The sequence below is a fragment of the Oncorhynchus kisutch genome, linkage group LG30 (assembly GCF_002021735.2).
Source record: "Oncorhynchus kisutch isolate 150728-3 linkage group LG30, Okis_V2, whole genome shotgun sequence".
In the NCBI taxonomy this organism is placed as follows: domain Eukaryota; kingdom Metazoa; phylum Chordata; class Actinopteri; order Salmoniformes; family Salmonidae; genus Oncorhynchus; species Oncorhynchus kisutch.
The window spans coordinates 1,725,741-1,867,500 of record NC_034203.2 but is presented as its reverse complement, the minus strand read 5'-3'; the positions used below and the strand labels follow the sequence as shown (position 1 = coordinate 1,867,500).

Here is a 141,760-nt window from a genome sequence, read left to right as displayed (position 1 = left end):
TGGAACCCAAAAGGGTTATACCTAGAACCCAAAAAGATTTGACCTGGAACCAAAAAGGGTTCTCCTATGGGGACAGCTAAATAACCATTTTGAAACACTTTTTTTGTAAGAGTGTAGGGCTGCCTTACAGGTGTTGTTGAGGGCAGATTTGTCCCTTGTGCTTCAACAAGTCACACACAAATAAGTATGAACGACACAAAGACGGACACACGGTCAAACCAATCAAAAACAGACAAAGACCAAGAGTTTACATTTGATTTAGGCGAGGAAGAGCAATATACAGAACAAAACACAAGCAACAACCATCAAATCTATGTACTACAAATCACAAAACAACATACTGTATCTCCCTGTATCACAATGCATCACCAATCACTTTAGATACTATTGAGGAGTATACATCTGTTCCAAAAACCACCTGCACCAAATGGTCCATATACCATCAAAACATGTTTCAATACCTTTCTGCTTTCACTGAGTCTCAATTCACCCAAATATAGTGTAAGTCAAATATATTGTAAGGTTACTTCACAATTCAGTCGATCAATATCCGAACTTAAACAACTAAGACAGATAATAATTTTGACCGCATTAATTCATTTTTCTTATGCCGCCCACAAGATTAAATTAATGAACAAAAATGGTGTGGGCATAGAGAGGAAGGTCTGCAACAGGATACGTGTGCTAGCTGTTTTCAAAGCAAAAGCTCTATTACTATCCGACGTTACCTGACCAAAGCTCCAGCTAGCTAGCTTTCGTAATATTAGTTAGCTAGATAGCTTTGGTAATATTAGTTAGCTAGCTAGCTTTGGTAATATTAGTTAGCTAGCTAGCTGTCTTACCTCAATGCTTGGAGGCTTTACTGACAGACAACAGGGAGACAGGGAGCCACAAAGCATCAAGGCTAAAGCTAGCTAGCTATTATACCAAACAGGTGTGTGTGTGCTTCCACGTGTCCGTCTGTACACTGTACAAGGATTGTTCAAGACTATCCAGCCCCAGCATACACAGCTTGGCACACAAAGTTTTGACCATTACACTGCAATCAAGTGAGTATTAATTAAGTGTCAACAATTGTCTATATGCTGTAGGTAGCTAGCTATAGGTAGTCCTTTCCTCCACTTAATAATGCCAGAGATGAAAGTAATTCAGATGGATCGTTCAATTGTTCAACCATTCAATTATTCTCAATGGTAATTAGTGAGAATAGGTGAGTATGTCTTTATATAAATAGGTAAGCATACTGAGTATGCCTCCATATAGCCACTACTACACCTGCACCACTGGGTGAGATTGAAGTTGTCCGTGTTAACAGTGACACTACACATATAAGCAGGCACAGCACTTCTGCCATTCCCTGCCTTGCATGGTTTGACTTTGTATATACTAGAGATCTCAAACTACATTCTGGACCTTGAAGCCAGTTCCACTGCCTTTTTTCATGTTTCCCTCTAATGAGTGACTGATTTATACCTGGGAAACCAGGAGGGTACAATGAATTATCAGGTAGAACAGAAGACCAACAAGCTCCGGACCTCGTAGGGTAAGAGTTGAATACCCCTGTACTAGAGTATAATTACATATTTCCCTCTGTTTTTCTAGAGAAGGACCCGGACAGTATGTAATGTATTTGACTTGTGTGTAGAATATTATTTCTCCATAGAGATGCTGGATACAGAATTACAGTACCTTACGAACCCTCACATCCTACACATGTTCAGTAGAGAAGAACATCAACAGACATGGAGCTGTTGAAGCAGCTCGACCACATCCTACAGGTAACACACACACATAGGAATCGATGAGCACACAAACAAACACATGGTCATAAGTTCCAGATAGAAAGGCTTAAAGTCTGCACCGAGGATCTTATGAGATTTATTTGTGTGTGGTGTGAGGTAACGAAGTGTGTGTACGTAAAGGGGCAGAGTGTTTCCCAATGTGCTCAGTTAGAGGGTATGTATCTGAAGGCTCTAACCTGTGTATGTGTGTGTGTGTGTGTGTGTGTGTGTGTGTGTGTGTGTGTGTGTGTGTGTGTGTGTGTGTGTGTGTGTGTGTGTGTGTGTATGTGTGTGTGTGTGTGTGTGTGTGTGTGTGTGTGTGTGTGTGTGTGTGTGTGTGTGTGTGTGTGTGTGTGTGTGTGTGTGTGTGTGTGTGTGTGGTGTGTGTGTGTGTGTGTGTGTGTGTGTGTGTGTGTGTGTGTGTGTGTGTGTGTGTGTGTGTGTGTGTGTGTGTGTGTGTGTGTGTGTGTGTGTGTATGTGTGTATGTGTGTGTGTGTGTGTGTGTGTGTATGTGTGTGTGTGGTAAGTGAAAAGGCAGACTGTGTTGTACCCTGTGTCCTCTCTGAAGGGGTTATTGTGAAGGCTCTAGCCTGCTGCTTCTGATGCTGCTCCCTCTGAGGAAGAGCATCCCGAAAAACATGACCTTGATCTCCTTTTACCAGGACACTCACATCTCAACCTCCACATACCAGTCAAAGTTTGGACACACCTACTCATTCAAGGGTTTTTCTTTATTTAAACTATTTTCTACATTGTAGAATAATAGTGAAGATAACTATGAAATAACACATATGGAACCATGTAGTAACCAAAAAGTGCTAAACAAATCAAAATATGTTATATTTGAGATTCTTACAAATAGACACCCTTTGCCTTGATGACAGCTTCGCACACTCTCAGCATTCTCTCAACCAGCTTCATTTCAATTAGGTGTGCCTTGGTTAAATGTTCATTTGACAAATTTCTTTCCTTCTTAATGCGTTTGAGACAATCAGTTGTGTTGTTACAAGGTAGCGTTCGATAGAGAATATAGCCCTATTTGGTAAAATACCAAGTTCATATTATGGCAAGAACAGTTCAAAAAAGCAAAGAGAAATGACAGTCCATCATTACTTTAAGACATGAAGGTCAGTCAATCTGGAACATTTTAAAAAACGATGAAAGTTTGTTCAAGTGCAGTCACAAAACCCATCAAGCCCTATGATGAAACTGGCTCTCATGAGGACCGCCACAGGAAAGGAAGACCAAGTTACCTCTGCTGCAGAGGATAAGTGTCATAACTTCCGCCAAAGTCGGCTCCTTTCCTTGTTCGGGTGGCGTTCGGCGGTCCATGTCACCGGCTTTCTAGCCATCGCCGCTCCCTTTTTCACGTATCCATTTGTTTTGTCTTGTTCTCTGCACACCCGGTTTTCATTCCCAATCAATCTACATGTATTTATTCCTCTGTTCCCCCTCATGTATTTGTGTAAGATTGTTTGTGTGATACGTGTTTTTGTATGCACTAGGCTTGCGTTCATTTTCTCTCGCGTTATTTCACGAAGCCTGTTTGGATACATTTGACGGTTGTGACTGTTTGTGCTCGTTTTACACTTTGCCTTGTTGGTTGGAGATTTTTGGACGCAGCTGCGTCCGTCTGTATATTCTCTCCTGCCGAAATAAAGTGTGCGCCTGTTCACAATTCTCTGCTCTCCTTCACCTGACTTCAGCACACGCCTGACAATAAGGTCATTAGAGTTTCCAGCCTCTGAAGTTGCAGCCCAAATAAATGCTTGACAGAGTTCAAGTAACAGACACATCTCAACATCAGCTGTTCAGAGGAGACTGTGTGAATCAGGAATTGCTGCAAAGAAACCACTACTAAAGGACACCAATAAGAAGAAGAGACTTGCTTGGGCCAAAAAACACAAGCAATGTGCATTAGAACGGTGGAAATATGTCACACCCTGATCTGTTTCATCTGTCTTTGTGATTGTCTCCACCCCCCAGGTGTCGCCCATCTTCCCCATTATCCCCTGTGCATTATCCCCTGTTTGTCTGTTGCCAGTCTGCCTTGTTTGTTCAAGCCTACCAGCGTTTTGTGTCTCAGCACCTGCCTTTTCCAGTTTCTCTTTTCCCGCCCTCCTGGGTTTGACCCTTGCCTGTCCTGACTCTGAGCCCGCCTGCCTGACCGCCGACCTGTACCTTTGCCCCCCCTCTGAATTACCGACCTCTGCCTGACCCTGCCAGCCACCCGGTACTGTTGCCCCTCTTCTGGTTTACTGACCCCTGCCTGCCTTGACCGGTCTATTGACGGCCCCTGTTGGGATATTAAACTACTATTTATTCGACGTGGTCTGCATCTGGGTCTAACCTTCATACCTGATAGAAATCTATCCTTTGGTCTGATGAGCCCAAATTTGAGAATTTTGGTTCCAACTGCCGTGTCTTTGTGAGATGCAGAGTAGGTGAATGGATGATCTCTGCATGTGTGGTTTCCATCGTGAAGCAGGTGTTATGGTGTGAGGGTTCTTTGCTGGTGACACTGTCTGTGATTTATTTAGAATTCAATGAACACTTAACCAGCATAGCTACCACAGCATTCTGCAGTGATACGCCATCCCATCAGGTATGCGCTTAGTGGGACTATCATTTGTTTCTCAACAGGACAATGACCCAACACACCTCCAGGCTCTGTAAGGTCTATTTGACCAAGAAGGAGAGTGATGGAGTGCTGCATCAGATGACCTGGCCTCCACAATCACCCGACCTCAACCCAATTGAGTTGGTTTGGGATGAGTTGGACTGCAGAGTGAAGAAAAAGCAGCCAACTAGTGCTCAGCATATGTGGAAACTTCAATACTGTTGGAAAAGCATTCCAGTTGAAGCTGGTTGAGAGATTGCCAAGTGTGTGCAAAGCTGTCAAGGCAAAGGGTGGCTAGAGAAGTGGTGGGTGTGAGAAGTGTTTTCACTGTTCTATGAAGTTGATGTGCATTCTCAGTTGTGTTTGATTTGATCTCGTTCTCAGACACTTCTGCCCAAATGCAAAAAGAGTCTGGTAAGCTAACACCTCAAACTGTGGTCAGAGGGAGCTGGGGTGCAGACAGCAGACAACAGATGGTTGGGGGTGGAAGTAGAGGTGTTTGGGGTGGAGAGGACGGTGGACTCAGTGGACGACATCCCAGCCATTTACCTGATGGGTAAGTTGACATCACTTCTACTTATACAATCAACCAAACAAATTTCAATGGCTTTTTTCCCCCACCAGCAGATGTCACAAAGTGCTTTTACAGTAACCCGGCCTACACCAGGGGAACCCGGGACATACAGGGCACCACTGTTCCTGCCTCTCGTTCTCCCTGTGTGATGACATATCCTGTTTAGGCACCTGGCCAGCTGAGTGCAGCTGGCTCTCCCGTCAACATGAGGATCCTGCTGCTCCAGCCCCAAAAACACATTGGCACACAGACACACACACGCACACTATTAGGAATGCTAGCCTATTTAAATGTTTGTGTGTTGTGTGTCAGAGTTAAGGGATAGTAAGACAGTGTTTGAGAAGAGGTGTCTGGTGTGAGAGGAGGACATGGAGATGCACTCCAAGTTTCTGGACAGAAAGGTGACGTATTAGTCTTTCCTTACACCCTACCATTACCAGGCTACTCTCACCTAGCCCCTTACACTTAACCGCTAACCCCCACATTTCCAACATGACCTGATGTGTGTGTTACAGGAAGAGTTGAAGGCGGAGCATGCCTTGTACCTGCAGCAGCACCTGGAGCTCCTTGCCATGATGGCCAACTTCTTGCAGTTCCTTTCACCACGAAAACTGAGCAATGTCTTGTTTGCCCTTGGACTTCTCCCCCTTCTCCTCCCACTTACATCCAGGTGGCACATTCAACACCTCTCCTTGTCAACACACTGGCTGGGTCTCAATAGTCTGTTAGCTTCCTCTCACAGGCCCTATAGTGAGGACAATACTCTTGTCATTATTATGAACATGAGGCCCTCGATCATCAAATATTAATGCTTTAATGGAAGTTTTGTATTTTAATTGTGAGAAATGTTTTACCGTTATTGTTTGACTGAGCTTCACTGAAAACAATTCCAATCAACTCTGTTGATATGGCAATGCAAGAGTTAGTTACAGTGTGTCTTATACATTTTCCATGGTTGATTTCTGTTATGAACTTTGTGGTAATTTTAGTAACTGCTACTTTGCTTTTGCTCTGATGTGATCACCCAATAAATTTGTAAGAATAAAGTTACTAATGCTATTGTTTGGATAACTTTACTGCCCTTATTTCCTAGGAAATGATCATGTATACTCCTAACACATATTAATTCATTACAAAACGGACAGCTGGCAAAGATGTACAATGATTCATAAATGTACAGAACCTGCTGCATTTACTAACAAGTCAATGTTTTTATTGTAACATAAACAAATTTAACAAAACAAACAAGTTCAAGTCAAACAACTTCACGTCAAGAAAAAATATAATCAGTTCCAACATTTGACACCCTTGAAAAAGATCAGCAAAAAAGGTGAAAAGCTTCAAGTTCCTCTGTGTACATATGAAATGGTATGCCCACACAGTGTGGTCAAGGTGCAACAGCGCCTCTTCAACCTATAGAGGCTGAAGAAATTCGGCTTGGCCGCTAAGACCCTCAAAAAACTTCAACAGATGCACCATTGAGAGCATCCTGTCGGGATATGTATCACTGCGTGGAACAGCAACTGCACCATCTGCAACTGCAGGGCTCGCCAGAGGGTGGTGCTGTCTGCCCAATGCATCACTGGGGGCATACTGCCTGCCCTCCAGGACATTTACAGCACCTGCTGTCACAGGAAAGCCAAGAAGTTCATCTAGGACCTCAGCCACCCGAGCCACGGCCTGTTAACCCCGCTGCCATCCAGAAGGGGAGATCAGTGCAGGTGCATCATAGCTGGGACCGAGAGACAGCTTCTATCTCAAGGCCATCAGGCTGTTAAATAGTCACCACTAGCCAGCCTCTGCCCAGAACAGTACCCTGCCCTGAACTTTAGTCGCTGTAACTAGCTGGCTACCACCCAGTTCCTCAACCCTGCACCTTAGAGGTTGCTGCCCCTAAGTACATAGTCATGGAACACTGGTCCCTTTAGTATTGTTTACATACTGTTTGACCCACATATGTATATACTGTATTCTAGTCATGTCCTATCCTATTTAACTCTTGCTGTACATATACCAATCTATCCTATGTATTCTACAGATACACTACATATTGTATCCATAAACTGTCCATAATGTCTATACATCCCATCACATACAGTGCCTTTGGAAAGTATTCGGACCCCTTGACTTTTTCCACATTTTGTTACTTTGAGCCTTATTCTAAAATTGATTAAATAAAACAAATTATTCAGCAATCTACACACAAAACCCCATAACGACAAAGCGAAAACAGTTTTTTTCTACATTTTTGCAAATGTAAAATCAGTATTTGCTATTAGACTTGAAATTGAGCTCAGGTGCATCCTGTTTCCATTGATCATCCTTGAGATGTTTCTACAACTTGATTGGAGTCCACCTGTGGTAAATTCAATTGATTGGACATGATTTGGAAAGGCACACAACTGTCTATATAAGGTCCCATAGTTGACAGTGAATGTCAGAGCAAAATCCAAGCCATGAGATTGAAGGAATTATCCGTAGAGCGCCAAGACAGGATTATGTTGAGGCACGATCTGGGGAGGGGTACCAAAATCTTTCTGCAACATTGAAGGTCCACAAGAACACAGTGGCCTCCATCATTCTTAATTAAATGGAAGAAGTTTGGAATCACCAAGACTCTTCCTAGAGCAATCGAGGGAGACTGAGCAAATGGGGGAAAAGGGAATTGGTCAGGGAGATGACCAAGTACCCGATGGTCACTCTGACAGAGCTCTAGAGTTCCTCCTGTCTCATCCTCCAGTATTTATGCTGCAGTAGTTTATGTGTCGGGGGGGCTAGGGTCAGTCTGTTATATCTGGAGTATTTCTCCTGTCTCATCCGGTGTCCTGTGTGAATTTAAGTATGCTCTCTCTAATTCTCTCTTTCTTTCTCTCTCTCGGAGGACTTGATCTCTAAGACCATACCTCAGGACTACCTGGCATGATGACTCCTTGTTGTCCCCAGTCCACCTGGCCGTGCTGCTGCTCCAGTTTCAACTGTTCTGCCTGCGGCTATGGAACCCTGACCTGTTCACTGTCCCTACTATTATTTGACCATGCTGGTAATTTATGAACAGTTGAACATCTTGGCCATGTTCTGTTATAATCTCCACCTGGCACAGCCAGAAGAGGGCTGGCCACCCCACATAGCCTGGTTCTTTCTAGGTTTCTTCCTAGGTTTTGGCCTTTCTAGGGAGTTTTTCCTAGCCACCGTGCTTCTACACCTGCATTGCTTGCTGTTTGGGGTTTTAGGTTGGGTTTCTGTACAGCACTTTGATATATTAGCTGATGTAAGAAGAATTTGATTTTGATTTGATGGGAGAACCTTCCAGAAGGACAACCATCTCTGCAGCATTCCACAAATTAGGTCTTTATGGTATCATGGCCAGAAGGAAGCCACTCCTCAGTAAAAGGAAGATAACAGCCTGCTTGGATTGTGTCTAAAGGTCTTCAGACAATAAGAAACAAGATTCTCTGGTCTGATGAAACCAAGATTTAACTCTTTGGCCCGAATGCCAAACGTCATGTCTGAAGGAAACCTGGTACCATCCCTACGGTGAAGCATGGTGGTGGCAGCAACTTGCTGTGGAGATGTTTGTCAGCGGCAGGGACTGGGAGACTAGTTAGGATCATGGGACAGATGAACAGAGCAAAGTGCAGAGAGATTCTTGATGAAAACCTGCTCCAGAGCGCAAGGGACCTCAGACTGGGGCGAAGGTTCACCTTCCAACAGCACAACGACCCTAAGCAAACAGCCAAGACAACACAGGAGCGGCTTTGGGACAAGTCTCAATGTTCTTGAGAGACCTGAAAATAGCTGTGCAGCGACGCTCCCCATCCAACCTGACAGAGCTTGAGAGGATCTGCAGAGAAGAATAGGAGAAACTCCCCAAATACAGGAATGCCAAGCTTGTAGTGTCATACCCAAGAAGACTCAAGGCTGTAATCACTGTCAAAGTGCTTCTGCAAAGTACTGAGTAAAGGGCCTCAATACTTATGTAAATGTGTTATTTCATTATTTATTTTTATTTTTTAAATAATTTGTTTTAAATTCTAAAAACCTGTTTTAGCTTTGCCATTATGTGATATTGTGTGCAGATTGATGAGGGAAAAAAACTATTTAATACATTTTTGAATAAGGCATTAATTAATTTAGCAAAATGTGGAAAAAGTCAGGGGGTCTGAAAACTTTCCGAATGCACTGTACAAAGCCATAAGGCAAGAAATAGCATAAGTGTTGTTTCAGCCTATATGTGTCGTGTCACTGTCAACACTGCCAGCTTCAATCTCACCCAGTGGTGCCGGTATATTGGTGGCCATACGCTGGCATACTCAGTATTCCCACCTATTTTTCCTCTACAGATATACTCATCTATACTCACTAATTATTATTGAGAATATTTGAATGATTGAACAATTGAACGATCCATCCAAATTCCTTTCATCTCTGCCATTATTAGGTGGAGGGAATAACCACCTATAGCTAGATACCTACAGCATATAGACAATTATTGATACTTATTTAATTAATACTCACCTCATGACAGAGAGAGGGTGATGCTCAAAACTTGGTATGTCAAGCCTTGTTAGCTGGGGCAGGATTGTCTTGAACGAGCCGTGTACAGTCTACAGACACACACACACAATTGTTTGGTATGATAGCTCGCTAGCTTTAGCCTTTAGCTCAATGCTTTGTGGCTTTAAATATAAGCTCCCTGTCTTGTCTGTCAGAAAAGCGACCAAGTATTGAAGGAAGGCAGCTGGCTAGTTAGCTAGCTAACGAACTGACGTTGCTTGTTGGTGGCCCTTATTTATAACTAACCTGGCGACAGCTAGCTAGCTGGAGCGATGTTCAGGTAACGTCAGATAGTCATACAGCTTTTACTTTGAAAACCGCTAGCACACGTATCCTGTTGCAGCTCCTGCTCTACACCCATACCGTCTCTGTTCATTCATGAAATCTTGTGGACGACATGAAAAATGTATGCAGTCGAAAATATTATTTCGACTTTTATATTTTTATATTTTTATTTTACAATAGCTCTAATGTTGAATCCCAAAAATATAGCTCTTATTATCAGACCGCTAATATCGTAAACATGTGAGTAGCGACATGAAGTTGGATTTTTGGATCAAAAAGAAGATAAGTTCAAACTAGCTAACTGAGATTCTGTTCTCATATATGGAGCTTATGTGTGAACGTGGAGGTCACAAACCTCCAGGAATGAAATGTCCTAAATCTGCACTATGCAAGAATACGTGATTTTGCTAAGCAATACAATCATGAGCACACTCTCACTCATTAAGATAAACAAATCAGTCAAACAAATAGGTCGTTTTGTAGGAAATTTTATTCATTAATGTTATAGGAAACTGCCCAGAGCTAACAGGCCATTGTAGATGGCTTTTGATTTATAGAAGGTGCTCTGTTGGTGTTAACTTCGACAACTTTGTTAATGTATGTGTGTGTGGATTGTGTGTCTTCCAATTATATGTGTATGTAACCTGTGTCTGTGTAACTGACTCTCACGGACTAAGGCGATGGGGTGGTGGATGGCCCCTCTATCTACCCCCAACTATAGTTCCCCTCGTCACCACCTGGAGCGCCTGCTGGAGGAAAGTCTCGGAACAAGGGCAAGTCGCAGGAGTCGGGGTAGAGCAGGAAGCCAGAGAAGGTGCTTCTGCTCTCATTGTCAGCATACATGCCGTTGGTGATGTTGTCCTTCACCTGCAGCCACACCCGGTCGCCCATGACCAGGTGGAGCACCACCTGGTGGCTAGCGGTGCCCAGTAGGGCTGGCTCCGTGGTCTTCACGATAGAGTTGAAATTATGGAACAGACCCACCTTCAGCACCTTGTGAAACACCATCAGGTGGTAGCTGAAGACATAGGTGCCGTTCACTGGTGCCCTGTAGATGCCTATGATGGGGTCGAAATGAAACTGCCGGTTGGTGATGACTTGGGTGAACGGCACGGGCTTGTCCGGTAGCGGGTAAATTGTGTCGAGCGCGGCGGTGAATGAGGACTGGATGGCTGGAGAGCATGGCCCGGGAATGCCCGTCATACCGAGGTCACCCTGGTCTCCCTTTTTACCGTTGAGACCCACGGCACCCTTAGGGCCCAACTCACCTTGCTCTCCCTTGGGCCCACGGATCCCTTGTTGACCGTCTGCCCCGTCTGCTCCATTAGTGCAGTTGCACTCGCCCTTCGCCCCCAGTTCACCTTTCTCACCATTCGTCCCAGGGACCCCAGGGGAACCCATGTGCCCTGTTTCACCCTTGGTCCCCGTAGTCCCTGGAGGGCCTGCTACTCCGGGGAGACCCCTGGCCCCAGCCGGTCCGGGTATCCCTGGTTGTCCTGCACGGCCCTGAACACTTTCGCAGGACGCAGGACAGGTCCCTTCCGCTCCCTGGGGCCCCATCTCACCCTGTGCACCCTCCAGACCCTGGTCCCCTTTGTCCCCTGAAACATACAAAAATGCACACCGCGCACAACCCACACACACACACACACATACATACATACATACATACATACATACATACATACATACATACATACATACATACACATAGATGAGATCTAAAGTTCCAAAGTTGGATGATGGAGAGATGAGTTTATTTTCTGGATCTGTTGTTTGACTGACCTTTGAAGCCGCGGGCCCCCTTGGTGCCGGTGAAACCCACTAGCCCACGTTCTCCCTTCTCATTTTCATCACCCTTCTGACCTGTAACAAATAGGTAGAAAGTAAGAGAAAGAGAGAACGAAGTTGCAAATCATTTACTGCAAGCTTGTATTACTGTCATTGCTCAGACATGGAACAGTCCACAGCTTTTTTTTTGTCTTAACAGAATTGACAAGTATCACTTACCCTTCAGTCCTTGGCGGCCCACGAACCCAGGCCGACCTCTGAACCCTGTGAGTCCTCTTCTCCCAGGACTTCCTGGAATACCTTTGTGGGTTAAGAACAATGACGTAAACAATATGTGGCTAGCTCATACACTGTATTTAATATTTTATATCTATGCTTGACAGTGGCAGAAAGAGAACAGAGAATGAGGCAAAGACTGTGGATGCAGCTAGTTATATCATTTGTTTAGTAAGTTTAGATGGTGTGTAGACCTAAAATACTGTCAGAGCAAAAGAAAAGGTCCACACTACTAATTAGGGTGAAAAAACTACATGTTTTTGATCAATTTCAGATAAACCATTTTAAGAGTGTACATCTCTTTTTCTACTTCTAATGGAACTACCTGGTAAAATAAAGGTGAAATAAAAATGTATACTATTCTATGCCTTTCTACATACCTGGCAGGCCCCTGTCTCCTCTGTCCCCTTTGGGTCCCACGCTGGCCTTGCAGCGGGAGCAGACACAGAACCAGGGCACCTGGTCCATGGGGGGAGGCACTGGCACATCCAGAAGTGTCTGGCAGTACGACATGTCCGGCTCCGACCCGGCCTCAACTACCAGCAGTTCCCCAGTTCGCCAGTTCCCAGTCATGTTCATGTGAGTGCTTGGTGGCATGGGGAAGCCAGGATTGGGGTAGTCGGAGGGGGGCATTGGACCGCTGCGGGCATTCATGTTCTGGTTGTTGGTGGGCATAGGGTAGTCAGATTGCATTGGGTACATGTGGATGTCCGTAGGGGGGATGGGGCTGTCTTGGGAGCCTGTGAACGGGATAGGGGGCATCTCGTTGTATCCCCCTGTGGGTGAAGTATGCATCGCAGAGGAGATGGTGGTGCATAGGAGCAGTCCCAACAGACTGGTAGTCTGAGAGAGAGAGAGAGAGAGAGAGAGAGAGAGACAGAGAGAGAGAGAGAGAGAGAGAGAGAGAGAGAGAGAGAGAGAGTGGGAGAGTGGGGGAGAGAGAGAGAGAGTGGGAGAGTGGGGGAGAGAGAGAGAGAGAGAGAGAGAGAGAGAGAGAGAGAGAGAGAGAGAGAGAGAGAGAGAGAGAGAGAGAGAGAAACAGATGTCCAGTTGTTTTCATGATTTTTGTCTCATATGATAATCATTCAAGAGAACTACTTAATCAATTTCAATTCTTTAAACAACGACCCAAAACTTATTTTTGCTACAAAATGGGAAAAAATACAGTGGTATCTCATCGAGCACAAACTGGTTAAATCAACATTGTTTCAACGTCATTTGTGACATGGCTTCTACGTGGAAAATACATTGGATTTGAAAAAAGTCCTTGTTTTTTTGAGGGTGAAACTTCAACCACAGGATTTTGTCATCATGGTAACCAATTTTCAACATAGACAAACCTTGTATAAAATATGTTGGACTTGTACCTTTGAAACAACGTCAGATCTTCAACGTTATATCCGTTATCAGAAGAAAAAGCAATAGGCTGGGCAGCATCTCCTACTGGAAAGCTGATCTATCTAGAGCTATCCATTTGGCCTCTCATCCAGGATTTTAACCAATCCCAGCTTTGATATTTGTCACTGACTACTACAGATGTTTCATGAGAATGATTACTGAGAGATCTCAAAATAGTTCAAGAATAGGACTAAATCAAACTTTATTTTAAAGTGCATTTCAAGTTTGATTTGATTTTGTCCTATATTCTTGAACTTTTGATTTTGATTGAGCTGGAGACATTGTCGTGACTCTCACATCTGGATGAGGATCAAAGATGGCCTCATCCAGGCAGAGAGAAAGGGGGGGGAGTTGGGCCGGTTTTATGACTTAACGCCGGTCGTTAACTTTCTCTATTTGGCTTTGCCGTATTGAGAATGGAATGTCTGAGTGTTACAGAAGAGAGACCGTAACATCAATTGATTTGACGTTGGAATATTAGTTTTGGAATCCAAATGTTTGGAATGGTCGGTGGGGATACAAACAATAATCACGTCATATCAAGTATTTTGTGATATCATTTAGGGTGAGAATTGTTTTTCGGGCAAAACTTGTGCCAGTCAGTAGCCACTCCAACATATCAATTATGAATTTGTAGACAAACTGGATATTGAATTGTGTTTGGTTGTCAATGCAGCCAAATATCAACATTTGAAGGAGATGTATATTCTACTTAGAAATTTCCATCTGTGCCTCAGACTTAGCCTGGCTTTAGTTCCAGTTTGTCTACAAATTCATAATTTATATGTTGGATTCATGTCTCTATCTCTACCAAAAATCTAATTCAGTACCATTATTTCATTTAGATTTATGGTTGAGATGGAGACATGTATCCAACATATCAATTATTCATCTGTAGACAAACTTGAATTAAGACCAGACTAGGTCAGGGGCACAAAAGGTACATCTCCTTCAAATGTTGATATTAGGTTGCGTTGACAACAATTCAAAATCACTTTAGTTAAAACTATCTTACAAATTAATGTGCCAGTATTTATTCAAACTTAAAATGAGTAACACATCCATGGCCACATTTTAAGATTACTATATATGTCTTCTTATGTAATCATAGAAAGCGTGCATGTTCAAGATAGCATGCAAAGGTCACAGGTCTGTGGAGATCTTCACAATTGCTATAATAATCTATTCAGAATCTTGAACAGCATTGATGTAATCTCAACTGCAATCCAGGTCATTTGGTTGTGCTATTAAATGAAGCATGGTGATAACACATTACGTTGTTGTAAATCTATCTGTCATTGTATTCCCATTTGAACTTTGTTGTGTTTTTAAATGGTTGAAACCGCAATGACAACACATTTCGATGACCAATCAGACATGGTTTTTCCATAGAAATTTGGATGTGCTTTAAGATGGTTGAAAGCATAGTGGTAAAACATTAGAATTCAACAAACTTCTGGCTGTCTTTTGTGTGAATAAAGCTTGAAATCTCATTGATCTCAACCAAATATTACCCAAATGTCCATGCTGAAATTATGTGGTGTGCCCAGTGGGATGTTTTCAGTTAACCTATACCATACTTAATTTTGTTTATCGCAAATTTATAATAGTGATTAGTGACTAATGTACTTGTTTCCTGAGAATTATCCACCAATCCCTTACCAATCACTGCACACTCATGTCTAACCAATTTATTAAAGTTCACCATGAAGACTATCATCTACTACAGATAATGCAACAAAACAAATTTGATTCTTACTATAGGACCATGCAATCCCTACCAACCAATAACACATCAATCACCAAAACACTTATCAACACATCAATTGTACCACTCATCCATCATTCAGGACTCACCAATCCCATTGGTCAATACTCGTACAAGAACAGCCCAAACGATCAACGGTCCTAACCAACAGCCTTGACTCACTGGTAATAGTCTTTTGAAGTTTTCCATTTTTCAAAAGACTGTTACCAGTGAGTGCTCCGTGCGGGTTTTCAACCACCACAGATATCCTTTTCACACTACCTTTCCGTTTCAAACCAAACTGTGCTGACTCTTTCATTTTTACATGGTCCTTTTCAGAAAAGTTCCAGCAACTGTGGTGGATGTATACAACTAGGCCAACTCAGTACAGCTTGGTTTGGCTTAGCTCAGTTCTGCTCAGTAGTGTGAAAAGCCCCAAAGAACCCACTCACAATTTAAAGAGTTGCACTCACCATTCCTTTGGAGTCTTGTGTCATCATGTGCAGGATGAGAGATGCTGGTGGAATGATGAGCAGGACAGAAACATTGATCAATATATAGGCCTTGCACAAAACAACACTTCTTTGAGTCCACCTCGTACCCTCTAGACCTGCAGACAAAGGATAGGAGGGAGGAATGGAGGGTGGGAGGAGGAAGATATACTTCATTGTGCTGTGGACAGAGTAACTAGGGCTTCTACCTGTAAGACGACCTCATTAGCGATCGACAGCATGGTCCACAGAATTATAATAAAAACAATAGATGGGTAAAAAAAAGTGAGAGAAAGGCGTCACCTGTGTTGCTACAGTATATTCCACCCTATTCCTTGTCCCATGACTCCCTCCACCTTGCTATCTCTTTCCTTAACCTCTCACCTCTCACTTCTCTCCCTTAATGTCAGTCTTCCTCTCTCTCTTCTCTCTCTCCTTTTCTATCACCTCTACTTTCTTCCCCTTTTCCACTATCTCCCCATCTCCCTTTCCCTCTCATTCTCTGCCTCTCTCTCTCCACCTCTACCAGGTTTCAGAGAAGGTGTTGATGGAGAGATAAGGAGCTCAGACAGAAAGCAGATCTATTTCAGACAGCTGGGTCTGTTGTAACCAGCACTCCAGAGAAACAAACGGCTCCACTGGCCTACTTCAGCTCGTGTCTGTTTCTGGACTGGACTGCTGTAGGCCCTTAACAGGAAATGTCAGGACCCCCCAATATAGACCTGGGCCCATATTCATAAAGAATCTCAGAGTAGAATAACTCACCTAGGATCTGTTTAGCCTTTTAGATCATAATGAATCAGATTGGATTGACAGAGGGTGACCCTATCCGAGATCAGCACTTATACCTTGAGATTCTTTATGAATACAGGCTCTGATGAAACCACATTGGAGCGATTGCAGTGTGTGGAATCTCTTGTATAATATTTATTTTATATCCAGGACTTGCTCAAAGACATTGGTATGTCTGTAATATTTTCCAATATCCCCCAATATAATAAAATATTGTATTGACACACTTTTATTGAGGAAGCATATGTTGAAGTCTTGTTTAAAGTACGAGAAGGGTGACATGGTCTTGGCATATGTTGAAATCTTGTTTAAAGTCTTGTTTAAAGTAAGAGAAGGGTGACATGGTCTTGTCTTTGGGTTTTTCCGAGAAAAGGAAACTTTTGTAGAAATATGACCCAAAGGCAAATTAATTAAGCGCAATAGTTCAGAGAATTTGTGTGACAATTATTTATAAAACATCTGTATGGATTAATAATGTTATGTTCATCAATAATGTTAATTCCATCATATAAGCATAATAAAAGATGCACTATGCAGAAATTGCTCCACTCTTTTCCTGGTTGCTAAAATCCTGATAGTTTACCTCATTTCAGTTTCAGACAAAACAAGCAAGTACTGTATAGTGTAGAGAATCATTGTACATTCTTAACCGCAGTGAAATATATTTTCAATAACTAAAAATATAGTATTTTCAGCTGTTTGAAGCTTGTGTACAAAACCGAAAGTAAAAGATGCAAAATCGAACACGCATAGAACAGATCTACCGCTTGAACAGATCTACCAACTTGCTTACAATGAGAATGACACATATATATATAACCCACATTTCTATGTGAATTTTGTTGGGTTGCCCAAAAAGTTACATAATTGCAGCTTTAATATATTAAGTCAAAGTAAATCACGTATTTCACGAGTTGAAGATTTACAGAATATCACAAAAGTGAGTACACCCCTCACATTTTTGTAAATATTTGAGTATATCTTTTCATGTGACAACACTGAAGAAATCACACTTTGCTACAATGTAAAGTAGTGTGTACAGCTTGAATAAGCTGTCCCTTCAAAATAACTCAACACACAGCCATTAATGTCTAAACCACTGGCATCAAAAGTGAGTACACCACAAACTGAAAATGTCCAAATTGGGACCAAAGTGTCAATATTTTGTGTGGCCACCATCATTTTCCAGCACTGCCTTAAGCCTCTTGGGCATGGAGTTCACCAGAGCTTCACAGGTTGCCACTGGAGCCTCTTCCACTCCTCCATGACGACATCACGGAGCTGGTGGATGTTAGAGACCTTGCACTCCTCCACCTTCCGTTTGAGGATGCCCCACAGATGCTCAATGGGGTTTAGGTCTGGAGACATGCTTGGCCAGTCCACCACCTCTACCCACAGCTTCTTTAGCAAGGCAGTGGTCATCTTGGAGGTGTGTTTGCGGTCGTTATCATGTTGGAATACTGCCCTGTGTGTCACACCCTGACCATAGTTTGCTTTGTATGTTTCTATGTTTTGTTTGGTCAGGGTGTGATCTGAGTGGGCATTCTATGTTACATGTCTAGTTTGTCTATTTCTATGTTTGGCCTGATATGGTTCTCAATCAGAGGCAGGTGTTAGTCATTGTCTCTGATTGGGAACCATATTTAGGTAGCCTGTTTGGTGTTGGGTTTTGTGGATGATTGTTCCTGTCTCTGTGTTTGCACCAGCTAGGGCTGTTTTGGGTTTTCACGTTTATTGTTTTGCTAGTTTGTTCATGTGTAGTTTCTTTATTAAAGAACCATGAATAGAAACCACGCTGTATTTTGGTCCGCCTCTCCTTCAACTCAAGAAAACCGTTACACTGTGGCCCAGTCTCCGAAAGGGAGGGGATCATGATCTGCTTCAGTATGTCACAGTACATGTTGGCATTCATGGTTCCCTCAATGAACTATAGCTCCCCAGTGCCAGCAGCACTCATGCAGCCCCAGACCATGACACTCCCACCACCATGCTTGACTGTAGGCCAAATAAGTTTATCTTGGTCTCATCAGACCACAGGACATGATTCCAGTAATCCATGTCCTTAGTCTGCTTGTCTTCAGCAAACTGTTTGTGGGCTCTCTTGTGCATCATCTTTAGAAGAGGCTTCCTTCTGGGACGACAACCATGCAGACCAATTTGATGCAGTGTACGGCGTATGGTCTGCGCACTGACAGACTCACCCCCCACCTCTTCAACCTCTGCAGCAATGCTGGCAGCACTCATACGTCTATTTCCCAAAGACAACCTCTGGATATGACACAGCACGTGCACTCAACTTCTTTGGTCGACCATGGTGAGGCCTGTTCTGAGTGGAACCTGTCCAGTTAAACCGCTGTATGGTCTTGGCCACCGTGCTGCAGCTCAGTTTCAGGGTCTTGGCAATCTTCTTATAGCCCAGGCCATCTTTATGTAGAGCAACAATTCTTTTTTTTTCAGATCCTCAGAGAGTTCTTTGCCATGAGGTGCCATGTTGAACTTCCAGTGACCAGTCAGTATGAGGGAGTGTGAGAGCGATGACACCAAATTTAACACACCTGCTCCCCATTCACACCTGAGACCTTGTAACACTAACGAGTCACATGACACCGGGGAGGGAAAATGGCTAATTGGGCCCAATTTGGACATTTTCACTTTTGTTGCCAGCGGTTTAGACAGTAATGGCTGTGTGTTGAGTTATTTTGAGGGCACAGCAAATTTACACTGTTATACAAGCTGTACACTCACTACTTTACATTGTAGCAAAGTGTCATTTCTTCAGTGTTGTCACATGAAAATATATACTCAAATATTGACAAAAATGTGAGGGATGTACTTACTTTTGTGATATACTGTATGTCTTTAAGATCAAATCTGCGCATACACATTTTGTGGGTACAAATGAAGCCCCACCAATGATTACTGTGCTTCTCACATGTTTCAGGGAAAGACGATTAGGGTGGACCGGTAAACTGGTCTGGGACACAAAACAGGCCCCTAGCGACCGAAACAAACCCCTGACCCTGTTACGCGTGGGGGACCGCCAAGCGGGACGGACAGTTCTGTACCCATAGTGTCCTGGGGAATAACCACAACCTTTGCTCCAAACACCTTTGTTCCCCCCGCAGAACTCTATTATCCAGGCCGGTTCTGTAATAAATCAACAGTGTGGATACAACAGAAACCTGAGCCATAGAAACAAGGCTCAAGCACAATGAGGATAATGGAGGATGAATGGCTAACCCCAATAACTGGCCTCATTTCCACGCTCTCAGACACAAATACAGGCCACCCGAAGGTGATGTGTTGTTGTCAATGTGCCTCTGGTTTCTAGTACCCTCTGCTCTTTCTCATCTTTGTGCCATTTCAACAGTATATCGAAGGTGTAGTATGTCTGTGTGTGTGTGTATGTGTGTGGATGCGCGTGTGCGCACACATTTATTCATGCTTTTCTCTGTGCTCTATTGTTCGTCTATATGTAGTCCTATGTGTTTAAGTTTCATGGACTTTGAGCTTTAAATTGAGGCTTCCTAAGCTATTGTGTTGAGAAGGACAGTAGTATTTTAAGGAGGCTATTTGATGCCTTCCCTCTTTCTGAGTTTTGAATTTGCATGGGAGTGTGTGTTACATAATTGAAAAATTAGAGGTATCATTGTAAAGGGTGCGTGCAGGGAAGTCAGGCGCAGGAGAACGAACTTGGTAAAAACGGAGTGTGTTTAATAAATGTTGATAAAACTCCCAAAAAACTAAATGTACAAAATAACAAAAGTGGGTACAAAACCCGTTGCACACCAACATAATACATGCACATCACATACAATCAAACAATCTCCGACAAGGACATGAGGGGAATCAGAGGGTTAAATGCACAACATGTAATTGATGGGATTGGAACCAGGTGTGAAGGAAGACAAGACAAAACCAATGGAAAATGAAAAATGGATCAGTGATGGTTAGAAGGCCGGTGACGTCGACCGCCGAACACCGCCCAAACAAAGAGAGGGACTGACTTGGGCGGAAGTCGTGACAATCATTCATATCTTCATGCCTTTCATGGACAGGGATGATTTGAGTTTGTCCGTATAGCATTGTTATCCACTTTTGACCCAACTTAACAGAATTTTTAGAAAGTATTGGTAACCCTTCATATGAATTCCTTCTCCATTATGCATTATAAGCACATTCACAATGCCTTATGAGCTATGCATAATGCACTATCAACAACAGAGTTGCTAATAGCTGCTCATAAACATCTATAACTACATACATAAAGTATTATGAGCAGGGAGCATGCTTGCTTGTACTATTTTGTCATGTATCTCTTACATGTTTCTTACTTAATAACTATGAATGATTTAACAGAATTTAGTACATTATATAACAAGATGTATGTACATATTAATGAAAACATTTGATTTTATGTGTATGACCATAATTCATGTGTATTCAAGTGTGGCTTGCGTGTGCTTTTGCTCATTTGTGCCTGCTCAGGTTAGAATGGGAGGTGAGTATTGTGTTAGGGAACACTGACTGAGCTAGACATTAGTAACACAGACTGTGGACTCACAGTAAACATCTGTAGTTAGTCATTAACACAGTTTAAACAGCACATCCCGTCAGTCCTGTCCCGGCCTTGTTTCTGAAGATGTGAGTAAAAAATATATATTTTAATGAATGCTTTGTTTTGGCATTTCTCTTTTTCATTGGAAAATTGTCTGGTTTGATCAATGATATGTTTTTATTAGTTGATGGCAAGGTCATGAGTCAATGCTAATTCACTCTATGGGCATGTGTCCCTCCTCCTATCGTTTGGACAGGGCCATGTTTGTGGAGATTCCACAGTCGCTAGTCGTATCTTTATAAACGTTGCATGAGGAAAGATGCAACCGAAGTAACCCAAAGCATAGGGAATTAGCACACCAGTTTGTGTTTCTCTATGTATCACTAATATTTGAATCGCTGTGTCTTAAAGAAGAACATTGAAGTGGAGATAATTTAGTTTGTTGGTCTTTACTATCTGGTATGGGACCTCTATTTTTATTTAGCAATAATGAATGTGGTTTAATGAAGATATAGATCTTATACCAATAGAACTTGTTAATAAATACTGAGTGTACAGCTACTGTGTGAACATCAGATTAAGGTAAACATACATCTCTATGCTACCATTCACAAATGTGTTCCCTGTGGACAGTTTCCATTGGCTGCAGGGTCTGTAGACATCATGGGCGAGCTTTTCCTCTGTGTGACTGCGGCTCTCGCTTTGTGGTCGGCTTCAGCTCTCAGCACATCAGGTAAAAAATGTATAATCTGAAGACCCAGTAGCACGTTTTTCAATGGCATTAAACATATTGTCCACCACCAATATGATGCAATCGCCTGTAAGGTCACAGCTGTACAACAAACACTGCAAAATGTTTATGTATTTTTGTCATGTTTCTATATAGTATATAATAGTACTGCATGTGCAATAGGAGAGACCAGTGATTGGGTTGTGTGTAGATAGCATAAGTGTTGTAATTCCAAATATCACAGGACTACAACAATGCACAGTTCTGGTGCTTAAAGAGTTACATTTCCTGAAAGCTTGTGTGCCATGTTGCACAAGAACATTGAATAACATTCTAACCTTACAAGACAGTTCATTGAGGTCTAATAGAAGTTGCCAATAGCAATGCAAAGCAAAAATGAAAGTTTCATATTGGACAAGTACATGGCAGTGGTGGAAAAAAGTACCCAAATGTCATACTGTAGTAAAAGTAAAGAAACATTCATAGAAAATGACTCAAGTAAAAGTGAAAGTCACTCATTGAAATACTACTTGAGTAAAAGTCAAGTCAAATATATATCAAATATAAAGTATCAAAAGTAAAACTATGAATAATTTCAAATTCCTTATGGTATGCAAACCAGAAGGCACATTTTCTTGTGTTTTCTTGTTTTTACTGATAGCCAGGGGCACACTCCAACACTCAGACATTATTTTACAAATGAAGCATTTGTGTTTAGTGAGTCCACCAGATCAGAGGCAGTAGGGATGACCAGGGATGTTTTCTTTTTAAGTGGATAAATTGGACCCTTTTCCTGTTAAAATGTAACAAGTACTTTTGGGTGTAAGGTTAAATGTATGGAGTAAAAAGTACATTATTTTCTTTAGGAATGTAGTGAAGTAAAAGTAATCTAAATAGTAAAGTATAGTACAGATACCCCAAAAAATCTACTTAAGTAGTGCTTTAAAGTATTTTTTACTTAAGTACTTTACACCACTGGTATATGGTAGTCCCTCCTTGTTATAACCGGTTTTCCTCCTCTTAATGCCAAATGAACATACCTGGTTTTGTTGGTCAGTGTTTTCCAGCGGTCCTGAAGCCCACATGCTTCTGCGCTCCAAAAGGGCCAACACCTTCCTGGAGGAACTGAAGCCTCCATCGATGGAGCGGGAATGCCTGGAGGAGAGATGTGAGTTTGAGGAGGCAAGGGAGATTTTCATAGCCAGGGAAGCCACGGTAAGCTGTTTTTAATTCAATTAAATGTTACGTTTTTGAGTATACCATTTCTGTATGAATTGAGTATATCAACTCTGTACGGCTAAGGAATAATAGACATTGACAGTTTTCTACTACTTTTCAGTTGGAATTCTGGACGGTTTATACAGGTCAGTGAAGTCTTTTGTTTCCGAATAGACTCATATATCCTTCTAACTGCCTTGCATTTTATACTATTTATGTTGTACACTTTGTAAGGACATTGGCAAACATGTATATTCGGGAATCAGTTGAATGAACAAACAGATATCTACACAATGTTTAAACTACAGCTTCACTGTCGGTCTCCCTGTGTCAATGTACTGTACCTCTCAGACGCAACGTACAAAGCTTCTGTCATGTGATGGAGAGAAAATGTTGCCATATTGTTTGGCCTGCTTATTGTTCAGGGTTACATCTGTCTGTGTATCTTAGATGGAAATCAGTGCATTTCAAACCCATGTGTGAATGGGACCTGTGTGGACCTCTACCAGTCCTATGCCTGCCGCTGCAATCTAGGATTTGAGGGAAAAGACTGCGACCAACGTGAGCTCCTGACACCGCTGTGTTTGATACGTTTGCACCTGCGATGTTCTTGACTTTTGAGTGTTTGTTGTGTATCTTTTTCTGTGATCAACTTTCTGTTTTCTAATATATGAGAAACAAACATTAACATGTGTTTGTCATGTCTGTGATGTGAAACGTCTTTTCTGATTCGTGTGTTTTGTCTGGGAGAGTACTTGTTACATCTCTGGTTCTGGTTCTGTTCCTTGTGTGAGTGCTTCTTTGTGTTTTGGCTTTGATACGGTCTGTTGTGTTTAGCTAGCACAGCCACTAATTGTGCAATAGCCAACGGTGGATGTGACCATGAGTGCCAAAACCACAAAGATGGCCTGAGGCGTACCTGCAGCTGTGTCCAGGGATACCGTCTCCACCAAAACTCTAGACACTGTGTCCCCGAAGGTAAGAATTACTCTGGGGCCCTGTTTAGAAACAACCCTGGCTATGCCTGGCTCTTTTCTGTGGTACAGGGAATTCTCCTCAAATGGGATAACATTTATGTAGGGGATTGTCTAACTTGTAAGTATGTGTTGAAAAAATGTGTACAAGAGTACACAGTGTTTTGGAAATGTTCATCCATGTGTGTCTTAAACGAAAAACTCGAGCAGGTGGAGAAAGCAGAATGAGACAGGTGGAAAGGACGGGACGCGATGTTGTGTTTCCATATTTGCTGACAGCTATGTTGTGTTTCCATAAGTGGATAAATTGGTCTAATTTAGCATGTATGGTAACGCCTCAACCCTTAGATACCTCTTCAATTTGAGCTCAAATAAAGTCAATAATGACAACAACAAAAAAAAAATGTGTGTCTGCGGTGCCCAAATAAATGAAAATAGAGATACGTTCTAATTGAGCGAGGCATCAAAGTGAAACAACCCACCCACCGTGCTTCGGTTGAGGAGCCTTATTGCTATTATAACCTGTTTACCAACGTAATTCGAGCAGTAAAAATAACTGTTTTGTCATACCTGTGGTATATGGTCTGATATACCACGGCTGTCAGCCAATCAGCATTCAGGGCTCGACCCACCCAGTTTATAATTCAAAACAATGCATTCTAAAATAAATCACACACACCAGTGGCGGTCAGTGACATTAAAGGGTGGACAAAATGGCCTTATTTCTATTACAGCATATTGGATGACTCTCATTCATACTCTGGTCACCCAGTTCAATGTGACAGCGATAGGTTTAGGCTACTACCTGATACTACAATTTTCCCTATACCCATCATGGTTGCTACACCCTAGCCTATGAATGAAAGTTTACAACATAGGTGCCCACAGGTCGAGAGACAAATTTGAGGTTACAGTGATACATGGCACACAGTGACATTCAATACCGCCTTTGTTCCATTTGCTTGCGTTTAAGAAACGTTTTCAACAGAATCGGCGGAATAAATACACCCCTGATCACGTGTAAACACAGTTCACTTTCATAGCAGGCACGTTGTATTCCTTCTCACATATATGCGCTCTCCTCCTCTCACCTCTTCCCTTTGCTTGTGGACCTCAATGCACAACACATCAGCTGTATGTGACCAGGCCAAAAAAACTTTCCAAGCCAAACCGCTACACACAGCCTACATCGTTGTCACCATATTAGGCCGCTGCATTCATGCAGTAACGTTAAGGTGTACAGTCAGTAAGCAGTTACACCAGTGGGCCCGGTGGCAATAAATTAGTAATACCAAAATCTTACCTTGAGTTGGAAGAGTTCCAGTGTTGTGTTGAAAAGTCATAGCCAGGGTCTTCTGTAGTGGCGCAGTGGTCTACAGTCAGTAACGAGGACAAACTGGGCATCTACATCTACTCTAGCTGTACCACTAGAGATTCTTGGTTCGAGTCCAGGCTGTGTTGCAGCCGGCAGCGACCGGGAGGCCCATGGGGCGGCGCACAATAGGCCCAAGTGTCATCCGGGTTAGGGAGGGCTTGGCCGGCAGGGATATCCTTGTTGTCTCATCGCGCACTAGATCTCCTGTGGCGGGCCGGGCACAGTGCACGCTGACACGGTCGCCAGGTGTATGGTGTTTCCTCCAATACATTGGTGCGGCTGGCTTCTGGGTTGGATGGGCATTGTGTCAAGAAGCAGTATAGGGTTGTGTTTCGGGGGATGCATGGCTCTTGACCTTCGCCTCTCCCGAGTCCGTGCAGGAGTTGCAGCGGTGAGACAAGACTGTAACTACTACCAATTGGGGAGAAAAAAGGGGTGAAAAATACAAGAACAAAAATAATAATGAGTTATAGCCAGCTAGCTAACATAGCACCCCTCTGTTTGAGCAGGGTGTTTCAGTAGGCTAAACTATTTGCTAGCTAAGAAAGTGAAACTGAAAGTTATATATTTTTTTAAATTGTTATATTTAGTATAGTTTTATCTAAAAATGATAACTTTTGAAATGTTTTTTAACTTTTTAAATCTTTATGAAATTCACTCAGGAGGATGTCCCTCCCCTTCCTCCTCTGAGGAGCCTCTGCTGACACATTAATGTGTGACTGCTTGTGTTTTAGTGTACAGTACAGTCTCTCTTCATTCGTTTCTTACCTTTAGGTGCCCACTCCTGTGGGCAGATACTGGTGGCCAAGACCTCCTACAGTAAACCCATTCAAGGACTACTGCCCTGGCTGGTAGGGGGAGAAATGGGCAAGAAGGGGGAGAGCCCCTGGCAGGTACCATTCATACCTTGATCCATACACTACCCATACATTGATTCTGTTTCAGTACCCATGCACTACAAATTACATCAAAAGTAGTCTAGTGTCAAGATGATTCTACTTCCCAGCCAATAAAGGGAAAAGATAGACATTTCCATATTTGCAGGGCAATATTATATTTTTCATTCATTTGGGGTTGATCTATACAACCAATGACGTGGGATGTGGAATCATGTTGACATTAGACTACAGCGGAAATCTGAAAACATCTGACAAACATACATTTGTGTAATACGGCTTTAAAAATTCATAAAGTTGTTTGTGTGTGTGTTTGTGTGTGTCTTAGGCTCTTGTGTTGAATGCAAAGGGGAAATTTCACTGCGGAGGGGTCTTAATTGATGAGAACTGGGTCCTCACCGCAGCCCATTGCCTGACCAGTAGCCTTCGCTTCAGCGTCAGACTGGGTAAGTCACATTATACCTTCATCACTAACCCGATACAAGGTGAGTTGATTATTATGATAATTATTATTATACACTCCAGCAGACCAATCCTTCTCACCTTCTTCTCCCTATACATGGCCAGATTAGGTTAGTGTTCAATAGGGCATGCAAAAGAAAAGTTTAAAACCAATTGCAATGGAAAAGGAGTGTTTCTTATCAGTGACTGTAAAACACTTTATCCTATGTTGCTGCAACCCGCTCTTTATCACTGATTATCCATATTTAACTGCCACTCATCTACTATTTCAACAACAGGTGACTACGAGCGCTATAAGTTGGAGGGCACCGAAGTCACCGTGCCGGTGATCAAGACCTTCTCTCACCCGAACTATGACAAAGTCACGGTGGACAATGACATCGCCCTGCTGCGCCTGGCCTCTCCTGTCTCCTTCTCCGAGTACATCCTCCCGGCATGCCTCCCTAGCCGCGCTCTGGCCCAGGGTGTGCTCCACCTCAACGGCACACGCACAGTGGTGACGGGTTGGGGCAAGGAGGAGCAGAACTCCCAGCGCTTCACCTCAGCCCTCAACTTCATCGATGTGCCGCTGGTGGAGCATGAGCTGTGTGCCCGTCAGATGGTCAACAACGTGACAGGCAATGTTCTGTGCGCCGGTGTGCTAGGACGGCGGGAGGACGCATGCGAGGGCGACAGTGGCGGCCCAATGGTCACCTTGTACCGTGATACCTGGTTCCTCATCGGCCTAGTGTCCTGGGGTGAGGGCTGTGGTGACGAGGAAAAACTGGGCATCTACACCAAGGTGTCCAACTACAATGAGTGGATTGAGAGTGTGCGGAAGGGGTGAGACAAAGCTCCTAAGCCCTAAGACAAGTCCCTCTACGCTTCCAATTCCTTCCCTCCATCCTCCCTACTGAGTCTATCCACCCGGCTACAGTATAGATATGTAACATGCTTTGTGAAATAAATCAACACATTCTCAAGTTTCACAGTTTTTCTTTAATGTTACTTGGCAGATTCATTATTTTGTCATCTTTACAAACAAAGGTACAGTAGAATACTGGCCTTTGGTATAATTCACATTTTTTATTTTATTTAACTAGGCAATTCAGTTAAGAACAAATTCTTATTTAAGAAGACGGCCTACTCCAGCTAAAGTCTAACATTGCTGGGCCAATTGTGCACTATGGGACCCCCTATCACAGCCAGTTGTGATACAGCCTGGAATCAAACCAGGATCTGCAGTGATGCCTCTAGCACTGAGATAGACCGCTGCACCACTCGGGAGCCCAAAGCTATTCATCCCGACCGGGAATTGACCCCGGGCCGCAATGGTGACAGCACCAAATCCTAACCACTAGACCACCAGGATAGAGATTCTAATCACACTTTATTTGGATAGTCCCATAAAGATGATCTACAGATGGTCATACTATTAAAAAAACCATTTGTTGATAAGCAACTGCTTGCTAAGGTTAGGGTTACAAGTTTAGAGTAAAGGGTAAGGGTTAGGGTTAGGTTAAGGGTTAAGTTTAGGGTTAGGATAAGGGTTAAGGTTTTCCTATGAGATTTACAGTGATATACTTTCTTAAAGGGATTGTAGTTGCCTAATATTCAGCCCTAGTTCGTACAGAAGTATTTTTTCTATTGGCTATTTCTACCTTGTTGTAGCACATAGAGTATCACAGTTAAAGGCCAGCACTTGTACAAACAGTTGTACAACAATTTATTTTAGAAATTCACAGATATACAGTCTCAATTATCATATGGTTGATTTATTTTCTCTAGTCTAGATTTTTTTGTCTCTTGTCTTGATTTTTTTTTATGGCTTAAACATGTCAGACACATAGCTTCAGTAAAGTCTCAAATATTTTAGGCTACACAAGCAGCGCATGGCACATAATGCATGTAAACATAAATCATGTAATACCAAAGACATGTCATAGATGAACCTATAGCAATGAACAACATTAAACAACACTGACAAAGGGAACAGAGTGTTGAAAATGTCTGAAAGCACCCAAGATGTCCCCCATGTATACATTCAGCAGACAGTCTTATTCAGAAGCAAAAAGTGCCTTCCTTAAGGGTACGTCGACAGATTTTTCACATAGTTGGCTTGGGGATTTGAACCAGTGACCTTTCAGTTACTGGCTCTATGCTCTAACAGCTTTGCTACCACTTGCCCCATATCCATGGAAGGGGAACATCTGATCATGGTTGCAGACAGGTTTACATAAAATGGGTGCTGGGACGCACTCCCAATAACAAATCAGGGCACCCTGGCGCCAGGATGGGCACCCATATAAGCGCCATATAAGAACCCCAACAGCCAAATCAAATCAAACTTTATTGGTCACGCACACATACTCTGCCGATTTTATCGCAGGTGCAGCAAAATGCTTATGTTTCTAGCTCCAACAGTGCAGTACACCGAACAATACAAAACCATACACACAAATGAAAAAAATGTAATTAAATAAATTAAGAAATATCAGAACAAGCAATGTCAGAGTCCAGAATATATATATATATATATATATATATATATATATATATATATATATATATATACAGTGTCTTCGGAAAGTATTCAGAACCCTTTACTTTTTCACATCTTGTTATGTTACAGCCTTATTCTAAAATTGATTTTTTAAAATTAAATCAGCAGCAATCTACACACAATACCCCATAATGACAAAGCGAAAACAGGTTTCTAGACATTTTTTAGAGCTCCGAGACAGGATTGTGTCGAGGCATAGATCTCTGGAAGGGTACCAAAAAATGTGCAGCATTGAAAGTCCCCAAGAACACAGTGGCCTCCATCATTCTTAAATGGAAGAAGTTTGGAACCACCAAGACTCTTCCTAGAGCTGGCCGTCCGGCCAAACTGATCAATCGGGGAGAAGGGCCTTGGTCAGGGAGGTGACCAATGACTATGTACATAGGGCAGCAGTCTCTAAGGTACAGGGTAGAGTACCTGGTGGTAGCCGGCTAGTAACTGTGACTAAGTTCAATTCAGGTTACTGGGCAGGGGCCGGCAAGTGATAACTATTTAACTGTCTGATGGCCTGGAGATAAAAGCTGTCTTTCAACCACTCGATCCCAGTTTTGATGCACCTGTACTGTCTCCTCCTTCTAGATGGTAGCAGGGTCAGACTGCTGCTCCACTTGGGAGCCCCCAGTAGGTGTGTCCAAACTTTTGACTGGTACTGTATATGTATATATCTTCATTTACATTACTGTAAGTGTTTATATAGTAAAACAACATTTAATGCATCTTCAAAGCTACAAATGATCATAGCCGCGTCCTCAGAACAATCTGTCGTCCCCACTTGCTTCATTATGTCCACCAGGAAAGCAAAGGTAACTAAACTAAATGAATATCGCCATGTAGCACTCACTTCTATCGCATGAAGTGCTTTGAGAGGCTAGTTAAGGATCATATCACCTCCAACTTACCCAACGCCCCACTACAATTTGCATACCGCTTCAGTAGATCCATGGATGGCGCAATCACCATCGCACTGCACCCCATCTGGACAAGAGGAATACATATGTAAGAATGCTGTATATTGACTATGGCTCAGCCTTCAGCACCATAGGGCCCTCCAAGCTCATCACTAAGGTCAGAGCCCTGGGTCTGAATCCCGCCCTGTGTAACTGGGTCCTGAAGTTCCTGACGGGTCAACCCCAGGTAGGGGGTGAAGGTAGTCAACAACACCTTCGCTAAGTTGATCCTCAAGACGGGAGCTCCACAAAGGTACGTGCTCAGCCTCCTTCTGTACTCCCTGTTCACCCATGACTGCGTGGCCATGCACGTCTCCAACTCAAACATCTAGTTTGCAGACGACACAACAGTGGTAGGCCTGATTACCAACAATGACTAAACAGCTTAGAGGGAGGAGATGAGGGCCTTGGCGGAGTGGTGCCAGGAAAATGAACCTCTCCCTCAATGTCAACAAAGAGATGGAGCTGATCGTGGACTTTAGGAGAGAGCAGAGTGAGCAAGCCCCCATCCATATCCATCGACCAGAGAGGGTGAAAAGCTTCAAGTTCCTTGGCGTGCACATCACTGACCACCTGAAATGGTCCACCCACACAGACAGTGTGGTGAAGAAGGTGCAACAGCACCTCTTCAACCTCAAGAGGCTGAAAAAATTTGGCTTGGCCCCTAAGACCCTCACAAATTTCTACAGCTGCACCATTGAGAACATCCTGTCCAGATGTATTACTGCTTGGTACAGTATGGCAACTGCACCGTCCACAACCACAGGGCTCTCCAGAGGGTGGTGCAGTCATCCAAACACATCACTGGGGACACACTGCCTGCCATGCAGGACATCTGCAGCACCCTGTGTCACAGGAAGGCCAAAAAGGTCATCAAGGACCTCAGCCACCCAATCAACGGCATGTTCACCCCACTACCATCTAGAAGGCGGAGACAGTACATGTGCATCATACTGAAAAATTGCTTTTCTCTCCAGGCCATCAGACTGTTAAATCGTCACTACTAGCTGGCTTCCACCCAGTATCCTGGCTTGAATTTTTGTCACTGCTACTAGCCAGCTGCCAACCAGTACTCAACCCCACACCTTAAAGAACACTGCCCTATGTGCAGTTGAACACTGGTCACTTTAATAATGTTTACATACTGTTTTACCCACTTCATATGTATATACTTTATTCTAGGCAAGGCTCATCTTATCTAACTACTGCTGTACACACATGATCTATTCATATACTGTCCATAATGTCTATACACACCATAATATACATATATATATATATATATTTATATTCAGGACTCTGACATTGCTTGTTCTAATATTTCTATATTCCTTTCTTTTTATTTTTGGGATTTGTGTGTATTGTTTTGTATTGTTAGGTATTACTGCACTGTTGGGGATAGCAAAATGCATATGTTCCTACACCTGCGATAACAAAATATGTGTACGCGACCAATAACATGTGATTTGATTTGATGCTTTATCTAGTCAATAGCAGCCCTCTATTGTAACGTGTTGTATTACCTGAGCACAGGTCATTGCACCTGCTCTACATTAGCTGCTATAACGAACGTTTAATGGCTAAGACTCGTTAAATCCCTGCAGAGTTAAGATTCAGTATTGCTCAGATAAATATTTAATGTGCAGAGGAGAAACATTTCTGAGCTGTAGAGATTTCAACGCAAAAAGTCTGTGGTAGTACTTCTCCACTAAGCATCCCATCTGGTTTGTCATGTTTTTGACTCTATTCCATTGTAATACTTCCCTCTAGAGGTTAAAGGTGGCACTGCAACAGCCTCTTGAGTGTTTGTACAAGGGTACATAAGTGCTGTCAATGACTATAGAGCCAGAGTAACACTCTCTATGCAACCCCATGGAAATATACATTATTGTGACATATAATTTAAGAGATTGGGTTGATTTATGAACCAACTGTACATAATGCATTATGATGGCACTTACATTGTCTATTTTCACCCACTTGTGCATTATAATACCTTTTTTCAATTATATGACTTGCTATAAGCATTCATAGCAGTGCATTGCTCCTTTCAGCAGGCTTTTTAAATGCCTAAAATGCCTGATCTAGGATCAGATTACCCAACCCAAAATCATAACCTTAACCATTAGGAGGATGGAAAATATCGGACCCTGGCCCAGCGATTATAGGGGCAACTTCTACCAACTCCAGAGGTGGGGGCTCCTCTAGACCGGAGGCTGGTCCACCTCTTTAGATACAATGCTAGTTTCCCAGACACAGATGTCCTTTAGAAATGCTATGTAAAACTCATGTATCATTAAACCTAGACCTGAATTTAAAATGGAGGTGTTCCATTGACCATGGTTTTTAATCTAGGATTAGGCTTAATCTGTGTCCGGGAAACTGGCCCAAAGAGTTTCAGGACGGTTGGTTTACGGTGGAGAGCTGCATGGTCCTAGAGGGTGAGGAATTTGGCACAACATTAGGTTGGGGCGTTGTCCACCTCCCCCCGCCTCTTTTTCAGCTCTTGCTCATATCTTTCCAGCTGGGCCCAGAATCCGGAGTTGGGGTCCACCACTGAGCGTGAAGTCCTCACTTTCTGGAGAAGAAGGTGAAGAAAAGGAGTGTATAATGGTAATCTGATCAGCCCTGGTACACACATACTGTACCTGAATCACGCAACACATTGGGTGCATCTCAATACTCTAATATGACTTCCTCTCCTCCTGATGCAATGACATTAAAGAACTGGGCAGGTATTTCAAGCAAGCAAAGTCTTGGTAGGCATCCTTGATATAGCTTTTACTCAGCTGTGGTTCATTAAGAGATCATTGAAGATGAAAGACAGGAGACTAGAGGCTTCTGCATGCTTCCCAGCTGAAACAGTTCGGAAGAGTTTGTGCATACAGTACCAGGCAAAAGTTTGGAAACACCTACTCATTCAAGGATTTTTCTTTATCTTTACTATTTTCTACAATGTGAAATAATAGTGAAGACATCAATGAAAAATAGCGAAGACATGAAAAAAGACCAGCCAGCTCTGCTAGATGAGTAGAATGGAGAGTGAAGACGTATTCTCTTGTTTGTGTCTGGAAGTAGCGTTAGCTAGCAAGATAGCCAACTTTCGCCAGTTAGCTTTGGTGTAAGGCGAGAAAAGTATTATATTGTATAAAAGTATTATGAGAGATCAAGATCATCTTTGCTCCTTAGCAGATTTTGGGGTTCAATAATCCTCGTGAGAATCAAAGACAGTGGATAAGAGATAACATATTAAAGTGGCCTCCCTGTGAACAGACTTTATGTTTGTTTTGACTATAATTGAAAGGCTAATTTAATAGCGAGGTGATTTCGATGTAATATGTTGTGTGGCCTAAATGATCTGCGGGAATAACCTTGTGAGAATGGAGTCGTATTTGAATCACTGAATCATGCTTGTAAACAATTGCAAGTGTTTGTTTTCTTACTTGTAGCCTACACAGGAGAGACAGTTGCCTAAATCTAATGAATTCTGATAATAGTGGGTATGCAATTGCAATAGAGCTGTGACCATGATCATGATAAAACAAGGTTACAACAGCAATGGATCGAAGTTTTGGGTGGTAAGAGGCTGTGCCCACCGAAATGTGTTTTTGCCTTATGAATTTGCTGATGTATTTTATACATTTTCTATACATCTTCTAGTAAGTAGAGAATAATTATGGTTTTGTTTCTTTTATTTTCTAAACCTTACGATGTATGACAGTGAACAAAAACATTACAGAGTGTTGATGTACACTTAATGAGTGTTGACAATATGTGAATGGAAATATGTTATTTGTGAGTTTTTTGATAGCACTCTAATGATGCGATATTTTAGTAAAACAAGGTACAGGGTTAAATAATGAGTAGAGTGGTAATGGAGACTACTGCGCCCGCTGCATTTGGGGGGATGCTGCAATACAAGCCGTAGCATCTTTTCAAAAGAGCAGCAACAAATCCTCTTGAAAGCAGCAGGACAGGGAAATGGTACATAGTGGTGTATGGCCTCAGTTAGATCAATAGTGGTTCATAGAGATTACGGTCTTTATGTTAAGGGAGACGTAGGTGTCATGTTCTGACCTTAGTTCCTTTGTTTTGTCTTTGTTTTAGTATGGTCAGGGCGTGAGTTGGGGTGGGCAGTCTGTGTTTGTTTTTCTATGTTGGTTTTTGTGTTCGGCCTAGTATGGTTCTCAATCAGAGGCAGGTGTCGTTAGTTGTCTCTGATTGAGAATCATACTTAGGTAGCCTTTTCCCACCTGGGTTTGGTGGGTGTTTATTTCCTGTTTAGTGTTTGTCATTCACCTTACGGGACTGACTGATTGTTTGTTGTTTATTGGTTTTGTTCAGTGTTCATTTTGCTTCATTAAATTATGGACACTTACCACGCTGCATTTTGGTTCTCCGATCCTTCTCGCTACTCCTCCTCAGAAGAGGAGGACGAGATCCCTGACAATAGGGATCCACGTCTCAAACAACTTTTTAATAGATGCCTGGGATGAAATATCCCTGATTCCTTATGCTAAATAAATTGACACTTTTTTTTTTATGTAGTAAGAAACACTTATTTAAAGGGTTTGAATGACCTCTGTCCTGACTTTCTAGTGCGGTTTGATCATCCCCACTGGAAAGCCAAAAGATGTTGGATGATGAATTTAAGGTAATTTGTACTGATGATAATTACGAAGGAGGTTATAATTAATTGTTGTATATGTAATTCGGACCATGTCTCTAGTCTATTTTTCTATTCCTTGAATCAAGTTATGGGTCCAAGTTTTTCTTTATGTGTCACATCTGATCCTGCTCCTCCCCTCCGGCCTACGACGTCGCCAGAGTACTAACCACCGATCCTGGGATTCATCATTACGCACACCTGGGACTCATCATTACGTGTACTTGTTCATCATTATGATTCACACCTGAACTCCATTACCTTCATCATCTCCTCCTCTTTATATGTCACTCTCCCATGTTCATTCACCAGTTGGTATTGTTCTTGTGTATCAGCGTTCTGCCTTATGTTAGTGTCGTGTTCTTGATTTTGTTGTTTTATTAAAACATTTCATCTGCACATGCTTCCGCCTCACCGCCCCATCATTACAGAATACCAACTCAAAATATGGAAGCAGCAGGACAGACGATTGATGAACAAGGTTACCTTCTTCGTCAACACCATGATCAGCTGGCTCAACTGGGAATGGCCATGGAAGATGTTCCCCGTAGTCTACAACGTCTCAACAGCAAAGAATATTCTAGAGACAGTCTACCCAATGAGTCAGCACACCAGCCCAACCAGCAACCCGCTCAGGTCAGCAATGCCCGTCTATCCCTCCCGGAGAAATATGACAGGACACCATCCAAATGCCCTGGCTTCCTCCTCCAGTGCTCCCTCTATTTTGCACATCAGATGGGAGTCCCCACCACCGAAAGGTCTAAGGTTGCCACGGTTATTTCTCTGCTGACTGGGCGGGCATTGGAATTGTCTATGGCCGTCTGGGGGAGAGCCTGAGTCTTGTGAGGGGTTCATGGCTCTGTTTAAATGTATTTTTGATCACCCGCGGGATGTGAGCGTCTGCTTCAGCTCCAGCAGGGGAATCAGACAGCTGCTGAGTATGCGCTTACCTTCTGGATGGTAGCAGCTTCCAGTGGCTGGAATGAGCTGGCGCTCAGCATGTTATTTAGAAGAGGTCTGCGCGAGGACGTCCAGACAGAACTGGCCTGCCGAGATGACAACCTCACCCTGGACGCACTCATTGCGATGGCCATCCGTCTGGATAACCTCCTCCGGGAACGTCGGCATCTTCATCGCTTCTCTCCCTCTTTCGGAAAGTGTTCGGGATCAGAGCCTGAACCCATGGAGGTAGGGGTCACACGTCTTCCTGCAGTGGAACAATGCAGATGGATACAGCTGGGGCTCTGTCTGTACTGTGGCCAGGGAGGGCACAAGCGCCAGCGGTATCCGTTACTACAGAATCCAGGATCCACTAGGGCAGGGGGAGTGTCACGTGATGTTACATCCCCTGGATCAGGAGTAAGTATTCCATCTACTACTCTTCCTGTTAGACTCTTTTTAGTACCCATCACTCTGGCTGACTGTGTCTACAGCTTTAGTGGATTTTGGCGCTGCGGGGAACTTTATGGATCAGACCCTTGCCTCCTCTCTCAATATTACTACCTACCCGCTCTCCTCTCCTTTTCCGGTTCAAGGTCTCGACTGTCGGCCTCTAGGATCCGGAACCATCACACACATCACCCAACCATTCACCCTCACCATGGAGCCCAATCACCAGGAAAACATCCCCTTCATCACCAGTGCACCAGTTCACAATATCATCTTCGTCCTACCTTGGCTTCAGCGCCATAACCCTACCATCTCATGGTTGAGGATGAGAATTATTGGCCTGAATGCCGGAGGACCTGCTTCCCTGTTCCCTGTGGTTCCACGTTGGTTGAGAGTCCTGTGGTTGCCCTCCAGCCCAACATCCTGGAGGAATATCAGGATCTAAGGGAGGTATTCTCCAAGATCCGCGCTACCTGTCTCCCTCCTCATCGCCCCTGGGACTGTGCCATTGACATGTTTTCCGGTGCTAGACCTTCACGCAGATGCATCTACCCTCTGTCGGTGGCTGAGACGCAGGCCATGGAGGACTACATTCAAGAGATCATCAACAGGGTTTCATCCGCAGGTCCGCGTCGGCTAGATTCTTCTTCATGGCCAAGAAGGAGGGAGGATTACGCCCTTGTATCGATTACCATTGCCTCAATGGCATCACCACAAAGTATCGGTACCCTCTCCTCCTGGTGCCATCCGCCATCGAGCAGCTCTGTGGGGCACGGTTCCTCACCAAACTGAGTGAGTGGAACGAGTACTTGGTTATGCCATTTGTCTTAGCCAATGCACTGTCAGTGTTCCAGGCATGCGTCAACGAGGTGCTCAGGGACATGCTCGAACATCAGGTGATTGTGTACATTGATGACATCCTGATCTTCTTGACCAACCTGGAAGATCATCCTCACGAGTCGTGGGTCTAGTGGTTAGGGATGTGGACATTCACCAGGCTCTAGATAGGGAGCCCGCACTTCAGAATTGTACTACCGCGTGCATCTATGTTCCCACAGGATAAGGGATTGCCTGCTGACCTGGGCACACACAGCTGTCATCGTTGGACATCAAGTATTTCTCACACCATTCATTCTCACTGAGAAATACTGGTGGCCCACCTTGGTGCAGGATGTTACACGGTATGTCAACTCCTGTTCCGTGTGTGATCAAACACAGTCCCGCCCGGAATGCTCCAGCAGGGAACCTCCTGCTGCTTCCTGTGCTTCAGCGACCTTGGTCTCATCTATCCATTGACTTTGTTACTGATCTTCCCCCTTCTGATGGTTTCAACACCATTCTGGTGGTAGTGGATAGATTTTCAAAATCATGTCTTTTCATCTCTCTTCATGGTCTTCCCACTGCTCTCCAGATCGCTGAGGCACTCTTCCAGTAGGTATTCTGGCATTATGGCCTTTGGAGGACATTGTCTCGGACCATGGCCCCCAATCCACATCCCGAGTATGGAGGGCCTTCTTGGAGAAGCTCAGGGTCACAGTTAGCCTCACATCTGGGTATCGACCTCAGTCTAACGGGCAGGTTGCGAGGATGAATCAGGAGCTAGAGAGGTTCCTGAGGAGTCACTGTTAGGACTGGCAGGGTGAGTGTGCACGTTTCCTTCCTTGGGCAGAGTACACCCAGAACTCTCTACATCACTCCACTGGGTTGGCCCCCTTCCAGTGAGTTTTGGGTTTCCAGCCGGCCCTGACGCCGGGCCAGCCCACGGCTCCTGCGGTAGATGAGACTCCAGCGCGCCGTCCATAGTCAGAAGGAACAGGCAGACCGTCACCACATTGAGGCCCCTGTGTTCCATCCTGGGGATCACGTCTGACTCTCTAACAGGAACCTCCCACTCCGCCTGCCCTGCAAGAAACTGAGCCCCCAGGTTGTGGGTCCGTACAAGGGTCAATGAGGTGACATACAGGATAAAATTACCCAGTCACTGCCGTATCTCACTCTCTTTTCATGTCTCCCTTTTCAGGCCGGTGGTTCCTGGTCCCCTAGCTGAAGTTGTCCCCCACGACACATCTCCAGCCCCCCCCCCCCCCCCCCCGGACATCGAAGTGGGGGGGGGGGGGGTGTATGCTGTTAGATTCCTAATGGACTCCCGACGCCGTGGGGGTCAGCTCCAGTATCTGGTGGACTGGTAGGGCAGTATGTCCCAGAGGATCCCAACAACATCTGTGATTTCCACCTTCGCCACCCGGACTGACCCGCTGCTCATCCTTAGGGCCCTTGTTGGCGGTGTCCTGAGGCTAGAGTGTCACACGTCGGGGGGTTACTGTCACGTTTGCTCCTGCTCCTCCAATCCCGGCATACAACGTCACCAAAGTACTAACCACCGGTCCTGGGATTCATCATTACGCACACCTGGCACTCATCATTACGCATACCTGTTAATCATTATGATTCACACCTGGACTCCATAACCTTCATCTCCTCCCCTTTATGTCACTCTCCCATGTTCACTCACCAGTTGGTATTATTATTGTGTATCAGCATTCTGCCTTATGTTAGTGTCGTGTTCTTGGTTTTGTTGTTTTATTAAAACATTGCACCTGCTTACGACTCACCGCCCCAGTACATTATGGAGTTATTATGGGTAGTGATTCTAATTATATTTTGTTATTTTAAATTGTTTTGTTTTATTTCTTAACCAATAGTGTTGTTTTTACAGTCCACTATGGTGAGTCATGTGTCAAAATGGGGAATTACCCATCTTGAGGTTTTTTGGATTGAAGTTTACACACTATGAGTGATATGTATTGAGTGAAAAATGAAGGAGTGTATTGTCTCTCTTGTGATGTGTTTTGTCCTATATTGTTTTTAATCCCAAGATTGTTATATTTATTAGAGTAAGGTTCTTAGGACTCTCTCTGAGTTAACTGAGTGGAGTTTTTAATGGAGCTTGGGCTGGCAACTGATTCAGTGATGGCTTGGTGATAAAAAACCTACAGCTGGCATTCCATAGATCAGATGTGGTAGGTGTCACTGAGAGAGTCTGGAGGAACAGAACAAAGGCCTCAGTATTCCTGATTATCCTGGCATCTGGGAGACAACACCAGAGGCAGATGACCAGAGGATGAACCCAAAGTGGCTTATGGTGCCCCCAATCTATATGGGGGGGTTGAACCAGCTATGACTGAGCAATCTTGGTATCAGGTATTTAAGCAACAGCATGGTCTGTAAAGGGTAGGCTCTCGACCCAACAGTCAAGACTTGAGTCGGCGGTTTCATTATTACATCACCTCCAGGCTGTGTAAGGTCTATCTGATCAAGAAGGGGAGTGATGGAGTGCTGCATCAGATGACCTGGCCTCCACAATCACCCGACCTCAACCCAACTGAGATGGTTTGGGATGAGTTGAACTGCAGAGTGAAGGAAAAGCAGCCAACAAGTGCTCAGCATATGACGGAACTCCTTCAAGACGGTTGGAAAAGCATTCCAGGTGAAGCTGGTTCAGAGAATGCTAAGTGTGTGCAAAGCTGTCATCAAGGAAAAGGGTGTCTACTTTGAAGAATATAAAAATATATATATTTCGATTTGTTTAACACTTTGTTGGTTACTACATGATTCCATATGTGTTATTTCAAAGTGTTGATGTCTTCACTATTATTCTACAATGTAGAAAATAGTAAAAATAAAGAAAAACCTTTGAATGAGTAGGTGTGTCCAAACTTTTTTGATATTTTTACTATTTTCTACATAAATCCACAAATGGATGTAGCAACTACAGATTGCCCCTTTAAGTCTATCAAAAGTGTGTGAGTTTGAGCATGTGTCCATTAGGCCTATGGATTGTTTTTATCAGCAGGAATTAGATTGAGCAATAAAAGCCCCACTTTTATTCCATAGACTGGGATCCGTTGCAAGAGCGCATTTTTCACCGGCTGTCCACTGATTTTAAAAAGCAATGATTGATAGGCAGTTAACACTTCTTGAATTCAACCATTATTGGGTTCAAATACACATTTAGATGTATGAACAGCTATCCACAACAACCACAATCCATAATGCGCAAATAGCTAAATGAGAAGGCAGCAGTGTGATTCACATCAATGCGCTATGTAGATTTGAATAATTTGTGATATCCGTATCGCCGTAGACCTCACTTGTCATCCTTACCTCCAAACGTATATTTAAATTTGATCATCTTTGGATGCCGACAGTAGTCACACCATTGGAAGACATAGCTTGGACTGTAGCCTACAAAAACCTATTCCTACTCTTTTCCCACGATCCATAAAACCCATTTGGTGTGTCATCATAGTGGTCTCTGACTTGTGGTCAGACTCACTCAAGTGGAACAAACTTAAATTTGCGCCTTTTTTAAATGCTGATTTGAATGTCATTGAGAAAACAGAGAACTGTCAAAGATTTTTTTTGCAAACATCCTTTCTGAATTGAAAAGTAATACTTGAAGTAATCATCTAGTTTTTCAAAAGTATCTTTAATCTGATTATAATATTTTAGATGTAATCTGTTACTCCCCAACCCTGTCTGTAATCAAATCAAATTACATTTTATTGGTCACATACACGTGTTTAGCAGATGTTATTGCCGGTGTAGAGAAATGCTTGTGCTTCTAGCTTCGACAGTACAGTAATGTCTAACAAGTAATATCTATAATACATATGAGATGGGTAATGCAAGACATGTAGACATTATTAAAGTGTTCTGCATACCATCCCTACCTTGTCATAACACAACTGATGTGCTCAAACGCATTAAGGAAAGAAATTCCACAAATTAACTTTTAACAAGGCACACCTGTTAAATTGAAATGCATTCCAGGTGACTACCTCATGAAGCTGGTTGAGAGAATGCCAAGAGTGTGCAAAGCTGTCATCAACTACTACATGATTCCATATGTGTTATTTTATAGATTTGATGTCTTCACTGTTATTTTACAATTTAGGAAATAAGTAAAAATAAAGAAAATACCTTGGAATGAGTAGGTGTGTCCAAACTTTTGACCGGTAGTGTATATTGTTCGTTTTGGACTTAGGTCAAGGGTTTTTTCAGCTGTTTGGGCGCACATTTTTTCTCTGGGCAAGCCAAAGTCTGTAGCTGAAGTCTATGCCCCTTCATCTGTGATTGGTCAACAGTAGGGATTCTTCAATAAAGTATTTGTTGTCATTCAATGAGAGACGACTCATTTTCATGCACATTTTTCATTGACAAATATTGCACCAAACATTTAAAATTGCACAACTAAGATCTCCTCAGCAAAAAATAAAAAAATGTATGTCACTTTTCTTGAGTTATCTTATAAATGAATTCTGACTATTTTGAGGAAGCATATACTGGCTACGGCATCTCAAAATGGACAAACAGTACCATTGACCCTTTTTTTCTCGTTGTTCATGTGAAAGTCTTTTAGGGGAGCATGCCAGCACACTTCGGTTCGGTTCGCCTAGCAGAGTTCAGCTAGGTGCCAGGCGAACTGAAGAATGCTGAGGCCTTTGAGTGTGAGTTGCACTCATATTTTTACAACCAGAAAAACAAAGATAGACAGATAATCAGTTGATTATTCTACTTTGCATTAGAGGCTGAGTTTGGGTGAATTCAATTTAAATTCAGTCTATTCGGGAGGTCAATGGAAAAGTCCCAGTTATTGTCAATGAGGATTTTGAGGATTCACTTTGTGAATTGACAGAGCTAGTAACCATCTAGCCCTGGAAAGAAGCACAATTACATTAAAATGACAATTAGACCAAAAGCCATCTTTAACCCATCGCTCCCATTCACTCCTCCCTCCCTCTTTTTGTCACCTACCGTAAACGCCTCAGCCAATGAGAGCTTGCGGTACTTCATGAGGTACGCCACGCAGATGGTGGCCGAGCGGCTGCGGCCGTTCTTGCAATAGACGACGGTGTGGCCTCCCTTGGATGCCTCGTCCCGGATAGCGTCTGCACAGCTATCGAAGTAGCGGTACAGGTCCTCAGTGGGGTCGTCGTAGACGGGCACACGCAGCGCAGCGATGCGTGACGACTCGGGGAAGGGCTGCTGCTTGGACACGTTGATGCACAGCGTCACTGCCTCCTGCTGGATGAGGTCGTCAGTGCAGGCCGAGCGTGCGTTGCTGATGAACAGCGCGTTGGTGACCTTGCACAGCTGGAGCTGCGGCTGGAGCATCTTCGACGGATGACCTTTGACCCTGGTGACACGTCGACCTTTGCTAACTAAGCCTGCGCTCACACACTCACTCGCACCAATGTCAACTTTCCTTTCTCCTATTTCACGTACATACATGCACTTGTGTACAACACTTTTGACTTGTATCTTTCTCACAAACACTTCACAGTGACATTCTCACACTACACACACAAATAAATAACAGTAGCCTACACACTGCACACAAGTAAATTCACACTTTTCTCGTGCACCCCCCCAATGACAATATAAACACATCCAATCACACTTGCAGTGACATTCATCAATTCCACAAACATACATACACTCACTAAAAACGTCTACGCACTTGCTCTCTCACTGCAACACACACTCTTCATAGGGAAACTGTCTCTCCTTCAGGCTATGGCATGTGGGGGTTGTCATGTCGGTCAGCTCTGGCCATCTGACTTTGTCCTAATGGCAAGCTATATTTATTTGTAGGGGGTAGGCAGGTCCACGGTCAGGCACTCCCTGGGTCCTAACACCAGTTTAGTTCACGTTCAAAGGATCCACAGTGATTCATATTCTATGTGATGAGCTGGGGTTGATTTAATAGAGTAGGTGATCACTTTTTTTTGTGTAGTGGTCATGCAGTGTGCACCCACACATATGCACAACACACATCTGAAGAGTAGATCAGAGAGGAGATTGAATTATATATATTAAAAGAGTATAAATTCACAGTGGGGGATATGAACTATACAAAAAAGCACACATTTGAAGCTGGTTATGTGTGATGGAAAACACATGAGTAATACAATTCATTATGACCATAAACACACCAGTATTCCACAATCATAAATTCACTGATATCCTATGAACTAATCAGAATCACATTGATTCAGAGACATGGACACACAGAGACTTGGTGCCAGTCTGTGCAGCTGTCCTGTTTGCTGTGTCACCACCATTCTATCCTCCTGCTTCATCATCACTAGACTTTGGAGGTGAAACTCTGACTGACTCAGCAATTGCCTGATGCCTACTCCAGCCCATCCATAGCTTACAGTATTTATCTGTCTTTCTTTCTTTCTCTCTCTCTCGCTCTCTCCCTCTCTGTCTGTCTGTCTGTCTGTCTGTATGAAGTGAGAAGGCGGACTGTGTTGTATCCTCTGTCCTCTCTGAAGGGGTTAGTGTGTGAGGGCTCTAGCCTGCTGCTCCCTCTGAGGAAGAACGTCCCAAAAAACATAACCTTCCTCTCCTTTCACTAGGACACGCACATCTCAACCTCTATATATCTGTATGTGCGTCAGTTGTTTTAGTCTGCCCTACACATAAAACTGTTTCCTGTGAGAGACAAGTGTTTTCACTGTTCTATGAAGTTAATGTGTGTTCTCAGTTGTGTTTGATTTAATTTAGTTCCCAGACACTTCCACCCAAATGCGCAAAGAGTCTGATGGGCCAACACATGTGGCGAGAGAGAGAGGAAAAGAGAAGCACTGATCTCAGTTGTCTGTAGGTATATTTAGCTGAGAGCGAGGGAGTGAGAGAGAGAGAGAAAGAGATGAATGAAGAGGCTAGTAACCAAGCACTGTAAAATTATATCTTCAAAGAGACAGTGTGGTGACAGTGTGGTGAAGAAGGCGCAACAGCGCCTTTTCAACCTCATGAGGCTGAAGAGATTTGGCTTGCCAACGCTTAAATCGGGAACAAACTACCTGCCCTCCAGGACACCTACAGCACCCGAGGTCACAGGAATGCCAAAAAGACCATCAAGGACAACAACCACCCGAGCCACTGCCTGTTCACCCCGCCACCATCCAGAAGGCGAAGTCAGTACAGGTGTATCAAAGCTGGGACTGACAGACTGGAAAACAGCTTCTATCTCAAGGCCATCAGACTGTTAAACAGCCATCACTAGCACAGAGAGGCTGCTGCCTACATACAGACTTGAAATCACTGGCCACTTTAATAAATGGAACACCAGTCACTTTAGTAATGCATACATAAAACTCAGCAAAAAAAATAAACGTCCCTTTTTCAGGACCCTGCCTTTCAAAGATAATTAGTTAAAATCCAAATAACTTCACAGATCTTCATTGTAAAGGGTTTAAACACTGATTCCCATGCTTGTTCATTGAACCATAAACAATTAATGAACATGCACCTGTGGAACGGTCGTTAAGACACAAACAGATTACAGACGGTAGGCAATTAAGGTCACAGTTATGAAAACCTAGGACACTAAAGACTGAAAAACACCAAAAGAAAGATGCTCAGGGTCCCTGCTCATCTGCGTGAACGTGCCATAGGCATGCTGCAAGGAGGCATGAGGACCGCAGATGTGGCCAGGGCAATAAATTGCAATGTCAGTACTGTGAGACCCCTAAGACAGCGCTACAGGGAGACAGGACGGACAGCTAATAGTCCTCGCAGTGGCAGACCACGTGTAACAACACTTGCACAGGATCGGTACATCCGAACATCACACCTGTGGGACAGGTACAGGATGGCAACAACAACTGCCCGAGTTACACCAGGAACGCACAATCCCTCCATCAGTGCTCAGACTATCCCCAATAGGCTGAGAGAGGCTGGATTGAGGGCTTGTAGGCCTGTTGTAAGGCAGGTCCTCACCAAACATTACCGGCAACTACGTCGCCTATGGGCACAAACCTACCAGGGGTGGACCAGACAGGACTGGTAAAAAGTGCTCTTCACTGACGAGTCGTGGTTTTGTCTCACCAGGGGTGATGGTCGCGTTTATCGTCTAAGGAATGAGCGTTACACCGATGCCTGTACTTTGGAGCGGGATCGATTTGGAGGTTGAATGTTGTTATGTTCATACAAATATTTACACATGTTAATTTTGCTGAAAATAAACGCACTTGACAGTGAGAGGACGTTTCTTTTTTTGCTGAGTTTATCTTGCATTACTCATCTCATATGTATGTACTGTATTCCATACTATCTATTGCATCTTAGCCTATGCCACTCTGTCATTGTTCATCCATATATTTATATTCATATATTCTTATTCCATTCCTTTACTTAGATTTGTGTGTATTACGTATTTGTTGTGGAATTGTTAGATATTGCTGAACTGTCGGAACTAGAAGCACAAGCATTTTGCTACACTCGCAATAAAACCTGCTAACCTTGTGTATGTGACAAATAATATTTGATTTGACCGCAGTTTCAAAACTACAATATTTTTTTTGTAAGGGTGCAGGTGCAACAGACGCTTTCTTGGGCGCCCGGTCCAGATTAATTGAATGCAGTTATTATTTGTAGTAGGTGTAACGCTCCGGGTGTCGTGGGTGTGGAGTCAGACGCAGGAAACAGAGTTCACTAATGCACTCACGAAACACTAGGTGCTCAAAAACAAATGCCCCAAACACGGGGTACGAGAACAGTACAGCAGAATACATGACCAGGAACAACACGTTCGTCTACTACATACACGAAGGTTACAATAAGTAATCCCGCACAAAGACACAGGCGGGCCGGCTGTCTAATAAAGCCCAACTAATCATTAACTAACAGGTGCTAACAATAAACATAGAAGGAGGGAAAAGAAAATCAGTGGCAGCTAATAGGCCGGTGACGACGACCGCCGAGCGCCACCTGAACGGGAAGGGGAGCCACCCTCGGTCGGACTCGTGACAGTAATAGCTAGTAGTAATAACAGTACTCTAATTATGTGATGACATTAGGACTCTTTAACTGCAGGCTTAATGTAGTCAGTCATATTGAAAAAAAATGTAATCAACTTTCCACCCTTGAGGAAAACGATTGCAATAAGAGTGCAGTATAACTGCAGTTAGAGTGCATTATAACTGCAGTTAGAGTGCATTACAACTGCAGTTAGAGTGCATTATAACTGCAGTTAGAGTGCAGTATAACTGCAGTTAGAGAACATTATAACTGTAGTATGCTGCGTCCAAAATAACATGTTCTTTATTTCAGTAATTTTGCAGTATAACTGCGGTTCAACTGCAGTTATTCTGCGATTAATGCGTCCAAAATATCACAGTTGACTGCAGATTTTAAAACTGCAATCTTTTTTGTAAGGGTGCAATAGACGCCTACCCGGGCGCCTGGTCCAGATGATCGAATCCTCTTATTGTTATTATTATTATTATTATTATTAGTTGTAGTAGTAGTAGTAGTAGTAGTACCAGTACCCTAATTACGTGATGACGTTTGAAACTTCCACCGCAGGCGTAATGTAGTCAGTCGTGTTGAAAAAAAATAGAAGCTGAACGAGGAGAAAGCGCCGAAATGGAGGCCGGCGTAGGTGGCTAAACACGAGAAGTGACAAACCGATACATTTTCAATAAACTTTGAGGCGCTTATGATTCTCAAAAAGAGTATATCTGAGAAGAATCTAGTTATCCATAGCTAGATAACTCTGCATTGGATATTGTTGGTGAGTTTCTAAGCATCGCGTTGTTGTTGTAAAGACGACTTCCACCGGGCGCCATTTAATTACGTTGTCAAGTCAGGAACAAAACATCAATTTGAAGAGGAACGGATTGTGATGTCTATTTTCGTGTTAGACACAAACCTTGAAATAGCTTACTATCCATTCATACACCGTAAACTAATCCCTTAATAGTTTGGCAGCTAACTAACGTTTTTCTTTGTTATTCATATTGACCTACGTTAGCGTGTTAGCTAAGAATTAGCTAGCAAGCGTTAACGTTAGCTGGCTAGCCACCACCTCGTCCATTTCCAAGACTAGTAACGTTAATGGCTTGTTGACATCAATTTAACTAGTTGGCTAACTTTAGGCTTAGTTTCCCCCAAATAAAATACTATTGGGGTCTTTACTATTGCAGTTGGTCAACAACTTGGATAACAACCAAACCAGCCAGTGTAACTTCACGTTAACTTCGCTAATCAGCCGATCACTGGTTGCCAGGATCTACTTTGCGCTTGCTAGCGTTAGCTAACTAGCATAGAAACCTCGTGTGCTGCTAGCTAGATAACGTTACCGCGGCAAGAAATTCAGACTCTTAGAACTGAAACAGTAGCCAGCTAGCTTATACATTTAGCTAGATGTCTTAGTAACCAATAGCTAACCAACCTTAATTAACTACTGGTAGTTAGCTACATCTCTGACTCTGGACGTAATAACTTTTCGGGTAATTTTAGTTAGCTAATCAATTAGCCTAGAAGCAGATTCCAGTTGACGTTAGCTAGCTAGCTACCTCCCAACCATGCTGGCTTTGGACACATCGCAGTAAGCTATATTTTGGACCCGGGCTAGGGGTACAAATAAAGTTGTTTGAATAGTTGCATATGTTGCCCTCACAAGGTAGTTATGTTTGTCAATTAAACCGCTTTATCGCTTACTTTTGGACATACGTGGAAGTTGTCAATTATACAAATCCAACAAGGAACAATTGCACACCGAATCACTGCATATTTCCTCACTAGTGTCCTGGTTATAATGGACTGTCCTTATGCACAAAATAAAGTGGATTTTATTATGGACACATGTTGGGAAAATGTTGATGTATTGAAAATAATGACATGAGACAATTTTGTCAACTAGCCTATTTGATATGAGTCATTTTGTGATGTTTCTGAGCTTAACGTTTGATAAAGGGTATTACTGCCAGTGGGTTCTGTTTTTATTACCACATTATGTAAAATGTCTGTTCATTTAGTTATTTACATGTGAAAGTGTAATGAAATGCACTTTGATTAGCCTTGTGATACATTTTGTTTGTTCTTTAGGCAACTGTGTTCATTCATTGTCATGCCAAACACGTTTCATGCTAAACAGGTATGACATAACATGTATGACATTGATAAAGGAGTTGGCTACAGTGTGAGACCAGAGCATGTTGGAATATTGCCCAATTATTATAAGTGGTCCCACTCTGATCATAAACATATTAGTATCACTTCTAGTTGTAGGATATGTTTCTGGTCATTTTCCTTTATGTAAACCCAGCCTTATGCCTATGCTGTGGATAAAAGGCAGAAGGCAGCCGGGAGTGTTTTCTTTGGTTCATTGAGATGTTTTCTGCAAATGTGTACAGTACTGAATGTTGTTGCACTAGTAGGCCTATACATAGGTAATTTGCCTAAATTGAGTTTGTGTGGAAAGTGGGGTGCTCAAAGCTCACTTAGGTACTGCTTACATGCGGCATACATGAATGTCACAGTGAAGTAGCGTAGACTGACTGTTGCATTCTTAATTTGAATTGTGTTCATGGCAGGCATGCTGTACACCTAGGTTCACCATAGGTTCAATGTACAGATTAATAAGCTTGTTTATGATAGTATGACAGAACAACGTTTAAATGTAACCTATAATTGATGCTTGCAAGATGGTATGACTGAAGCCATGTTTTTTTGTTTGTTTCCAATCCCTCTTGTTATGAGAGACGGGCAACAAAAGTCTAGAAACCTGTTGCAACAACACCCCCTTTGACACTCATTTATTTAGACTTGCCCATATTTGCAAGCTCACCAAACTAGAACTCATCTGAACTGATTTACATCAGTCACTGCTAGTCCAGGGTCAGATGTTTTTATTGACCTGAATAGTAGGCCTGTGAAGGTACCAGTATCGCGACATTGTTTTTTTCCATGACAAAAGTGAAAACACGAAGCACACCAAACTCTTTGATTCTTTAAGAACCTGTTGTATGTGAAATATTGTGCTATAGCTTGAAAAATTAAATAAATGTGACTGGATGACAACATAATCTTTGTTTCCAACATTAGGCCTGATTTCCTAAATAAGTTCATATCTGCTTTGTTTGTTTTCTTGCCACAATACTAATTGGTATCATCCCGGCCCTAATAAATATGCCTACTTTAAGGTTGTTAGAATTTGGGGTTGGATCGGCTGATCCTAGATTTGTCTAAAACTCTGATCACTTCCCACCTGTGGTATATGTTCGCAGTTTCAGCTGTGCCTGTCCAGTGTCCAGGGGAGGTGTCATGTCTTGTTTCTTGAAAAGACAGAACTCTGCAATTAGACAGCGTCTACTTATAAGTTGACTGTTCTGAAAATGGTATATTGTGGATGTTGGTGGTGATAAAGCTTCTTGGTAGAGGAATGTTGCAAATTCCATGCCCAATCAGTTACATGGGCCGAAGCCGAATTTGTCATCTGTAGTTACAGTATAATTCATCTCCTAAATAATGGCTGCACAAACCTGTTAGACCCGATGAGATGGCTATGATGCCCTTTCAAAATGGATTTAGTACGCTATATTTTGAAGAAGCACTGCCCAAGTGTTTTGTGAGAATGTTGTGTTGTTTAGCATTTTCTCTGTACTCATGACACATTACTTTTCAACCAACCGATCAATTGCCTCTCACCTCCGCCCCCATCTTCCATCTCTTCCCAGGTTTAAAGGAGCAGCAGATTGACCATGGCGACGGACACCAGCTCCCCGCCACGGTTCTTCCACATGCCGCGGTTTCAGCACCAGGCACCACGGCAGCTCTTCTACAAGCGCCCCGACTTCGCCCAGCAGCAGGCCATGCAGCAGCTCACCTTCGACGGCAAGCGCATGCGTAAGGCTGTCAACCGCAAGACCATCGACTACAACCCCTCGGTCATTAGACACCTGGAGGTAATGGACGTGACCTGAAGCATCAGTTATTTTGTGACCAAACTTTTGAGTTCTCTTGTGACCCACTCAATGAACAACATTTTTCCAGCTACCAAAGCACAGGCGTGTTTCTAGAGAAACTGGACTTTGTGCACAGAGTAATGGCGCTGCATTGGATAGCAGCTCAGGGCTCAACATTAACACTTGTCCTATTTCCCAAGACAAGTAAAATAAAAATCATCCAAGAAATAAAATAAATACACAAATCACTATCAAACTATTTATTCTAATCAAAGGCCAACATTGGAATAATATTCAAATCTGTTTTTCATGTAGGCCTTTACGTACACAAAAAAAAAAGCCTGCATGTCAAAGAGTTGGTAATATGCAGGTGATATTGGCTTATAGCGTCATGTCCAAACCGATGCTGACACGAGGGAGGTGACAGAAAATGTAGCCTAACTTTAATAATACTTTTAATGACATAAATATAGGCTAAACGCTGGTGATGTTTGACAAATATTATGAAAGATCGAATCTTACTACAACTTCTCTGACGCTCTTTGGCTCGTTGGATGTGGCAGGGCTGGCAAACTATCACAAATTACAAAGGGAAACCCAGCCAGAAGCTGCCCAGTGACGCGACCCTACCAGACGAGCTGAATTCTTTCTATGCTCGCTTCGAGGCAAACATGAAACCATGCATGAGAGCACCACCTGTTCCAGGGGACTAAGTGATCACGCTGTCCATAGCCGATGTGAGTAAGACCTTTAAACAGGTCGACATTCACAAAGCCGCAGGGCCAGACGGATTACCAGGACGCGTACTCTGAGCATGCGCTGACCAGCTGACAACTGTCTTCATTGATGTTTCTCTTCCTCAATAGTGTGCAGCAAATTTTACTATATGAAAAGCCAAAATGAGTATGACATCCTGGCATTTAAAGGATACTACATTTTCAAAATGTTATAAAAGCTTAATTTTTGCCCATACCCAACATTACTTCTATTTAGAATGCAAGTACGGGTATTCAGACACGGCCCGTTTCTAATATCCACACGCAGACATGACAATGAACGTGGAGAGCTGTACTCGAGCACTCACTCCCACGTATGTACAGTGCATTTGGAAAGTATTCAGAGCCCTAGACCTTTCCACTTTTTGTTACGTTACAGCCTTATTCTAAAATCGATTTAAAAAAATCCCCCTAACCAATCTACACACAATACCCATAATGACAAAGCAAAAACTGTTTTTGTAAAAAATAAAATCAGCTAATTTATAATAATTTTAAAAAGTATAATTTACATAAGTATTGAGGCCCTTTACTCAGTACTTTGTTGAAGCACCTTTGGCAGCGATTACAGCCTCGAGTCTTCTTTGCTATGACGCTACAGGCTTGGCACACCTGTATTTGGGGAGTTTCTCCCATTCTTCTCTGCAGATCCTCTCAAGCTCTGTCAGGTTGGATGGGGAGCGTTGCTGCACAGCTGTCTCCTGAAATGGTCGATCGGGTTCAAGTCTGGGCTCTGGCCTGGCCACTCAAGGACATTGAGACTTGTCCCGAAGCTACTCCTGCGTTGTCTTGGCTGTGTGCTTAGGGTCGGTGTCCTGTTGGAAGGTGAACCTTCGCCCCAGGCTGTCCTGAGCGCTCTGGAGCAGGTTTTCATCAAGGATCTCTCCGTACTTTGCTTTGTTCATCTTTCCCTCAAACCTGACTAGTCTCCCAGTCTCTGCCGCTGAAAAACATCCCCACAGCATGATGCTGCCACCACCATGCTTCACCGTAGGGATGGTGCCAGGTTTCCTCTAGACGTGTCGCTTGGCATTCCTCTAGACGTGTCAATCTTGGTCTCATCAGACCAGAGAATCTTATTTCTCATGATCTGAGAGTCCTATGCCTTTTGGAAAACTCCAAGCAGGTTGTCATATGCCTTCTACTGAGGGGCTTCCGTCTGGCCACTTTCCCATAAAGGCCTGATTTTTGGACTGCTGCAGAGATAGTTGTCCTTCTGGAAGGTTCTCCCATCTCCACAGAGAAACTCTGGAGCTCTGTCAGTGACCATTCGGTTCTTGGTCATCTCCCTGACGAAGGCCCTTCTCACCCGATTGTTCAGTTTGGCTGGGCGGCCAGCTCTAGGAAGAGTCTTGGTGGTTACTAACCTCTTCTTTTTAAGAATGGTAGATGCCCCTGTGTTCTTGGGGACCATCAATGCTGCAGACATTTTCCTTCCACAGATCTGTGCCTAGACACAATCATGTCACGGAGATCTACCTTCGACATCATGGCTCGGTTTTAAATGTAACCTTTATTTAACTAGGCAAGTCAGATGGGAACAAAGTCTTATTTTCAATGACGGCCTACCCTGGCCAAACCCGGACGATGCTGAGCCAATTGTGCGCCGCCCTATGGGACTCCCAATCACGGCCAGATGCGATACAGCCTGGATTCGAACCAGCGATTGTACTGAAGCCTCTTGCACTGAGATGCAGTGCCTTAGACTGCTGCGCCTCTTGGGAGCCGCTTGCACCACTCAAATCATGTCCAATCAATTTAATTGACCACAGGTGGACTCCAAGTTGTAGAAACAGCTCAAGGACGATCAATGGAAACAGGATGCACCTGAGCTCAATTTTGAGTCTTATAGCAAAGGGTCTGAATACTTATGGAAAGTATTTCTGCTATTTTTAATGCATTTGCAAAAATGTCTAAACCTGTTTTCGCTTTGTCATTATGGTGTGTTGTGTGTAGATTGAAGAAAATGTTTTATTTAATCCATTGTAGAATAAGGCTATAACATAACAAAATGTGAAAAAAGTCAAGGGGACTGAATACTTTCCGATTGAACTGTATGTATTTGGCTAAAATGTGTTTAAATGCAAAGACCTATGCCCATTTTTTTTTTTTCATGGTTCCTTAAATGCTCTCATTTTCTTGACTGCAGAATCGTTTGTGGCAGCGAGACCACAGAGATTTCCGTGCCATCCAACCAGATGCAGGATGCTACAATGATGTAAGTATGGACAGATACTAGGCATATATGATTTACAGTTAAAACTGTGATTTTGACCTTCTGGTGTCCGTAATCTAAGAAGAAAATATGCTATCAATGAATCCGTGTCAGGGTGTTAGCAAGTCCTTGTTCCTGGCTAGATCTGATAAATGTTGTACCCATTTGTAGACAATATGCTGAAATGTGTGTATTTTTCTCAGTCATCTCCCTTTATTCCTCTGGCTCTTGTAGCTGGTTCCTCCTGTGGGCATCTTGAGTAACCCCATGAATGCAGTTACCACAAAGTTTGTCCGAACTTCCACGAACAAAGTGAAGTGCCCTGTCTTTGTCATAAGGGTAAGTTTCTTTTCCCTCACACTTTCCGCACTTGTTCAGGTCAGACTACTCATATTTTTCTGAGACCATGTGAAGCCCATATTACAGGGGTGTCACTCAATTCCTGGAGGGCTGTGTGTCATCTGGTTTTTATTTCTGTTCATTTTATGTCCAATTAAGACCGAGACAACCAGGTGAAGGGAGTTCCTAACTAATCATTAGGCAGGTTTCCATAGACAGCAATGACGCAAAACACATTGTGACATGTGTAATATAGCAGAAATGTTCCTAAGATGGACAAAGTTCTTATGATCAGCGGATGGATTTTATTTTGTTTAAAACTTTTTACTGCGACAAATGATGGAAACTGTTTAAAAAAAAAATAAAAATTAGTAGTTTTGAAGGTAGGCGTATCTATATAGCTCCAGTCCACATTTTAAATTAAATGCCTACTGCTTGCTAAATCAATTTTTTCCCCCAACTATAAAAACATTTATTTGCTGGAGAAAGGATTGTTCTGACTTTCAAGAATGCCTGAATATCTTCGCCTTGCTTTTCTGGTTGTCTGGATGCAAGTTTCACCTCCGAATTAGGGCTGGGCTATAAGGCCTAAAAAGCTTTTATTACATTATTATTATTATACTTTTTTAAACTATTTTTTTAACTATTTAACTATTTTTTAACTATTTAACTATTTTTTAAGTATTCAGTCGCCTTGCCTTTTTCCACATTTTGTTACGTCACATCATTTTCTAAAATTGATAAATGTATATCTTTTTTCATCAATCTACACACAATACCCATAATGACTAAGCAAGAACAGGTTTTTAGAAAAAAAAAAATGATATCATGTTTACATAAGTATTCAGACTTTTTACTCAGTACTGTGTTGAAGCACCTTTGGCAATGACTATAGCCTCGAATCTTCTTGGGTATGACGCTAAGAGCTTGTCACACTTGTATTTGGGGAGATTCTCCCAACTCTTCTCTGCAGATCCTCTCAAGCTTTGTCCGGTTGGATGGGAAGTGTCTCTGCACAGCTATTTTCAGGTCTCTCCAGAGATGTTCGATCGGGTTCATGCTCTGGCTGGGCCACTCAAGAACATTCAAAGACTTGTGCCGAAGCCACTCCTGTGTAGGGTCATTTTCCTGTTGGAAGGTCAACCTTCGCTCCAGTCTGAAGTCCTGAGCAGGTTTTCACTCCGTTCATTTTTCCTCGATCTTGACTAGTCTCCCAGTCCCTGACAATTAAAAAAATACCCACAGCGTGATGCTGCCACCACCATGCTTCACCGTAGCGATGGTGCTAGGTTTCTTCCAGGCGCGACAGTTGGCATTCAGACCAAAGAGTTCAATCTTGGTTTCATCAGACCAGAGAATCTTGTTTTTCATGGATCGAGAGTCCTTCTGTTGCCTTTTGGCAAACTCCAAGCAGGCTGTCATGTGCCTTTCACTGAGGAGTGGCTTCTGTCTGGCCACTCTCCCATAAAGGCCTGATTGGTGGAGTGCTGCAGAGATGGTGGTCCTTCTGGAATGTTCTCCCATCTCCACAGAGAAACACCATTTGAGGCCACTTTGTTCTTGGGGACCTTCAATGCTGCAGACATTTTTTTGATACCCTTCCCCAGATCTGTGCCTCGACACAATCCTGTCTCGGAGCGCTATGGACAATTCCTCCAACCTCCTCCTGGCCTGGTTTTTGCTCTGACATTCACTGTCAACTGTGGGATCTTACATAGACAGGTGTGTGCCTTTCCGCTAGTGAGTAGCCAGCTAATCCTTTATGTTTAAGGGTATTGTTACAAAGGTTAAGTTCTCCTCTTATTACATGTTGGGACATACCTTAAATGCAAATAGCGAGTTGAAACGGCTTGTTGTCAGAGAGGAAGAAGTGATCTTTCATCCCTTTTTTTGTGAGTGGCAGGGGGAGGAGCTTGGTGTCTGTGCGAGGGGGAAGGTGCACACAGCACAGATGGATCGACGGATTACAGGCTCAAAATGGCCAGAAACAAAGGATCTTTCTTCTGAAACTCGTCAGTCTATTTTTGTTCTGCGAATGGAAGGCTATTCCATGCGAGAAATTGCCAAGAAACTGAAGATCTTGTACAACGCTGTGTACTACTCCCTTCACAGAACAGCGCAAACGGTCTCTAACCAGAATAGAAAGTAGTGGGAGGCCCCGGTGCACAACTGAGCAAGAGGACAAGTACATTAGACTGACCTAGTTTTAGAAACAGACTCCTCACAAGTCATCAACTGGCAGCTTCATTAAATAGTACCCGCAAAACACCAGTCTGAACGTCAACAGTGAAGAGGCGTATCTCAGACTGGCCAATAAAAAGAAAAGAAAAAGATGGGCAAAAGAACAGACACTGGACAGAGAAACTGCCTAGAAGGTCAGCATCCCGGAGTCGCCTCTTCACTGTTGACATTGATCCTGGTGTTTTGCGGATACTATTTAATGAAGCTGCTAGTTGAGGACTTGTGAGGCGTCTGTTTCACAAACTAGACACTGTAATGTACTTGTCCTCTGTCTCAGTTGTGCCCCGGGGAGGGCAAGTTACACCATGGCACGGAATTGTGGCGATACGTTGGCACATGAGAATTATTAGAATATGGCAAATATTAGTCAATTCTTGCATTGTATCCATGCTGACTTTTGTGGGCTACCTGAGACATGAAACAGTTAGGTGGGAGGGCAGTCACTAATGCGCAATTTTGGAAACACTTCAACCACTACATTTTTATTCGACACAAGGTTTTAGCTGACTTTGTTTGTCATTACATCCAGCTGTTTTTATCGACACACAAGTTCAATGGAAATGCAATGTATCAGCCATTTGTTGCATTTATTTTCCATGCAAACTTTTTAAATGTCGACAAAGATCATTGGATACGTTTATGGAAACATAGCTCTTGCACTTAATTGATCAATCAAGTACAAGGGATAAGCCAAAAGCCACACACTTGGCCCACCAGGAAATGAGTTTTCTGCAGAATATAAATGGGCACTTCAGAATGTGATTACTAAGTTCAGTCTCACTCTCTTCCTTTTCTTGACTATTTTTTGTTCCCTTCTTCATTACCCCTTTAATTGATCAAACTATTCCTCCCTTTCCCCATGTCTCCTCCATCCCTCTCCATCGTTCATAGTGGACTCCTGAGGGGAGGCGTCTTGTCACAGGAGCCTCCAGTGGGGAGTTCACCTTGTGGAACGGACTCACCTTCAACTTTGAGACCATCTTACAGGTGAACATTGAATCCTCCCTCCTACAACACTTTACAATTAACTTAACCTTTGGCTCCGCCGGCTGAATACACTTTCTTTAAAAAAAAGTTTAAGGTTAGGCATGGGGTTAGCGAACCACCTCTTGGAACCACAAGAAATGTCAGCTGTATATCCACTGTCTTCTAGAAATGTGTCTCCAGCCCTGTGTTTTTGGTCCTAGTGCTCTCTCTGACTAAGTCTCTCTCTACTCCCCTCAGGCCCATGACAGCCCTGTGCGGGCCATGACCTGGTCTCACAACGACATGTGGATGCTGACGGCTGACCACGGCGGCTACGTCAAGTACTGGCAGTCCAACATGAACAACGTCAAGATGTTCCAGGCTCACAAGGAGGCGATTAGAGAGGCCAGGTCTATACACAATCTACCATTTTCTGTAGTTAACCCCAGCCTATTACTGTTGTTATTGCTGTTTCCCCTGAAAATGATTGATAAATGTACGTCTGTGCTGTCGCAACACTGCACTGATCTTTTCTTATTGCCATCATCATTGCCTGTGGCTCATGATGAGTTGTGTATCTTGATTTTTTCTATACATAACTACTATGTACAGAAAAGGTTGATTTTCACGGTGTTGTTAAATAAAGTGTTGATCTATATCTATATTCAAAAGGTATTGGCGCACGTTAAAAGACTACTGGTTTACATAGATGAGCCCAGGGGGACAGACTAATACCGAATAAAGTGGAGAGGTTGCACTTGACGTTGCTGCATAGGGAGTTTTGAATGTGGCGCACTTCCACAAGGGGACAGTATTATCCCTCTTATGGACACACATAGGGTCTCTCCATACACACACTTTACCGCAGTCCCATGGTTGGTTTGAAGTTTTTTGAGATGTAGGCAAATGCATATCTACAATTCCCACCTTTTGAATCCACCAATATTGCCACTCCCATGTTGTCTCCCATTTAATTTATCCCAGTAACAAAACCCACATCCACAAGTGACCCCATAGCTTCTTGAATAAAGACTTTATTTCTGTTGAACACGCAACCAAATTTCCTCTGGGGTTAGAGCAGTTGGCTATCACCCTTCACTTATAATTCCTATGCTACCCACAAGGTCGCTTCGACCACCCACCTTCCCACCACCCCAATAACCCTGGTATATTCAAAGTTAAAGATGCACTATGCAGAAATCGCTCTTTCGTTGCTAAAATTCGAACAGTTTGCCTAATTGTCAGGTTGTGACAAAACAAGCAAGTATAGTGTAGAGAATCGTTGTACCATCTAAACCGCTGTGAAATATTGCATTTTCAGCTGTTTGAAGCTGGTGTACAGAACCGAAAGTAAAAGATGCAAAAACTAAACTTAAGAACGGGAAGTATAGAAGTGCACATAGAACAAATCTACAGCTTCTTAGACTTGATTTCAATGAGTGATTGATCTATGACACTTTTCTTTGTGCATTTGGTTGGGTCAGGCAAAAAATTACATATTGCAGCTCTAAGATCTACATTGAATGGGGCGGTGGAATAAAAGGTTGCCATTGTGTATATTTCTACCTTTGGTGGTGGTTGCCCTCATGGAGCTTTATGAAAATATACAATAAAGATCATGAATAGGGTTTTATGCTGGGTTTATCTCTGACCTAAAACAACTTAAAGCTTCACCTTTTGAATACATCATTTCTCAATGCCACAACTTATTTTCTTTGACTGTTAATGTTTGTGAGACACTTCTACTGTCTTGTTGTTAATGTTTTTAACGTGCATTGAATCTCCAGGACCAATTGAAAATAAAGCATCTCAGGGTTGTGGCCATAGCCCTGAGAAAATTGTAACGAGGATAAGGGCACTGCCATCATACAAGCATTGATGGCTATGCTCAAACTGAAGATTGCAATTAGGGAACTAGTCAAGAAGTTCCTCAGGTGTCTGTTATGTCAGGTGTAGGCTGTCTTTGCTGTTGGTATGAGTCAAGTTTGGGCCTATAGGCTGGGTGGTCAGGGGGGCTCTAGTATGTTAGTTCATCACCATGTTACAACTGTTGCTCCAACTACAGATCGAGCCATATTATCTGATTGCCTAACAGGAATGCACTACCTCATGACGCTGTAAAAATAAATCAGTTTGTCTGTTTTCAGACCTAGGCCTAAGCAAATCTGGAAATAATATGGTGCCACTGCTTATCATTTCCATCATTTTGTAAAGTGTATATTGCTTGATCCACAAAACAGACCACCTGGGACATATCTCTACAGAAGTTCAGTTGGTCAAATACTACTGCTCTATAATCTCACACTAGACATCCGAGTTACATTTTCCCCTAGCTTCTACTTGTTTGTGTGCACAAATCTGATTAGTTCATGCATTATGGCCTTTTCACAAGGTCTAGTGGAGGGCAAGGCGGAGCTTTCGCCATATTGGCTTCACCTTTTTGATCACCTCCGTCTGTAAACACTGAAGGGAATAGGAATAGAGGTGGGTAGGACCACAATGGGACTGACTAAGAGTTGTTGAAGATCATGAATCACTTGCAGATATTGTGCATGTTGATAAGAAGGGCAGGTTTAGATTTAATTTTGAATTTCAACAGAACTTCGATTTTTAGCTGGCTTGCTTACTGTTGCTTTAGTGTAAGGCCAAGACAAATGCACTTATTGTAGGTATTGGTAATTTGTGGTGGAGTATAGATGGTAATGCTTGTGCAAACTGAGAAAGAATCATTGAACTTGGGTTTACGTCTAGTGTGAAGCTTGCTTTTGGGTTACAGTTTAGACCTGAATGAAAAAACACATTATTATTGTTATACATATGTATGTGGACACCTGCTCATCGAACATCTCATTCCAAAATCCAGCATTAATATGGAGTTCTTTGCTACTATAACAGCCTCCACTCTTCTGGGAAGGCTTTCCACGAGATGTTGGAACATTGCTGCTGGGACCTACATCCATTCAGCCACAAGAGCATTAGTGAGGTTGGACACTGATGTTGGGCGGTTAGGCCTGGCTCTCAGTCGGCATTCCAGTTCATCCCAAAGGTGTTCAATGGGGTTGAGGTCAGGGCTCTGTGCAGGCCAGTCAAGTTCTTCCACACCGATCTCAACAAACCATTTCTGTATGGACCTTGCTTTGTGCACGAGGGCATTGTCATGCTGAAGCGGGAAAGGGCCATCCCCCAAACTGCTGCCACAAAGTTGGAAGCACAGAATTGTCTAGAATGTCATTGTATGCTGTAGCTTTAAGATTTCCCTTCACTGGAACTAAGGGGCCTAACCTGAACCATGAAAAACAGCCCCAGACCATTATTCTTCCTCCACCAAACTTTACAGTTCACACTATGCATTGGGGAAGGTAGCGTTCTCCTGGCATCTGCCAAACCCAGATTCGTCCGTCGGACTGCCAGATGGCGAAGCGTGACTCATCACTCCAGAGAAGGCGTTTCCACTGATCCAGAGTCCATTAGCGGCAAGCTTTACACCTCTCCAGCCGACGCTTGGCATTGCGCATGGTGCTCTTAGGCTTGTGTGCGGCTGCTCTTCCATGGAAACCCATTTCATGAAGTTCCCGTCGAGCAGTTCTTGTGTAGACGTTGGTTCCAGAGGCCGTTTGGAAGTCGGTAGTGAGTGTTGCAACCGAGGACAGAAGATTTTTACGCGCTTCAACGCTTGGCTTTCCTGTTGTGTGAGCTTGTGTGGTCTACCACTTCGCGGCTGATCCGTTGTTGCTCCTAGACGTTTCCACTTCACAATAACAGCACTTACAGTTGACCGGGACAGCTCTAGTAGGCTAAATATGATGAACTGACTTGTTGGAAAGGTGGCATCTTATGACGGTGCCACGTTAAGTCACTGAGCTCTTCATTAAGGCCATTCTACTGCCAATGTTTGTCTATGGAAATTGCATGGCTGTGTGCTCGATTTTATACACCGGTCAGCCACGGGAGTGGCTGAAATAGCCAAATCCACTCTTTTGAAGGGGTGTCCACATACTTTTGTGTATATATAGTGTAGGTGTTTCATTTTGGATAGATACGTTCTAGTGTTATTGACTCAGCGTGTTAGTTGTGGGGAAAGACTGTTGAATGAAATAGTATTTGTCTTGAGTTTCCATTACTGGTCCGGCCAAGTTTTGTGAATTTTGTTAAATGCCACTGCACAGCTTGATGGGAGAGGTTGCTGTTGTGCCCAGGAGATGCCCCCCTAAGTGGTTGTACTGTACTAAGTTGTACTAGGATTTGACCCTGTTGTAAACCCTGGGAGCCCAACTGTGTCTTCCTGCATTGTTGATTCTCTTCCTGCCTCACTCTGTCTTCAGTTTCTCACCTACGGATAATAAATTTGCCACTTGCTCTGATGACGGAACCGTACGCATCTGGGACTTTCTACGCTGTCACGAGGAGAGAATTCTCAGAGGTATGTTTTCTGTTGAATACACATACAGCTGTACCTAATTGATACACATCACTGAACACTGACTCACCCCCCTCCGAAAAAGATACTCCTGCAGACACTTTTCGGGGGCTTGTACCTTTACTGTAATCATAAGTCTGAACCATCCATGAACACAAACCTTGGCGATTGTATAGGTAGGCCTAGACCAACACCAACTAGGCACGTTGCATGAGCATTGACTTTTAATTGCATTACTTGTATTTTATATAATATAGCTATAAAGGCTAAAGCTAGTTCAATTTCCAAACATATATGACGTACGTAATGTATTTTACGTGGTGAAGTTGGTTAGTAACAGTTATTCCAATAGTTATTGAATGAGTGAAATACTTTGGGCTCTGCAGTACAGAAGCATTGATGCTTAGCATGCTATCATTAGCATATTTATTTCATGTTTATTATTTTTGATACACCATACTTATGGCGTTAGATAAACCATAGCTAGGTTTTTGAAGCTGCAGTTATAGTTCACACCACTATCTGCAGTAAATAACAGCTGCTTCTTTTTATCTAGCTAGCTAGAAGTGTTAGACGGATGCCTGAGTTTGCCATTAATCAGTTTCAAGCAGTGTACTACTGACTTAGTCTATATTATGTAAAAAGTTATTGTTTGTTTTTATTTTGTTGTACAGTAGTGGTCATCTAGGGAAAAGCATAACTGATCATCTTTGGTCTCAATACTGCTTATGTTGGGCGGTTATCTCCTTTTAATATCAGAATTACAAAATGATTCACTGTTTTAAAATGGAAGTTCATATTTTGCACCTTAATGTTAGATGGTTTCTTAATGTTTTCCTTAATATTTCTTTGTTTAATGGTTCTTCCCCTGAAGTAGTCTATGGGCCAGGAGAAACTGTAATCCATGGTTCATTTATATATATATATATATATATATATATATATATATATAATTTTTTTTTTTAACAGCTACCACAAACTTGAGCTAACTTTTGCCACAGCCAGCTAAAAATCTATGGGATTAATGGGGCAAGTCGCACCCTTTAAAAGTGGAATTGCCAAATAGCTTAATAATTTGATGTTATTTTAAGGTGATTTGAAAAAATTTCCCCCCCGGGAACCGCATGTAACTACTCCCATTTAGATTTTTAGATAACGATGGCTAAAGTTTGTAGTTGCTGTTTACATTTTGTACTGGTCCCTCAACTACTTTCATGAGCAACTATCTTACATTAAGTTGTACAATACTGAACTTCCCCTTTATTGTTCATCTTTCAACACCATTTCATGCACTAATACAGTGCATACGGAAAGTATTCAGGCCCCTTGACTTTTTCCACATTTTGTTACGCTGCAGCCTTATTCTAAAATGTATTCAATATTTTTTTCCAACAATCTCCACATGATACCCCATAATAACAAAGCGAAAATAGGTTTTTAGAAATGTTTGCAAATTTATACAAATAAAAACAGACCTTATTTACATAAGTATTCAGACCCTTTGCTATAAGAATTGAAATTGAGATCAGGTGCATTTTGTTTCCATTGATTTGCCTTGGGATGTTTCTACAACTTCATTGGAGTCCACCTGTGGTAAATTAAATTGATTGGATGTATTTTGGAAAGGCACATACCTGTCTATATAAAGTCCCACAGTTGACAGTGCAACTGTCGGAATTGTCCGTAGAGCTCCGAGACAGGATTGTGTCGAGGCACAGGTCTGGGGAAAGATACCAAAAAATGTCTCCAGCATTGAAGTTCCCTAAGAACACAGTGGCCTTCATCATTCATTAAATGGAAGAAGTTTGGAACCACCAAGACTTCCAAGAGCTGGCTGCCCGGCCAAACTGCGCAATCTGGGGAGAATGCCCTTCCTTGGTCAGGGAGGTGACCAAGAACCCGATGGTCACTCCGACAGAGCTCTTGACAGCCCCCTCTGTGGATATTGGGAGAAACTTCTAGAAGGACAACCATCTCTGCAGCACCCCAACAATCAGGCCTTTATGGTAGCGTAGCTAGACAGAAGCCACTCCTCAGTAAAAGGCACATGACAGCCCGCTTGGAGTTTGCCAAACAAGATTCTCTGGTTTGATGAAACCAAGATTGAACTCTTTGGCATCAATGCCAAACGTCACTTCTGGAGGAGACCTGGCATTATCCCTAAGGTGAAGCATGGTGGTGGCAGTATCATGTTGTGGGGATGTTTTTCAGCAGCAGGGACTGGGAGACTAGTCAGGATCGAGGGAAAGTGGAACAGAGCAAACTACAGAGAGATCCTTAATGAAAACCTGCTCCAGAGCACCCAGGACATCGGACTGGGGCAAAGGTTCACCTTCTAACTATACAATGACCGTAAGCACACAGCCAAGACAACGCAGGAGTGGCTTCTGGGACAAGTCTTAATGTCCTTGAGTGGCCCGGACTTGAACCCAATCGAACATCTCTGGAGAGATCTAAATATAGCTGTGCAGCGACGCTCCCTATCCAACCTGATCTGCAGAGAAAACTGGGAGATGCTTGTATAGTCATACCCCAGAAGATTCAAGGCTGTAATCACTGCCAAAAGGTGATTCAACAAAGTACTGAGTAAAAGGTCTGAATACTTATGTAAATGTGATATTTCCGTTTTTTATTTTGTATAACTTTGCTAACATTTCTTGAGACCTGTGTTTGCATTGTCATTATTGTGTGTAGATTGATGAGCGGGGAAAAAAACATTTAATGCAGTTTAGAATAAGGCTGTATCATAACAAAATGTGGAAAATACTTTCCGAATGCATTGTAGGCTGAGCAGGATTTATTAGTGATGGCATACTATATCCACAGGAACTGGTTTCAGTGTCCCACCTCCTTGTAGTACATCATAAGAGTACATGGTTTGGTGTGTTTTCTGTGGTGTGTCAGGATCAGGATGGTTCAGCATGATTCACAGTCACATCAAGTCTTTGTTGCATAAACACCCTAGTCAAGAAAAAACATTCCTCCTTGATAACATGCTTTGCTTTCTTTTAATAATTGCTGGGAAGGGATAGCCTTGTTGCCAGTCTCTGTTCAGCTATTATATTCCACTCTGTAGTTTGTCTTTGGCACCATGACACGGAGTACAAGGAGTGAGTGGAATGTTAGACAGATACTCAGACTAGCGAAGGGATTGGGGGTAATTCATTGTAGTGCATGTTTGCATCCTTGTGCGAATTGAATAAAATGCTTTCAGCCAAGTATGAATAAAGCAAACATCTTGTTTTAGTATTATGCTAATATGTTCACAGTTGCAGTCTGACAATTTGTGTACGTTAACTATTCACAGGCCATGCAGAAAGTTTAGGCCTAATCTGCAATTGGCTTATTCACAGATTCTGTACCGTGTGTGCAAGTTTACTTGTCGTCCGACTTCGGTTAAGGCCCTTCTGCTTGCTTTATTTATTTTGTAACAAAATCATTTTTACTGTGCTCATTGAAGAATAATGCATAAATTATCACTTAGCCTACTTGAAAACAGTTTGTCTTGCTTGTGTTTTTTTTAGCCTTTCAATAAACTAAACTTTTCTGTGCTCATTGAAGAATAAATGCAGAGTTTTACTTTTACTTAACAAGTTTGCCGTTTCTTTTTCCTCTAGACACCCTGAAATTTTGAATATAACCTAATGCATTACCGTTGGTTGACAACGGTTGTTTTGATTTGTGGGTATTGAGAAGCCTTGTGTACCATAACTAGAGATACACTCAAAGATTTGTGCAAATCTTGAGTGAATTGACTTTTAGTTTATATACACTAAGCAAAAAAAGAAACGTCCTCTCTCTGTCAACTGCGTTTATTTTCAACAAACTTAAAATGTGTAAATATTTGTATGAACATAAGATTCAACAACTGAGACATAAACTGAAATAGTTCCACAGACATGTGACTAACAGAAATGGAATAATGTGTCCCTGAACAAAGGGGGGTCAAAATCAAAAGTAACAGTCAGTATCTGGTGTGGCCACCAGCTGCATTAAGTACTGCAGTGCATCTCCTCCTCATGGACTGCACCAGATTTGCCAGTTCTTGCTGTGAGATGTTACCCCACTCTTCCACCAAGGCACCTGCAATTTCCCGGACATTTTTGGGGGGAATGGCCCTAGCCCTCACCCTCCGATCCAACAGGTCCCAGACGTGCGCAATGGGATTGAGATCCGGGCTCTTCGCTGGCCATGGCAGAACACTGACATTCCTGTCTTGCCAGAAATCGCGCACAGAACGAGCAGTATGGCTGGTGGCATTGTCATGCTGGAGGGTCCTGTCAGGATGAGCCTGCAGGAAGGGTGCCATTTGAAGGCGCAGGATGTCTTCCCTGTAACGCACAGCGTTGAGATTGCCTGCAATGACAACAAGCTCAGACCGATGATGCTGTAACACACCGCCCCAGACCATGACTGACTCGCCACCTCCAAATCGATCCTGCTCCAAAGTACAGCTCATTCCTTAGACGATAAACTTGAATCCGACCATCACCCCTAGTGAGACAAAACCACAACTCGACAGTGAAGAGCACTTTTTACCAGTCCTGTCTGGTCCAGCGAGGGTGGGTTTGTGCCCATAGGTGACGTTGTTGCCCGTGATGTCTGGTGAGGACCTGCCTTACAACAGGCCTACAAGCCCTCAGTACAGCCTCTCTCAGCCTATTGCGGACAGTCTGAGCACTGATGGAGGGATTGGGCGTTCCTGGTGTAACTTGGGCAGTTGTTGCCATCCTGTACCTGTTCCACAGGTGTGATGTTCAGATGTACCGAACCTGTGCAGGTGTTGTTACACGTGGTCTGCCACTGCAAGGACGATCAGCTGTCCGTCCTGTCTCCCTGTAGCGCTGTCTTAGGCGTCTCACAGTACAGACATTGCCATTTATTGCCCTGGCCACATCTGCAGTCCTCATGCCTCCTTGCAGTATGCCTAAGGCACGTTCACGCAGATGAGCAGGGACCCTGGGCATCTTTCTTTTGGTATTTTTCAGTGTCAGTAGAAAGGCCTCTTTAGTGTCCTAAGTTTTTATAACTGTGACCTTAATTGCCTACCGTCTGTAAGCTGTTAGTGTCTTAACGACCGTTCCACAGATGCATGTTCATGAATTGTTTATGGTTCATTGAACAAGCATGGGAAACGGTGTTTAAAACCCTTTACAATGAAGATCTGTGAAGTTATTTGGATTTGACTAATTATCTTCGAAAGACAGGGTCCTGAAAAAGGGACGTTTCTTTTTTTGCTGAGTTTATTTCACTACTCCCTTAGTTTTGTTTCCACTTAATAAATTGATTGGTGATGTAGCTATCAATTTACCCATTTGTCTTATGTTCATATTCAAATAATGTGCTTTTACAGCGGAAATGCCTTGCTGCACTTCTAGGTAAAAATGAATTTAGTACTATTTTACTACATAGTCAAAAGGCAAAATTAGCAGCTTTTAACTAAGTTAATGTAGTAAGTACCCCCCCCCCCCTGATCCTGTCTGGTTTAGTAAGGGAACCACAAGGCATTTGTGTTATGTGAGATGGAGTTGATTCAAACATTAACACCGGTATGAAGGACCCAGCAGACTGAGGACATTATTTTCAATGTACCTTGTATTTGTATAATTTTGAGTTAAGTTGAACATGTTTTTAAAAGCCATCGATCTAAGCTAGTTGGAATGTGTCAAGCCATGATTATCTAAGATGTGTCTTAGACTGTGAGGATGCTGAATCGCAGGGTATCCAATCTCTGGTGTGTAGATGATTTACACACACACTCACACACACAGTCAATCTGCACCCATTTAAAGCCAAACAAAGTGAATGTCTTCTCACTCCTTCACCATGTTTTGTTTTTACATGGAAGTACATTATTACAAGCATATATCTACCTGTGCACATATTCTTGAAATGGAACCCCTGTGTGTGCTTTCATGTAAATATTTAGGCCGAAGGGGTTACACGCAAGAATGCACTGCTCACAATCACTTGATGTGAACTGTCATAAATCCCAACATATTTGTTTGTAGAATGTTAAACTGCTTATAGCAATGTCAGGTAAAACAAAGGCAACGTTTATTTGGTGTCATGTAGTGCTTATGTAGACCTTGTAGAATCAAAAGGTAAAATTGTTGAGTGCCTAACACCCAGAGGAATTGGCTTAGTTAATTTGTTCCAAATTTTTACAAGGTCAACCAGTCATGTTATCACTAATGGTTTGTACACTCATGTATCTCCTATCACACAAATGTACACATTGTTAAACCTTGTTGGTGTCTCAATTACGTTTGTTCACCTCTTTTGCTCTCTCTTGGCTTACACACGCTTTGCAATCTTCCGGTATGTGTAAATACTTTGGATTTGGTCTGCCTCCACATCTACTATTTTAATAATAATGTATGTGCATTGGTACAAGTATATTGCCCAAGTTTTATGTTTACTCACCCCACAGTGAGTGAGGGTGGAATTGAGTGACCCCCCCCCCTAAACACACCGTCTTTGTCACACACACCCGTAGACCGCACCACCTCTTACATACAAGTGAACGATTGTATATTTGTCCTGTCCTTTTTGCCTCTGACACACACCTACAGATACTAAAGGTGTTCTTCCTCAACAGGTCATGGAGCTGACGTGAAGTGTGTGGACTGGCATCCCACTAAAGGCCTGGTGGTTTCAGGGAGCAAAGATAGCCAGCAGCCAATAAAATTCTGGGATCCCAAGACCGGACAGAGTTTGGCCACACTGTGAGTTTTACCCAAAGGCACCGGAAAGCGGCATGAAGCACCCCATCCACATAACCCAGAGCCGCCTGAGAAATTATCTAACAAAATGTGTTACTTCTCCGTAACAATTTGTGCTTTCTTGTTAAAATTGTTGCTACTATATAGTTTCTCAGTAGATGACTGTTGGTAAAAGGAGCTGTAAAATAGTTCAATCAATTTTAAAATGCTTGAGGTAACTTAGAGGATAGAAAGAAACCTATACCCTTTTTACACTACCGTGCCAAGCTGATATGTACTGTGCTGGCTCTGATATTCGTCCTTTCCACACGGTTCAGGCAGCAACCTGATGCACAACCAAGCCTGCACAGCTTGGCTCTGCTTAGTAGTGTGTAAAAAGTGTCAGTACCTTACTCTCTTCCCATCTTTCACCCTACCTCTCCGTCAGTCACGCCCATAAGAACACGGTGATGGAGGTGAAATGGAACCTGAACGGTAACTGGCTGCTGACAGCGTCCCGCGACCACCTGTGTAAGCTCTTTGACATCCGCAACCTCAAGGAGGAGCTACAGGTGTTCCGGGGCCACAAGAAAGAGGCCACAGGTATGCTTTGGCTTGACTGACTTGACTTGGCCTATTCCATTTAGCACCTAGTTCAGCAAATGGCCTCTGCTGTAGTTAGAGGAATGTTATGCCAAATGTTGCTTAGTTTATTTACCCTGTGTATGCATGTGTGTGTATGTGGATGAATATCATGAGTGTTTCTATGGATTGTTTCTGCTGTGCTCTGTCAAGGGTGTGAATACGTCCTCTATCGTTTTTACTGGTGCAGGAGAAACTCCTTGAGTTGACAGACTCTAGACTATTTTTGTGGTGATCCTGAGTTTGAGACATTAAACTTATGTTAGTGAAATATGTGTGTTAACCCTTTGTCTCCTGTCTCCAGCTGTAGCGTGGCACCCTGTCCACGAAGGCCTGTTCGCCAGCGGAGGCTCGGATGGATCCCTCCTCTTCTGGAACGTAGGGTAAGAGTGACAGCTCAAGCCTCAAATCGACACACAGGATCTCTACCAATCACTTGCCAGAGGCTTGATTCCTTTGCCAGACTGTCATTTCAACGAACAACGTTAAAAAAAAAAAATGTTTGATTGCAAGCATTAATCGTGTGTAAGAGGCAATGCTCCTAAATGTAGTCTGGATACCTCAAAGTGAATAATTCCTACACAGCCTATAGTCATGACATTAGACTTGTTACGAAGGACAGGGTTCATTACCAATTATGACCGTTTCATGTCACATCCTGCTCTTATCATTTATTCCTACTGTGCTTTCTGTCAGTGTGGAGAAGGAGGTGGGCGGAATGGAGATGGCCCATGAGGGCATGATCTGGAGCCTGGCGTGGCACCCGCTCGGGCACATCCTCTGCTCGGGATCCAACGACCACACCAGGTAAGCTTACAAGTTGCATAAAGTGCATTCGGAAAGTATTCAGTCCCGTTGACGTTTTCCACGTTTTGTTACATTAGAGCCTTATTAGAAAATTGATTAAATACAACATTTTCCTCAATCTACACTCAATACCCCATAATGACAAAGCGAAAGCAGTTTTTTATACATTTCTGCAAATGTATTAAAAATAGTAAATAGATACCTTATATACATAAGTATTCAGTCCCTTGAAATTTGAGCTCAGGTGCATCCTGTTTCTATTAATCATCCTTGAGATGTTTGATTGGACATGATTTGCAAAGGCACACACCTGTCTATATACGGTCCCACAGTTGACAGTGCATGTCTGAACAAAAACCAAGCCATGTGGTCGAAGGAATTGTCCATAGAACTCCGGGACAGGATTGTGTCGAGGCACAGATCTGGGGAAGGGTACCAAAAAATGTCTGCAGCATTGAAGGTCCCCAAGAACACAATGGCCAGACCCCAGACTTGAACCCGATCTAACATCTCTGGAGAGACCTGAAAATATCTGTGCAGCGATGTTCCCCATCAAACTTGACAAAGTTGTAGTGTCATACCCAAGAAGATTCAAGCATGTAATCGTTGCCAAAGGTCCTTCAACAAATTACTGAGTAAAGGGTCTGAATACTTACGTTAAAGTGATATTTCAGCTTTTTATTTTTAATACATTTGATAAAATTTCTAAACTTATTTTTGCTTTGTCATTTTGGAGTATTGTGTGTAGATTTAGGGGGGGAGGCTGAGTAAGGCTGTAACATAATAAAGTATGGAAAACTCAAGGGGTCTGAATACTTTCTGAATGCACTGTATACACAAGACATAGAGAATCACAACAATGGTTGTACACGAACTCTCCACCCATACCAGAGTGTATATGGAACAAAAATATCAACGCAACAAATGGTGTGACCACCATTTTCCTCATGAGGCGCGACACATCGCCTTGGCGTACAGTTGATCAGGCTGTTGATTTTTGGAATGTTGTCCAACTCTACTTCAATGGCTGTGCGAAGTTGCTGGATATTGGCGAGAACTGGAACACACTGTGGTACATGTCGATCCAGAGCATCCAAAACATTCTCAATGGGTGACATGTCTGAGTCTGGAAGCCATGGAATAACTAGGAAATGTTCAGCTTCCAGGAATTGTGTACAGATCTTTGCATCATGGGGCCGTACATTATCATGCTGAAAAATTAGGTGATGCCGGCAAATGAATGGCATTACAATGGCCTCAGGATCTCGTCACGTTATTTTTGTGCATTCAAATTGCCATTGATAAAATGCAATTTTGTTCATTGTCTGTAGCTTATGTCTGCCCATACCGTAACCCCACCGCCACCACAACGTTGCCATCAGAAAACCGCTCACCCACATGACACCATACACTTGTGATTCTGGTTGGACATACTGCAAAATTCTCAAAACGACATTGGAGGTGGCTTATAGTCGAGAAATGAACATTAGATTATCTGGCAACAGCACCAGTGGACATTCCTACTGTCCGCAGGACAATTGCACGCTCCCTCAAAACTTGAGACATCTGTGGCATTGTGTTGTGACAAAACTGCACATTTTAGTGGCCTTTTATTGTCCCCAGCACAAGGTGCCCCTGTGTAATGATCATGCTGTTTAATCAGCTTCTTGATATGCCACACCTGTAAGGTGGATGGATTATCCTTGTTAAGGAGAAATGCTCACTAACAGGAATGTAAACATTTGTGCACAACATGTTAGAGAAATAAACTTTTTGTGAATATGGAACATTTCCCAGGAATTTTTATTTCAGCTCATGAAACATGGGACTAACACTTATGTTCCATTTTATATTTTTGTTCCGTGTAGACAGGGAAGCAAGACTAAATAAATGGAATTGTTCATAAGGTTGAAAGATGAGGGTGTAACAATTCACTGATCTAAATCGGAGTCCGGTACAAAGGTTTAAGATACGAGCACGTTGGTCCGTGGGACTCTTAACTGATCCAAATGTGGCATGTATCGGTCAGGAAACCAATTAACTTTACGAACCACCGGTTCACTAATGTTTTTTACTCGCGTTACTTCCCTTTTCCCTTCCAAAAATGATTGAAGTCTTTTCTGACTGAACTGGGGCGCCCTCTCCCATGTGTAACTGTGTATGACAGTAATGGATCTACAAGTCATCTCACATGCCGAGCCACCCCAATAGCTGTCATTATCCGTTGTAACATTTCTACGCATGGTGCACAGCTTCCCGCGCTGTCCAGCGAGAGGTAGGCCTTAATTTAGAATGGAAAACTCATGTCTAAATGCAACAAATGTTAGTGCATCGAATCTCAACTAATCATTTTGAACTAAAACGTATCGTTCCTGTATCATATCGGAGCCTACATGGCTCTTGAATTATCTTGTCTTGCGCACCCCTATTGATAGACCTTTCTCCCATATTTCCATTGTCCCATGGTTTGCTAATGGCTCTGTTGGTAGGTTTTGGGTTTGATTTCCACATTGGCCGCATACTGAATGTGTCACGAGGTGCGGCAGATAGCGTGGGGCCATTAACCTAAAGGCCTCTAGTTCGAAATCATGAGCCGACCAGGTGAAAAATTGTCTGTGCCCTTGTGCAAGGCACTTAATCCTAATTGCTCCAGGGTCGCCGTTGATAATGGCAGACCCTGCTCGGACCCCACTCTCCAAGGGTATCTCAGGGTAGTTGGGATATGCAAAAAAACACATTTCCAATTCACACATGAGTATATAATATACACCTGTGAAATGGGACAAATTATTGTTATTTTGGATGTCTGTTCTGGTGTGCTTTGAAGTGTTTCCTGCGTGATTTATATCCCTTTCAGTAAATTCTGGACGAGGAATCGACCAGGGGACAAGATGAGGGACCGATACAATCTGAATTTGTTACCTGGGATGTCAGAGGATGGAGTGGAATACGGTATGATGCATAGGAATACTTTGTGTGAGGTGTGTGTGTGTGTGTGTGTGTTTGAATTTGTCTGTGTATAGACCCCCACAGTGGAGGTGTTATAATACCCAGAAAACCTAGCGGTCAAACAGGGAAATGGTTCCAATTTTTTTCCCACAATTAATTTTGCCTGTAGGGGATTTTAGAATAATTTAAAATAAGGAATATGTTTAGTGTAGGCTTGCCCTGGCATAATGTTTTGATAACCATGTAAATCTCTATAGGACAAGGTGACTTTTATCAATATGTTCGGCTCTATTTACTCTGATTCCAAAATGCTAATTAGAATATCAAAGTAGACAACATGCAAGACTACAAATCCCTGCAAGCTCCTGCACGTCATCTCTAGCAGACATCTTTGTGAACCGTTGTGTCAATTTAAAACTTGCATAAGACAGTTCACAGAATTGTCAATTTAATTAAATTTCACCAGTTTATTTATTACAATTTCGCTAACATTAGATAGTTAATCCAGACATTTTTACCTTTGTCTCGATTCGGCAGTCAAATGCCAGATCATCATGGCATTTGTAGTTCTTTGATGGCCACATTAGCAGCTAATTAGCGTTTGTTTTTTTGGGGTAAATACAGGCGAATATATTGATAAAAGTCACCTTGTCCAAGAGAGATTTCCACGGTTATCAAAACGTCACACCAGGGTAAGCCTACAGGAAACGCAGCCCTTGTTTTAAGTGTTTCTAAAATCCCCTATGGAAAAATGTATGGTAGAAAAATTATTGGAACAATTTCCTTGTTTGACTGCTAGGTTTTATGGGTATTATGACTCAAACTGTGGTACTCGATTACTGGGCTGCACAACTGTGTTCACTAGGCAATGGACAGCAGATTATCCTTGTGCATGGAGGATTATCTAAGCCATAAATGTTATACCTTATGATCTAAAATAGATTCACGACTTCGGGTCCAAGGCGTGGAAGAAAGAAACAGACAATCCAATGATTCTCAATTCCATTTGTGTTTGGGAGAGTTAATGAGGTGAAAAGAACCAATATCGCCAGGCAACCCTATTTGGAATAACCCCACCTTACCTCTAGTGTTTAATGACAACACCTTTAAGTCCTGGCACCAAAGTGGCATCATGACTTTTGAACATACTATGATGGATCTCTACTGTCATTCAATCAATTATAAGAAAGAAAGAGTTGGCTTATCCAAGGCCGATTTCTTTAAGTACAATCGCTTCAACAGAATCTGGATGAACTGAAGGCATCTAGCATAGAAACAATCCTGAAAGAAGCTGCTACGCCAAAGAAGTTGATTGCCAAGTTATATCATTGAAACTCTACCTGATGGTTCAGAACCTAGAAGGAAAAAATGGGAAACTGAGGAGAACCATTGGTCACAGATACAGTGGGGCAAAAAAGTATTTAGTCAGCCACCAATTGTGCAAGTTCTTCCACTTAAAAAGATGAGAGGCCTGTAATTTTCATAATAGGTACACTTCAACTATGACAGACAAAATGAGAAAAAAAATCCAGAAAATGACATTGGAGAATGAATTTATTTGCAAATTATGGTGGAAAATAAGTATTTGGTCATAACAAAAGTTTATCTCAATACTTTGTTATATACCCTTTGTTGGCAATGACAGAGGTCAAATGTTTTCTGTAAGTCTTCACAAGGTTTTCGCACAGTGTTGCTGGTATTTTGGCCCATTCCTCCATGCAGATCTCCTCTAGAGCAGTGATGTTTTGGGGCTGTTGCTGGGCAACACGGACTTTCAACTCCCTCCAAAGATTTTCTATGGGGTTGAGATCTGGAGACTGGCTAGGCCATTCTAGGACCTTGAAATACTTCTTACGAAGCCACTCCTTCGTTGCCCGGGCGATGTGTTTGGGATCATTGTTATGCTGAAAGACCCAGCCACGTTTCATCTTCAATGCCCTTGCTGATGGAAGGAGGTTTTCACTCAAAATCTCACGATACATGGCCCCATTCATTCTTTCCGTCAGTCGTCCTGGTCCCTTTGCAGAAAAACAGCCCCAAAGCATGATGTTTCAACATCAGCATTCTTTGTCCTCCAAACACAACAATATTTTGGTTTCATCTGACCATATGACATTCTCCCAATCTTCTTCTGGATTATTCAAATGCTCTCTAGCAAACTTCAGACGGGCCTGGACATGTACTGGCTTAAGCAGGGGGACACGTCTGGCACTGCAGGATTTGAGTCCCTGGCGGCGTAGTGTGTTACTGATGGTAGGCTTTGTTACTTTGGTCCCAGCTCTCTGCAGGTCATTCACTAGGTCCCCCCGTGTGGTTCTGGGATTTTTGCTCACCGTTCTTGTGATCATTTTGACCCCACGGGGTGAGGTCTTGCGTGGAGCCCCAGATCGAGGGAGATTATCAGTGGTCTTGTATGTCTTCCATTTCCTAATAATTGCTCCCACAGTTGATTTCTTAAAACCAAGCTGCTTACCTATTGCAGATTCAGTCTTCCCAGCCAGGTGCAGGTCTACAATTTTGTTTCTGGTGTCCTTTGACAGCTCTTTGGTCTTGGCCATAGTGGAGTTTGGAGTGTGACTGTTTGAGGTTGTGGACAGGTGTCTTTTCTACTGATAACAAGTTCAAACAGGTGCCATTAATACAGGTAACGACTGGAGGACAGAGGAGCCTCTTAAAGAAGAAGTTACAGGTCTGTGAGAGCCAGAAATCTTGCTTGTTTGTAGGTGACCAAATACTTATTTTCCACCATAATTTGCAAATAAATTCATTAGAAATCCTACAATGTGATTTTCTGTTTTTTTTTTGTTGTCATTTTGTCTTTCATAATTGAAGTGTACCTATGATGAAAATTTCAGGCCTCATCTTTTTAAGTGGGAGAACATGCCAAATTGGTGGCTGACTAAATACTTTTTTGCCCCACTATATGTGAAAAAGCTCATACCTGCTCATAAGGCATTAACTACTGCAATTTAAGATCATTCATAGGACATTTCATGCACTCCTGCCAGAATGCATGTAATGCACCCAGAAATGTCACATCTCTGTTGGAGATGCAAAAAGGAACTCTATTGCATGGTCATTTTGGGATAATATACAGTATGTGCTGTCATTTCATTGTGTCTCGAAAGTTCTGTAAGCTAGGTCTTATTGCTGCAAAGAAATGTATAGCTATCAATTGGAAAGCCTTGTATTCACCCTCAATAACAAACTGAAGAACTGAACTATCTAGTTAAAAATATAAATTTTGGGCAGAATTTGGAAAACACACGATCACCTTAAAGAATGTTTTCTATAGTTGGTGTTTTGAAGTACTGTAGAAAATGTTTTTTAACTGCAGCCAGACACGTGTCCGGTCAAGGTTACATGATGTCACCATTTGACTTGTGGTTCTGGGTCTGTTTGTTTTCCAGATGACATGGAGCCAAACAGCTTAGCTGCCATTCCTGGTATGGGGATCCCCGATCAGCTCAAAGCTGCCATGGAACAAGAGGCAAGCGGTGAGGACACACACGTACACACATTAACACTTCTCAAACAAATCTTTGTCTCATCTAAGTCAAAGAGATGGTTTGGGGGGGGGTTAAGGTTTACTTTTGCAGTTGAATTAGCTCTAATAAGGTTGCAGCAATGGGCTGTGATTTACACAGTCTATACATTTCCAGCAAGGTTGGAGTGGTAGATTGGTGGACTATGGGTAATGTTGTTTTCTCAAGATAAAGAGACTGCAGCCGAGGAGGAGATGAGCATCCCAGGTCTGGATTGGGGGATTGAGGAGATTTTACAGAAAGACCAGAAGAAGGTGCCACAGAAGAAGGTCCCCTACGCCAAACCCATCCCTGCCCAATTCCAACAGGTAACTTAGTCTTGATTCACTTTTGTATGCAAGAAACAAGAAAAAGAAGCACGGCGGATCTGTTGTGAGTAAATTTGAGTATTTGCTCTGTGACATTTCTCACTCTTTCTCCCTTCCTTTGTCTCCTCCCCCTTTCCTTCCTTCAGGCCTGGGCGGACAATAAGGTGCCTCTCGTGCCACCGGGAGGAGAGAAGAAAGAAAGGATGGATGAGAAGAAAATGGATGGGAAGACAAACACCAACCCGATGATGCTAGAGGTGAGAGGTCTTCTTTGAAACAAACAAAAAAATGTGACAAAGGTGTCAGTGACAAAAATGTGCAAGAGAAATGCATTTTAGGTCAAAGGTCAACAAACCTAGCCCTGCAGTGCAGCTACAGGCATTTGTTTCAAATTCAAAGGATAGTTCATGCAAAGTCTATATTTGGGCCTTAACTTGAGTTGTGCCTGAAGGGCCATGGTGACAAAATCCACAATAATCCATTATTTACTTCAGGCTACCATTGTCAGATTTCAAGAATGGAAACGGCTGGATCGATGTTAGCCGAAACAAGCCGAAACTCCCTAAAAAATACTTCAAACTAAGTCTGATAGTTGGAGGTAGCAGGGATTTTTTTTACGTGCATACTGCTGAATTAATTGCTGGAATTTGGTTACTCAGAACTGGAACTATGTCCTCACGTAGCCACAGCACAGAACATCTGTATGCATCTTCCACGGATGACGTCATCCCTCTGTGGCAGGCTCTTAGACCTGTATTGCTTTTCAGATGTGAACAAAACTGACCCGTGAACATTGGTAGTATCAGAGCATTACATTTTAAAAATTTCATTGCAAAAATAACATTCTCGTGGGAAAGAAAACATGGACAGGTTCTTGCGAGTATCGACGCTAGTGTTTTTGAGGACGTTCCAGCTCGGCTGTTTACATTCATGAAATCTGACGAAAATAATAGATTATTAGAAATAATAATAGAATAGATTATTATGGATTATTTCAACATGGTCCTTCAGACAGACACAACTGAAGGGAAGTGTAATTTTACTCAGATATAGATTTAACGTGAACTATCCTTTTAAATGATACGCTGAATCAGGTATGATAGGCTGAATCATTTTCCCCAGCAAATGAAGATGGACCGTATGAATCAGATGGATGGGAACATGCCTCCCCCAGGAGGTCCACAAGGACCCATGCCACCTTTCCCTGGCCAGGGAGGAACCATGCCCCCACCTCCTCAGGGCTTCCCCCAGTCCATGCCCCCTCAGCAGATGCCCCACAACATGGGGCCCCCCATGGGCCCTGGCGTCATGCAGGCTCCGTTCATGCGTCCGGGCCAGATGGGCCCCCCTCCAGGGTCCCAGCACCACCAGGGGCCTCCTCAGGGCATGATGGGTCCCCCTGACCTCCATGGGCCCCAAGGCATGCAGAGGCACCCCGGCCCCCACAGAAACATGGGCCCCCAGGGGCCTCACGGCATGCCTCCCGGACCCAGAGGGATGCAGGGCCCCCCCGGAAACATGCAGGGCCCCCCACCGGGAGGAATGATGGGGCCCCCTCCTCGAGGCCAGGGGCCTCCACCACAGGGGGGCATGATGCCCCCTCAGGGGAATATGATGGGCCCACAGGGACCCATGCAGGGTGGGGTGGGAATGGGGCCTCCCATGCAGAACCCTCCCAGGACACACGGCAACATGCCAGGCATGGGGGGCATGCATGGGATGGGCAACATGCAGGGGCCACCCCCAGGTGGGATGCACGGGCCCCCACCGGGTAACATGCAAGGACCCCCCGGGAACATGCAGGGACCTCCTGGAAACATGCAAGGACCCCCAGGCAATATGCAGGGCCCACCAGGCAACATGCAGGGGCCTCCATCCTACATGCAGCACCAGGTGAGATTGTCAAACTAGCTCATTTCATAAGAATGTGGCAAGCGCTTTTGTTGAATCTAAAGAGGTTAATCTGGGGTGGGTAGTTCAGTGGTGGAAATTGTAGCAACATTGTCTTGTTGGTTAGCCAACTTGCTAGCTACATTGAGTTCAAATTCAATATTTAAGCAGTAGGGCTGTTTGTGTGCAACATGAATTGATCCAAGATGGTTCAATTCAATGCTTACTGAAACGCCTCTGTGTTGTTTACAAAAAGTCTCAAATCCTAAAAACACCACTTCACACAGGTGGGACAAAACACTGGCCCCATGATGCATGGGATGGGACAGCAAGGACCCAATGGCAAAGGTAGGTGAACACAAATTCTCACGAGTCTAACAGTGCAGTAATACCTAGCAGTAAAAAAATATATATATATATACACATAATCCAGAAAAAACATCTGAAATGAAGAAATATCAGAACGCGCAATGTCAGAGACCGGAACAAAATACACTACATGGCCAAAGGTATTTGGACAACCCTTGAAATTAATGGATTCGGCTATTTCAGCCACACCCGTTGCTGGCAGGTTTATAAAATCGAGTTCACAGCCATGCAATCTCCATAGATAAACATTGGCAGTAGAATGGCCCGTACCGAAGAGCTCAGTGACATTCACCGGCGCAGCGTCAGTTTGCCACCAGTCAGTTTGTCAAATTTCTGCCCTGCTAGAGCTGCCCGGGTCAACTGTAAGTGCTGTTATTGTGAAGTGGAAACGTTTAGGCGCAACAATGGCTCAGCCGTGAAGTGGTCTAGTCGCACAAGCTGACAAAACAGGAACACCGTGTGCTGTAGCGTGTAAAAATTGCCTCTCCTCAGTTGCAACACTCACTACCAATTTCCAAACTGCCTCTGGAAGCAACATCAGCACAAGAACTGTTCTTTGTGAGCTTCATGAAATGGGTTTCCATGGCCAAGCCTAAGATCACGATGCACAATGCCAAGCATCGGCTCTGGAGCAGTGGAAATGCATTTTCTGGAGTGATGAATCACGCTTCACCATCTGGCTGTCCCACGGACAAATCTGGGTTTGGCAGATATCAGGAGAAAGCTACCTGCCCCAATGCATAGTTCCAACTGTAAATTTTGTTGGTGGAGGAATAATGTTCTGGGGGTGTTTTTTCATGGTTCGAGCTAGGCCCCTTAGTTCCAGTGAAGGGAAATTAGCATGCAATGACAGTTTGGGGAAGGCCCTTTCCTGTTTCAGCATGACAGTGCCCCATTAAAAAAAGTGAGGACCATACAGAAATGGTTTGTTGAGATCTGTGTGGAAGAACTTGAATGGCCTGCACAGAGCCCTGACCTCAACTCCATCAAACACCTTGATGAATTGGAATGCTGACTGCGAGCCAGGCCTAATTGCCCAACATCAGTGCCCAACCTCACTTAATGGTCTAATGGTCTTGAATGGAAGCACGTCCCCGCAGCAATGTTCCAACAACTAGTGGAAAGCTTTCACAGAAGAGTAGAGGCAGAAGTATGTGGCGTGTGTGTGTATAACTTTCAAAAGTTTGGGGTCACTTAGAAATGTAATTTTCTATTTTTTTGTCCATTAAAATAACATCAAATTGATCAGAAACACAGTGTAGACATTGTTAATGTTGTAAATGACTATTGTAGCTGGAAACAACGCTATGTACTACTCCCTTCACAGAACAGCGCAAACTGGCTCTAACCAGAATAGAAAGAGTGGGAGGCCCCGGTCCACAACAGAGCAAGAGGACAAGTACATTGGAGTACAAGTACAGTCCTCAACTGGCAGCTTCATTAAATAGTACCCGCAAAACACCAGTCTCAATGTCAACAGTGAAGAGGCAACTCCAGGATATTGGCCTTCTAGGCAGGTTTCCCATGCTTGTTCAATGAACCATAAACAATTAATGAACATGCACCTGTGGAACGGTCGTTAAGACACTACCAGCTGACAGACGGTAGGCAATTAAGGTCACAGTTATGAAAACATAGGACACTAAGAGGCCTTTCTACTGACTCTGAAAAACACCAAAAGAAAGATGCCCAGAGTCCCTGCTCATCTGCGTGAAGGCATGAGGACTGCAGATGTGGCCAGGGCAATAAATTGCAATGTCAGTACTGTGAGATGCCTAAGACAGCGCTACAGGGAGACAGTGGCAGACCACGTGTAACAACACCTGCACAGGATCGGTACATCCGAACATCACACCTGCGGGACAGGTACAGGATAGCAACAACTGCCCGAGTTACACCAGGAACGCACAATCCCTCCATCAGTGCTCAGACTGTCCGCAATAGGCTGAGAGAGGCTGGACTGAGGGCTTGTAGGCCTGTTGTAAGGCAGGTCCTCACCAGACATCACCGGCAACAACGTCGCCTATGGGCACAAACTCACCGTTGCCTATTGGGGTAACATCTCACAGCCAGAACTGTCTAATCTGGTGCAGTTCATGAGGAGGAGATGCACGGCAGTACTTAATGTAGCTGGTGGTCACACCAGATACTGACACTTACTTTTGATTTTAACCCCCCCTTTGTTCAGGGACACATTATTCAATTTCTGTTAGTCACATGTCTGGAACTATTTCAGTTTGTCTCAGTTGTTGAATCTTGTTATGTTCATACACATATTTACACATGTTAAGTTTGCTGAAAATAACAGTGAGAGGACGTTTCTTTTTTTGCAGAGTTTACATATAATGGTGCGTAAAGATAGTATATGAATAGTAAAGGTGTTATAGAGGATGAGGCATGACTAGAATACAGTATGCACATGTAAAGTGGGTAAAACGGTATGTAAACATTACTGAAGTGACCAAGGAAGATTACTTTTCAAAAACATACACGGTAGTAAAAAATACCGTTGGTAATTACTGGCATAAACACTTGGACGGTTTCCCAGACACAGATTAAGCCTAGTCCTGGACTAAAAAGCATTCTCAATGGCGTTTCTCCATTGAAAGAGCCATATGTTTTGTCTGACTTATATTTTAGTATGTGCCCTCTATTTTGATGTCTCCGATTCTCCCAAGGAGATACCCGAGGGCCCCCCAACCACCACATGGGTCCTCCACCTGGGGGCCAGGGGCAGGGCGGCCCTGGGGGCCCTGACCAGGGCTCTGGTTCTTACTGGGGAGACTCTCAGCAGGGGCGCCGATCCAACGACTTCAATGAAGGTGGCCAGGACTTCCACGGGCGGGGAGAGGAGAGCTGGAGGAGAGGGTCCAGCCAGGAATACCAGGGAGGCCACAGAGGAGGGGGGCAAGGGGGGGGGAATGGGGGAAACTGGGGCTCTTCTGAGGAAAGATTCCCCCGTGATGGGGGAGAGTTCCGAGGCCGCAGGGACGACAGGTGAACTTACCTTGCTTTTCGGTTGTGACCTTTAACCTCGCGTCTGTCTTTACTTACATCCGTGCCGCCACCTCTACCGGCTCTCTAACCTACATCTTTAAATCTCGCCTAAGCTCTCATAGTGTTTACCTGTACCTCTACACCTTAAATCTCACCTCTCACCTACTTTTTCATCATTCTCATCTTAACCCAAACCTTCGTCATCAGGGAACCCCCTCTTTCAAACCTACCTTTGCTCTGACCCTTAACTTACTATATTAGTGGATCTATGGGTTGCTTCTGCCTCGGGTTGCTCAAACTATGGGCTTATGTGCGTGTGTGCATGTCAGGTTTGGTGGTTATGGGAGTCCAGGAGAGGAGTTTGACCAGAGGCAGAGAGACAGACTGCCTCCACCAAGGCATGGCCAGGACTCAGACGACACGTGGGTCTAATTTTCCTACTAACTCGCCTACTAACTCACTGACTAATTTACCTACCAACCTCACCACCTAGCTTTCCTACTAACTCGCCAACCAGCTTTTCTACTAACTCACAAACTGTCTTAACTGGCAACCTAGCCTTCCTACAAACTCGTCGACTAACCCGCAGACCAACTTTCCTACTAACTACGTACTGTCAAAATACACTGAAAACTGAAAACTAGAACACAGACATTATGCATACCAAGGCCAGGATTCAATCCAAGTCGCATTATAGAGCAGTGCATTATAACAGACTTTTAAAGGTAATTTACTCTTGAGCCGACATTTGCATAGTTCACCCTGAATGCAATCTCTGCAAATGTCTGTGAAAATGAATTTAAAAGGTGCGTTGTCGGCTGTCTAGTGCACTGCTTTTTAATCGCCCAAGTTATCTTAGTGGATGTTTCCTCTAAAAAACAGCAGCTGAGGTTCTGTTTAGAATCATGTATTTTAACTAGCAGTTGCAGTATCACATATCACACTGCTGAGAGTAAGCACAATCATATGTGATTTGTTTTATAGCCTTAGTGTCCTGAAGTGTGAACCTCTCCTTTTTCGAAGGAAAGGGTAAAGCATGGACAGTGGAGCATGGATGTTTCAACGGGCCTTCTGTATCTCCACTCAAACGGCGTCTCTTTTCTGTGCAGGTACAGAGGGGTTGGACAGGGTCGCCCTGGGGGGAGGGGGTTCCCTGATGAGTTTGGTGGGCAGGAAGAGAACTTTGACACCTCAAATGAGATGGCCGGAGGTTGGGACAACGGAGGGAGGGGGAGACCCCCCCGAGGAGGGGGCCCACCCAGAGGAGGAGGTGAGACCAGCTGAGTTTGTGTTGTCTGTCCCTCTTTTATGATCTATCTGTCTCTGTCCTTATCTAGTTCTCTCTCTACCTCTTTCTCGTCTGTCTGTATCTGTCCATCAATCTATGGGTCCTATCTTTCATTCATCCCTCGGTTGTTACCTCAGGAGGTGGTGGTGGTGGTGGTGGTGGTGGACGCCAGGGCTTGCTCCCCACCCCTGATGAGTTCCCCCCACACTATGAGGGAGGCAGAAGTCAGGAGGCCTGGGAGGGCGGGCAAGATCAAGGTAAAGGGGCTGTCTTATCGAACCAGGGTTGCGTGGCAGGCCAACAGCTCCCAACGCTAGCCATAAGGAAATAATAGCATAGTAGGCTAACCCTTACAGAAATCATGGCTAGCAGCCAGTCTCACTCCACGTAATGTATACGTTCAAGGTAGTGAAAGGACTAATCAATGTAAATGGCAGCCCCAGAGGATTTTTAGTGCGACACTACTAAGGAATTCATTTTTTAGGGGTTCATTTTGACAGCTCAGCGCCAGGTTATGAAATAAATAGTGCCACACGTAGTGTGAGTAATAGTGTTTGTTTTATCCACATCTCCCCCATTTTGACCCTGTTGGGAAATGACTGTGTTCATGTAATTGCGTGTGTATGTGTGCCTGTGTGCTCCCAGGTCACGAGGCATACAGAGAAGGCCAGCGCTCCGAGCACGGCCCGCTGCATGACAGCCCGTCCCCTGCCAGCCGTGAGCGCTCCTCCTCCCTGCAGGGCATGGACATGGCCTCGCTGCCCCCACGCAAACGCCCGTGGCACGACGGCCCGGGCACCGGAGACCAAGACTCCCCGGGAGCAGGGGTAGAGGACAGGACAACAGGTATACAGGGGAGAGGGGTTAGGGGGGGTATTTGTGTGTGCGTGTTTGTGTGACAATGACTGATGCTAAGGCTGTGATTCATGTATCCATTACTTGTCATGTCATGGAGACTTTCAACTACTAGCCTAGCCCACCATGCCTTTATTTCTCTTACAGTATACAGTGCATTCGGAAAGTATTCAGACCCCTTGACATTTTCCACATTTTGTTATGCACATTCATCTTCTGCACATCTATCACTTCAGTGTTTAATTGCTAAATTGTAATTATTTCACCACTGTGGCCTATTTATTGCCTTTACCTCCCTAATCTTACTTAATTTGCACACACTGTATATATACTTTTCTATTGTGTTATTGACTGTATGTTTGTTTATTCCATGAGTAACTCTGTGTTGTTGTTTGTCAAACTGCTTTGCTTTATCTTGGCCAGGTCGCAGTTGTAAATGAGAACTTGTTTTTATATAGTTTTGCAAAAATGTATAACCTGTTTTTGCTTTATCATTACGGTGTATTGGGTGTAGATTGTTTTTATTATTGAAATATATTTTAGAATAAGACTAACGTAACAATGTGGAAAAGGTCAAGGCGTCTGAATACTTTCCGAATGCACTGTATTGAGACTTCTATAATCTGTCTTTGCATGTCATTCTTTGTTGGTATTAGGGTTAAGTGGTTTTATGTCCTATTTTGAAATGGAACGGAGTCCAACCCCAGTCTCTTCTCCCTCTGCTCTCTCCAGGCCGACCGCCCCAGAGAGAGGAAGGCGGCTACGGCCCCTCGACCCGCGGCGGCAGAGGGGGCTGGAGGGGGGCGCCCCGCGGGGCCCCCAGGGGAGGAGGGCGTGGCCGGTAGGACTGAAGGAACAACTCGCTACAAATCGACCTACCTGCTCCCCACCAAACCTCCATTCTCTTACCTCCCCATCCCCTTTTCTCTCCTATTCACCCCCCCCCCGCAAAGAGGACAGGGACCAAAAAGAGATACACAACCACTACCGCCACCTCCTGTCCCCCAGATCAGTGGATCATCTCTGGGCTCAGACTACACCTCTTCAGGCCTGATTGTAAGGCTGGAGGATGGATTGTTTACTGTGTGTATAGGGGCCTCGTGGAGTGGGAAAGGGCCTTTATTGCTGTATGTGTCGAAAGCCTCAGGTCTCTCACTACGAGATGGACGAGTTGCTATCTTTACATTTGGATCCTTTAGACGACAGATTCCGCCCTATGGCTCTTTGCCATACTCATCCTGATTGGTCGCAGGGTGGATATTGCAAGCTGAAGCAATCACTGATTGGTCAAGGTTTCTATTCCAAGTTCAGACATGGGCCACATAACAGAATGTTTTTTGTCAGTGTGGTTTGAACAAAGCATTGTAACAGGCAAGAAACATGGGATTTATTCAGGAGGGTGCAACGTTTAGAACATTGCAGACAGGCATTGGTAGGATTCCTCATTCTGCATTAGAAAGAATTGTCTGTTCTCAACATATTTCTGTCTGAATGTTTTGTAATGCTGCACCCTCCTGAATAAACCCCTGGACACACTTCATATGATAATGTGAACTGCCCATAGTTTCTCTTTTCTACATGTACTGTACCAATCACACATAATAGAAAGAGTCCAGGATCTTGAACATTGCAGATAGGAATACAATGTACAGATCAGACAACTTTTGTTTGTTTTGGGAAGAATAGAGAACCATGTCCACTTTGTACATTACATTTATATCTGAAAATGTTCAGAGGGTGTGGCGCCACACTGAAAATGCCCACGTTTCAAGATTCATTATTCCAGGAGAGGATTTGGTCCTTGGCTATATGGGTGCATCCCAAATGGCACCCTATTCCCTATATGGCGCACTACTTTTTAACATGGCCCATAGGGGTATGGTCAAAAGTAATGCACTATATAGGGAATAGGGTGCTATTTGGGATGCTCAGAAGTCCTGTCTGTCACTGGTAGTTAACAAACAGAACAGGGCGTTGAATATGTTATTCCCCCCAAGTCCTCGGCTCCATTTATTTAAGTTCATTTTTAAATGTCCAATAATGGAGAGAAGAAGAATCACTGTCTCATCGCCGGGCTCCCCTGAATATCGAGGCGGCCTTCCTCTCTTTCTAAATGTACAGTTTGTCATGAGATTGTCATATTGCTTTTGTCCATTTTTTTGTATGAGACTAATAGAAATGTGTGCAAAATGTCACCCTCGTTTCTGGTCTTTCATTCTTTGTACAAGGGGGGGTGGGGAGAGTGTGTACTTGTACACCCTTAGCCTGGTCCTAGACCGGTCTTGCCATCTCCCTGGTTTGGAGTGACAATGACCATAAATATATGGAACCAGGCTAGTAGAGCCCATGTCATCACATTAGCCGTTAATTGAGACACCATTATCATGACTCGTAAGCATATTGCCAATCTAAAGGAAGGGTTATATTGAGTCAGAACCTAAGACCATACATAGCCTTTTTGGATACTCTCAATAAGTGATTACCTAAAGGAGGAAGTTAGGATAAGTAAAACCTCAAGGAAAGACAGGAAATATGCATTTGAAACTAGCCAGACTTGAATACAGACTTTCAAATAGCCTACGGTTTTAGAAATATGCTTGATTTAGCTTGCCTGGCATGCAGAATTGGTACTTTTGGTGCTATTCCCTTGGTCCTGCACCAAGTATTTCATCCACTCTAGGCCAATATTCTATCCCTTGGTTCAGGATAGAAAATACATTCCATGATAAGATTGTACATTTTATTAGTTGAAAAAAAGACATGAGGCTTCATAGTTCTCTGCTGGTCTGTTCCATTTGAGTCTTATTCTGATATATTACTGGGCATGTTGGTCCATCAGAAGTAAATTACAAGAGAAAAGGAATTAACACCATTGTCATGAGCCACATTATGACATTGTTTTGCTAGTGCACTCTAAACTAGTCATTCAGTCCTATTCACAAGAGGGCAAAAGTCCGTTCGGGTTAATTGAAGTGGTAGTTAAATTGGCATCGTTTTACCAGTGACAGTCCTTTTGATAGCAGACACTGCCATCCCTCCCATGAATCGAATTCCTGCGCTACCGCCCGGCAGCAAAGAAACGATGTACCCAACGATTACCGCAACCTGGACAATGGCTCCGACGGCGGTGAGTATGGTGCTGTGAAGGCTGAGCGCTGCATAAAGTGTACCTCCAATAGAGCACAGATACACCAACGCGCTGGGAGTCGGCCTCGCTATAAGCTTGCTGGGTCCCCGCAGTATCGCTGCTCCCAGAATCGCAAAAAGAGAGCCGAGAGACCAGAGAAGGGCAAATTTGCGAGCATACAACAGCAACAAGGGTGCGTACAGGGCGGACAGTCCAAAGCACAACGCTGAGAACGCAATACACACTCCGAAAGCGACCAGTCGTTGCGAGCGACTCATTCCCGGAAGACATGGGTCTGGCTCCGTAGACCACGGCCAGGAATAGCCGCTGCCTAACCCTTGGCCTGTCGAACCTCCGCCGCGACTGCTGGAACCAGAGAACGGGCTCGACCAGCTACCGAACCAGCTCCCAGCTACCGAAGTGGATTCGATATCTATGGTCGTACTTGAGCTGGACTGAGATATCGTCTTGGCACCACCTTTAGACTGGGCCAGATATTCTTGAAGACTTCGATTTAATTCCGCCATAACTTCTCGTCGACTTGTATGTTGACAAATTTCCTTTATGTGCGACTGAGTATTCTGCCTGCAGCACAAATGATGACGTCACGTTAGTATGATGAGGAGACCTTACGTTTACATTGTGGATAACTCATAAAAAATATTACATTTTAATCAATGTCAATTTGTATTGTGCTTATATTCAAACACAAGAATGAATTTACGAAACAATTAGAATTATGCTTCAGAAACCACTCACCACTATATCTTTTTTTCACTATAGTTGTAGTCCTAAATCCCGGAAATGAGTTCGCTCTGGTTCGTTCAGCCATCCCTTTTGGGAAAGAATAGGGTTTTGCAATACACACTGAAAATAAGGTTTGAGGTTAACACATGCTTAGGACATCCTATGCGTTTTTTCTGACATAAGTCAGTTAACATGACCTTAATGAATTATGAAGCCTTTGTGATTAGTTTTATTTTATTATTACATACATACGTCAAAATTCACAATAAGTGACGTTAGCTGATGAATATGATGTCATAGAACAAAACGTGTAAGATATCCTAAGCATGTTATTACCACATAACTTATTTTCGGTGTTTATCCAAAAACAACATACAAAAACGCCATTCATTTCCCTCAGAGAGACACAGCGTGCACACATTTTGCGTAATCACGTTGCCGTATGGTACATATTACGCAATTGTCCCAATTCAACCCACACTCAGGGTTGTCATGTCTGCAGCTTTCCTGAAATTGGGCAACTTTGAAAACGATGTCGGGGTTGAAAATGTATTGGTCGCTAGTTGCGGGTTTTTGTGCTACTTCTAAATTGCACCGCCATGGCAATTTCTTAAACATAAGCAGTACCAACGTTTAGACACACATACTCATTCCAGGGTTTTTCTTTATCTTCACAATTTTAGACATTGTTGAATAATAGTGAAGATATCAAAACTATGAAATAACACATATGGAATCATTTAGTAACCAATATAGTGTTAAACAAATCAAATATATATTTTTGTATTTGAGATTCTTGAAAGTAGCCACCCTTTGCCTTGATGAAAGCTTTGCACACTCTTGTAATTCTCTCAAATCAATTTTTATTGGTCACATTTAAATCAAATCAAATTGTATTAGTCACATGCGCCGAATACAACAGTTGTACATCTTACAGTGAAATGTTTACTTATGAGCCCCTAACCAACAATGCAGTTAAAAAAAATATGGAAAAGAATAAGAAATAATAGTAACAAGTAATTAAAGAGCAGCAGTAAAATAACAATAGCGAGACTATATACAGGGGGTACCGGTACAGGATCAATGTGCGGTGGCACCGGTTAGTTGAGATAATATGTACATGAAGTTAGAGTTATTAAAGTGACTATGCATAGAAGATGATAACAGAGAGTAGCAGCAGTGTAAAAGAGGGGGGGGGGGGGTCAATGCAAATAGTCTGAGTAGCCATTTGATTAGCTGTTCAGGAGTCTTATGGCTTGGGGGTAGAAGCCGTTTAGAAGCCTCTTGGACGTAGACTTGATGGTCCGGTACAGCTTGCTGTGCAGTAGCAGAGAGAACAGTCTATGACTCGGGTGGCTGGAGTCTTTGACAATTTTTAGGGCCTTCCTCTGACACCGCCTGGTATAGAGGTCCTGGATGGCAGGGAGCTTGGCCTAAACAACCTCCCTCTGCAACTGGATCTTGGACTTCCTGACGAGCCACCCCCAGGTGATAAGGGTAGGGAACAACACATCCGCCATGCTGATCCTCAACACGGGGGCCGCTCAGGGGTGCGTGCTCAGTCCCGTCCTGTACTCCCTGTTCACTCATGAATGCATGGCCAGGCACGACTCCAACACCATCATCAAGTTTGCCGATGACACAACAGTGATAGGCCTGATCACTGACAACGATGAGACAGCCAAAAGGGAGGAGGTCAGAGACCTGACCGTGTGGTTTAAGGACAACAACCTCTCCCTCAACGTGATCAAGACAAAGGAGATGATTGTGGAAAAGGAGGACCGAGCACGCCCCCATTCTCATCGACGGGGCTGTAGTGGAACAGGTTGACAGCTTCAAGTTCCTTGGTGTCCACAACACCAACAAACTATCATGGTTCAAATACACTAAGACAGTCATGAAGAGGGCACAACAAAGCCTATTCACCCTCAGGAGACTGAAATGATTTGGCATGGGTCCTCAGATCCTCAAAAGGATCTACAGCTGCCCTATCGAGAGCATCCTGGTTGCATCACTGCCTGGTATGGCAACTGCTCGGCCTCCGACCACAAGGCACTACAGAGGGTAGTGCATATGGCCCAGTACATCGTATGGCCCAGTACGTCCTGCCATCCAGGACCTCCAGGGAGTGTCAGAGGAAGACCCTAAAAATTGTCAAACACCCCAGCCACCCTAGTCATAGACTGTTCTCTCTGCTACCACACGGCAAGCGGTACCGGAGCGCCAAGTCTAGGTCCAAAAGGCTTCTTAACAGCTTCTACCCCCAAGTCATAAGACTCCTGAACAGCTAATCAAATAGCTACTCAGACCCCTCTTTTACGCTGCTGCTACTCTCTGTTTATAATCTATGCATAGTCACTTTAACTCTACCTACATGTACATATTACATCAATTACCTCGACTAACCGGTACCCCCGCATATTGACTCTGTACTGGTACCTCCAGAATATAGCCTTGCTTGTTGTTTTACTGCTGCTGTTTAATTATTTGTTACTTTAAAAATAAAAAAAATCCTATTTTTTACTTAAAAGGATCCACCCTTTTTTTCAATTTTACCTCAAATGAAATACTCAAATCTCACTGCCAGTAGCTCAGGCATTGAAGCAAGGATATGCATATTCTTGATACCATTTGAAAGGAACCAGTTTGAAGTTTGTGGAAATGTGAAATTAATGTAGGAGAATATAACACCTTAGATCTGGTAAATAAATAAAAACTACAAAGGAAAAAAGAAAACTTTAAAAAATAGAAAATTGTACCATCATCTTTGAAATGCAAGCAAAAGGCATAATGTATTATTCCAGCCCAGTTACAATTTAGATTTTGGCCACTAGATGGCAGCAGTGTATGCGCAACGTTTTAGACTGATCCAATGAACCATTGCATTTCGGTTCAAAATGTTGTTTCAAGACTGCCCAAATGTGCCTAATTGGTTTATTAATACTTTTTCAAGTTCATAACTGTGTACTCTTTTCAAACAATAGCATGGTATTATTTCACTGTAATAACTACTGTAAATTGGACAGTGCAGTTAAATTAACAAGAATTTAAGCTTTCTGCCCATTACAGATATGTCTATGTCCTGGGAAATGTTCTTGTTACTTACAACCTCATGTTAATCGCATTAGCCTACGTTTAGCTCAACCGTCCCGTGGGGGACCCACCGATCCTGAAGAAGTTCTAACACATTTCAATTTTCTTTCTTAAAACTTCTTAAAGCATTGTTGGTTAAGGGCTTGTAAGTAAGCATTTAACTGTAAGATCTACAACTGTTGGATTCGGCGCATGTGACAAATACAATTTGATTTGTAGTGCTAAGGCAAAAAGAAAAATGTGCACCCCTTTGAGTTCCCAGGACCAGGACTGAGAACCATCACTCTTCATTGGGACCTCTTCATGTGCAGACAGGCTTTCACAGCTCTTGGTATCTGAGGAGAGAAAACATTACACTTAAATTAGACAGCATTGGGAATGATGTTACTATTATCTCTGGTCTCACTTCTAGGGACTGATATTACACAAAAGTACCTGCCCAATCCAGAATAGGCTACTCTGTCCCTTTGACAGTTGGGGCTCCTATCCTTTCACCCCCCTCCATGGCTGTTAGCTAGCTACCTACAAATGCATTTGGATTTTGTTTTTTACAATGATAAATACATCAAGATAGTTAGCTAATATGAAGTTAGGTAGCTGGTAATATTTAATTCACTTAGCTAGCTAGCTATACATTTTGTAAAGTTGGCTAGATAGCTAGGTAGCTACGTTAGCCACTCATTTGAGTTAGCCTGCACTGTAGTATTTACTTGAATAGGTTTTCCCAGCCATGTGGACGATTGGAAACAAGTTTGTTTGTCACCAGATTGGCTTAGATAATATTTACCAGTGAATACATTCATGAAATAGAGAATGGATTAAACTATTTACCCACTTAATAACCTATATGCTGCCAGCACACCCACAAGCGAGCCATATGGGCGGCAGGAGCAACATGCTGCAATTTACCACGTACTTTGGGAGTGATTCAGGCCAGATTTCAACCTAGTGAAGCTACTGATACCTCTCACTAAGTCACCTAACATATTCCTAGCGACGTAATATACCGTCATTAATTAACATGGATTGTCAATGGAGAAGTTTTGTTCTAAGGCGTCAAACTGCCGACGCGTTCACACCACGTTCATGTCATGTTGACATAGTGTTCACGTCATGTAACGTGGCACTGACACGTCAGTTTGTGTAGGTTTATTATGAAAGATATCACCATGAACGCCTTAACGTCTACCGGACATCTATGTGTACATCATGCTTTCACGTTGTGTAAACCCGACACTTACATGTCGTGTTAGTTTAAGTGTCTGTTTAATCCATGGAATCCATGCAACACTGGAAAAGTTGTGTGAGGAGGTAGCAGGGCTGAGGGGGAGTTTGGAGTTTAGCCAGAGTGAAATTCTCACGCTCCAAGAAGAGAACAAGGCACTCACAGCCAAGGTAAAAATCCACGATTCTATAATGGATTGTCTACTCAGGGAAAACAGGTTGACGAAGGAGTCGCTAATAGACATACAAAGTCGTAGCATGCGTGAAAATCTAATATTTTCTGGGATTCCTGAGAATGCATCCAATAATCCAGAGGGCGCGATCAGAGAGTTCATGCAATCCGCCTTGAAACTTCCTCTAGAGACTGTAAACAAGGTGGCTTTCCACTGAGTACACATACTTGGAGCTCGGAGCGACAAGACCAAGTGTCCCAGACCGATCATCGCAAAATGAGACCGCTCCATAACACCATGGCTGTACTAAATTCTACAGGGACTTCAGGTTACGAAAAAAAATAAAAATAACATATTGTACGGGATACATTTGTACTGTAGTGAAGCTGTATCTATAGTAATGCAAGGTCTCTTTCATGATCATGTGAAATGTCAATTGCTGTGGAAATGCTGGGATGTGTTTTTCAATTATGTTAAAGGTAATTAGGATGCAACTATGATGGTGATGCAATATGGATTACAATTATCATCATGAATATTAAGACTATACGCACTACATGTTACACACATAGACACTTAACCATGCAAATTGGCGGAGTTATTATTTATTTGTACGTCAGATATTATAGTCTTACTCTTATACAGATATCGTACACACTCTTACTTAATAACATCCAATGTCATACACAACAACTTACTCAGGTTTACTACATACATAATATCTTGTCTCAATTTTCTAACATCTGTGGCATTGGCTCACAGGCAAACAGGCAAGGGAATAAAACATATATTGCTAGAACCTATTGCTTGAATCCAAAATATTGGACTTTTGAAAGCTCTAGTTTTGACCGTCATAACACCTCTGATGGCAGTAACTTTACAAGCACTTATTATGGTCAATTTAGACTGAGAATAGTATCTAGTTATGGTAAAGGGTGAAATAAGCAAAGCCAGTTGTAATTGTAACGATTTAGCAGATTATTAAAAAAAGATGAGTCTTTACGTGGCTACAAGGAAAGGTATATAACATATCCTGTTTACAGGAAACTCACTCTACATCCTTAGATGAAGTTGCGTGGAAAAATGTTTGATCTGAATGTGCAAATAGTTAGGAATGATTTGCAAGGAAGGTGGATATTTTTTTATATGAAAGTGGACGAAAAAGAGATTTGGCTCATTAAGCAAATCAAATCAAATGTATTTATATAGCCCTTCTTAGATCAGCTGATATCTCAAAGTGCAGTACAGAAACCCAGCCTAAAACCCCAAATAGCAAGCAATGCAGGTGTAGAAGCCTAGGAAGAAACCTAGAGAGGAACCAGGCTATGAGGGGTGGCCAGTCCTCTTCTGGCTGTACCGTGTGGAGATTATGTTCATAAAATGTTCATAAATGACCAGCATGGTCAAATAATAATAATCACAGTACTTGTCGAGGGTGCAACAGCACCTCAGGAGTAAATGTCAGATGGCTTTTCATAGCCGATCATTGAGAGTATCTCCACCACTCCTGCTCTCTCTAGACAGTTGAAAACAGCAGGTCTGGGACAGGTAGCATGTCCGGTGAACAGGTCCAGGTTCCATAGCCGCAGGCAGAACAGTTGAAACTGGATCAGCAGCATGGCCAGGTGGACTGGGGACAGCAAGGAGTCATCATGCCAGGTAGTCCTGAGGCATGGTCCTAGGGCTCAGGTCCTCCGAGAGACGGAAAGAAAGAAAGAAAGAAAGAAAGAGAGAATTCGAGAGAGCATACTTAAATTCACACAGGACACAGGATAAGACAGGATAAATACTCCAGATATAACAGACGGACACTAGCCCCCCGACACAAACTACTGCAGCATAAATACTGGAGGCTAAGACAGGAGGGGTCAGAAGACACTGTGGCCCCATCCGATGATACCCCCAGACAGTGCCAACTTTGCCAAAGCACAGCCCCCACACCACTAGAGGGATATCTTCAACCACCAACTTACCATCCTGAGACAAGGCCGAGTATAGCCCACAAAGATCTCCGCCACGGCACAGCCCAAGGGGGGGCGCCAACCCAGACAGGAAGACCACATCAGTGACTCAACCCACTCAAGTGACGCACCCCTCCTAGGGACGGCATGGAAGAGCACCAGTAAGCCAGTGACTCAGCCCCTGTAATAGGGTTAGAGGCAGAGAATCCCAGTGGAGAGAGGGGAACCGGCCAGGCAGAGACAGCAAGGGCGGTTCGTTGCTCCAGTGCCTTTCCGTTCACCTTCACACTCCTGGGCCAGACTACACTCAATCATAGGACCTACTGAAGAGATGCGTCTTCAATGAAGACTTCTTGATGCACCCATCCCGGTAGCGGGATCATTTTCATCAACATCCGCTGAATTGCAAAGCGCCAAATTCAAATTAAATTACTAAAAATATTTAATTTTCATGAAATCACAAGTGCAATATAGCAAAACACAGTTTAGCTTGTTGTTAATCCACCTGGCGTGTCAGATTTCAAAAAAGCTTTTTAGCAAAAGCATACTAAGCGTTTATTTAAGGACATCTCTCTCAGTAGACAAAACATTACAAACAGCTTCGTGACCAAGTAGATTGGTCGCTTACCTTTGATGATCTTCGGATGTTTGCACTCACGAGACTAAAAGTTACACAATAAATGTTCCTTTTGTTCCATAAAGATGATCCAAAATAACGCGCCAACCAAATTGAGGTATGTTCAAAAATCCAAAGGCTCGAGCGATCACATCGCAGACGAGAATTCCAAATAGTATTCGTAAAATTCGTAGAAAAATGTCAAACGTTTTTTTATAATCAATCCTCAGGTTGTTTTTACAATATATAATCGATAATATTTCAACTGGGACTGTAGCTTCTTCAATACGAGAGAGAGAGAAAATGTCTACTCCAAACTGTTGCGCATGCAAACCGCTGCATGACGCGATGTGATCTTTCTCGCTCATTTTTCAAAATAAAAGCCTGAAACTATGTCTAAAGACTGTTCACACCATGGGGAAGCCATAGGAAAAGGATTCTGGTTGATATTCCTTTAAATGGAGCGAAGGCAGGCAATGGAACAGAGAGCTTTCAGGAAAAACAGCACTTCAGGTATGGATTTTCCTCAGGTTTTCACCTGCAATATCAGTTCTGTTATACTCGCAGACAATATTTTGACAGTTTTGGAGACTTTAGAGTGTTTTCTATCATAATCTGACAATTATATGCATATTCTAGATTCTGGGCCTGAGATATAGGCAGTCTCATTTGGGTACGTTTTTCATCCAAACATCAAAATACTGCCCCCTACACTCAAGAGATTAAAGGTTGAGACCGAGTCTGCATCTCTCACATGGGTAGGCAGACCATTCCATAAATATGGAGCTCTATAGGAGAAAGCCCTGCCTCCAGCTGTTTGGTTAGTAATTCTAGGGACAATTAGGAGGCCTGCGTCTTGTGACCGTAGCATACGTGTAGGCATGTACGGCAGGACCAAATCGGAAAGATGGGTAGGAGCAAGACCATGTAATGCTTTGTAGGTTAGCAGTAAAACCTTGAAATCAGCCCTTGCCTTAACAGGAAGCCAGTGTAGGGAGGAGTAATATGATACATTATTTTGGTTCTAGTCAGGATTCTAGGAGCTGTATTTAGCACTAACTGAAGTTGATTTAGTGCTTTATCCGGGTAGCAGGAAAGTATAGCATTGCAGTAGTCAAACCTAAAACTAACAAAAGCATGGATACAGTTTTCTGCATCATTTTTGGACAGAACATTTCAGATTTTTGCAATGTTACGTAGATGGATAAAGCTCTCCTTGAAACAGTCTTGATATGTTCGTCAAAAGAGAGATCTGGGTCCAGAGTAACGCAGAGGTCCTTCACAGTTTTATTTGAGATGACAGTACAACCAAGATTAATTGTCAGATTCAACAGAAGATATCTTTGTTTCTTGGGACCTAGAACAAGCATCTCTGTTTTGTCCGAGTTTAAAAGTAGAACATTTACAGCCATCCACTTCCTTATGTCTGAAACACAGGCTTCCAGCAAGGGCAATTTTGGGGCTTCACCATGTTTCATTGAAATGTACAGCTGTGTGTCATCCGCATAGCAGTGAAAGTTAACATTATGTTTTCGAATGACATCCCCAAGAGGTAAAATATATAGTGAAAACAATAGTGGGCCAAAAACGGAACCTTGAGGAACACCGAAAAATACAGTTGATTTGTCAGAGGACAAACCATCCAAAGAGACAAACTGATATCTTTCAGACAGATAAGATCTATACCAGGCCAGAACTTGTCCGTGTAGACTAATTTAGGTTTCCAATCTCTCCAAAAGAATGTGGTGATCGATGGTATCAAAAGCAGCACTAAGGTCTAGGAGCACAAGGACAGGTGCAGAGCCTCGGTCTGACGCCATTAAAAGGTAATTTACCACCTTAACAAGTGCAGTCTCAGTGCTATGATGGAGTCTAAAACCATGGCCAAGCACAGGAAGCAGCTCTTTCTGTAGTGTAGTTGGAATAGGGTCCAGTATGCAGCTTGAAGGTTTAGAGGCCATGATTATTTCCATCATTGTGTCAAGAGATATAGTACTAGAACACTTGAGTGTCTCCCTTGATCCTCCCTTGATCCTAGGTCCTGGCAGAGTTGTGCAGACTCAGGACAACTGAGCTTTGGAGGAATATGCAGATTTAAAGAGGAGTCCGTAATTTGCTTTCTAATGATCATGGTCTTTACCTCAAAGAAGGTTTATTTATTTATTTATTTATATTTATTTATTTATTACTGCTGAAGTGAACGCCATCCTTTCTTGGGGAATGCTGCTTTTTAGTTAGCTTTGCGACAGTATCAAAAATAAATTTAGGATTGTTCTTATTTTCCTCAATTAAGTTAGAAAAATAGGATGATCGAGTAGCAGTGAGGGCTCTTCGATACTGCACGGTACTGTCTTTCCGAGCTATTCGGGAGACTTCCAGTTTGGTGTGGCGCCATTTCCGTTCCAATTTTCTGGAAGATTGCGTCAGAGCTCGGGTATTTTCTGTATACCAGGGAGCTAGTTTCATATGACAAATGCTTTTAGTTTTTAGGGGTGCGACTGCATCTAGGGTATTGTGCAAGGTTAAATTGAGTTCCTCAGTTAGGTGGTTAACTGATTTTTGTCCTCTGACATACTTGGGTAGGCAGAGGGAGTTTGGAAGGGCATCAAGGATTCTTTGGGTTGTCTGAGAAATTATAGCACGACTTTTGATGAGCCTTGGTTGGGGTCTGAGCAGATTATTTGTTGCGATTGCAAATGTAATAAAATGATGGTCCGATAGTCCAGGATTATAAGGAAAAACATTAAGATCCACAACATTTATTTCATGGGACAAAACTAGGTCCAGAGTATGACTGTGAGTAGGTCCGGAGACATGTTGGACAAAACCCACTGACTCGATGATGGCTCCGAAAGCCTTTTGGAGTGGGTCTGTGGACTTTTCCATGTGAATATTAAAGTCACCAAAAATGTGAATATTATTTGCTATGACTACAAGGTCCGATAGGAATTCAGGGAACTCAGTGAGGAACACTGTATATGGCCCAGGAAGCCTGTAAACCGTAGCTATAAAAAATGATTGAGCAGGCTGCATAGATTTCATGACTAGAAGCTCAAAGACGAAAATGTCGGGTTTTATTTGTAATTTGAAATTTGCTATCGTAAATGTTAGCAACACTTCCGCCTTTGCGGGATGCGCGGGGGGATATGGTCACTAGTGTAACAGAAGGTGAGGCTTCATTTAACACAGTAAATTCATCAGGCTTAAGCCATGTTTCAGTCAGGCCAATCACATCAAGAATATGATCAGTGATTAGTTCATTGATCTTCTGATCTTGTGTGAAAGTAATTTTCTATACACTGATCTTTACAGGAAACCTACTGATCGTAACAGTTTGTTGAGGGCTGACAGTTGTCACCCACTTCCCTTGAGAAATAGTTTGCCCTACAGCCAATTCTATCGAATCAAAAGAATTTGCAAAGAATATTCAGATTTCGACAGAAATGTGGCTGAGAACTCAAGGAGAGGAGGTACAAAAATGATCAGATTAATATTGCCATTGAGAAAATCCAAAACAAAACGATACATGACCTTTTTCAAGGTCAGTCTCGCACAAAGACTCATTCTTGCGTTCTAACTACCCGCTATTCAAATTGCTCTGAAGAAATTAAGGGAATAGTTCACAAACATTGGCACACTCTAAAATCCGATGATAATCTCAGTAATGTGTTTTCGGACCTTCCCTTGGTCATATTCTTGCAGGGCAGAAATCTCAGAGACCAATTGGCACACTCTGATTTACCACCACAAGATATTCCTGAACAACGTCTATTTGTGCCCCTACTGGATGGAAATTACAAGTGTAATGGCTGTGCTCAATGCAATGGCACTTATAAATGTAGATCCTTCAAACACCCACAAACAGGGAAACAGATCCCAATCAAAGGTATTATTACATGCTCCACTAAGGCAGTTATTTATCTTATAACTTGTCCTTGTGGTAAAAATTATGTGGGTAAAAGAAAGCGCGAATTAAAAGTACGTATCTCAGAGCATCGTAGCACCATTAGGTGCAAAAACTTGACTTACCCAGTTGCGGACCACTTTTTGGAAGCAAACCACTCGATTTCGTCTCTGCGTTATCGGCATCGAACATGTCACCCTCCCTAGGAGAGGGGGTGACCTTGATCATTTATTGTTAAAACGAGACGCTGCCTGGATCTTTAATTTAAAGACCCTGATCTGAAGCCATTATTTTGATTATTGTGACTTTTGCCACTGTAATTGTTTGTTTTTCATTATTTTTTCAACCTTTATTTAACTAGGCAAGTCAGTTAAGAACAAATTCTTATTTTCAATGACAGCCTAGGAACAGTGGGTTAACTGCTTGTTCAGGGGCAGAATGACAGATTTGTACCTTGTCAGCTCAGGGATTTGAACTTGCAACCTTCCAGTTACTAGTCCAACGCTCTAACCACTAGGCTACTCTGCCAACGCTTGTAAGCTTGTGTAGTCTAAAATTAATCTATGATCCTCAGTTAGGTGGTTAGCTGATTTTTGCCTTCTGACGTACTTGGGTAGGCAGAGGGAGTTTGGAAGGGCATCGAGGAATCTTTGGGTTGTCTGAGAATCGCACCCCTAAATTAATCTATGATCGTATGCTATCCATTTGTTTTTTGTATGCGGTTCTTTGTATGCCATTTTAATATTTGAGAATTAACCAATGATATTAGGCCACACTTGGCCATGATTACAGACACCTGTGTGTCTTTTGACACTATATAAACGAGTTACCCTGCTGTGTTTGTGATTATACCCTGATGAAGACAGCTTGCCTGTCGAAATGTTGGATATGACATTTTTTGCATCTGAGCTCCTAGAGTGTGCGGCTCTCCTTTATTTTCTAGTTCATTGACTATAACTGCAGAAGTAGCCCTATTTTAGTTTTGCCCAACCTAGGTCGAGGCACAGACACGGTCTCAATGGGGATAGCTGAGCTGACTACACTCTGACTGTGCTAGTGGCAGACTCCACTAAACTGGCAGGCTGGCTAACAGCCTGCTGCCTGGCCTGCACCCTATTTCATTGTGGAGTTAGGGGAGTTAGAGCCCTGTCTATGTTCGTAGATAAGATGAGAGCACCCCTCCAGCTAGGATGGAGTCCGTCACTCCTCAACAGGCCAGGCTTGGCCCTGTTTGTGGGTGAGTCCCAGAAAGAGGTCCAATTACTTACAAATTCTATCTTTTGGGAGGGACAGAAAACAGTTTTCAACCAGTGATTGAGTTGAGACTCTGCTGTAGAGCTCATCACTCCCCCTAACTGGGAGGGGGCAAGAGACAATTACTCGATGCCGACACATCTTTCTAGCTGATTTACACGCTGAAGCTATGTTGCGCTTGGTGACGTCTGACTGTTTCATCCTAACATTGTTGGATATCCCTATACTCTCTACACTCGCCAGGTTTAGCTTTAGCCAGCACCATCTTCAGATTAGCCTTAATGTCGGTAGCCCTGCCCCCTGGTAAACAGTGTATGATCGCTGGATGATTTAAGTTTTAAGTCTAATACTGCGGGTAATAGAGTCGCCAATGACTAGGGTTTTCAATTTGTCAGAGCTAATGGTGGGAGGCTTTGGCATCTCAGACCCCGTAATGGGAGGAGTAGAGACCAGAGAAGGCTCGGCCTCTGACTCCGACTCGCTGCTTAATGGGGAGAACTGGTTGAAAGTTTCTGTCGGCTCAAGCGACACCGGTTGAGCATTCCTACAGCATTTCCCTCCAGAAGCCATAAGAAAGTTGTCCGCTGCAGGGACCGTGCGAGAGGATTTATACTACTATCTGTACTTACTGGTGGCACAGACGCTGTTTCATCCTTTCCTACACTGAAATTACTCTTTCCTAACAATTGCATCTGAAGCTACCATAAGGCGATCGTTCTCCTGTATATTATGAGTACAGCGACTGCAATCAGAAGGCATCATGTTAATGTTACTACTTAGCTTCGGCTGTTGGAAGTCCTGACGAACCCTGTCCAGCTAAAGCGTCCGGAGTGAAAAAGTTAAATGAAAAAAAAGTGAGGGAAAAACTGAAAATATAAACGGGAATTAAAAGTAAACACCGTAAAGTTGTCAGGTAGCAAAGTAAGGCTAGCAACAAAACGCACAGCAGCACGTAAACAAGTCTGCAAGTTGTGACAGGAAATGACACATGACACAACTCCCTGCTCCCTTAAGGACAACAAAGTCAAGGTATTGGAGTGGCCATCACAAAACCCTTACCTCAATCCCATAGAAAATGTGTGGGCAGAACTGAAAAAGTGTGTGCGAGCAAGGAGGCTGACAAACCTGACTCCACCTGGCTACACCAGCTCTGTCAGGAGGAATGGGCCAAAATAGCTTGTGGAAGACTCCCCGAAACGTTTGACCCAAGTTAAACCATTTAAAGACAATGCTACCAAATACTAATTGACTAACTTCTGACCCACTGGGAATGTGATGAAAGAAATAAAAGCTGAAGTAAATCATTCTCTCTACTATTATTCTAACATTTCACATTCTTAAAATAAAGTGGTGATCCTAACTGACCTAAGACAGGGAATGTTTACTGGGATTAAATGTCAGGAATTGTGAAAAACGGAGTTTAAATGTATTTGGCTAAGGTGTATGCAAATGTCCGACTTCAACTGTAGATACGTGTTTCACTGTTCAATCTGGATAAGCTTGTACTGTACATTTGGAAAGTGTGGTTGACTGCAAGTGTTAACCTGTGCTAGAGGAGTGACTGGCCCGGTAAGCGTGTGAAATGGGAGGGTGTGATCATTGACACTGGCCTGAGAAAGGTGACAGAGCGAAACACAGCCATGGTGGCACTGACTACGCTACAACACCAAGCAGTCTAGGGTTTGGGTTCCCAGAGTCTGACCCTTTATCACCTGCAGCAGAGAGAGGGGGCGTCACAAATGGCATCCTTTTCCATTTATATTGCACTACTTTAGACCAGAGCCCTATGGGTAGTGCACCATACAGGGAATATGGTGCCATTTGGGACACAACCAGAGTTTTTTGTAGCAAAGCAATGCGATGAAATGAGGACTCATCCTGAGAAGTGATACAATTATTTGCATCTGAAATCTTTATTTTATTTAACCTTTTTTAACTAGACAACTCTGTTTTGAACAAATTCTTATTTACAATGATGGCTTAATGTCTCTGTTATGGATACAGTTATCCTGTGTGTGTGTGTATCCTGTGTGTGTTTCTTTTCTCTCCTTCTCCCCTCACAGGTGAGAATCATCACTCCCCAATCAGTCAACAATCAATCATCAATCAGAAGACACACCTCCTCCTATTTCCTACCCTATCACAGTTCCTTCCCCATGGTTTAAAAACCCCATCATTTGTTTGCTCTAGAGGTAGCGCAATCTCTCTGTAAATGCCATGTATGTAGATCTCTGTGTTTCACTCTCTCTTTGTCTTAAACCTCTCTTTTGTTTGAGCACCTCCATAGCACTTTGTCATCACCTGTGAGTATTGTTTTGGTTATGGTGTTTGTTTGTTGCTGGTGGGAAAAAGGGGAAACCAAGACAAGTCGCCCATGGGCATACACTACCCGTAGGTGAACTTTGTTAAATACACTAGTTAGAACTGGGCGGACCACCCACTGTATTTTTGGTTAGTTAGTTAGCTGTTGTTAAAGTAGGCTAGTCTAGCTTAGGGGTGTTTTTGTATATTTATTGTTTCTTTCCTTGGGTCCAGCTCAGCCCCTTTTCCTGCTCCCCCCATTACCGTGTGTTTATAAATAAACTTTGAGTTTGACGGTAGATTTCAGTTGTCCTGGTTATTTCGTTCACACTTTTACTTTGTCACAATTATAATTTGCATGAGTTATGTTACGGGTCTCATTACCATCCCCCCTAGACTGTCGGGCCAAAAGGGATTCGTAACATAAGTGGGGGCTCATCTGGGATCTGTCATAACTGACACCCATGCCGCTCATGTAGATTGTTGTAGTGGTATAGTTCAGTGTTGAGCGTCATAGCTGAAGTAGCATTAGTGTTTGCTATTTTCTTTGGCACTTGTGAAGTAGTGTAAAATGACTACTTTTGATTTGAAATCCTTTTTGGATAACCCTTCGTGGGAGGTTTTTGACAAATGTCGTAGAGTTGATTTAATGACCTTGGCTGACCATTATTCAGTATCGATTCCGCAGAGTTTAGTTAAGGCGGAGGTTAAACAGCTAGTATTAAATGTATTGTTGGAAGAGCAGGTGCTTCTGTTACCGCTACTTGAGTGTACTACCCCTGTAGGGGATGTTGCTGCTCCTGTAAGCCCATTGGTGTCTGATAATGAGGGAGAGGCTAAAACACCAGCCACATTGTCCCGTTTTGATCCACTCTCCCCACTGTCAAATGGTGATGCCAGGAGGGATGTCCGTTTAGCACAGTTCCAACTGGAGGTGGAAGAGAGCCCAAATTAGGCGAGAGACTCTCCAGTTGGAGATGTGTAAAATTGAGGCAGAACGAGAACAACGTCAGTTGGAGATGTATAAAATTGAGGCAGAAAAAGAACGAGAACAACGGCATTTGGAGTTCAAAATGCGCCAGATGGAACTGGAGGCAGAGACAGCAAGGCTAGCCTTCGTTCCTACTGTGCCTGTTTGTGAGCCGTCCTCACCTGCTGTGTCCTCAAACACGTTTGACATTAGTAGGCAGATTGCCTTAGTACCTTTGTTCAGAGAGTCGGAGGTTGACCCCTATTTTTGTGTATTTGAGCGTATAGCCGTAGCATTGAAATGGCCTGAAGAGGTATGGTGCCTATTACTTCAGTGTAAATTAACTGGTAAAGCCCAAGAGGTTTTGTCAGCGCTACCTCTGGAGGACAGTTTCAATTATGAAGTGGTCAAAGCTACTGTTCTTCGTGCCTATGAGCTTGTGCCTGAGGCATACCGACAGAGATTTAGGTCTCATAGAAAGTCTTCTAGTAAGACTTATGTGGAATTTGCTAGAGACAAGGGAAATCTGTTTGATAAATGGCATGCTGCTAGTAAGGTAACTGATTTCAACTCTCTCCGGGAGTTGATCTTGTTGGAAGAGTTTAAAAATTGCTTACCCGAACGCATTGTAGTTTACCTAAACGAACAGAAAGTATCCTCCCTGGCAGAAGCGTCTGTGTTGGCAGACGAGTTTGTGTTCGACGCACAAGAGTGTGTTTTCGGCTCAAACTGAGAGTAGAGCCACTGAGTTTCCTACCTTTAGCTCTAGTCGGCCAGCAGTAGTATATCAAGCACGCCAGAAGAATGAGCGTCCCTGTTTCTATTGTCATAAAGTGGGACATATGATTAATGATTGCTTCCTGCTTAAACGCAAACAAGGGATGCCTCTTCGTGCCAAGCCACCAACAGGTGTTGCTCTAATTCGTACGGTTGTGAGGTCTGCAACAAAACAGGTGCCTCAGGGTAACTGTAGTTTGAAAGTCTCAGTCCCCGACCGCAGTTATGAACCATTCATTTTCGAGGGGTTTGTGTCCCTAACGAATGACGAAGCGTCTCAGCGACCGGTTAAAATCCTTAGAGATACTGGTGCGGCGCAGTCGTTTATATTGTCTGATGTGTTGCCCTTATCTGACGATACATACTGTGGTTCCAGTGTGTTAGTGCAGGGTATTGAAATGGGGTTTGTCCCAGTGCCATTGCACTTTGTGAAAGTACACTCTGAGTTAATCAGTGGAATATTCAGAGTGGGGGTACGTCCTATGTTGCCAGTGAAAGGTGTGACCTTTATAATGGGTAACGATATTGCCGGAGGAAAGGTAGTACCCGTATTGGATAAAAGTGACCACTCTCTCTCGAATGAGCTGGCACAAAAGTATCCACATGTGTTCCCCGCTTGTGCTGTCACTCGTGCTCAGGCACTACAAGAGGGTGACGTGATAGATTTATTGAACACTGTTCTGTTCAAAGAGGTTGATCAAGAAGATGGATTGTGTGATACCTCTGAGAAGCTGATCACCTCTGACAAACAGCCCAGGAAAGAATCAAAGAACGTTGAACTTATTGCTGAGGCAATACAGTTACCAGTCACTCGTGAGCAGCTGATTGCTAACCAAAAGGTTGACAACAAGCTTGCTAAATGTTTTTCTAGTGTTGTCTCATTGGAAGATGTGAAGAAGAAGAGCGTGGCTTACTTCATTGATGGTAATCTCCTCATGCGTAAATGGAAATCCCATGTTGACGCGGATGGAGATTGGAATGCTGTTTACCAAATAGTGATTCCTACAGCCTTTCGACAAAATGTGTTATCCCTTGCTCATGATCACCAGTGGTCTGGTCATTTAGGAATCACAAAAACTTATGATCGGATCCTTCGACATTTCTTTTGGCCGGGTTTAAAACAAGATGTGGCTCAGTTCTGTCGGACATGCCACACATGTCAGATAACAGGAAAACCAAATCAGGTTATTCCTCCCGCTCCTCTTTGTCCCGTACCTGTCATAGGTGAACCATTCGAGCATGTGGTGGTTGATTGTGTCGGACCGTTACCGAAGACAAAATCGGGTAACCAGTTTTTGTTAACGATAATGTGTATGGCTACAAGATACCCCGAGGCCATTCCTCTGAGAAGGATTACAGCCCCGGTAGTGAGTAAAGCCTTAATAAAATTCTTCACGACATTCGGGTTACCTAAGGTGGTACAAAGCGATCAAGGTACCAATTTCCTATCCAAGCTCTTCAAGCAGGTGATAAAATCCTTGTCAATTACGCACCGTGTGTCAAGCACCTATCACCCAGAGTCTCAGGGTGCGCTTGAAAGATGGCATCAGACACTGAAGTCTATGCTACGTAAATATTGTTTGGAATCTGAGAAAGATTGGGATGAGGGAGTTCCTCTAGTTTTGTTTGCTGCTCGTGAAACTGTGCCGGAGTCCCTACGTTTCAGCCCGGCTGAACTAGTGTTTGGTCACACAGTGAGAGGACCAATGAAAGTCCTTAAAGAACAGTTCTTGTCCCAAGAGTTGTGTACCAGAGATGAGAATGTGTTGGACTACGTTAGTCGCTTTCGTGAGCACCTACACCAAGCTTGTGCTCTCGCAAAGGAAGCTCTGTCTTCCTCACAGAGGAGCATGAAAAGACACTATGATAAAGAGGCTGTTTCTCGTCCACTACAGCCAGGTGACCAAGTACTGGTGTTATTACCTGTTCCAGGATCTTCACTGTCAGCTCGTTTCTCTGGTCCTTATTTAATTGAAAAGAAAATAAGTGAAACTGACTATGTGCTTCAAACTCCTGATAGACAACGCCAATCTCGTGTGTGTCACATTAACATGTTGAAAGCTTACCACACCTGACCCATCACACAGTTAGAGAGTTCAAAAACAGAGGAAGGTACTGCTGTCTCCTCTGCTACTACTGCTATGATAGTGGACTGTCATATTGATGATGATGATGATGGATTGGAGTTGCGCAACACTCAACAGCAGTGTGTTAATTGCCCAACTCAGAAATGCTGCTGTCTATCCAATCCGGTCTGGTTCATTTAACGGATGGACAGGCCAATGATATTGTGAGGCTACTACACAGTTTTCCATGTCTCTTTAATGACGTTCCTACTCGCACCAATGTGTTGGAACATGACATTAATGTTGGAAATGCTACACCTATCAAGCAACACCCATATCGTATCAACGCTTCCAAGAGGAAGATAATGAGGGATGAGGTGAGATATTTGTTGGAGAATGACCTGGCAAGCCAAGTTCAAGCCCTTGGAGTTCTCCTTGCATTCTAGTTCCTAAACCTGATGGTACGTCCAGGTTATGTACGGATATCGAAAGGTAAATTCTGTCACAATGCCAGATTCGTTCCCGTTACCCCGACTGGACGACTGTATCGACACTATTGGTGCTGCTAAGTATGTAACTAAGTTAGACCTCTTAAAAGGTTACTGGCAGGTTCCGTTAACTTTACGTGCTTCTGAGATTTCTGCCTTTGTGACCCCAGACAACTTCCTACAGTACTCAGTCATGGCTTTTGGGATGCGAAATGCACCAGCCACTTTCCAACGACTGGTTAACTCCGTATTAGCTGGCGTTCCTAATTGTAGTGCATACCTTGATGACCTAGTGATTTATTCGTCTGAGTGGTCAGATCATGTTGACTCGCTAAGGGTAGTATGTGAACGGTTGGCAGCTGCTTCTCTAACCCTGAACTTGGCAAAGTGCGAGTTAGGTAACAGTAGCCTTCCCAATCTCGGTAAAGAGGTTGGCCATGGACAGGTGCGCCCTGTTGATGCCAAGGTCTTGGCAATAACTGCATTCCCTGCACCTACCACCAGACGAGAGCTACGCCGCTTTTTAGGGATGGTTGGCTACTACCGTAGCTTCTGTAAAAATTTCTCTGCGGTAGTTGCTCCAATTACCGATTTGCTTAGTCCGGCTAGATCATTTGTGTGGTCCCCTGATTGCAACAGAGCTTTTGAATCAGTGAAAGCACTCTTATGTAGTACACCTGTACTTGCTGCTCCAGATTTTGAACAACTGTTCAAACTTGAGGTAGATGCTAGTGCCAGAGGTGCTGGTGCTGTTCTACTGCAGCAGGACAAGAGTGGAGTGGATCATCCTGTTTGTTATTTTTCACGTAAATTTAATAAATGTCAAACAAACTATGCGACAATAGAACAAGAAGCTCTTACTTTGTTGTGGGCTCTGCAATACTTTGAAGTATACATTGGTTCCAGTGCCCTACCAGTGATTGTGTATACTGACCATAACCCCTTAGTTTTTCTCCACCGAATGTACAACCAGAACCAGCGCCTGATGCGTTGGGCGCTGATTGTACAAAATTATAATTTGGAGATCCGCCACAAAAAGGGTTCTGATAATGTGTTGGCAGATGCTTTGTCTCGTGTGTAAAAATGATTTCTGTATGTTTTGCAAGGTTGTTGCTTTGTTGTGAGTATTCATTGTAATAATGTGATCGCAATCCCCCCCTAGGGTTGCTCTTTTAAGGGTGGGAGTGTTACGGATACAGTTATCCTGTGTGTGTGTGTATCCTGTGTGTTTCTTTTCTCTCCTTCTCCCCTCACAGGTGAGAATCATCACTCCCCAATCAGTCAACAATCAATCATCAATCAGAAGACACACCTCCTCCTATCACAGTTCCTTCCCCATGGTTTAAAAACCCCATCATTTGTTTGCTCTAGAGGTAGAGCAATCTCTCTGTAAATGCCATGTATGTAGATCTCTGTGTTTCACTCTCTCTTTGTCTTAAACCTCTCTTTTGTTTGAGCACCTCCATAGCACTTTGTCATCACCTGTGAGTATTGTTTTGGTTATGGTGTTTGTTTGTTGCTGGTGGTAAAAAGGGGACACCAAGACAAGTCGCCCATGGGCATACACTACCCGTAGGTGAACTTTGTTAAATACACTAGTTAGAACTGGGCGGACCACCCACTGTATTTTTGGTTAGTTAGTTAGCTGTTGTTAAAGTAGGCTAGTCTAGCTTAGGGGTGTTTTTGTATATTTATTGTTTCTTTCCTTGGGTCCAGCTCAGCCCCTTTACCTGCTCCCCCCATTACCGTGTGTTTATAAAAACACTTTGAGTTTGACGGTAGATTTCAGTTGTCCTGGTTATTTCGTTCACACTTTTACTTTGTCACAATTATAATTTGCATGAGTTATGTTACGGGTCTCATTACCATCCCCCCTAGACTGTCGGGCCAAAAGGGATTCGTAACAGTCTCATTACACTATATCAATGCCATGAGCCTCAGGACATATTAAAGGTCCAATGCAGCCATTTTTATCTCAATATCAAATAATTTCTGGGTAAGAATTAAGTACCTTTCTGTGATTTGTTTTTAATTAAAATGAATGGAATAGAACTGAAAAAAGCTGAACTGAAGTTAACTGAGTTGTCTTGTCTCTCTCTCCCAGCTGACTAGGCTCACTAGGACCATGGCTCTTTGGCTTCGGACTGTTTCTCCGTTGATGCTGACAGAAGAAGCATTCAAAGTTATTTGAAAAGCTTTGGTCATGTGTCCTTACAGATGAAGGTACCATGAATGGTGATGCAACCAGACTTGAAGATGCCATGGCTGACAATGCTTTGACGATTGACCATCCCATGGCTGAAGATTCCCACATAATGAATGAAGACCTCCACAAGATGGAGGTCCCCAAACTAAAGATTCCACGATGGAAGATCCGATGGGTGAAGGTCTCATCGCTGAAGATCCTACGACTGAAAATCCCACCACTGAAGATCAAATGGGTGAAGATCCTACGACTGAAAATCCCACCACTGAAAATCAAATGGGTGAAGCTCCTAAGGGTGAAAATCCTCCCTCGGCTGAAGCTGGCCATACATTGACAATAGATTATTAATATAATGGAGAAATGGTGTGTCGTTCAATGATGTATGCCTCATCTGCATTCTACCATTTAGCTCTGACTTGTTGATGACTGTGATATTTCAGTTTTTATTTTTAAAACATTTGCAAAAATCCATACCAAAGGACAAATTTCCATCTGGTTAATGTCCGTTGCTCGTGTTTCTTGGCTCACGCAAGTCTCTTCTTATTGGTGTCCTTTAGTAGTGGTTTCTTTGCAGCAATTCTACTATGAAGGCCTGATTCACACAGTCTCCTCTGAACAGTTGATATGGAGACGTGTGTGTTACTTGAACTCTGTGAAGCATTTATTCGGGCTGCAATTTCTGAGGTGGGTAACTAATGAACGTATCTGTAACGCTCGTTGTCGATGGAAGGAAGAGTGGACCAAAGCGCAGCGTGGAAAGTGTTCATGATATTTATTTTCAAGAAACACTCAAACAAAAATAACAAATCCTAAAACGAAAGCGAAGGCACAGACTCTGAACAGAAAATAACACCCCACAAAACCCAAACGGAAAATCATAACTTGTATATGATCCCCAATCAGAGACAACGATAGACAGCTGCCTCTGATTGGGAACCACACTCAAAAAAAAGAAAAAAATAAGAAATAGGAAACAGATTTTCCCACCCGAGTCACACCCTGACCTAACCAAACATAGAGAATAAATAAGGATCTCTAAGGTCAGGGCGTGACAGTATCTTCTGCAGCAGAGGTAACTGAGGGTCTTCCATTCCTGTGGCGGTCCTCATGAGAGCCAGTTTCATCACAGCGCTTGATGGTTTTTGTGACTGCACTTGAAGAAACTTACAAAGTTCTTAAAATGTTCCGTTTTGACTGACCTTCGTCTCTAAAAGTAAAGATGGACTGTCGTTTCTCTTTGCCTATTTGAACTGTTCTTACATAGTATTTCACCAAATAGGGCTAGCGTCTGTATAGGGCTAGCTTCTGTATAACCCCCTACCATGTCACAACACAACTGATTGGCTCAAATGCATTAAGAAGAAAAAAATCCACAAATGAAATTTTAAGAAGGCACACCTGTTAATGAAATTCCTTCCAGGTGACTACCTCATGAAGCTGGTTGAGAGGATGCCAAGAGTGTGCAAAGCAAAGTTGAATCTTCATCACAGTGCTTGAGGCGTCACTACAGACCCGGATTCGATTCCAGGCTGTGTCACAGCCGGCTGTGACCGGGAGACCCATTAGGCGGCCCAGCATCGTCCGGGTTTGGTTTTGGCTTTGGCTGTGGTAGGCGATCATTGTAAATAAGAATTTGTTCTTTACTGACTTGCATAATTAAATAAAGGTTAAATAAAAAATAAATATAATACAATTCCATGTATTTTTATACTAAAAACTCATCCTGGAATTGTTTTAAGATGGTCATACCAAGGATCATTTAACTATTTGATTTAGGACCCGTTTAGGTATAATAAAAAATATATATATACAAAATTATTTGGTGAAACATCGAAGTTGGCCTTACTGTTATTAGCCCATGGAAACACAATGAATTACAGACTCATACATGGAAAAACAGATGGTCCCATCTATCAATAGGTGCCCTTCTTTGTGAGGCATTGGAAAAACCTCCCTGGTCTTTCTGGTTGAATCTGTGTTTGAAATTCCCTGCTCGACTGAGGGACCTTACAGATAATTGTATGTGTGGGGTACAGAAATGAGTAGTCATTCAAAAACCATGTTAAACACTATTATTGCACACAGAGTGAGTCCATGCAACTTATTATGTGACTTGTAAAAATGTTACCCCTGAACTTATTTAGGCATACCTTAACAAAGGGGTTGAATACTTATTTACTCAAGACATTTCATTTTTTCATTAATTATTCATTTGTAAAAATGTCTAAAAACATAATTCCACTTTGACATTATAGGGTATTGTGTGTAGGTTAGTGACACAAAATCTCAATTTAATTCATGTTAAATTCAGGCTGAAAACATGACAAAATGTGCAACAAGTCAAGAGTGAATACTTTCTGGAGGCACTTTACTTCAAAGACCTTACACAATTGGTAACTTCCTTGTTCCAATGGTGCCAAGTGATGCCTGTTGCAATAATTCCCAAAGAATCCAATAAGTACATAGTCAATATTGTGTTGTTATCATTTCATCATGTTGTTTATTTAAGTAAAGATGAGGCCATTTTTGTACCATAAAATCAAGTGATATCACAATTTAAGTAGCAGAGGGAGCAATAGTCTTAAAAGAGTGATCTCAAAAAGAGTCATCTTCAATTGTATTGTAAGTGTACCGGTCCACCGGTTGAGGGTAGTATTGGATCTAATGCTCACATCTTTCAGCACAGTTGGTTTGGTTAGATGTGACGTTAGATTTAATATTAGATTTAATTTTAGACCCATCAGTTTCTGGACCATTCAGACAGCCCTGAATGTGTTCGCATTCAGTGAAGGAGGTCTGGGTGATACTCAGATCCAGACTCATTGCGGAGAAGAAACTAACGTCTGTAGGCGTGGCGTAGAGTTTGGCCAGAGCAAGGAGATTGGGTAGCCAGGCCAACTGGCAAATTGAGATCAATCTGGTCTTGAATCCAAACAAACACCTTGTTATTACAAGTAGTTTGGTCACCTCAATCTGTGCGGTGTGTGTATGTGGATGTGTGCGCTCAAGATAATTACAATTTCAGCAGCATTTGCCAGGTGATTACCCCCTCAATCCCCCGTTTAATTTGATAAGTCATGCATTGATTTTACTCAGAGTTGGAACCTAATGGAGTATCTTTTCCAAAATGACAACTGCATTGGTGGTAGAAAAACAGCTCTCGCCTCTTTTCAGATGAAGGATAAAAGATACATTTGGTAGCGACCGGAAATTCAAACACTGAATAATATCAGCCACCTGCACACAAACACTTGCATGGGTTGAAAGTACCAGAGCCATGTAGGGAAAAAGACTTCAACTTTGTTTAATGGAACAGCCCCCCCTTTCACGTTACAGTGAGGGAAGTAACTAGCTCGTGTAGCCAACTTGTAACCGAAAGTTTGCAAGATTGAATCCCGGAGCTGACAAGGTAAAAATCTGTCGTTCTGCCCCTGAACAAGGCAGTTAACCCACCGTTCCTAGTCTGTCATTGAAAATAAGAATTTGTTCTTAACGGACTTGCCCAGTTATATAAAGGTGTAAGAAAAAAAAACACTTGTGTGGCACTAGCGCACTACTGGGTAGTGATTACCCTTGCTGTAATGTTAAAATAACTGCAGGAAAGCAGTGTTTGGCTGGCGGGGGTGAAGGACACTGTGTGCCAGTGTCCTAGCTAGCTAGCTTGCAAGCAGTATGTAGTAAGTGATGAGAAGTGGATGCAGCAAGTAGTGGGTGTGGCATGTAGTAAACACGGTTTACAGATAGACCTTTCTCGATGTCTGAGGTGGAACTGTGTTGGATCTGTCAAATTGTTGAACAAATGCTCTTGTGATAATTGTCATGAAGCCACCGCCCCACTTGTGTTAGAAGTTCAGCCAGAGAAAGTGTAGGCTATATAGAAATATTTACATTTTTGATTTTTTTAAATTATTAGGAGTTCTATCATCCTAATCAAGGTGTGTAATTTGGAATAACTTGGCTAAAAACATACTGCAATTACTTCTTCTGTTTGACCATTTGATGTATTTTATGGGATACATAGACAGTTGGAGAGAGACAGGAAAGGTTGGAAAGGAGTGTGTCAGAAGTGCCCCACCACACATCAACACTGGTATATTATGTGTTCTGGGAACGGCGCCATTGGCATGAACCATAAGACCAATCACAGACACTGTTGAACACGTTTACTTCCCAAAAGGAATCTTACAGCCAGAAAAGAAATGTAATTAGTAATTAATTATCTGAATGAGCATGGGGACAGAGGATATGGACTACTTAGAAACAGAAGAACATTGTAGTTTTTTGTTCCTGCAACCATTGTATTTGACCTGGTGGCTATTTTTGTCTCAGTGCCTTTCTTCAACAAGAGACTGCCAGACATAATTCTGTGTATGTCTACAACAAGTTATTGTGGAAAAGAGTACATATAGAAGAGGAACTGAAGATAAACCAATGCATAAATAATATAGTTAGTCGGGAAGCAAGTACAGGGAGTGTTTTAATGAATAAACACAACAAACACGAAACACAAACAACGCACCAACATGAAACATAGTCAATAACACCTGAAGAAAGAACCAAGGGGAGTGACAGATTTATGGAAGATAAACAGGGTGGGTGTCATGAGGCGCAGGTGCGCGAGATGACGGTGACAGGTGTGTGGGAAAATCAGCAGCCTGATGACCTAGAGGCCGGAGAGGGAGTATACATGACACTTACAAACATTCTATGCTTAGGGTTCTTAGGTTGCCCCACAAATGCCACCCTATTCTCTACATAATGCACAAATTTTGACCAGAGCCCTATACAGTGGTTCCTCCTTTAAAAGTTGTGTCATACTGCAGCACATCTTGCGGGCTGCTGCAGCATTTTGTGGCACGTTATCTATTTGTCAGCCATTTTTTCTGTTAATGCAAGTTAGTGCTAGTTTGACCACCAGAGGGCATCTTTGAGAAGCATTTGATAGTCCTCCGTATTGGCATTAACACAGTGGGACTAAATATTTCCTAACGATATCACAACTTAAATATAGCCTACTTACTCCTCAATCGGATCAAGGAAATCTTGGTAATTATTTTCACAGTCTCTAAGAAAACTGTCTTGGGCAGACACTCTCGAAAATCACGTCTGCTGCTTGTAAGAAAAGAAATGAATGTCTATGTCGCTGCCAAGCCCTCAAATACTGTGCCCGTCTCTCACTTTATGAAGGCCACTGCTAACCGGATTCCTTGGGACATCCCTACCCTGAACCCTAAACTATAACCCTTACCTAACACTAAGCTTAACCCTCATCTTAACCATGTTACGTTTCTACTTAATTGAGATCGGGACATCCCGAGGATTCTGAATAGCACGGACCCTCTGGGAAAGCCTACGAACTTGTGTATTCAACTGAAAGAAATGGACACAACTCTTATTGGTTGTCTGATGTAGGTTACTGGGAACTGGTAACAACACAGTCTGTGATTGGCTAACAGATAGATCTGTATACAGCGAGACAAGATAACATACCATCCCATGAGTTGTTGCGGGAAAGAAAGACTATCTTCAAATTGGACATGATCTTTTCTAGGCCATGAGTGATAACAGGAAATACACAAGCTGTAGGCTACACTATAGCTCAAGGTGGTTACATGGGAATGTTGGCTTGCATGGGGAAAACGGTAAGTTTCTAACATTTATGGTTTAGATTGAATTAATATCAATATAAACTATGCACCTTATGACTTTAATTAACATGCAGGCGTCACGCCTTAGTACGGCGTTGGTATGACGACATGTTAGTTACATGTTCAATGGTAGGTGACAGCATAATTTTATTAACACTCAGGCGTCATGCAGATGTTAGTACGGCGTTGGTATCATTTTATGTCAGTCAGATGTTCAATGGTAAGCAACAGCCACACGGTGGTACTGTTGCCTAGGCTGAATTTAGGCCTCTATCACCCCCCATACGTACTAATCTACAAGTAAGTGAGTCTAGTGAGTGAGCGGAGAGAAAGAGCAGCATACAAGCATGTAGTAACAACTTTTTACCAGTTGTGGGTAGGTTATTATGATTGTCATTATGGAGACACTTATTTCCAACACTTTTCCCATAAAACATATTAATGCTCTAGAACTCAAGAAATAATGGTGACTAAGCACAGGAAAACGACTTTGGACTAAATTCGCTTGGAGGTTGGGGGTTTAATTTGCATTCTAATGTCGACTTTGCTTATGGAAAACCATATCAAGCAAAGGTTTTTACGCATGAAATGGACATTTGAAATGGAAGTTATGGAACTCCCTCAAGTGCTTCTGTTATGGGGAAAAGTCCTCAATCTGCTGGCCATCAATTAGCCTATAACTTCAGTGTATTGTTGTTTTAGCCTTGTGTTATTATGCAATTATTACTGGCCATGTTAAGTTAATGAAATGGGAAGTTATCAATTGTGATCATGGTCACATTTCTATTGCAATTGCCGATCAGCTGTTGTTCGAATGCATTAGATTGAAGGTAACAGTCAATCAGATTAGGCTACAGGTAAAAAAAACAACAACCTGGTTGTTGTTGACAAGCATAGGCCTATTCAGTTCATATCCACATTTTAATATTTGATCCAGTGATTGAAATTACGACCCTACCCTTAGTAGCCTATTCCAGCAGGCTATTGGGCAACGGAAGCATTTCTTACCTTGAAATCGCCTCGCTGTTCATGATTAATAAATTAGTCCATCAATTTGAACTAAGCAAGCTGCAAAATTGTTCATTTTACCAAGGCTACTGTAGGCTATCTGAAATTACAGTGCCTTCGGAAAGTATTCAGACCAATTTACTTTTTCCACAGCCTTATTCTAAAATAGATTATTTTTTTAAAGCAATTTACACACAATACCCCATAATGACAAAGCGTAAACAGATATTTAGAATTTTTGCCAAAAAATAAACAGAATACCTTATTCAGACCCTTTGCTATGAGACTCGAAATTGAGCTCGGGTGCATCTTGTTTCCATTGATCATCCTTGAGATGTTTCTACAACTTGATTGGAGTCCACCTGTGGTAAATTAAATTGATTGGACATGATTTAGAAAGGTGAACACCTGTCTATATAATGTCCCACAATTGAGAGTGCATGTCAGAGCAAAAACCACACCATGAGGTCGAAGGAATTATCCGTACTCCTGTACTCCCTGTTCACTCATGACTGCATGACCATGCACGCCTCCAACTCAATCATCAAGTTTGCAGACGACACTACAGTGGTAGGCTTGATTACAAACAACGACGAGACGGCCTACAGGGAGGAGGTGAGGGCCCTTGGAGTGTGGTGTCAGGAAAATAACCTCACACTCAACGTCAACAAAACAAAGGAGATGATTGTGGACTTCAGGAAAGCACCCCCTATTCACATCGACGGGACAGTGGTGGAGAAGGTGGAAAGTTTTAAGTTCCTCGGCGTACACATCACGGACAAACTGAAATGGTCCACCCACACAGACAGTGTGGTGAAGAAGGCGCAACATCGCCTCTTCAACCTCAGGAGGCTGAAGAAATTCGTCTTGTCACCAAAATCACTCACAAACTTTTACAGATGCACAATCGAGAGCAACCTGTCGGGCTGTATCACCGCCTGGTACGGCAACTGCTCCGCACACAACTGTAAGGCTCTCCAGAGGGTAGTGAGGTCTGCACAACGCATCACCGGGGGCAAACTACCTGCTCTCCAGGACACCTACACCACCTGATGTCACAGGAAGCCCAAAAAGATCATCAAGGACAACAACCACCCGAGACACTGCCTATTCACCGCGCTATCATCCAGAAGGTGAGGTCAGTACAGGTGCATCAGAGCTGGGACCGAGAGACTGAAAAACAGCTTCTATCTCAAGGCCATCAGACTGTTAAACAGCCATCACTAACATTGAGTGGCTGCTGCCAACATACTGACTCATCTCTAGCCACTTTAATAATAAAAAATGTGATGTAATAAATATATCACTAGTCACTTTAAACAATGCCACTTTATATAATGTTTACATACCCTATATTACTCATCTCATATGTATATACTGTACTCTATACCATCTACTGCATCTTGCCTATGCCGTTCGGCCATATATATTTTTATGTACATGTTCTAATTCATTCCTTTACACTTGTGTGTATAAGTAGTTGTTGTGAAATTGTTAGATTACTTGTTAGATATTACTGCATGGTCGGAACTAGAAGCACAAACATTTCGCTACACTCGCATTAACATCTGCTAACCATGTGGATGTGACAAATACAATTTGATTTGATTTGATTTAGAGCTCTGAGACAGGACTGTGTTGAGGCACAGATCTGGGGAAGGGTACCAAAACATTTCTGCAGCATTGAATGTTCCCAAGAACACAGTGGCCTCCATAAGATGGAACCACCAAGACTCTTCCTAGAGCTGGCCGCCCGGCCAAACTGAGCAATTGGGGGAGAAAGGCCTTGGTCAGGGAGGTGACCAAGAACCTGATGGTCTCTCTGACAGAGCTCTAGAGTTCCTCTGTCGAGATGGGAGAACCTTCCATAAGGACTACCATCTCTGCAGCAGTCCACCAATCAGGCCTTTATGGTAGAGTGGCCAGACGGAAGCCACTCCTCAGTAAAAGGCACATGACAGCCCACTTGGAGTTTGCCAAAAGGCACCTAAGGCACTCATCATGAGAAACAACATGGTCTGATGAAACCAAGATTTAACTCTTTGGCCTGAATGCCAAGCATCACATCTGGAGGAAACCTGATACCATTCCTACGGTGAAGCATGGGGGTGGCAGCATCATGCTTTGGGGATGTTTTTCAGCGGCAAGGACTGGGAATCTAGTCAGGATTGAGGGAACGATGAACGGAGCAAAGTACAGAGAGATCTTTGATGAAAACCTGCCCCAGAGCACTCAGGACCTCAGACTGTTGCGAAGGTTCACCTTCCAACAGGACAACGACCATAAGCACACAACCAAGACAACGCAGGAGTGGCTTCGGGACAAGTCTCTGAATATCCTTGAGTGGCCCAGCCAGGGCCCAGACTTGAACCCGATCAAACATCTGTGGGGAGACCTAAAATGATCTGTGCAGCAACACTCCCCATCCAACCTGACAGAGCTTGAGAGGATCTGCAGAGAAGAATGGGAGGAACTCCCCAAATACAGGTGTGCCAAGCTTGTGGCATCATACCCAAGAAGACTCAAGTGTGTGTAGATTGATGAGTAAAACCATTTTTTTAAATAAATTTTGTCATCAGGCTGTAACCTAACAAAATGTGTAAAAAGTCAAGGGGTCTGAATATTTTCCGAAAGCTACCTGCATCTAGTTAACCAAACCATGGCAAAGTTGAATTACAATCATAAACCAACTTTTTAGTCTGTTGGCCTAGCCTATGCTTATTGAAATGACAATTCAATCTCGCTATTAGGCCTTTCATAACGGTTTGTAGTCTTAACATCTGACACATAATAATGGCACAATTGCCAGAAAATAGCCTAACATTACTTAAGTTTAGTAAGGGCGGATAATATTTTCTCTTACGATATATTCAAATTCCTTTATTAGTCACATTAGTCTGCAATAATTATTATTTTAATGGAAAAGCAAATTTAGATTCTTAGGTCGTTAGAAGCTAAATCAAAATTCCTTCTTAATTCGCTCCGTAACGTTATGGAAAAAAGGATTATTGGCCAAATGTTTCACACCCTGATCTGTTTCACCTGTCTTGTGCTTGTCTCCACCTCCTCCAGGTGTCGTCCATTTCCCCCATTATCCCCTGTTCATTTATACCTGTGTTTTCTGTTTGTCTGTTGCCAGTTCGTCTTGTCTCGTCAAGCCTGCCAGCGTGTGTTTTTTCCCGTACTCCTGTTCGCTCTAGTCTCTGTTTTCTTGTTCTTCCGGTTTTGACCTTTCTGTCTGCCCTGACCCTGAGCCTGCCTGCCGTTCTGTACCTTTCTGACACTGCCCTGGATTACTGATGTAATATTTGGCAAATAATTGTTTAATCCACGTTGTATTGTAATTGTAGACGATACCAAACTCATTATAGGCTAGTAGATTTCAGCTTCCAACATTGATAGGTTCATGTACCATGGGCAAAATATTGTTTCTTGCTGTATTATTGTAGGCTATACCAAAGTCATTACTCTCCAATGTCAATAGTTTCATTTACAATTGGTAATTTTGTAATCAGCAGTCAACTATTAATTAAGCAAATACATATTGAGTGTGTAACGGTCTTCTTCCTCCTCTGACAAGGAGTAGTAGGAAGGATCGGAGGACCAATGCGCAGCGTGGTACATGTTCATGATTCTTTTAATAGAACACAGAAAAATACAAAATAACGTGAAATAGCAAAAACCGAAACAGTTCCGTGTGGAACACACAGACAGAAAATAATCACCCACAAATCAAGGGTGAAAACAGGCTACCTAAGTATGGTTCTCAATCAGGGACAACGATTGACAGCTGCCTCTGATTGAGAAACATACACAGAAATACCAACTCATAGAAAAACAAACAGACAACCCACCCAACTCACGCCCTGACCATACTAAAACAAAGACATAACAAAAGAACTAAGGTCAGAACGTGACAGAGTGTACACAATTTACCCAATGCTTGTTCCTATCTTGGTGAGTAGGTCAAACTGGCCCTGGTCAAGTCAAAAGTACCTTTGTAATTCCTCTCCAAAAAGGCGTAGTTCCATGACCAGCCGATTTTACTCCCCATGCTGCTTTCTGGTCTGCAGCAGCAGCTGGACCCAGAAAGACCTAGGGTGCCGACGGGCGTTATTGTCCTCAAACAAGGAGCTGGAGCTTCCTAAACTTCGGTCTCAACTAACCAAGTTTCCATCCAACCTTTTCATGCCAGTAAAGTAGGCCTACATCGGATAAAAAAATGTCATGACAGGGCTGATGGAAACATTTTCTTTCCAGATGTTGACAAAACAAAATACGCTAGAAAAGGTGAGATCTTTTGGTCGGTAAAATTAAATAATTGTCAGGAGAAATGCTTTTATGCGCATCTATTGATAGACCAGCGAAGTAAACTTGGAGACACGTGATGACGCAATGACATGTTGTGTGGTCCTCCCACTAAAGCATGCAGTTTATTCGGCTACAGATGAAATAAGTTATGAATGTATTTTTATGTTCACTACATCATCACGCAAGTCAGTGGAAACATCTCTGGTGGAAAATGTGCATAGTATTTTTTTATACAGTATTAGATTATTAGCATGAAAACCTGTCACCAATTGGATGGAAACCTAGCTACTGTGGTAGATGAATGAAAACTGTTCAGTGAAATAACCTATACATTTCCTGTGAAAATGTCCTTCTCAAATATACCCTAAATACTGGAAAAAATAATATTGTAGCCATCCCATAAACACAAAGCTGAAAGCTACACATAAGCACCTTCTTCAGTGGTTTATCTACGTTTCTGTGACGACATGGCAAACCAACATACAGTGCCTTCGAAAAGTATTCAGACCCCCTAAGTTACAGCCTTATTCTAAAATGTATTAAATAAAATAACAAATAAATACTTTATTTACACAAGTATTCAGACCCTTTGCTATGAGACTACATGCTACAACTTGATTGGAGTCCACCTGTGGTAAATTATAAGGCACTGTACAAGTTGGAAATATCCAAAGCATGCACGCACGGCAGCCTAGTCCAGCTCGACTTTGGTGATGTCATCTACAAAATAGCTTCCATTACTCTACTCAGCAAACTGGATGCAGTTTATCACAGTGCCATCCGCTTTGTTACTAAAGCACCTTATACCACCCACCACTGCGACCTGTATGCTCTAGTCGGCTGGCCCCTGCTACATATTCGTCGCCAGACCCACTGGCTCCAGGTCATCTACAAGTCCATGCTAGGTAAAGCTCCGCTTTATCTCAGTCCACTGGTCACGATGGCAACACCCACCCGTAGCACGCGCTCCAGCAGGTGTATCTCACTGATCATCCCTAAAGCCAACACCTCATTTGGCCGCCTTTCCTTCCAGTTCTCTGCCGCCTGTGACTGGAACGAATTGCAAAAACCGCTGAAGTTGGAGACTTTTATCTCCCTCACCAACTTCAAACATCTGCTATCTGAGCAGCTAACCGATCGCTGCAGCTGTACATAGTCTATCGGTAAATAGCCCACCCAATTTACCTACCTCATCCCCATACTGTTTATATTTATTTACTTTTCTGCTCTTTTGCACACCAGTATCTATACCTGTACATGACCATCTGATAATTTATCACTCCAGTGTTAATCTGCAAAATTGTAATTATTCGCCTACCTCCTCATGCCTTTTGCACACAATGTATATAGACTCTCTTTTTCTTCTTTTTTTTCTACTGTGTTATTGACTTGTTAATTGTTTACTCCATGTGTAACTCTGTGTTGTCTGTTCATACTGCTATGCTTTATCTCACTCTGTACCCTGATCACCAAGGTGGCATAGCAGTTCAGACGTCTTTTGTCCTCGTCTTGTCGTGTCCTGTATATATATATATTTACAACTTTTGTTTTATTTTTATTTTCCATCAACTCATCTTCAAAACACTCTCCTGCAACCCGCCTCACCAATTTATATTTATAAAAAAGTATTATTTACCTCAAATCTGTAATCCTCCAAGAAGCTAGCCAGAAACTCCAAGAAGCTAGCCAGAAGCTAGCCTGAAACTAACCAGAAGCTAGCAAGAAAATCCAAGAAGCTAGCCTGAAACTAGCCAGAAGCTAATCAGAAGCTAGTTAGCTTCTTTACTGGCAAATCGTTATTATTCAGCTAACCACGGTTTGTGGTCATCAGCTATCCTTTAGTTCGAAAATCTATCGCCAGTTCTGTACGGCGCAGCGCGGCTCGGAACAGAACATACCGGACCAATTTTTCTCTCATGTCCCTGGATTTCGACTGCTCTCTGGACATTCATACCCGGATCTCACAGCTAGCTAGCTGCTATCCGTGTGACTATCGGCCTTCGTCGATTCCGGAGCAAACATCAATTATTCCGGAGCTAGCCAGCTCCGTCAATCACTCCTGGGCTGCAGTCACCTATCCGGACCCGTTTTACTGCCTACGCGGAGCCCCACCGGGCCTTCACAACTGGACTGCCGATGTTATCTACCCGAAGGAGTTATCCGGCTGGCTCCTCCGTCGCGACGTTACCTGAACGCCCATCTGCGGCCTGCTAACCGTTAGCTGTCTTACCGGCTGCTATCTGAATAGACAATCGGACAATTTATTTATTTTTATTATTATTATGTTTTCTTCTTGGGCCTCTATAACTGTATCTATTTTTTTTATTTTTGTTGTTGTGTGATTTTGATTAATCCCCTCTACCACACGGAACCACACTAATCTACTGACGGAACGCAAGAGGTGGCTAACAACAGACCTCCATCCTATGCTAGCTTGCTACCGATGGCCTGGCTAGCTGTCTAAATCACCGTGATCCCCAACCAACCTCTCCACTCACTGGACCCTTTTGATCACTTGACTAAGCATGCCTCTCCTTAATGTCAATATGTCTTGTCCATTGCTGTTCTGGTTAGTGTTTATTGGCTTATTTCACTGTAGAGCCTCTAGTCCTGCTCACTATACCTTATCCAACCTATTAGTTCCACCACCCACACATGCAATGACATCTCCTGGTTTCAATGATGTTTCTAGAGACAATATCTCTCTCTTCATCACTCAATACCTAGGTTTACCTCCACTGTATTCACATCCTACCATACCTTTGTCTGTACATTATACCTTGATGCTATTTTATCGCCCCCAGAAACCTCCTTTTACTCTATGTTCCAGACGTTCTAGACGACCAATTCTCATAGCTTTTAGCCGTACCCTTATTCTACTCCTCCTATGTTCCTCTGGCGATGTAGAGGTGAATCCAGGCCCTGCAGTGCCTAGCTCCACTCCTATTCCCCAGGCGCTCTCTTTTGACGACTTCTGTAACCGTAATAGCCTTGGTTTCATGCATGTTAACATTAGAAGCCTCCTCCCTAAGTTTGTTCTATTCACTGCTTTAGCACACTCTGCCAACCCGGATGTTCTAGCTGTGTCTGAATCCTGGCTTAGGAAGACCACCAAAAATTCAGACATTTTAATTCCAAACTACAACATTTTCAGACAAGATAGAACTGCCAAAGGGGGCGGTGTTGCAATCTACTGCAAAGATAGCCTGCAGAGTTCTGTCCTACTATCCAGGTCTGTACCCAAACAATTTGAACTTCTACTTTTAAAAATCCACCTCTAAAAACAAGTCTCTCACCGTTGCCGCCTGCTATAGACCACCCTCTGCCCCCAGCTGTGCTCTGGACACCATATGTGAACTGATTGCCCCCCATCTATCTTCAGAGTTCGTGCTGCTAGGCGACCTAAACTGGAACATGCTTAACACCCCAGCCATCCTAAAATCTAAACTTGATGCCCTCAATCTCACACAAATTATCAATGAACCTACCAGGTACCTCCCCAAAGCCTTAAACACGGGCACCCTCATAGATATCATTCTAACCAACTTGCCCTCTAAATACACCTCTGCTGTCTTCAACCAAGATCTCAGCGATCACTGCCTCATTGCCTGCATCCGTAATGTCTCAGCGGTCAAACGACCTCCACTCATCACTGTAAAACGCTCCCTGAAACACTTCTGCGAGCAGGCCTTTCTAATCGACCTGGCCGGGGTATCCTGGAAGGATATTGATCTCATCCCGTCAGTAGAGGATGCCTGGATATTTTTTTTAAATGCCTTCCTAACCATCTTAAATAAACATGCCCCATTCAAGAAATTTAGAACCAGGAACAGATATAGCCCTTGGTTCTCCCCAGACCTGACTGCCCTTAACCAACACAAAAACATCCTATGGCGTTCTGCATTAGCATCGAACAGCCCCCGTGATATGCAGCTGTTCAGGGAAGCTAGAAACCATTATACACAGGCAGTTAGAAAAGCCAAGGCTAGCTTTTTCAAGCAGAAATTTGCTTCCTGCAACACTAACTCAAAAAAGTTCTGGGACACTGTAAAGTCCATGGAGAATAAGAACACCTCCTCCCAGCTGCCCACTGCACTGAAGATAGGAAACACTGTCACCACTGATAAATCCACCATAATTGAGAATTTCAATAAGCATTTTTCTACGGCTGGCCATGCTTTCCACCTGGCTACTCCTACCCCGGACAACTGCACTGCACCCCCAACAGCAACTCGCCCAAGCCTTCCCCATGTCTCCTTCTCCCAAATCCATTCAGCTGATGTTCTGAAAGAGCTGCAAAATCTGGACCCCTACAAATCAGCCGGGCTAGACAATCTGGACCCTTTCTTTCTAAAATTATCTGCCGAAATTGTTGCCACCCCTATTACTAGCCTGTTCAACCTCTCTTTCGTGTCGTCTGAGATTCCCAAAGATTGGAAAGCAGCTGCGGTCATCCCCCTCTTCAAAGGGGGGGATACTCTTGACCCAAACTGCTACAGACCTATATCTATCCTACCATGCCTTTCTAAGGTCTTCGAAAGCCAAGTCAACAAACAGATTACCGACCATTTTGAATCTCACCATACCTTCTCTGCTATGCAATCTGGTTTCAGAGCTGGTCATGGGTGCACCTCAGCCACGCTCAAGGTCCTAAACGATATCTTAACCGCCATCGATAAGAAACATTACTGTGCAGCCGTATTCATTGATCTGGCCAAGGCTTTCGACTCTGTCAATCACCACATCCTCATCGGCAGACTCAACAGCCTTGGTTTCTCAAATGATTGCCTCGCCTGGTTCACCAACTACTTCTCTGATAGAGTTCAGTGTGTCAAATCGGAGGGTCTGCTGTCCGGACCTCTGGCAGTCTCTATGGGGGTGCCACAGGGTTCAATTCTTGGACCGACTCTCTTCTCTGTATACATCAATGAGGTCGCTCTTGCTGCTGGTGAGTCTCTGATCCACCTCTACGCAGACGACACCATTCTGTATACTTCCGGCCCTTCTTTGGACACTGTGTTAACAACCCTCCAGGCAAGCTTCAATGCCATACAACTCTCCTTCCGTGGCCTCCAATTGCTCTTAAATACAAGTAAAACTAAATGCATGCTCTTCAACCGATCGCTACCTGCACCTACCCGCCTGTCCAACATCACTACTCTGGACGGCTCTGACTTAGAATACGTGGACAACTACAAATACTTAGGTGTCTGGTTAGACTGTAAACTCTCCTTCCAGACCCATATCAAACATCTCCAATCCAAAGTTAAATCTAGAATTGGCTTCCTATTTCGCAACAAAGCATCCTTCACTCATGCTGCCAAACATACCCTTGTAAAACTGACCATCCTACCAATCCTCGACTTTGGCGATGTCATTTACAAAATAGCCTCCAATACCCTACTCAACAAATTGGATGCAGTCTATCACAGTGCAATCCGTTTTGTCACCAAAGCACCATATACTACCCACCATTGCGACCTGTACGCTCTCGTTGGCTGGCCCTCGCTTCATACTCATCGCCAAACCCACTGGCTCCATGTCATCTACAAGACCCTGCTAGGCAAAGTCCCCCCTTATCTCAGCTCGCTGGTTACCATAGCATCTCCCACCTGTGGCACACGCTCCAGCAGGTATATCTCTCTAGTCACCCCCAGAACCAATTCTTTCTTTGGCCGCCTCTCCTTCCAGTTCTCTGCTGCCAATGACTGGAACGAACTACAAAAATCTCTGAAACTGGAAACACTTATCTCCCTCCCTAGCTTTAAGCACCAACTGTCAGAGCAGCTCACAGATTACTGCACCTGTACATAGCCCACCTATAATTTAGCCCAAACAACTACCTCTTTCCCAACTGTATTTAATTTTATTTATTTATTTATTTTGCTCCTTTGCACCCCATTATTTTTATTTCTATTTTGCACATTCTTCCATTGCAAAACTACCATTCCAGTGTTTTACTTGCTATATTGTATTTACTTTGCCACCATGGCCTTTTTGCCTTTACCTCCCTTCCCACCTCATTTGCTCACATTGTATATAGACTTGTTTATACTGTATTATTGACTGTATGTCTGTTTTACTCCATGTGTAACTCTGTGTCGTTGTATCTGTCGAACTGCTTTGCTTTATCTTGGCCACACCTACAGCATGGTCAACCAAGTTAAAACCTGTTATGGCTAGCATTCCCCTAGGGGAACACCCCCCTCATTCAGCTGGAAAGGTGGCGCGGGAAATTCAAAAAATATTATTTCGAAATATTTAACTTTCACACATTAACAAGTCCAATGCAGCAAATGAAAGATAAACATCTTGTTAATCTACCCATCGTGTCCGATTTTTTAAATGTTTTACAGCGAAAATAAAACATTTATGTTAGATCACCACCAAATTCAAAAACACACAGCCATTTTTCACAGTCACAAAAGCATAAATATAGATAAAATGAATCCCTAACCTTTGATTATCTCCATCAGATGACACTCATAGGACATCATGTTATACATGTATTGTGTTTTTTTTCACAGTCACAAAAGCATAAATATAGATAAAATGAATCCCTAACCTTTGATTATCTCCATCAGATGACACTCATAGGACATCATGTTATACATGTATTGTGTTTTTTTTCACAGTCACAAAAGCATAAATATAGATAAAATGAATCCCTAACCTTTGATTATCTCCATCAGATGACACTCATAGGACATCATGTTATACATGTATTGTGTTTTTTTTCACAGTCACAAAAGCATAAATATAGATAAAATGAATCCCTAACCTTTGATTATCTCCATCAGATGACACTCATAGGACATCATGTTATACATGTATTGTGTTTTTTTTCACAGTCACAAAAGCATAAATATAGATAAAATGAATCCCTAACCTTTGATTATCTCCATCAGATGACACTCATAGGACATCATGTTATACATGTATTGTGTTTTTTTTCACAGTCACAAAAGCATAAATATAGATAAAATGAATCCCTAACCTTTGATTATCTCCATCAGATGACACTCATAGGACATCATGTTATACATGTATTGTGTTTTTTTTCACAGTCACAAAAGCATAAATATAGATAAAATGAATCCCTAACCTTTGATTATCTCCATCAGATGACACTCATAGGACATCATGTTATACATGTATTGTGTTTTTTTTCACAGTCACAAAAGCATAAATATAGATAAAATGAATCCCTAACCTTTGATTATCTCCATTAGATGACACTCATAGGACATCATGTTATACATGTATTGTGTTTTTTTTCACAGTCACAAAAGCATAAATATAGATAAAATGAATCCCTAACCTTTGATTATCTCCATCAGATGACACTCATAGGACATCATGTTATACATGTATTGTGTTTTTTTTCACAGTCACAAAAGCATAAATATAGATAAAATGAATCCCTAACCTTTGATTATCTCCATCAGATGACACTCATAGGACATCATGTTATACATGTATTGTGTTTTTTTTCACAGTCACAAAAGCATAAATATAGATAAAATGAATCCCTAACCTTTGATTATCTCCATCAGATGACACTCATAGGACATCATGTTATACATGTATTGTGTTTTTTTTCACAGTCACAAAAGCATAAATATAGATAAAATGAATCCCTAACCTTTGATTATCTCCATCAGATGACACTCATAGGACATCATGTTATACATGTATTGTGTTTTTTTTCACAGTCACAAAAGCATAAATATAGATAAAATGAATCCCTAACCTTTGATTATCTCCATCAGATGACACTCATAGGACATCATGTTATACATGTATTGTGTGTTTTGTTCGATAATGTGCATATATATATATATAAAAAATCTCAGAGTACATTGGTGCATTACGTGCAGTAATGTTTTGATTCCAAAACATCCAGTGATTTTGCAGAAATACTCACAATAAACATTGATAAAAGATGCAAGTGTTATTCACAGAATTAAAGATAAACGTATCCTCTATGCAACCGCTGTGTCAGATTTTTTTAAAACTTTACGGAAAAATAATAATCTGAGAACGGCGCTCAGAACTCAAATTAGCCAAAGAAATAGCAGACATTTTGGCGTCAACAGTAGCTACACTATAAATATTCACTTAACTTTGAATATCTTCATCAGAAGTCAGTTCCAGGAATCCCAGTTCGACAATAAATGACTGATTTGTTCCATAAAGTTCCATAAAGCCCATAATTTAGCCACTTGTTGTTAGCTTGTTCAGCCCAGCATTCAATCCTCAAAAAGCACAAGCAATTCCTCCAGACAAAAACTCAAAAAGTTCCGTTACAGGTCGTAGAAACAAGTCAAATGATGTATGCAGTCCATATTTAGGATGTTTTAAACATTAATCAGCAATAAGGTTCCAACCGGAGAATTTCATTGTCTGAAGAAACGCATTGGAATGGAAGAACACTCTCTCATGACCATGCGCAATGAGACTGAGGCTTTCTGCCAGACCACCCACTCAAAGAGCTATTGTGAGCCCCTCCTTTATAGTAGAATCATACAACCAGAATCTAAACTAGAAGCACAAGCATTTCGCTACACTCGCATTAACATCTGCTAACCATGTGTATGTGACAAATAAAATTTGATTTGATTTGATTTGATTTTGATTTAAAGACGGTGACGTCTTGTGGAAACCCTAGGAAGTGCATGCTCATCCATATCTAAGATGGACATCAAATGGCACTGTTTTCAAAATTGAGTTCTCACTTCCTGTTTGGATGTCTTCTCAGGTTTTTGTCTGCCATATGAGTTCTGTTATACTCACAGACATAATTCAAACAGTTTTAGAAACTTCAGAGTGTTTTCTGTCCACCAGTAGTAATAATATGCATATATTCCCATCTGGGAAAGAGTAGGAGGCAGTTTACTCTGGGCACGCCTTTCTTCCAAAGTGAAAATGCTGCCCCCTAGCCCCAGCAAGTTATGTTTCCAACATTTTCGGACCACTAAACAATTTCAAAAAGGCTTTACGGTGAAAGCATAACATGCGATTATCTGAGGACAGCACCCCACGTACAAAAGCATTACAAACATTTTCCAAACAAGCAGAGGCGTCACGAAAGTCATAAATAGCGATAAAATAAATCACTTACCTTTGAAGATCTTCCTCTGTTTACAATCCCAAGGATCCCATCTACATAACAAATGGTCCTTTTGTTCGATAATGTCCTTCTTTATATCCCAAAAAAGTCAGTTTATGAGGGGGGTGTTCCCCTAGGGGAATGCTAGCCATAACAGGTTTTAACTTGGTTGACCATGCTGTAGGTCAAGTAACTGTTTCTTACATGCTTTGTGGACTGGCCCTCCGGGGATGAAACAAAGGTGTGGTTGAATGTATTCTGTCTCGGCCTTAGGCCTATATATCACAGTGGGAAGGTATATGAACTAACAGGTTACAGAGATAGCAAGGTTGTAATATGGATTTTTTTTCTGGCTTGCTTCCCCAGTGATCTTACCTACTCACCGCTATTGTAAATAGTATTGGAAATGTTCCAGACATGTGTGACATCTTAGATTAAAATAAGTGCACTCTATATGTGTGTCTAGGTCATTAGGCAGCATTAGACATGCACCTGTCTTGAGAGTGGGCTATGTGTGTGACGTAAGGATGAAATCTGTATAAAAGGTGTGTGCCAAGGCTGGAAAGGGAGTTACTTCATGAACCAGCTCGGCTTATATTAGATTGTTATAAAGTCTATTTGCACTCACAGGCTCCGGTATTTGAGAAATATTGTTGACTAAATATTTCCACGACAATAGTTGTCTCCATTGCTGTTCTGAAAGCGTGATTATAGTGTACTAATAGAAGGGATTTGTAAAAAAACAAAAGAATTGTAATTTCAGAAAATGTACATAATATATCTGCAATGATCATTGGAATGATTGCCTGTGATATTCCCCTATTGATTTATCTTGCCGGGACAGTTTTTGTTGTCAAAATGGGAAGCACTGACTACTGTAGGGAATCAAAGTGAGAATCGGTTGATTCCCCTAGCGGTTCTCGAACACAGGCCACCAACATCGAACACCCTAACCACTGTCCCAATAAGGGATATCTCTAGGGCATTAACTTATTGGGCTAGTAAAGTTAGGCCTTGTCCAGAAGAAACCCTAACCCCTCCTCCCTAAGCACTTATGTAGATGAAACAACTTGATAGATGTAAGCAATTGGGTGAATGCACTTTGAAATCTCAACTCTATTAAAAGTACACTCATGAAAAACTATTTTATTGACCATGTGATTCACGAGTATCATTAAAACAGGTTAACATGCCCCACCAACATGAGACAACTTTACAGAAAGCCCTTTAATTGCTGAAATATGTAAATCAAATGCATTATGAGAATAGTCAGATTAACCGATACCTGACATGGACATGGTGGCGTAGTGGGAAGATCGGAGTACCATGAATCAAGAGGTTGTGATTTCAAAGGACATAATAATTACTGTATAAATACACATACACAATATAATCACGTGTATCAAATACACTGCTCAAAAAAATAAAGGGAACATTAAAATAACACATCCTAGATCTGAATGAATGAAATATTCTTATTAAATCATTTTTTCTTTACATAGTTGAATGTGCTGACAACAAAATCACACAAAAATTATCAATGGAAATCAAATTTATCAACCCATGGAGGTCTGGATTTGGAGTCACACTCAAAATTAAAGTGGAAAATCACACTACAGGCTGATCTAACTTTGATGTAATGTCAGGGCCAACTGCACCAGCATATGGTCTCACAAGGGGTCTGAGGATCTCATCTCGGTATCTAATGGCAGTCAGGCTACCTCTGGCGAGCACATGGAGGGCTGTGCGGCCCCCCAAAGAAATGCCACCCCACACCATGACTGACCCACCGCCAAACCGGTCATGCTGGAGGATGTTGCAGGCAGCAGAACGTTCTCCACGGCGTCTCCAGACTCACGTCTGTCACATGCTCAGTGTGAACCTGCTTTCATCTGTGAAGAGCACAGGGCGCCAGTGGCGAATTTGCCAATCTTGGTGTTCTCTGGCAAATGCCAAACGTCCTGCACGGTGTTGGGCTGTAAGCACCTGTGGACATCGGGCCCTCATACCACCCTCATGGAGTCTGTTTCTGACCGTTTGAGCAGACACATGCACATTTGTGGCCTGCTGGAGGTCATTTTGCAGGGCTCTGGCAGTGCACCTCCTGCTCCTCCTTGCACAAAGGTGGAGGTAGCGGTCCTGCTGCTGGGTTGTTGCCCTCCTACGGCCTCCTCCACGTCTCCTGATGTACTGGCCTGTCTCCTGGTAGCGCCTCCATGCTCTGGACACTACGCTGACAGACACAGCAAACCTTCTTGCCACAGCTCGCATTGATGTGCCATCCTGGATGAGCTGCACTACCTGAGCCACTTGTGTGGGTTGTAGACTCTGTCTCATGCTACCACTAGAGTGAAAGCACTGCCAGCATTCAAAAGTGACCAAAACATCAGCCAGGAAGCATAGAAACTGAGAAGTGGCCTGGTCACCACCTGCAGAACCACTCCTTTATTGGGGGTGTCTTGCTAAATGCCTATAATTTCCACCCGTTGTCTATTCCATTTGCACAACAGAATGTGAAATTGACAATAAATCAGTGTTGCTTCCTAAGTGGACAGTTTGATTTCACAGAAGTGTGATTGACTTGGAGTTACATTGTGGTGTTTAAGTGTTCCCTTTATTTTTTTGAGCAGTGTATGTACAGTCAAATGTACTGTGTGAGAGAATCCCTAACCTTGCCAACAGACAAAGGGCCTTGATTGGCTTGGCAACAGTAATGAGGCGTAATGTGTAATGAAAACATTTTTGGAAGGGGGGGAACATTTCTTTGGGACCATGAGGCGGCGTCCTGACAAATTATACAAATAAATGTTTCTGCAGTGTTCCCATAAAACATGTGTAGAACATTCATATCCTATATTCTGAGGACATGGCAACCATGTTCTATGTATGTTTGGTGGGGCATTGATGGAATATTGTCCTAACGCTCAGAAAGCTGGACATATTAATGTTCTTGCATTGTTTCCATGAAGCTTGTCTAGAACATTCATATTTGAAATTCTGAGAACATGGTAACCACGTTCTGGGTAAGTTCTATTTGACATTAAGGGAATGGTCTCTTGGAAACAATCCCTGTATCATGGGAACATTCCAATGAAAATGTTAGTTAATGACCTTAAGGGAACGTTCTCTAAAGTTGTGGGAACGTTTGTTGCTAGAAGGAAATGCAGAGATGCATTGAATGGAATGGGTGGAGTAGAAAGTGCTGCTGGGTATTTAGGCCACAGTCCCACAATAAATAACACCATATATAGATTCTACAGATCCCTACTGAGTAATCCTAACCCCACCTTTACTTCGGCACATTTAGATTTTTCTCTATAGGCCAATATGTAATTGGTGGAGTCTAATCCTGAATGCTGATTGATTGAAACTGCAATCCATCTCTCTGACATTTGCAACATTGTTTCAATATTCAATTTCGTTCTCCAGCTGACCCATAGTATCGTGTCGGGAGTCAGAACGAGACAGAGGGGCAGGCAACATTTCTCAGCCAGGCGAAATCATGAATCAGCTGGCATCATTTTTATGGATATACAAAGAAATGTAAATTTAAAAAAAGGTACAACTAAATAAAGTGCAGCTAGTTTGCAGTCTTTCCAGCTTCAGTTTGAAGTGATCGTATTAGCTGTGATGTTGGCTAGCTCCTGTGAACAACAGTGTCCTGACGAGGGAGCATATTTTCTATGGCAGGCAATATTGCGCCTCATTAGCTCATTGTTATGGATGTATCCAAATAAATTTCACTAGAAAACAGTTTAAACAAATGCAAATAGTAAGGTTCTGCTTTTCTTTTCTTTGTCAACCTTATGTTCTTTTTCTTTGTGTTCTTGAACATAGCCCTGTTTCTTTGTGTTCTGGAACGTAGCTTTGTCTTTCATTTTTGTTCATAGATTTCACCTGTGTTAGTTTCTCACCTGGTCTTATCAGCTCCCTAATTATTTTTTTCTGTTTGTATGGTTGTGAGGTATTGTTTGCTTTTGACTGCCTACCTGTGTTTGGCCTGCCGTCTGTGAAGGCTCAATAAACATCTGCTGCGCTCTGCGTGTGAATCTACACGTTGTTCTCCCTGAGTATGCATTACAGAATACCTCACCTAAAAATGGATTCAGCGGAGCTACAGCGGCACCTAACCCAGCAAGAGGATATTTGCCAGCCTCTCTACTCCTCCGATGCCAGGTATCGTAACCCATAACCCTCCTTTGTTCATACCTATGCCTGGAAAATATGATGGTTCACCTGGGAAATGTCAGGGATTTCTGATGCAATGTAGCAAATACATTGAGCACAACCCGACTACTCCACCGACAAGAGCAGGGTGGATTTTGTTGTGTCTACTCACAGTCAAAGCCCTGGACAGAACTCGGATCCGAGACCCATTTCCACACCCTCTTCAAAGAGGTATTCAATCATTTTCCCTCAGGTCGTCCTATAGGAGACCTCCTCATAGAACTTCAACAAGGACGCAATTCAGCTGCCTCGAGTTCCGCACCATGGCTGCAGGGAGGTTGTTCTACTTACCGTCTACCGAAGAGGGCTCAACAGGGAACTTCAGGTGGACCTGGGCTGTAGAGGTGACCATCAGGATTTACATCAATACATTCGTATGTCCATTTCCATCGACCACCTCATCGCTGACCGTCAAAGACCTCTGCCACTCAGGAACCCGAAACCTTCCTCTTTTCAAAAATATGTCATCTCGTCTGACTCTTCCAGAGCCCATACAGTTGGGCCATGCTCCTCTCCTGTGTATCAAACGTCAAAAGCGGATCCAAGAAGTGCTTTGCCTATACTGTGGAGGGAAAGATCATCTACTCAGCCATTGCCCTGTTCGCCTCCCATGGAGAGAGGAGAAGGGTCCCCCTGCTGCCATAACGGTAGGTGTGTCCTTATTTCTAAATATCTCCCAGAAGCAATTCTCCGTCCCAGTATTGATAAACTTGAAGGGGGTTACCAAGTACGTAGAAGGCTTGATAGATTCGTGGGCAGCAGGTAATTTTATCGATCATCCGCTAGTACAAGAGCTTGACATTGCTCTAACACCTGTCAGCCCTCCCTTAAGGATTAACACCCTGGACGGGCAGCCATTGAGCACAGGCTTCATCATGCACCTGACACAGAGCGTCACCACACCGAAACCATTCAACTCATGGAACTCTCATCCCCCAAAAAGCCACTCATCCTCGGACACCCCTGGCTTTGTCATCACAACCCTGCCAAATCGTGGCAACAAGGTGAACTACTGTCCAGGTCTTCTACCTGCTTCACCAGTTGTCTCAGCCTACACTGCAGAGCCACCACCATTGAGGACTCGGCAGTACCACCCACCATACCATCTGAATAGGCCCAGTACAGCGACATCTTCAGCGAAATTAAGGCCTCCACTCTGGCACCACATCGCCCAGGAGACTGTGCGATTGACTTAATCCCTGGAATGGGCCGTGTTTACCCCCTATCTATCCCGGAAAATGAGGCAATGGAGAACTACATTGATGAATCACACAAACGGTTTCATTTGTCTTTCATCTTCCCCAGCTGCATCCAGCTTCTTCTTCATTGGAAGAAAGGATGACGGTCTCCATCCATGTAGGCAACGAATGGAAGACAGCCTTTATCACCGCTCGAGGGCACTATGAATACCTGGTCATGCCTTACGGACGCCCCTGCCGTCTTCCAATCCTTTATTTTCCAGGATATGATCAACCGCTTTCTCATTGTCTACATTGATGACATCCTGATTTACTCCCTGAAGGAACACATACAGCATGTGCAAAAGGTTCTTCAACGACTCCTTGACCATAACCTTTATGTGAAGACTGAAAATAGTGCCTTCCATGTAACCTCAGTAAATTTCCCTGGCTTTGTACTGACACCTGGAGGGGTCAGCATGGATGAAAACAAAGTCACCGCCGTCAGTAACTGGTCCAAACCCACTGCCGTTAAGGAACTCCAACGTTTCATTGAGTTCTCCAACTTCTATCGCCGGTTCATTCAGAACTTCAGTTCTACTGCCGCTTCCCTCACTGCCCTTACCAGACAAAATACCTGGACCCTTCAATGGACTGATACCGCCGTGACTGTGTTCAACAACTTGAAATACCTCTTGACCTCAGCTCTTGCCCTTCGCTAACATGATCCAACCCTTCCTTTTACCCTGGAGGTGGATGCCCCCGAAGTAGGAGTAGGAGCCATACTCTCTCAGTGGGTGGGAACACCTCCAAAATCCCATCTCTGTTCTCCAGGAAGTTATCCCCTGCTGAGAGGAATTACGATGTGGGGAACAGAACTCCTCGCCATCAAGCTGGCCCTCGAGGAGTGGCACCACTGGCACCACGCTTCCATTTTCATGTTACTTACATCCCTGGAAAGAAAAATCTATTAGCTGACGCTCTCTCCTGCCAGTTTGACCTTCCGACCAGTAACTCAGACCCTACACCCCAACTGATGCAATGGTGTCACACGTACTTGGGGTCAGGACATCCGGGCATTACACGAACCACCAAACTTCTAGCCCGGACGTTCTGGTGGTCCTCACTGGCATCTGACGTAAGGGATTACGGACTCTCCTGTCCAGTCTGCGCCCAAACCAAAAGACCTCCATCTCCCTTCCGGGAAGCTTCAACCTTTGCCAATCCCTCACAGACCCTGGTCCCACATAGCTGTTGACTTCATCACAGACTTTCCTGAATCGTCTAACACCACCTTCATTGTTATAGTAGACCGTTTTTCAAAAATGTGTCATCTGGTTCCGCTTCCTCATCTATCTAACGCCGTGGAATTGGCGGAATGTATGTTCTGGAACGTAGCCCTGTCTTTAATTTATGTTAATTGATTTCACCTGTGTTCTCACCTCGTCTCATCAGCTTCCTATTTAGTTCAGTTCTTTCTGTTTGTATGATTGTGAGGTATTTTTTATTTTTTTACTGCCTACCTGTGTTTGACCATTGCCTGCCTGAGACCACAATTCCTGCTTTCTGCGAAGGCTTAATAAACATCTGCCGATCGCTGCGCGTGAATCTACACCTTGTTCTCCCTGAGTATGCATTACACAAATGCAGCTACTTCGGTGTTATTCTGGCTGCACTTTTGACGTGACTGTAAATTAGCCGTAGTTGGCTAGCTAGCAAGCAAGGGATAAGAATGTTGCCAGCTAGTATGGCAATGAAACATTTAGAACGAACGATTGCATAGATACAGAACAAAAAGACTGAACAACTGGTTCGCGTCTCTAGCAACCGAACCAATAGAACAACCAGCTGTCTTCGGTAGTAACCCTAGATTTGTGTCAGGACTATGTCTTTTGGAAGGATGAAATAGTATGAGTAAATTCATCAAAATAACGTTTTTAATGAAAATATGTCAATTATTTGGAAATGTTGATAAACCGTTGTATAAAAATGATAATGCCCTCGAAGCAAGTGTTTGGAGGATATATTGGCAAGGTTAGCTGGCCTTCGACTTCGTCTCGGGCCTAACAACACCCGTGCCAATATATCCTCCAAATCCGTGCCAATATATCCTCTCGGGCATTATCACTTAAGTGGTGTATTGCATTGGGACCATTGGAGTGGGTGGAGTATAAAGTGTTGCTAGGTATTTATAACCTGTCTATAATAAAGTGATGCTCTTACCTTCTTAACAACACTATCAACAAGGCAGGTCCTACAGGCCCTAGTTTTGTCGCACCTTGACTACTGTTCAGTCGTGTGGTCAGGTGCCACAAAGAAGGACTTAAGGAAATTGCAATTGGCTCAGAACAGGGCAGCACGGCTGGCCTCTGGATGTACACAGAGAGCTAATATTAATAATATACATGTAAATCTCTCCTGGCTGAAAGTGGAGGAGAGATTGACTTCATCACTACTTTTATTTATGAGAGGTATTAACATTTTGAATGCACCGAGCTGTCTGTCTAAACTACTGGCACACAGCTCAGACACCCATGCATACCCCACAAGACATGCCACAAGAGGTCTCTTACCAGTCCCCAAATCCAGAACAGACTATGGGAGGCACACAGTACTACATAGAGCCATGACTACATGGAACTCTATTCCACATCATGTAACTGACGCATTTAAAAAACAGATAAAAAAACACATTGTGGAACAGCGGGGACTGTGAAGCAACACACACACACACACACATGGATTTAGTACTGTAGATATGTGATAGTGGTGGAGTAGGGGCCTGAGGGCACACAGTGTGTTGTGAAATATGTGAATGTATTGTATGATTTTAAAATCTGTATTAACTGCCTTAAAACTTCTTATGGCTTGGGGGCAGTATTTCGACATCTGGATGAGAAGCGTGCCCAAAGTAAACTGCGTGTTACTCAGGCCTAGAAGCTAGGATATGCATATAATTGGTAGATTTGGATAGAAAACACTCTAACGTTTCCAAAACAGTTACAATAATGTCTGTGGGTATAACCGAACTGACATTGCAGGCAAAAACTGGAGGAAAATCCATCCAGGGAGGGGATTTTTTTGATGTGGGTACTTTTCAATTGAATGCCTATAGAGTTTCTAATGGGTTAGGACCCAGGTTGCAGTTCCTATGGCTTCCACTAGATGTCAACAGTCGTTAGACATGGGTTCAGGCTTGTTTTCTGAAAAATAAAGAAGAATGAGACCTTTATCTCAGTGGACTGAGGAAGAAGCAGTGCTGGTTTGCGTGCGTGACTGATTGTGCGCTCTTTGTTGTTTTTCCTTTCTATTGAATATGCTATTGTCCCATTAAAATATTAGCGATTATTTAGACAACATCGTTTGACATGTTTCAACAAACTTTACCGGTACTATTAGGATGTATTCGTCTGCATGTTTTGACCGCCTTTGAGCCAGTGGATTACTGAACAAAACGCGCCAACAAAACTGAGTTTTTGGGATATAAGAGAAAGCATTGCTGCACGTCTGAAGTTCACAAAAGAGCACCTGGATGTCCACACAAAATATTCTGTGGACAGATGAAACTAAAGTTGAGTTGTTTGGAAAAAAAGGACACAGCACACCAACACCAAAACCTCATTCTCACTGTGAAGTATGGGGGAGGGAGCATCATGGTTTGGGGCTGCTTTTCTGCCTCAGTGCCTGGACAGCTTGCTTTGATGGGAAAATAAATTCCCAAGTTTATCAAGACATTTTGCAGGAGAATGTAACACTATCTGTCCGCCAATTGAAGCTCAACAGAAGTTGGATGATGCAACAGGACAACATCCCAAAACACAGAAGTAAATCAACAACAGAATGGCTTCAACCGATGAAAATACACCTTCTGGAGTGGACCAGTCATAGTCCTGACCTCAACCCGATTGAGATGATGTGGCATGACCTCGAGAGAGGTTCATACCAGACATCCCAAGAATATTGCTGAACTGAAACAGTTCAGAATGGTCCAAAATTCCTCCTGACTGTTGTGTAGGTCTGATCCGCAACTACAAAACATTTTTGGTTGAGGTTATTGCTGCAAAAAGGAGGGTCAACCAATTATTAAATCAAAGGGTTCACATACTTGTCCCACCCTGCACTGTGAATGTTCACACGGTGTGTTCAATAAAGACACGAATACGTATAATTGTGTGTTATTAGTGTATGCAGACTGTGTTTGTCTATTGTTGTGACAGATGAAGATTAGATAAAATTTTATGACACGTGTAAGCTGAAATCCAGTGAATTCCAAAGGGTTCACATACTCTTTCTTGCCGCTGTAGATTCTACAGGCCCTACTGAGTAATCCCAAACCCACTTTTACTTTGGCACATAGAATAGTTTATAAACCAATATGTAATCTATAAACCAATATATAATTCATATACAATGTATTGCATTGGATTGAATGGAATGGGTGGAGTAGAAGGTGCTGCTGGTTATTTAGACCACAGTCCCCATGAAATAACACCATATTTAGATTCTACAGACCCTACAGAGAACTGTATTTCTTTAAATATAGCTTACTCAATAGCTTTCAAAATACCAGTATTAGTATAAATGTTCTAAAGACATACTGGTATAAATAATACAAAATTCTAATTAAAAGACTGTCAAATTAACCATACATTTTTTCAAAGGTGTTTGCAATGCTGTGAAAACAGTTCTACTTCACTAGAGTGCAAAAAAATGGATATTCCCAAAGTTTATCATGTCTTTGCAGTGGGACTCATGTTTTGAAAAAATACATCCTTGATCGTAGTGCTAGTAGAAGGGTAATATTTGCGATGCATTGGAAACATAGAGCTAGATAGAGGACTCATCTTCATGTCTTTATATCATTGAGGCTACAACCCATAGGAATCCCCACTCAGTTAAATTTGAGTCATTAAGCAGACACTCTTATCCAGAGCAATTTACAGGAGCAATTAGGGTTAAGTGTCTTGCTCAAGGGCACAGATTTGTCACTTAGTCGGCTCTGGGATTTGAACCAGTGGCCTTTCGGTTACTGGCCCAATGCTCTTAACCGCTAGGCTACCAGCTGACTAATTTAAAATGGCGGAATCATTGTGGAAGCCCTCAATTGCTATGTCCATGCTAAAACAGGTTATATTCATGATGAGTCCTCTATCTATCTCTATGGTTGGAATGCAAAAACAGGATGTTGCAGACTAACTACATCACTTGCTGTTTAAACGCACATTGATTTTGTGTATAGCGTTAGACTTTCCTGCATCCAAACATAGAACATCTATAAACTTGACCTCTTCCTCTCTGATCCAAATACATTTTATATTAATAGTTCATTCAAGGTATAAGTCCTGGCAAAAAAGTATTAATGAATCGACAAGAGTCTGTCTTTTTGAAAGGTCTTCCATTTGACTGACAAAAACATGAATAACAAAACAAAGTTTAATATTTTATGTGCATTCATTGCATGTTTCACAAGGGTTATAATAATCCAGAAAACATAAAGTGGGGCAAAAAAGTATTTAGTCAGCCACCAATTGTGCAAGTTCTCCCACTTAAAAAGATGAGAGAGGCCTGTAATTTTCATCACAGGTACACTTCAACTATGACAGACAAAATCAGAAAGAAAAATCCAGAAAATCACATTGTATGATTTTTTATGAATTTATTTGCAAATTATGGTGGAAAATAAGTATTTGGTCAATAACAAAAGTTTATCTCAATACTTTGTTATATACCCTTTGTTGGCAATGACAGAGGTCAAACGTTTTCTGTAAGTCTTCACAAGGTTTTCACACACTGTTGCTGGTATTTTGCCCCATTCCTCCATGCAGATCTCCTCTAGAGCAATGATGTTTTGGGGCTGTTGCTGGGAAACACGGACTTTCAACTCCCTCCAAAGATTTTCTATGGGGTTGAGATCTGGAGACTGGCTAGGCCACTCCAGGACCTTGAAATGCTTCTTACGAAGCCACTCCTTCATTGCCCGGGCGGTGTGTTTGGGATCATTGTCATGCTGAAAGACCCAGCCACATTTCATCTTCAATGCTCTTGCTGATGGAAGGAGGTTTTCACTCAAAATCTCACAATACATGGCCCCATTCATTCTTTCCTTTACATGGATTAGTCGTCCTGGTCCCTTTGCAGAAAAACAGCCCCAAAGCATGTTTCCACCCCCATGCTTCACAGTAGGTATGGTGTTCTTTGGATGAAACTCAGCATTCTTTGTCCTCCAAACACGACGAGTTGAGTTTTTACCAAAAAGTTATATTTTGGTTTCATCTGACCATATGACATTCTCCCAATCTTCTTCTGGATCATCCAAATGCTCTCTAGCAAACTTCAGACGGGCCTGGACATGTACTGGCTTAAGCAGGGGGACACGTCTGGCACTGCAGGATTTGAGTCCCTGGCGGCGTAGTGTGTTACTGATGGTAGGCTTTGTTACTTTGGTCCCAGCTCTCTGCAGGTCATTCACTAGGTCCCCGTGTGTGGTTCTGGGATTTTTGCTCACCGTTCTTGTGATCATTTTGACCCCACGGGGTGAGATCTTGCGTGGAGCCCCAGATCGAGGGAGATTATCAGTGGTCTTGTATGTCTTCCATTTCCTAATAATTGCTCCCACAGTTGATTTCTTCAAACCATGCTGCTTACCTATTGCAGATTCAGTCTTCCCAGCCAGGTGCAGGTCTACAATTTTGTTTCTGGTGTCCTTTGACAGCTCTTTGGTCTTGGCCATAGTGGAGTTTGGAGTGTGACTGTTTGAGGTTTTATACTGATAACAAGTTCAAACATGTGCCATTAATACAGGTAATGAGTGGAGGACAGAGGAGACTCTTAAAGAAGAAGTTACAGGTCTGTGAGAGCCAGAAATCTTGCTTGTTTGTAGGTGACCAAATACTTATTTTCCACCATAATTTGCAAATCAATTCATTAAAAATCCTACAATGTGATTTTCTGGACTTTCTTTCTCATTTTGTTTGTCATAGTTGAAGGGTACCTATGATGAAAATTACAGGCCTCTCATCTTTTTAAGTGGGAGAACTTGCACAATTGGTGGCTGACTAAATACTTTTTTGCCCCACTGTATTAGCCTAAATATGAACAGCATGTTAATCCACTAATGTCAATGTAGGTCTATGTCTTGATGTCACAAGATATGATTTAAACGTATTTCATTTGACCATGCATCCCACCCCATATCAAATAAGAAAAGGAAGTTAATATTCAACCGGTACATCCAATGGTTAAGGTTAGGCATGGGGATAAAAATGTCCTAAGGATAGGGCTACATTTAAGGTCAGGATTAGTGTAAGGTTAGGCATTGGTTAACTTTCCCCCGTCCAAACCGATCTGACACCCAATGAGATGTACGCTGTCTGGTGCCTGAATACAAATTTGACTGAGATTTTACAACCACAAAAAATACTGATCAAAGGAAAATCTGTTGCGTGTTGGTATCATGTTTATGGTCTCAACATGGAAATATGGGTGCACGTGACAAGGTTTTCAGGAGCTGTACCCCAGCTGCTGGGGTAGTCTAAAATTAATCTCTCTCTTTATTGGCCATCAGGCCCAAAGCCTTTTTAGGGGTGTGTGTTTGTGCTAAGTGAGTGCCCCAACAGGGGTTCGCCTCTCGTGGCCAGAAATGTTCTAACCTGAGAGACAGATCCAGACATACAGAAGCAGCATACTACTAAAGGACTAAGTAACGACTAGGTAAGTCACTATACACACAAACACACCGGCGGCAGCTGAGACAAACATAGTCTCACAACACATTACACAACACATAGGCTCACTCCTATGAAACGTGACTGAGCATTGCACAAGCTTTGCATACTGTGGCAAGTATAAATAACTCTAAAACGTTTAAACACACAGAGCTTTTACTTTATGAATGTGACACCATTGCGTCTACATTATAAGCCTACCTTTTAAAATGTTCATGGTATTGAACCACAATGTCCTTCTAGTTACCCACATGACATGCTCATTTTACTGAGGGTAAAGGATTGTGAAAGTGTGCAGAATGGGTAATCATAGAATAATAGAAGACTGATTGGTTCCTACTAACTTAACGTCCACTTTGTTCAAAAAGGTTGTCTTTTTACGATGATTAAAGTGGTACGAGTACTTTGAGTGTGTAATCATGCTACAATTTGTTTCTATCCAGGTCCTCGTAAAACATTTGTGTTGAACTCAACCATTTAGTAATGATGATCTCTTACTAGGTTGCA

At 42.8% G+C, this 141,760-nt stretch overlaps 6 protein-coding genes and 1 long non-coding RNA gene across 16 annotated transcripts in view; 4 read left to right on the top strand and 3 right to left on the bottom strand.

The window, feature by feature from the left end:
* The first annotated feature begins 1,478 nt into the window (after positions 1–1,478).
* LOC109875061 (uncharacterized) lies at positions 1,479–6,047 on the top strand. 5 transcript variants are annotated; one of them, XR_004206268.1, is made up of 6 exons: positions 1,479–1,543; positions 1,646–1,778; positions 2,310–2,505; positions 4,787–4,958; positions 5,030–5,377; positions 5,492–6,047. It is a non-coding gene; the product is annotated as an uncharacterized LOC109875061 (long non-coding RNA). The 5 variants fall into 5 exon arrangements; XR_004206269.1 differs by having other exon boundaries at positions 5,027–5,377; XR_004206267.1 differs by having other exon boundaries at positions 2,310–2,479; positions 4,787–5,377.
* A 4,240-nt stretch (positions 6,048–10,287) lies between these two features.
* LOC109875371 (inner ear-specific collagen) lies at positions 10,288–15,572 on the bottom strand. The gene is made up of 5 exons (XM_031810563.1): positions 15,501–15,572; positions 12,263–12,725; positions 11,826–11,906; positions 11,601–11,681; positions 10,288–11,416 (listed from the first exon to the last, which is right to left on the bottom strand). The coding sequence occupies exons 1-5, from the start codon at positions 15,525–15,527 to the stop codon at positions 10,521–10,523; spliced, it is 1,548 nt and encodes a 515-aa protein (XP_031666423.1). The 5' UTR covers positions 15,528–15,572; the 3' UTR covers positions 10,288–10,520.
* A 5,208-nt stretch (positions 15,573–20,780) lies between these two features.
* proca (protein C (inactivator of coagulation factors Va and VIIIa), a) lies at positions 20,781–27,491 on the top strand. 2 transcript variants are annotated; one of them, XM_020467427.2, is made up of 9 exons: positions 20,781–20,954; positions 21,502–21,601; positions 22,656–22,813; positions 22,938–22,962; positions 23,267–23,377; positions 23,654–23,794; positions 25,940–26,058; positions 26,390–26,507; positions 26,802–27,491. In XM_020467427.2, exons 2-9 carry the CDS (start codon positions 21,532–21,534, stop codon positions 27,347–27,349), a joined length of 1,290 nt encoding a protein of 429 aa, XP_020323016.1. In that variant the 5' UTR covers positions 20,781–20,954; positions 21,502–21,531; the 3' UTR covers positions 27,350–27,491. The 2 variants fall into 2 exon arrangements, with proteins under 2 accessions (XP_020323016.1, XP_031666167.1); XM_031810307.1 differs by lacking the exon at positions 20,781–20,954 and adding an exon at positions 21,003–21,327.
* Positions 27,492–28,610: 1,119 nt separating this feature from the next.
* dusp28 (dual specificity phosphatase 28) lies at positions 28,611–42,699 on the bottom strand. The gene is made up of 2 exons (XM_020467596.2): positions 41,885–42,699; positions 28,611–32,590 (listed from the first exon to the last, which is right to left on the bottom strand). Exons 1-2 carry the CDS (start codon positions 42,359–42,361, stop codon positions 32,474–32,476), a joined length of 594 nt encoding a protein of 197 aa, XP_020323185.1. The 5' UTR covers positions 42,362–42,699; the 3' UTR covers positions 28,611–32,473.
* A 3,765-nt stretch (positions 42,700–46,464) lies between these two features.
* On the top strand, positions 46,465–85,333 carry wdr33 (WD repeat domain 33). Of its 5 annotated transcripts, none has more exons than XM_031809819.1 (23): positions 46,465–46,655; positions 49,603–49,830; positions 52,756–52,824; positions 53,056–53,160; positions 56,293–56,388; positions 56,626–56,777; positions 60,690–60,787; positions 67,386–67,512; positions 67,937–68,091; positions 68,435–68,513; positions 68,827–68,937; positions 71,795–71,889; positions 75,297–75,383; positions 75,600–75,739; positions 75,886–75,996; positions 76,862–77,632; positions 77,917–77,977; positions 80,677–80,995; positions 81,325–81,417; positions 82,105–82,265; positions 82,421–82,540; positions 82,929–83,129; positions 83,871–85,333. In XM_031809819.1, the coding sequence occupies exons 2-23, from the start codon at positions 49,627–49,629 to the stop codon at positions 83,981–83,983; spliced, it is 3,468 nt and encodes a 1,155-aa protein (XP_031665679.1). In that variant the 5' UTR covers positions 46,465–46,655; positions 49,603–49,626; the 3' UTR covers positions 83,984–85,333. The 5 variants fall into 5 exon arrangements, with proteins under 5 accessions (XP_031665679.1, XP_031665681.1, XP_031665680.1 ...); XM_031809821.1 differs by having other exon boundaries at positions 75,606–75,739; positions 83,871–84,108; XM_031809820.1 differs by having other exon boundaries at positions 80,680–80,995; positions 83,871–84,108.
* A 531-nt stretch (positions 85,334–85,864) lies between these two features.
* Positions 85,865–87,042, bottom strand: sft2d3 (SFT2 domain containing 3). The gene is made up of 2 exons (XM_020466965.2): positions 87,025–87,042; positions 85,865–86,850 (listed from the first exon to the last, which is right to left on the bottom strand). Exon 2 carries the CDS (start codon positions 86,790–86,792, stop codon positions 86,118–86,120), a length of 675 nt encoding a protein of 224 aa, XP_020322554.1. The 5' UTR covers positions 86,793–86,850; positions 87,025–87,042; the 3' UTR covers positions 85,865–86,117.
* A 54,073-nt stretch (positions 87,043–141,115) lies between these two features.
* The window catches only part of LOC109875065 (dual specificity protein phosphatase 18), a 1,908-nt gene continuing 1,263 nt past the window's right edge, over positions 141,116–141,760 (top strand). Inside the window, exon 1 of the mRNA XM_020467220.2 lies at positions 141,116–141,239. The gene's annotated coding sequence lies outside the window, so the exon portion shown is untranslated. The remainder of the gene's footprint in view (positions 141,240–141,760) is intronic.

Coding starts and splice junctions, on each gene's coding strand:
- LOC109875371 (XM_031810563.1), bottom strand. CDS start 15,527: ATGATGACACAAGACTCCAAAGGAATG. Junction 12,726..15,500: donor CACAAGACTCCAAAGGAATG/GTGAGTGCAACT, acceptor TCTCTCTCTCAG/ACTACCAGTCTGTTGGGACT. Junction 11,417..11,600: donor GGGGGCCCGCGGCTTCAAAG/GTCAGTCAAACA, acceptor TGTATGTTTCAG/GGGACAAAGGGGACCAGGGT.
- proca (XM_020467427.2), top strand. CDS start 21,532: ATGGGCGAGCTTTTCCTCTGTGTGACTGCGGCTCTCGCTTTGTGGTCG. Junction 23,378..23,653: donor GGGAAAAGACTGCGACCAAC/GTGAGCTCCTGA, acceptor TGTTGTGTTTAG/CTAGCACAGCCACTAATTGT. Junction 23,795..25,939: donor TAGACACTGTGTCCCCGAAG/GTAAGAATTACT, acceptor TCTTACCTTTAG/GTGCCCACTCCTGTGGGCAG.
- dusp28 (XM_020467596.2), bottom strand. CDS start 42,361: ATGTATGTACGTGAAATAGGAGAAAGGAAAGTTGACATTGGTGCGAGT. Junction 32,591..41,884: donor CATTGGCTGAGGCGTTTACG/GTAGGTGACAAA, acceptor CTTCTTCTCCAG/AAAGTGAGGACTTCACGCTC.
- wdr33 (XM_031809819.1), top strand. CDS start 49,627: ATGGCGACGGACACCAGCTCCCCGCCACGGTTCTTCCACATGCCGCGG. Junction 77,978..80,676: donor GCAAGGACCCAATGGCAAAG/GTAGGTGAACAC, acceptor GATTCTCCCAAG/GAGATACCCGAGGGCCCCCC. Junction 80,996..81,324: donor CGAGGCCGCAGGGACGACAG/GTGAACTTACCT, acceptor TGTGCATGTCAG/GTTTGGTGGTTATGGGAGTC.
- sft2d3 (XM_020466965.2), bottom strand. CDS start 86,792: ATGGCGGAATTAAATCGAAGTCTTCAAGAATATCTGGCCCAGTCTAAA.